Source organism: Heterodontus francisci, chromosome 27 (genome assembly GCF_036365525.1).
Source record: "Heterodontus francisci isolate sHetFra1 chromosome 27, sHetFra1.hap1, whole genome shotgun sequence".
In the NCBI taxonomy this organism is placed as follows: Eukaryota; Metazoa; Chordata; class Chondrichthyes; order Heterodontiformes; family Heterodontidae; genus Heterodontus; species Heterodontus francisci.
The window spans coordinates 48,666,100-48,810,278 of NC_090397.1; the positions used below are offsets into that span (position 1 = coordinate 48,666,100).

General features: G+C 45.5%; 2 protein-coding genes and 1 long non-coding RNA gene across 10 annotated transcripts in view; 2 read left to right on the forward strand and 1 right to left on the reverse strand.

Annotated features, from left to right (window-relative positions):
- Positions 1–30,736, forward strand: part of endou2 (endonuclease, polyU-specific 2) — a 37,071-nt gene extending 6,335 nt beyond the window's left edge. For 4 of the 6 annotated variants that reach the window (XM_068059329.1, XM_068059328.1, XM_068059330.1 and 1 more), the window contains exons 2-8: positions 1–18; positions 2,526–2,625; positions 4,337–4,442; positions 13,744–13,865; positions 17,316–17,428; positions 29,115–29,268; positions 30,239–30,736. The exon at positions 1–18 is cut by the window's left edge and continues 186 nt beyond it. In XM_068059329.1, coding sequence (XP_067915430.1) covers positions 2,527–2,625; positions 4,337–4,442; positions 13,744–13,865; positions 17,316–17,428; positions 29,115–29,268; positions 30,239–30,496 — 852 coding nt within the window. In that variant the 5' untranslated portion in view covers positions 1–18; position 2,526 and the 3' untranslated portion in view covers positions 30,497–30,736. Of the gene's footprint in view, positions 19–707; positions 820–843; positions 1,252–2,525; positions 2,626–4,336; positions 4,443–13,743; positions 13,866–17,315; positions 17,429–29,114; positions 29,269–30,238 lie in introns of those variants that run through there. The other 2 variants (XM_068059332.1, XM_068059333.1) reach the window with 2 other exon arrangements.
- A 6,426-nt stretch (positions 30,737–37,162) lies between these two features.
- LOC137385011 (lectin-like) lies at positions 37,163–73,664 on the forward strand. Of its 3 annotated transcripts, none has more exons than XM_068059746.1 (6): positions 37,163–37,242; positions 37,321–37,403; positions 46,418–46,593; positions 49,465–49,605; positions 49,694–49,802; positions 73,450–73,664. In XM_068059746.1, the coding sequence occupies exons 2-6, from the start codon at positions 37,349–37,351 to the stop codon at positions 73,527–73,529; spliced, it is 561 nt and encodes a 186-aa protein (XP_067915847.1). In that variant the 5' UTR covers positions 37,163–37,242; positions 37,321–37,348; the 3' UTR covers positions 73,530–73,664. The 3 variants fall into 3 exon arrangements, with proteins under 3 accessions (XP_067915847.1, XP_067915849.1, XP_067915848.1); XM_068059748.1 differs by having other exon boundaries at positions 73,525–73,664; XM_068059747.1 differs by lacking the exon at positions 73,450–73,664 and adding an exon at positions 70,908–70,939.
- A 10,783-nt stretch (positions 73,665–84,447) lies between these two features.
- LOC137385013 (uncharacterized) lies at positions 84,448–118,053 on the reverse strand. The gene is made up of 3 exons (XR_010977719.1): positions 117,969–118,053; positions 104,216–104,274; positions 84,448–86,255 (listed from the first exon to the last, which is right to left on the reverse strand). It is a non-coding gene; the product is annotated as an uncharacterized lncRNA (long non-coding RNA).
- Positions 118,054–144,179: the final 26,126 nt, after the last annotated feature.

Here is a 144,179-nt window from a genome sequence, read left to right on the forward strand (position 1 = left end):
AGTTGGGATCAGCACGTGGTGAGTCACTGGGTACAAGTAGGCTGCAGCCAGGCCAGGGGAATAGGACAGCTGGTGTGCAAACTCCCCAGAGGGCAAGAGTACAGATGGGTTCTGCTGCAGGGGACTAAAATGAGTACCTCATTGGGACGGAATATAGGAAAATGCTGATACGTGCACACCAGGATGCTTGGTGCATTGGTCAGCCTCCCAGATAGCCTACAGTCAATGAGTATGGAGGAGTCCAGCTCCTCCATGGCACAGGGCATCATGCAGAACTTGGAGCCTCTCCTTTCCACCATGGTGGGCACCTCCATGGCAGCACTGCCAGACCAAGGCAGCATAAAGTGTCTGCTGTCTGCTGTCTCAGCTTCCATTGCTGCAGAGGCAGAGTCTTGCTGATGTCTCAGTGCTGCATTGGAAGCTTAGACAGAGGTCATGAGATCAATGGCTGCAGGCATGCAGGCTCCATGGGCCATGCATGCTGTCACAGCAGTCCAGCAGTTTGTCCTCCTGCAGATTACACCATGATAGTGTCCATTCAAGGTCCTTGGGTGCGTGCAGGGGATGCACCTGTGTGCAATATTTTAATTCAGTAACGTTGTGTGGCCGCACAGGAAGTGGCCAATGACGCACTGTGCACCGGAAATCCGCAGTAAGCCTTGCAGTGTCATGCGACTCAATTTTATGCCCTTTGTTTCTTTTTACAGTTTACTGAATTCTGGGGACAGTTGAATGCGAGGATTGAGGCTGACAGTACTGTGACCCTGCATGCTCTGTGCCTGTGAGGTCAGAGGTCAGGGAGGCTAAGCGTAGAAGATTGTGAGTGGCTGGTTTTCTGTGTTCTGGGCCCACTGTTTGTTTTAAGAGCTCTGTGATATGCTGACGTGGCTGAGTTCTTTCTGCTGATCGATCGCCTCACCCAACCCTTTCCATTGTCCTCACTTCACAGGGAGGTAGTGAGGGAAGGCCCTTCTATTGGTTGCCCAGGGATTCCAACAATGACAGTCAAACAGTGACGTCCAAGAAGGTGCAGAAAAGCTGACCAATGTGCAAACAGTGAGAGGATAGGAGTGCTAGGGGTCTTGGAGCTTTGGTCACAGGATCTATTAAGCACATGGGAGTCTGACGGCTTGACATATGATGGCAGTGGGATCTTTACAACATTGAGCACAGGTTATACGTGGGTGAGTGCACAGGTACCAGAGTGAAGGGCAGTCCTTAATCGTTACTCCAAAGGTGGCATTAAGAAAGGTAAGACTTTCTAAACTGCAATTGTAAAAGTTTTTACAGATGGGATGTGTGTAAGAATATGAATGGCCGTCCATTACCGCAGTGGGCAATCCCAGCAGGATTCTATTGAACAGTGGCACCACAGTCCCTGAACTTACCAGTATCAACGTCACTCTCCACTCAGTGCAGGAGGATCCTCATACCAACCAAGCTTCAACCCAGTGAATAATTCCTAGCAACGTGGAGTGACAGCACAGTGATAGTGAGGACTGAAGTGCTAATGTATACTAGGGGTCAGAGACAGATGTCAGGCCTGGGGGTCAAGTGTACATGGGCTGAGGGAAGAGATTAAATGGTAAGCACCAACAGCTTTGTGAATGTGCCCCTTCCATTGTGGCACTGAGCTGTACAAGCCAGAAAGGGTACAGGTTCCATCCCTCATCTGTGCTGAGTTACCTGATTTCAGTTGAGGCAGCAAAGTGAGTGCTACAATTGGCCTCAGTGTGAATAAATTTGTCAGGCTCCCCCCTCTGATTGTTCTCTGGAGAACGGCTACAAGATCGATTCCTGAAATGAGAGGGGTTGGGTTCTGAGGAAGGACTTCCCACTCTGGGATGTTATGCTGGAGAACAGGAGAGTGAATGGCGAGCTGATTAGGACATTTAAGGTTTTCATGGTTCTGGATGAATTGGATTCAAGGCCCAGGATTCAAGGCCCAGTTTAATGGTTAATGATTTAAGGTTAGGGTGTCCGAGGAAAATAGTTTTTAGTGAGGAGGCTGCTGACACTGTGTTACAGATTGTCAGTGATGATTAAGATGTTTGAAAACCATGATATAATTGAAACTGGGGATGGGTTGATTATTACCAAGAAAAGGATTCAGGCTGTTTGGATCCAGAATCACAATAAGGATACTAAAGGGGAGGTTCAGGTTTTCAGAACTTTTCTGCCAAAACATTACTATGAATGATAGTGGGCATGTGAGGCTACCCAGTAATAGTGCCAAGATTTCTCCCTACCTGAGCACTGAGCGGCATTTGAGGTGGGACCAATGTGCATTTACTCTTGAGGTGTAGGGGAAAGAGTGATTTGCATATTTACAAATTATTCTCACGTCATTGAATTCTGAGGGGAAGTTTTACGTCAGCTGGGGTACAAAAAGGCTTTTGGTGGATCGAGACCTCATCATCCACCCTGCCGTATTTTCCTTTCAACTGACTTCAATCCTGATGGTGAATTTCACCCGAGACTGTCCATCTTCATCGTCTCAAACAGTATTTTTCTGCTCTGTTTAGAATGGAAAGTGATACAGAACTATCGGGCATTGCACAGATCCTGTGGGACAACGATGTGAACAGACTTCAGCCAGGGATTGATTACAAGATTGACCTTCAGGTATGTTAGAGTCAAACCTGAGTTTATTTAGGAATTATCTACCAATACCATTTTGTTCCAATCAGCAGATTCTTTTTATGCTCCCAGAGTATTGGAAAAAGTGCAGAGAACTGATTGTCAACGTACACAAGAAGACATTTCTGTTCTGATTCTTCAACACACTCTGGACTCCAAACTCTCTCTAATGCAAGTTGTCTTACAATCACAATATTTCAACTCAAAAATAGACCATTTGACCTGATGTGTCATTATAGGCTTTTGGTGGATCGAGACCTCATCATCCACCCTGCCAAACGTCTGCACACGCGACATGAAATCGTGTGACATTGATCACAAGTCGTGGGAGTCAGTTGCCAGCATTCGCCAGAGCTGGCGGGCAGCCATAAAGACAGGGCTAAATTGTGGCGAGTCGAAGAGACTTAGTAGTTGGCAGGAAAAAAGACAGAGGCGCAAGGGGAGAGCCAACTGTGCAACAGCCCCAACAAACAAATTTCTCTGCAGCACCTGTGGAAGAGCCTGTCACTCCAGAATTGGCCTTTATAGCCACTCCAGGCGCTGCTTCACAAACCACTGACCACCTCCAGGCGCGTATCCATTGTCTCTCGAGATAAGGAGGCCCAAAAAAAAAAAAGAAAAGTCATTATAGTAATGGAGGCCAGATAGATTTTTGGATACTAAGGGGATTAAGGGATATAGGGGCATTCAAAATCAGTTAATTAAATAAATTTGAAATAAAAAAAGCTTGTTGTAGTAAAGGTGACCATGAAATTACTGCATTGTTGTAAAAATCAGTCTGGTTCAGTAATGTCCTTCAGGGAAGGAAATCTGCCATCCTTACCCAGTCTGGCCTACATGTGACTGCAGACCCACAGTAATGTGACTGACTCTTAGTGGCCCTCTGAAATGGCCTTGCAAATTACTCAGTTGTATCTGAAGGGCAATTAGGGATGAGCAATAAATGCTGTCCTTGCCAGCAATGCCCACACCCCAAGTATGAATAAAAAAATGCTATCCACCATCATGCAACCCTTCACGCGTTTCTCAATAATGGAAAGATTCACTCATTCTCCTCAGTGAAGCTTCTTACTGAAGATCTTCATTGGTGCAAAATTTGCTGGATGGCAGTTAATGCCACTACATTTGAAAAGACATTAATCAGGTCTTTCACATGGGCTTAGTGCTATAGGGAGTATGCACAAATGATGAAGCATGTGGCTATAGTCAGCTGCTGCACAGGGCGTGCTTACAAACAAAATTGTGAGAGACGTTTGAGAAATGCAAATTCCTTCTTTCAGACTGAAGATTATCCCTGGAATAATGAAAGGGGTGGTTAGAAAAACTGTATTCACATACAGAGTTATTAAAACCTGGGCTGTTTTATCACAAGTTGCTACTGAAGGAGAGACTGAACCATTTAGAAGGGAATTGAATAAGGATTGAAAAGGAAGAATATCAACAGATATGAGGACAGGGCGGGGAAATGGGATTAGAAGGCAGCTCCAGTCGAAGAACAGGATTTGCTCCAGTGAGAGAAAGTTAGAGACTAAGGGCTGGATTTTCCTGGCTGGGCAGTGATCTGCACAGCGGGGTCATTTCCAGGTCGCGAGCCCCCACACGTGCATGATGGGATGAGTGGCCTCCTGTTATGTCATAATTTCTATGGTTTTATACAACAAGCCACTCATTTCTCTATTATTATTATCGTCTACAGGAGCAGGCTGGGGAAACTTTAACAAACTCAGACGTCACTGATGGAGCAGAACTCCCATTGTTCCTGTTTGTGAATGAGGAAGTATTCAAAAAGAAAACATTTTCAGGTACGAGCCACACCAATTCGAGCCCTGGTTCCACCAATTCGATCCCCAATAATTCCAACCCCAGCAATTCCAACCCCGGCAATTCCAACCCCGGCAATTCAAGCCCTGGTCCAAAATATCTGAGTTCCTGTCCCAGCAATTACACAAATTACAGGACAACCACAAACAAGGATTTGCTCCAGTGAGAGAGAGTTGGAGACATAGGACTGGATTTTCCCAGTTGGGGCGTGATCCCGACGGCGGGGTCATTTCTAGGTCGCAAGCTCCCATACACGGATGGTGGGACTTCCTGAGGTACCTTGAGCCATGCGACCAATTAATGACAGGCCTTTGGGGGGAGCTGTCCAATTACAGTTGGTGGGTGGGAGTTAATACCATCAGCTCGATTGAGGGCACCATATTTAAAGAGCCATCTGCAGCTGGCTGCACAAAGAGTAGGCTCAAGAAGGGGTGTAGCAGAAGGCAGTATGTGCAGGAATGGAAGGAATGTGAGGAAGTGCTGCTCCATGGTTTAATGGCAGCTCCCTGGAGGCGCTTCTGCAAGTGGTGAGAGTAAGGGGGCAGGTATCTGCCCCAGAGGACAGGAGGTGGGCGACCAGCATCACAAAGAAGTCCTGGCTGGAGGTGGCGGAAAAGGTTAGCAGCCTTGCGATGGGGGGGGGGGGGGCGTGAGGATGTCACACAAGCATGGGTACAGTGCTGGAAGCACTTCAATGACCTCACAAGGGTGGGTAAGGTAAGGTACTGCATGATGGCAAGATGGCAGCCCTGCATGTATAATATAGAGGCCAGGACATGTGCTGTATTAAGGACCAACATACGAGGACTCAACAAGGACCAATGTCTGCATCAGGACTGAGGATAGCGTCACACCAGAGCACCATGGTCAATCAGTTACACACGAGCCAATACCGAGCATGTGCAAACACCAGTACCAGGCCTCCGAGTGGTGCAATGATGGCCATTAAAAGTGATGCGGTCTTATGAACATTGCAGGGGCAGGAGTGTTGTGTGACCTGCTCAACGGGTGCCCTTGTTATTAAATGGCTGCCGTTTTATGTCTCACGGTTCTTGATGATGGAGTTCCAAACCATGTCTTCAGCAGATACCCCTTGTCACTCAGGAACCATCACAAAGCCTCTCCGGTGGAATGAACAGTTGAGGCACCCGTGAATGTCTCAGTGTGAAGGAGTCATGGCAGCTTCCCAGGAACTTAGCACACATTGCAGGATCCTTTTGCAGTGGTTGCATTGATCTGCACATTGAAGGAGTAGAACCCCTTTTGGTAGATGAAAGCACTTGGTTGATGTGAGGGAGCCTTGATGGCAACGTGTGCTGCAGTCTACCACTCCCCTGGACCTGAGGGAATCCTGCCATTGCAGTGAAGCCAATTGCACTCTCAGCCTGACTAACATTATCCATCAAGAACCTTATTTACTCCCTGCCTTCGCAAACAAGGCAGCTGCCTTATGTATTGATGGGCTGCACATTGTGATGCTGCCAATGTCCCCAGCCGTTCCCTGGCACAATGCAGAAGTGAAAAGGTTGAGCAGCACGGTCACCTTCACCACCACAGGCAATGGGTGGCCACCACATCCCAGCGGCCTCGGGTCCTCCTCCTCCAGCATTCCACATAGGTCAGTGACCACCTGTCCATGAAGCTGAGCCATTTCCTGTGGACCATGTGCGCTGGGCAGCAACTTCTTCGAGCCTCCCTCTGCGTCATCCACGTGCGAGTGGCTGCACTGCATCATGCCCCTGGTGCTCTTGTGCCCACCGCTGCCCCTCCCCATGTAGCTGCTGACGTTCCTCTGTCTCACTTTCCGCCTGACTGGAGAAGGCGACATCTGAGTACAGGCAACAATGACTTTGAGCTGGTGTGCTGCTGAAGCTTCGTGGGACCTGTGCACCTTCAGAAAATTTCAATAAACGCTGCAAATTCACCATTAACGAATCTACTTAACAGCCTCAACTGGATGCCCGCTACCCGCCAGTGAGTACCCTTCCTCGCCCCCCTGCTGCCCGAGGTAAATCCACCCGGAGGCGGGAAGACTTTGGAGAGACATCCTGACGCAGCCGCCCCCTGTGTTAATCTCTCTAACTCACTTCCCTGTGTTAATCTCTTTAACTCTCACTCTCCCGTTAATTGATCTAACTCTCACTCCCCTGTGTTAATCTCTCGAACTCTCACTCCTCTGTGTTAATCTCTCTAACTCTCACTCCCCTGTGTTAATCTCTCGAACTCACACTCCCCTGTTAATCTCTCTAACTCTCACTCCCCTGTGTTAATAGATCTAACTCTCACTCCCCCGTTAATCTCTCCAACTCTCACTCCCCTGTGTTAATCTCTCTAACTCTCACTCCCCTGTGTTAATCTCTCGAACTCTCACTCCCCTGTTAATCTCTCTAACACTCACTCCCCTGTGTTAATCGATCGAACTCTCACTCCCCCGTTAGTCTCTCCAACTCTCACTCCCCTGTGTTAATCTCTCTAACTCACTTCCCTGTGTTAATCTCTCTAACTCTCACTCCCCCATTAATCTCTCTAATTCTCACTTCCCTGTGTTAATCTCTCCAACTCTCACTCCCCTGTTAATCTCTCTAACTCTCACTCCCCTGTGTTAATCGATCTAACTCTCACTCCCCTGTGTTAATCGATCTAACTCTCACTCCCCTGTGTTAATCTCTCTAACTCACTTCCCCGTGTTAATCTCTCTAACTCTCACTCCCCTGTGTTAATCTCTCTAACTCTCACTCCCCCGTTAATCGGTCTAATTCTCACTCCCCTGTGTTAATCTCGAGAACTCTCACTCCCCTGTGTTAATCCCTCTAACTCTCACTCCCCTGTGTTAATCTCTCTAACTCACTTCCCTGTGTTAATCTCTCTAACTCTCACTCCCCCGTTTATCTCTCTAACTCTCACTCCCCTGTGTTAGTCTCTCCAACTCACTTCCCTGTGTTAATCTCTCTAACTCTCACTCCCCTGTGTTAATCTCTCTAACTCACTTCCCTGTGTTAATCTCTCGAACTCTCACTCCCCCGTTAATCTCTCTAACTCTCACTCCCCTGTGTTAATCGATCTAACTCTCACTCCCCTGTGTTAATCTCTCTCACTCTCACTCCCCTGTGTTAATCTCTCTAACTCACTTCCCTGTGTTAATCTCTCTAACTCTCACTCCCCCGTTTATCTCTCTAACTCTCACTCCCCTGTGTTAATCTCTCCAACTCACTTCCCTGTGTTAATCCCTCTAACTCTCACTCCCCTGTGTTAATCTCTCTAACTCACTTCCCTGTGTTAATCTCTCGAACTCTCACTCCCCCGTTAATCTCTCTAACTCTCACTCCCCTGTGTTAATCGATCTAACTCTCACTCCGCTGTGTTAATCTCTCTCACTCTCACTCCCCTGTGTTAATCTCTCTAACTCTCACTTCCCTGTGTTAATCTCTCTAACTCTCACTCCCCTGTGTTAATCTCTCCAACTCACTTCCCTGTGTTAATCTCTCTAACACTCACTCCCCTGTGTTAATCTTTCTATCTCTCACTCCCCTGTTAATCTCTCTAACTCACTTCCCTGTGTTAATCTCTCTAACTCTCACTCCCCTGTGTTAATCTCTCCAACTCACTTCCCTGTGTTAATCTCTCTAACACTCACTCCCCTGTGTTAATCTCTCTAACTCACTTCCCTGTGTTAATCTCTCTAACTCTCACTCCCCTGTGTTAATCTCTCTAACTCACTTCCCTGTGTTAATCTCTCTAACTCTCACTCCCATGTGTTAATCTCTCAAACTCACTTCCCTGTGTTAATCTCTCTAACTCTCACTCCCGTGCTAATCTCTCTAACTCACTTCCCTGTGTTAATATCTCTAACTGACACTCCCCCGTTAATCTCTCTAACTCTCACTGCCCTGTGTTAATCTCTCAAACTCTCACTCCCCCGTTAACCTCTCTAACTCTCACTCCTCTGTGTTAATCTCTCTAACTCTCACTCCCCTGTGTTAATCTCTCTAACTCTCACTCCCCCGTTAACCTCTCTAACTATCACTCCCCTGTGTTAATCTCTCTAACTCTCACTCCCCCGTTAACCTCTCTAACTCTCACTCCCCTGTGTTAATCTCTCTAACTCTCACTCCCCCGTTAACCTCTCTAACTCTCACTCCCCTGTGTTAATCTCTCTAACTCTCACTCCCCTGTGTTAATCGATCTAACTCGCACTCCCCTGTGTTAATCTCTCTAACTCTCACTCCCCTGTGTTAATCTCTCTAACTCACTTCCCTGTGTTAATATCTCTAACTCTCACTCCCTCGTTAATCTCTCTCACTCTCACTCCCCAGTGTTAATCTCTCTCACTCCCCTGTGTTAATCTCTCTAACTCTCACTCCCCTGTGTTAATCTCTCTAACTCACTTCCCTGTGTTAATATCTCTAACTCTCACTCCCCCGTTAATCTCTCTCACTCTCACTCCCCTGTGTTAATATTTCTAACTCTCACTCCCCCGTTAATCTCTCTCACTCCACTCCCCTGTGTTAATCTCTCTAACCCTCACTCCCCTGTGTTAATCTCTCTAACTCTCACTCCTCTGTGTTAATCTCTCTAACTCACTTCCCTGTGTTAATATCTCTAACTCTCACTCCCCTGTTAATCTCTCTCACTCTCACTCCCCTGTGTTAATCTCTCTAACTCTCACTCCCCTGTGTTAATCTCTCTAACTCACTTCCCTGTGTTAATATCTCTAACTCTCACTCCCTCGTTAATCTCTCTCACTCTCACTCCCCAGTGTTAATCTCTCTCACTCCCCTGTGTTAATCTCTCTAACTCTCACTCCCCTGTGTTAATCTCTCTAACTCACTTCCCTGTGTTAATATCTCTAACTCTCACTCCCCCGTTAATCTCTCTCACTCTCACTCCCCAGTGTTAATCTCTCTCACTCCCCTGTGTTAATCTCTCTAACTCTCACTCCCCTGTGTTAATCTCTCTAACTCACTTCCCTGTGTTAATATCTCTAACTCTCACTCCCCCGTTAATCTCTCTCACTCTCACTCCCCTGTGTTAATCGCTCTAACTCTCACTCCCCCGTTAATCTCTCTCACTCTCACTCCCCTGTGTTAATCTCTAGAACTCTCACTCCCCTGTGTTAATCTCTCTAACTCTCACTCCCCCGTTTATCTCTCTAACTCTCACTCCTCTGTGTTAATCCCTCTAACTCTCACTCCCCTGTGTTAATCAATCTAACTCTCACCCCCCTGTGTTAATCTCTCTAACTCTCACTCCCCTGTGTTAATCTCTCTCACTCACTTCCCAGTGTTAATATCTCTAACTCTCACTCCCCTGTGTTAATCTCTCTAACTCTCACTTCCCTGTGTTAATCTCTCTAACTCACTTCCCTGTGTTAATCTCTCTAACTCACTTCCCTGTGTTAATCTCTCTAACACTCACTCCCCTGTGTTAATCTTTCTAACTCTCACTCCCCTGTTAATCTCTCTAACTCACTTCCCTGTGTTAATCTCTCTAACTCTCACTGCCCTGTGTTAATCTCTCCAACTCACTCCCCTGTGTTAATCTCTCTAACTCACTTCCCTGTGTTAATCTCTCTAACTCTCACTCCCATGTGTTAATCTCTCAAACTCACTTCCCTGTGTTAATCTCTCTAACTCTCACTTCCCTGTGTTAATCTCTCTAACTCTCACTGCCCTGTGTTAATCTCTCCAACTCACTCCCCTGTGTTAATCTCTCTAACTCACTTCCCTGTGTTAATCTCTCTAACTCTCACTCCCATGTGTTAATCTCTCAAACTCACTTCCCTGTGTTAATCTCTCTAACTCTCACTTCCCTGTGTTAATCTCTCTAACTCTCACTGCCCTGTGTTAATCTCTCCAACTCACTCCCCTGTATTAATCTCTCTAACTCACTTCCCTGTGTTAATCTCTCTAACTCTCACTCCCATGTGTTAATATCTCTAACTCACACTCCCCCGTTAATCTCTCTAACTCTCACTCCCCTGTGTTAATCTCTCTAACTCTCACTCCCCTGTGTTAATATCTCTAACTCACACTCCCCCGTTAATCTCTCTAACTCTCACTCCCCTGTGTTAATCTCTCTAACTCTCACTCCCCCGTTAACCTCTCTAACTCTCACTCCCCTGTGTTAATCTCTCTAACTCTCACTCCCCTGTGTTAATCTCTCTAACTCTCACTCCCCCGTTAACCTCTCTAACTCTCACTCCCCTGTGTTAATCTCTCTAACTCTCACTCCCCCGTTAACCTCTCTAACTCTCACTCCCCTGTGTTAATCTCTCTAACTCTCACTCCTCCGTTAACCTCTCTAACACTCACTCCCCTGTGTTAATCTCTCTAACTCTCACTCCCCTGTGTTAATCGATCTAACTCGCACTCCCCTGTGTTAATCTCTCTAACTCTCACTCCCCTGTGTTAATCTCTCTAACTCACTTCCCTGTGTTAATCTCTCTAACTCTCACTCCCCCGTTAACCTCTCTAACTCTCACTCCCCTGTGTTAATCTCTCTAACTCTCACTCCCCTGTGTTAATCGATCTAACTCGCACTCCCCTGTGTTAATCTCTCTAACTCTCACTCCCCTGTGTTAATCTCTCTAACTCACTCCCCTGTGTTAATCTCTCTAACTCTCACTCCCCTGTGTTAATCTCTCCAACTCACTTCCCTGTGTTAATCTCTCTAACTCTCACTCCCCCGTTAATCTCTCTCACTCTCACTCCCCAGTGATAATCTCTCTCACTCTCACTCCCCTGTGTTAATCTCTCTAACTCTCACTCCTCTGTGTTAATCTCTCTAACTCACTTCCCTGTGTTAATATCTCTAACTCTCACTCCCCCGTTAATCTCTCTCACTCTCACTCCCCTGTGTTAATCTCTCTAACTCTCACTCCCCCGTTAATCTCTCTCACTCTCACTCCCCTGTGTTAATCTCTCTAACTCTCACTCCCCCGTTAATCGATCTAATTCTCACTCCCCTGTGTTAATATCTCTAACTCTCACTCCCCCGTTAATCTCTCTCACTCTCACTCCCCTGTGTTAATCTCTCTCACTCTCACTCCCCCTTTAATCTCTCTCACTCTCACTCCCCTGTGTTAATCTCTCTAACTTTCACTCCCCCGTTAATCTCTCTCACTCTCACTCCCCTGTGTTAATCTCTAGAACTCTCACTCCCCTGCGTTAATCTCTCTAACTCTCACTCCCCTGTGTTAATCTCTCTAACTCTCACTCCCCTGTGTTAATCAATCTAACTCTCACTCCCCTGTGTTAATCTCTCTAACTCTCACTCCCCCGTTAACCTCTCTAACTCTCACTCCCCTGTGTTAATCTCTCTAACTCTCACTCCCCCGTTAACCTCTCTAACTCTCACTCCCCTGTGTTAATCTCTCTAACTCTCACTCCCCTGTGTTAATCGATCTAACTCGCACTCCCCTGTGTCAATCTCTCTAACTCTCACTCCCCTGTGTTAATCTCTCTAACTCACTTCCCTGTGTTAATCTCTCTAACTCTCACTCCCCCGTTAACCTCTCTAACTCTCACTCCCCTGTGTTAATCTCTCTAACTCTCACTCCCCTGTGTTAATCGATCTAACTCGCACTCCCCTGTGTTAATCTCTCTAACTCTCACTCCCCTGTGTTAATCTCTCTAACTCACTCCCCTGTGTTAATCTCTCTAACTCTCACTCCCCTGTGTTAATCTCTCTAACTCACTTCCCTGTGTTAATCTCTCTAACTCTCACTCCCCCGTTAATCTCTCTCACTCTCACTCTCCAGTGATAATCTCTCTCACTCTCACTCCCCTGTGTTAATCTCTCTAACTCTCACTCCTCTGTGTTAATCTCTCTAACTCACTTCCCTGTGTTAATATCTCTAACTCTCACTCCCCCGTTAATCTCTCTCACTCTCACTCCCCTGTGTTAATCTCTCTAACTCTCACTCCCCCATTAATCTCTCTCACTCTCACTCCCCTGTGTTAATCTCTCTAACTCTCACTCCCCCGTTAATCGATCTAATTCTCACTCCCCTGTGTTAATATCTTTAACTCTCACTCCCCCGTTAATCTCTCTCACTCTCACTCCCCTGTGTTAATCTCTCTCACTCTCACTCCCCCGTTAATCTCTCTCACTCTCACTCCCCTGTGTTAATCTCTCTAACTTTCACTCCCCCGTTAATCTCTCTCACTCTCACTCCCCTGTGTTAATCTCTAGAACTCTCACTCCCCTGTGTTAATCTCTCTAACTCTCACTCCCCTGTGTTAATCTCTCTAACTCTCACTCCCCTGTGTTAATCAATCTAACTCTCACTCCCCTGTGTTAATCTCTCTAACTCTCACTCCCCTGTGTTAATCTCTCTAACTCACTTCCCAGTGTTAATCTCTCTAACTCTCACTCTCCTGTGTTAATCTCTCTAACTCTCACACTCCTGTGTTAATCGATCTAACTCTCACTCCCCTGTGTTAATCTATCTCTCACTCCCCTGTGTTAATCTCTCCAACTCACTCCCCTGTGTTAATCTGTCACTCTCACTCCCCCGTTAATCGATCTAACTCTCACTCCCCTGTGTTAATCTCTCTAACTCACTTCCCTGTGTTAATCTCTCTAACTCTCACTCCCCTGTGTTAATCTCTCTAACTCTCACTCCCCCGTTAATCTCTCTAACTCTCACTCCCCTGTGTTAATCTCTCTAACTCACTTCCCTGTGTTAATCTCTCTAACTCTCACTCCCCCGTGAATCGATCTAACTCTCACTCCCCTGTGTTAATCTCTCTCACTCTCACTCCCCTGTGTTCATCTCTCTAACTCACTTCCCTGTGTTAATCTCTCTAACTCTCACTCCCCTGTGTTAATCTCTCTAACTCTCACTCCCCTGTGTTAATCTCTCTAACTCACTTCCCTGTGTTAATCTCTCTAACTCTCACTCCCCTGTGTTAATCTCTCTAACTCACTCCCCTGTGTTAATCTCTCTAACTCTCACTCCCCTGTGTTAATCTCTCTAACTCTCACTCCTCCGTTAATCTCTCTAACTCTCACTCCTGTGTGTTAATCTCTCTCAAACCCACAGTCCATGTGTTTAGCTTGCTCATTCTTTAAAATTAATTACATTGAATTGCTTGCTTACCCCATTCCCAATACCCTCTCCCTATATTACCTCCCCGATACACTCTCTCTATATTACCCCCCCAAACCCTCTCTCTGTATTACCCCCCGATATCCTCACCAACCCCAGACCCACTCTAGACCTACCCCAGACCACACAAGTACAGGTTAAATCATAGACAAATCTGTGAATCCTTTTAGCTTTCATTTCCCTATTGGATAATTATGAAGCTGACACAAGAGAACCGGAGATCATTACCCAAGAGGAGGAGAGAGAGATCCATAGCTTTCTGGACGCTGTCATGGAGACTCCGGTGCTGCAGGTAACATCACACTGTACATTGTTACTGGGTGGAGTTGAGGGATACGGGGAGAAGGAAGATCAGTGTGGTTGAGGGATACGTGGAGAAGGTGGGTAGGTGCGTTTGAGGGATACGGGGAGAAGGTGGGTAGGTACAGTTAAGGGATATGGAGAGAAGGTGGGTAGGTGTGGTTGAGGGATATGGGGAGAAGGAAGATCAGTGTGGTTGAGGGATACGTGGAGAAGGTGGGTAGGTGCGTTTGAGGGATACGGGGAGAAGGTGGGTGACGTGAGGTTGAGGGATATGGAGAGAAGGTGGGTAGGTGAGGTTGAGGGATATGGGGAGAAGGTGGGTAGGTGCAGTTGAGGGATATGGGGAGAAGGTGGGTAGGTGTGGTTGAGGGATATGGGGAGAAGGCAGATCAGTGTGGTTGAGGGATACGTGGAGAAGGTGGGTAGGTGCGTTTGAGGGATACGGGGAGAAGGTGGGTGACGTGAGGTTGAGGGATAAGGGGAGAAGGTGGGTGAGGTGAGGTTGAGGGATATGGAGAGAAGGTGGGTAGGTGAGGTTGAGGGATACGGGGAGAAGGTGGGTTGGTACGGTTGAGGGATATGGGTAGAAGGTGGGTAGGTGAGGTTGAGGGATATGGGGAGAAGGCGGATCAGTGTGGTTGAGGGATACGGGGAGAAGGTGGGTGACGTGAGGTTGAGGGATAAGGGGAGAAGGTGGGTGAGGTTGAGGGATAAGGGGAGAAGGTGGGTGAGGTGAGGTTGAGGGATATGGAGAGAAGGTGGGTAGGTGAGGTTGAGGGATACGGGGAGAAGGTGGGTTGGTACGGTTGAGGGATATGGGGAGAAGGTGGGTGACGTGAGGTTGAGGGATAAGGCGAGAAGGTGGGTGAGGTGAGGTTGAGGGATAAGGGGAGAAGGTGGGTGAGGTGAGGTTGAGCGATATGGAGAGAAGGTGGGTAGGTGAGGTTGAGGGATACGGGGAGAAGGTGGGTTGGTACGGTTGAGGGAAATGGGGAGAAGGTGGGTAGGTGCGGTTGAGGGATATGGGGAGAAGGCGGATCAGTGTGGTTGAGGGATATGGGGAGAAGGTGGGTGACGTGAGGTTGAGGGATAAGGCGAGAAGGTGGGTGAGGTGAGGTTGAGGGATAAGGGGAGAAGGTGGGTGAGGTGAGGTTGAGCGATATGGAGAGAAGGTGGGTAGGTGAGGTTGAGGGATACGGGGAGAAGGTGGGTTGGTACGGTTGAGGGAAATGGGGAGAAGGTGGGTAGGTGCGGTTGAGGGATATGGGGAGAAGGCGAATCAGTGTGGTTGAGGGATACGGGGAGAAGGTGGGTAGGTGTGGTTGTGGGATGGGGGAGAAGGTGGGTAGGTGAGGTTGAGAGATATGGGGAGAAGGTGGGTAGGTGAGGTTGAGGGATATGGGGAGAAGGTGGGTAGGTGAGGTTGAGGGATATGGGGAGAAGGGGGGTCGGTGCGGTTGAGGGATATGGGGAGAAGGTGGGTAGGTGAGGTTGAGGGATATGGGGAGAAGGGGGGTCGGTGCAGTTGAGGGATATGGTGAGAAGGTGGGTAGGTGAGGTTGAGGGATATGGGGAGAAGGTGGGTCGGTGAGGTTGAGGGATACGGGGAGAAGGTGGGTAGGTGAGGTTGAGGGATATGGGGAGAAGGTGGGTAGGTGAGGTTGAGGGATATGGGGAGAAGGTGGGTAGGTGCAGTTGAGGGATATGGTGAGAAGGTGGGTAGGTGAGGTTGAGGGATATGGGGAGAAGGTGGGTCGGTGAGGTTGAGGGATACGGGGAGAAGGTGGGTAGGTGAGGTTGAGGGATATGGGGAGAAGGTGGGTAGGTGAGGTTGAGGGATATGGGGAGAAGGTGGGTAGGTGAGGTTGAGGGATATGGGGAGAAGGTGGGTCGGTGAGGTTGAGGGATATGGGGATAAGGTGGGTAGGTGAGGTTGAGGGATATGGGGAGAAGGTGGGTTGGTACGGTTGAGGGAAATGGGGAGAAGGTGGGTAGGTGCGGTTGAGGGATATGGGGAGAAGGCGAATCAGTGTGGTTGAGGGATACGGGGAGAAGGTGGGTAGGTGTGGTTGTGGGATGGGGGAGAAGGTGGGTAGGTGAGGTTGAGGGATATGGGGAGAAGGTGGGTAGGTGAGGTTGAGGGATATGGGGAGAAGGGGGGTCGGTGCGGTTGAGGGATATGGGGAGAAGGTGGGTAGGTGAGGTTGAGGGATATGGGGAGAAGGGGGGTCGGTGCAGTTGAGGGATTTGGTGAGAAGGTGGGTAGGTGAGGTTGAGGGATATGGGGAGAAGGTGGGTCGGTGAGGTTGAGGGATACGGGGAGAAGGTGGGTAGGTGAGGTTGAGGGATATGGGGAGAAGGTGGGTAGGTGAGGTTGAGGGATATGGGGAGAAGGTGGGTAGGTGCAGTTGAGGGATATGGTGAGAAGGTGGGTAGGTGAGGTTGAGGGATATGGGGAGAAGGTGGGTCGGTGAGGTTGAGGGATACGGGGAGAAGGTGGGTAGGTGAGGTTGAGGGATATGGGGAGAAGGTGGGTAGGTGAGGTTGAGGGATATGGGGAGAAGGTGGGTAGGTGAGGTTGAGGGATATGGGGAGAAGGTGGGTCGGTGAGGTTGAGGGATATGGGGATAAGGTGGGTAGGTGAGGTTGAGGGATATGGGGAGAAGGTGGGTAGGTGAGGTTGAGGGATATGGGGAGAAGGTGGGTCGGTGAGGTTGAGGGATATGGGGAGAAGATGGGTAGGTGAGGTTGAGGGATGGGGGAGAAGGTGGGTCGGTGAGGTTGAGGGATGGGGGAGAAGGTGGGTAGGTGAGGTTGAAGGATAGGGGAGAAGGGGGGGTCAGTGCAGTTGAGGGATACAGGGAGAAGGTGGGTAGGTGAGGTTGAGGGATATGGGGAGAAGGTGGGTAGGTGAGGTTGAGGGATACGGGGAGAAGGTGGGTCGGTGCGGTTGAGGGATATTTTATATTTTATATTTATATTTTATATTTAGAGTTACAGCACTGAAACAGGCCCTTCGGCCCACCGCGTCTGTGCTGACCATCAACCACCCATTTATACTAATCCTACAGTAATCTCATATTCCTACCACAACCCCACCTTCCCCTACCACCTACCTATACTAGGGGCAATTTACAATGGCCAATTTACCTAGTAACCTGCAAGTCTTTGGCTGTGGGAGGAAACCAGAGCACCCGGCGAAAACCCACACAGTCACAGGGACTCCACACAGGCAGTACCCAGAATTGAACCCGTGTCCCTGGAGCTGTGAGGCTGCGGAGAAGGTGGGTAGGTGAGGTTGAGGGATGGGGGAGAAGGTGGGTAGGTGCGGTTGAGGGATGGGGGAGAAGGTGGGTAGGTGCGTTCAATATACCAGATAATGTTGGACCTCTTGGGGTTACTGGCTTTTTCAAGTTTCTAAAATGTCTTCTCTTGTCAGATTGTTCAAAGGTATTTAGTTGAGAAGGGGAAGGCAAAAGCAAACGAGAAGGAATTCAAACAGCAGCTGTATGACATCTGGTTCTCTCTGTACGCTCGCAAAGGTTCCAGTCAGTAAGTGATGCGAGTTAGGATTCAGAGTCAAAGAGTGTGTCTGTATGCGTGTGTGTTGTGTGTGTGTATGTGGGTGTGGGGGGCGGTTGTGGGTGTGTGTGTGTATGTAGGGGATGTGTGTGTGGGGGGATGTGTGTGGGTGTGTGTGGTTGTGTGTGGGGGGGATGTGTGTGTGGGGGGATGTGTGTGGGTGTGTGTGGAGGGGATGTGTGTGGGTGTGTGTGGGTGTGTGTGGGGGGGATGTGTGTGTGGGGGGATGTGTGTGGGTGTGTGTGGAGGGGATGTGTGTGGGTGTGTGTGGGGGGGATGTGGGTGTGTGTGTGGGGGGATGTGGGTGTGTGTGGGGGGGTGGTGGGGATGTGTGTGGGGGGGATGTGGGTGTGTGTGGGGGGGATGTGGGTGTGTGTGGGGGGTGGTGGGTGTGTGGGGGGATGTGTGTGGGTGTGTGTGGGGGGGATGTGGGTGTGTGTGGGGGGGTGGTGGGTGTGTGTGGGGGGGGATGTGTGTGTGGGGGGATGTGTGTGGGTGTGTGTGGAGGGGATGTGTGTGGGTGTGTGTGGGGGGGATGTGGGTGTGTGTGGGGGGGTGGTGGGTGTGTGTGGGTGTGTGTGGGGGGGATGTGGGTGTGTGTGGGGGGGTGGTGGGTGTGTGTGGAGGGGGATGTGGGTGTGTGTGGGGGGGGGATGTGGGTGTGTGTGGGGGGTGGTGGGGATGTGTGTGGGTGTGTGTGGGTGTGTGTGGGGGGATGTGTGTGTGTGTGTGGGGGGGGGATGTGGGTGTGTGTGGGGGGGGATGTGGGTGTGTGTGGGGGGGTGGTGGGTGTGTGTGGGGGGGGATGTGGGTGTGTGTGGGGGGGGGGATGTGGGTGTGTGTGGGGGTGTGGTGGGGATGTGTGTCTGTGGCTTCCATAGGGAGACATGAGTGCAAGTCATTGCTGATGCAAAGTACCAACTTGCTCTGAGCTTTGGTTATTCCAGTGACAATGCCATCATATTGTGCAGGCAGTGCCAAACCTGCGGAGGCTGTGGTGTTGTTGTAGTGTCACTGGATGAGTAATTCAGAAACCCAGGCTGTTTCTGTGGGGATATGGGTTTGAATCCCACCTCAGCAGAAGGAGGAATTTGAATTCAATTAATAAATTTTGAATTAAAAGCTAGCCTAGTGATGGTCATGAAAACATTGTTGATTGTTGTTAAAACCCATTTGTTCACTAATGTTCTTGTCTGGTCTACATGTGTCTCCAGACCCATAGCAAGGTGGTTGACTCTTAAATACCCTCTGAAATGGCCTAGCAAGCCACTCAGTTGTATCTAACCGCTGCAAACTCAATAAAACAGAATAAAACCTGACGGGCCACCTGGCATCAACCTAGGCACCGGAAGCGACAATGGCAAACCCAGCCCTGTCCTCCTTACTAACATCTGGGGGCTTGTGCCAAAGTTGGGAGAGTTGTCCCACGGACTCGTCAAGCAACAGCCTGACATATTCATACTCACAGAATCATATCTTACAGACAATGTCCCAGACACTGTCATTACCATCCTTGGGTATGTCCTGTCCCACTGGAAGCGCAGAAGTGGTGGCACGGTGGTGTACAGTCAGGATGGAATTGCCCTGGGAGTTCTTAACATCGACTCTGGACCCCATGAAGTCTCATGGCATCAGGTCAAACACGGGCAAGGAAACCTCCTGTTGATTACCTCCCTCAGCTGATAAATCAGTACCCCTCCAGGTTGATCATCACTTGGAGGAAACACTGAGGGTGGCAAGGGCACAGAATGTACCCTGGGTAGGGGACCTCAATGCCTATAACCAAGCGTGGCTTGGTCCACCACTGCTGGCTGAGTCCTAAAGGACATAGCTGCTTGACTGGGTATGCGGCAGGTGATGAGAGAAAAATATACTTGACGTCATCCTGACCAATCTGCCTGCCGCAGATACATCTGTCCATGACAGTATTGGTAGGAGTGATCACCGCACAGTCCTTGTGGAGTCGAAGTTCGCCTTCACACCGTACTTAATGGGATAGATTTCGAACAAATCTAGCAATGCAAAAGTGGGCTTCCATGAGGTGTTGTGGAGCAGCAGCAGCAGAATTGTACTCAACCACAATCTGTAACTTCATGGCCCGGCATATTCCCCACTCTACTGTTACCATCAAGCCAGGAGACCAACCCTAGTTCAATAAAGAGTGCAGGAGGGCATGCCAGGAGCAGCACCAGGCATACCTAAAACTGAGGTGTCAACCTGATGAAGCAACAACATGGAACTACTTGCGTGCCAAACTGCGTAAGCAGCATGCGATAGACAGAGCTAAGCAATCCCATAACCAACGGATCAGATCTAAGCTCTGCAATCCTGCCACATCCAGCCATGAATGGTGGTGGGCAATTAATGGTGGTGGTTCCACAAATATCCCCATCCTCAATGATGGGGAAGCCCAACACATCAGTGCGAAAGATAAGGCTGAAGCATTTGCAACAGTCTTCAGCCAGAAGTGCCGAGTTGATGATCCATCTCGGCCTCCTTCTGAAGTCCCCAGCATCACAGATGCCAGACTTCAGCCAATTCGATTCACTCTGCGTGATATCAAGAAACGACTGAAGACACTGGATACAACAAAGGCTATGGTTCCTGACAACATTCCGGCAATAGTACTGAAGACCTGTGCTCCAGAATTTGCCACACCCCTAGCCAAGCTGTTCCAGTACAGCTACAACACTGGCCTCTACCCAGCAATGTGGAAAATTGCCCAGGTACGTCCTGTATACAAAAAGCAGGACAAGTCCAACCTAGCCAATTACTGCCCCATCAGTGTACTCTCGATCATCAATAAAGTGTTGGAAGGTGTCATCAACAGTGCCATCAAGTGGCACTTGCTGAGCAATAACCTGCTCAGTGACGCTCAGTTTTGGTTCTGCCAGGGCCACTCAGCTCCTGACCTCATTACAGCCTTGGTTCAAACATGGACAAAAGAGAGTGACTGCCCTTGACATCAAGGCTGCATTTATAGAGAGATACAACACTGAAACAGGCCCTTTGGCTCACCGAGCAAAACAACCCATTTATACCAATCCTACATTAATCCCATATTCCCTACCACATCCCCACCATTCCCCTACCACCTACCTACATGAGGGGAAATTTACAATGGCCAATTTACCTATCAACCTGCAAGTCTTTGGTTGTGGGAGGAAACCGGAGTGCCTGGCGGAAACCCACGCGGTCACAGGGAGAACTTGCAAACTCCGCACAGGCAGTACCCAGAACCAAACCTGGGTCGAGCCCCAGCAAAACTGGAATCGGGGGAAAACTCTCCACTGGTTGGTGTCATACCTAGTGCAAAGGAAGATGGTTGTGGTTGTTGGAGATCAAATATCTCAGCTCCAGGACATCACTGCAGGAATTCATCAAGGTAGTGTCCTAGGCCCAACCATCTTCAGCTGCTTCATCAATGACCTTCCTTCAATCATAAGGTCAGAAGTGAGGATGTTTGCTGATGATTGCACAATGTTTAGCACCATTCATGACTCCTCAAATACTGAAGCAGTTGGTATAGAACCTTCTCTCCTTGACATTCAATGGCGTTTCCATTGCTGAATCCCCCAATATCAACATCCTAGGGGTTACCATTGACCAGAAACTGAACTGGAGTAGCCAAATAAATACCGTGGCTACAGGAGCAAGTCAGAGGCTAGGCTCCTCACCTCCTGACTCCCCAAAGCATGTCCACCATCTACAAGGCACAAGTTAGGAGTGTGATGGAATACTCTACACTTGCCTGGATGGGTGCAGCTCCAACAACACTCAAGAAGCTCGACACCATCCAGGACAAAGCAGCCCGCTTGATTGGCAACCCATCTACAACATTCACTCCCTCCACCACCGACGCACAATGGCTGCAATGTGTACCATCTACAAAATGCACTGCAGCAACGCACCAAGGCTCCTTAGACAACTCCTTCCAAACCTGCAATCTTTATCAACTAGAAGGACAAGGGCAGCAAATGAATGGGGACACCACCACCTGCAAGTTCTCCTCCAATCACACACCATCCTGACTTAGAACTATATCACCGTTCCTTCACTGTCACTGAGTCAAAATCCTGGAACTCCCTTCCGAACAGCACTGTGGGTGTACCTACCCCAAATGGACTGCATCGGTTCAAGAAGGCAGCTCATCACCACCTTCTCAAGGGAAACTAGGGATGGGCAATAAATGCTGGCCTGGCCAGCGTCGTCCACATCCCATGAATGAATAAAAATAAATAAATAAAAATCTGGAATTAAAAGCTAGTCCAATGGTGACCATGAAACCATTGTCGATTGTTGTAAAAACCCATCTGATTCACTAATGTCCTTTAGGGAAGGAAATCTGCTATCCTTACCTGATCTGGCCAACATGTGACTCCAGACCCACAATGTGGTTGACTCTTAAATGCCCTCTGAAATGGTCGAGCAAGCCACTGAGTTCAAGGGCAATTAGGGATGAGCAACAAATGCTGGCCTAGCCAGCAATGCCCACATCCCATGAATGAATAAAAAAAAGCCTAGCAGCATACTGAGGGGGGCACAGGCACCGTTCCCAGTGAGAGTCAGTGCCTGTGAAGCTGTACCCCAGTGAGAGTCAGTGCCTGTGGAACTGTATTCCAGTGAGAGTCAGTGCCTGTGGAACTGTATTCCAGTGAGAGTCAGTGCCTGTGGAACTGTATCCCAGTGAGAGTCAGTGCCTGTGGAACTGTATCCCAGTGAGAGTCAGTGCCTGTGAAGCTGTACCCCAGTGAGAGTCAGTGCCTGTGGAACTGTATTCCAGTGAGTCAGTGCCTGTGGAACTGTATTCCAGTGAGAGTCAGTGCCTGTGGAACTGTATCCCAGTGAGAGTCAGTGCCTGTGAAGCTGTACCCCAGTGAGAGTCAGTGCCTGTGGAACTGTATTCCAGTGAGAGTCAGTGCCTGTGGAACTGTATTCCAGTGAGAGTCAGTGCCTGTGGAACTGTACCTCAGGAGAGTGAGTGCCTGTGGAACTGTATTCCAGTGAGAGTCAGTGCCTGTGGAACTGTATCCCAGTGAGAGTCAGTGCCTGTGGAACTGTATTCCAGTGAGAGTCAGTGCCTGTGGAACTGTATTCCAGTGAGAGTCAGTGCCAATGGAACTGTATCCCAGTGAGAATCAGTGCCTGTGGAACTGTATCCCAGTGAGAGTCAGTGCCTGTGAAGCTGTACCCCAGTGAGAGTCAGTGCCTGTGGAACTGTATTCCAGTGAGAGTCAGTGTCTGTGGAACTGTACCCCAGGAGAGTCAGTGCCTGTGGAACTGTATTCCAGTGAGAGTCAGTGCCTGTGGAACTGTATCCCAGTGAGAGTCAGTGCCTGTGGAACTGTATCCCAGTGAGAGTCAGTGCCTGTGGAACTGTATTCCAGTGAGAGTCAGTGCCTGTGGAACTGTATTCCAGTGGGAATCAGTGCCTGTGGAACTGTATCCCAGTGAGAGTCAGTGGCTGTGGAACTGTATCCCAGTGAGAGTCAGTGCCTGTGGAACTGTATTCCAGTGAGAATCAGTGCCTGTGGAACTGTATCCCAGTGAGAGTCAGTGCCAGTGGAACTGTATCCCAGTGAGAGTCAGTGCCCGTGGAACTGTATTCCAGTGAGACTCAGTGCCTGTGGAACTGTATCCCAGTGAGAGTCAGTGCCTGTGGAACTGTATCCCAGTGAGAGTCAGTGCCTGTGGAACTGTATTCCAGTGAGAGTCAGTGCCAGTGGAACTGTATTCCAGTGAGAGTCAGTGCCTGTGGAACTGTATTCCAGTGAGAATCAGTGCCTGTGGAACTGTATCCCAGTGAGAGTCAGTGGCTGTGGAACTGTATCCCAGTGAGAGTCAGTGCCTGTGGAACTGTATTCCAGTGAGAATCAGTGCCTGTGGAACTGTATCCCAGTGAGAGTCAGTGGCTGTGGAACTGTATTCCAGTGAGAGTCAGTGCCTGTGGAACTGTATCCCAGTGAGAGTCAGTGCCTGTGGAACTGTATCAGAGTGAGAGTCAGTGCCTGTGGAACTGTATCCCAGTGAGAGTCACTGCCTGTGGAACTGTATCCCAGTGAGAGTCAGTGCCTGTGGAACTGTATTCCAGTGAGAGTCAGTGTCTGTGGAACTGTATTCCCGTGAGTGTCAGTGCCTGTGGAACTGTATTCCAGTGAGAATCAGTGCCTGTGGAACTGTATTCCAGTGAGTGTCAGTGCCTGTGGAACTATATCCCAGTGAGAGTCAGTGCCTGTGGAACTGTACTCCAGTGAGAATCAGTGCCTGTGGAACTGTATTCCAGTGAGAGTCAGTGCCTGTGGAACTGTATCCCAGTGAGAGTCAGTGCCTGTGGAACTGTATTCCAGTGAGAGTCAGTGCCTGTGGAACTGTATTCCAGTGAGTGTCAGTGCCTGTGGAACTGTATCCCAGTGAGAGTCAGTGCCTGTGGAACTGTATCCCAGTGAGAGTCAGTGCCTGTGGAACTGTATTCCAGTAACAGTCAGTGCCTGTGGAACTGTATCCCAGTGAGAGTCAGTGCCAGTGGAACTGTATCCCAGTGAGAGTCAGTGCCTGTGGAACTGTATCCCAGTGAGAGTCAGTGCCTGTGGAACTGTATCCCAGTGAGAGTCAGTGCCTGTGGAACTGTATCCCAGTGAGAGTCGGTGCCTGTGGAACTATATCCCAGTGAGAGTCAGTGCCTGTGGAACTGTATTCCAGTGAGAGTCAGTGTCTGTGGAACTGTATTCCAGTAAGAGTCAGTGCCTGTGGAACTGCATTCCAGTGAGAATCAGTGCCTGTGTAACTGTATTCCAGTGAGTGTCAGTGCCTGTGGAACTATATCCCAGTGAGAGTCAGTGCCTGTGGAACTGTACTCCAGTGAGAATCAGTGCCTGTGGAACTGTATTCCAGTGAGAGTCAGTGCCTGTGGAACTGAATCCCAGTGAGAGTCAGTGCCTGTGGAACTGTATTCCAGTGAGAGTCAGTGCCTGTGGAACTGTATTCCAGTGAGTGTCAGTGCCTGTGGAACTGTATCCCAGTGAGAGTCAGTGCCTGTGGAACTGTACCCCAGTGAGAGTCAGTGCCAGTGGAACTGTATCCCAGTGAGAGTCAGTGCCTGTGGAACTGTATCCCAGTAACAGTCAGTGCCTGTGGAACTGTATCCCAGTGAGAGTCAGTGCCTGTGGAACTGTACCCCAGTGACAGTCAGTGCCTGTGGAACTGTATTCCAGTGAGAGTCAGTGCCTGTGGAACTGTACCCCAGGAGAGTCAGTGCCTGTGGAACTGTATTCCAGTGAGAGTCAGTGCCTGTGGAACTGTATCCCAGTGAGTCAGTGCCTGTGGAACTGTATCCCAGTGACAGTCAGTGCCTGTGGAACTGTACCCCAGTGAATGTCAGTGCCTGTGGAACTGTATCCCAGTGAGAGTCAGTGCCTGTGGAACTGTATTCCAGTGAGAATCAGTGCCTGTGGAACTGTATCCCAGTGAGAGTCAGTGCCTGTGGAACTGTATTCCAGTGAGAGTCAGTGCCTGTGGAACTGTATCCCAGTGAGAGTCAGTGCCTGTGGAACTGTATCCCAGTGAGAGTCAGTGCCTGTGGAACTGTATTCCAGTGAGAGTCAGTGCCTGTAGAACTGTATTCCAGTGAAAGTCAGTGCCTGTGGAATTGTATCCCAGGGAGAGTCAGTGCCTGTGGAACTGTATCCCAGTGACAGTCAGTGCCTGTGGAACTGTATTCCAGTGAGAGTCAGTGCCTGTGGAACTGTATTCCAGTGAGAATCAGTGCCTGTGGAACTGTATCCCAGTGAGAGTCAGTGGCTGTGGAACTGTATCCCAGTGAGAGTCAGTGCCTGTGGAACTGTATTCCAGTGAGAGTCAGTGCCTGTGGAACTGTATCCCAGTGAGAGTCAGTGCCTGTGGAACTGTATTCCAGTGAGAGTCAGTGCCTGTGGAACTGTATTCCAGTGAGTGTCAGTGCCTGTGGAACTGTATCCCCGTGAGAGTCAGTGCCTGTGGAACTGTATCCCAGTGAGAGTCAGTGCCTGTGGAACTGTACCCCAGTGAGAGTCAGTGCCTGTGGAACTGTATCCCAGTGACAGTCAGTGCCTGTGGAACTGTATTCCAGTGAGAGTCAGTGCCTGTGGAACTGTATTCCAGTGAGAATCAGTGCCTGTGGAACTGTATCCCAGTGAGAGTCAGTGGCTGTGGAACTGTATCCCAGTGAGAGTCAGTGCCTGTGGAACTGTATTCCAGTGAGAGTCAGTGCCTGTGGAACTGTATCCCAGTGAGAGTCAGTGCCTGTGGAACTGTATTCCAGTGAGAGTCAGTGCCTGTGGAACTGTATTCCAGTGAGTGTCAGTGCCTGTGGAACTGTATCCCAGTGAGAGTCAGTGCCTGTGGAACTGTATCCCAGTGAGAGTCAGTGCCTGTGGAACTGTATTCCAGTAACAGTCAGTGCCTATGGAACTGTATCCCAGTGAGAGTCAGTGCCTGTGGAACTGTACCCCAGTGAGAGTCAGTGCCAGTGGAACTGTATCCCAGTGAGAGTCAGTGCCTGTGGAACTGTATCCCAGTAACAGTCAGTGCCTGTGGAACTGTATCCCAGTGAGAGTCAGTGCCTGTGGAACTGTACCCCAGTGACAGTCAGTGCCTGTGGAGCTGTATTCCAGTGAGAGTCAGTGCCTGTGGAACTGTACCCCAGGAGAGTCAGTGCCTGTGGAACTGTATTCCAGTGAGAGTCAGTGCCTGTGGAACTGTATCCCAGTGAGAGTCAGTGCCTGTGGAACTGTATCCCAGTGAGAGTCAGTGCCTGTGGAACTGTATTCCAGTGAGAATCAGTGCCTGTGGAACTGTATCCCAGTGAGAGTCAGTGCCTGTGGAACTGTATTCCAGTGAGAGTCAGTGCCTGTGGAACTGTATCCCAGTGAGAGTCAGTGCCTGTGGAACTGTATCCCAGTGAGAGTCAGTGCCTGTGGAACTGTATCCCAGTGAGAGTCAGTGCCTGTGGAACTGTATCCCAGTGAGAGTCAGTGCCTGTGGAACTGTATTCCAGTGAGAGTCAGTGCCTGTAGAACTGTATTCCAGTGAAAGTCAGTGCCTGTGGAATTGTATCCCAGGGAGAGTCAGTGCCTGTGGAACTGTATCCCAGTGAGAGTCAGTGCCTGTGGAACTGTATTCCAGTGAGAGTCAGTGCCTGTAGAACTGTATTCCAGTGAGAGTCAGTGCCTGTGGAACTGAATCCCAGTGAGAGTCAGTGCCTGTGGAACTGTATTCCAGTGAGAGTCAGTGCCTGTGGAACTGTATTCCAGTGAGTGTCAGTGCCTGTGGAACTGTATCCCAGTGAGAGTCAGTGCCTGTGGAACTGTACCCCAGTGAGAGTCAGTGCCAGTGGAACTGTATCCCAGTGAGAGTCAGTGCCTGTGGAACTGTATCCCAGTAACAGTCAGTGCCTGTGGAACTGTATCCCAGTGAGAGTCAGTGCCTGTGGAACTGTACCCCAGTGACAGTCAGTGCCTGTGGAACTGTATTCCAGTGAGAGTCAGTGCCTGTGGAACTGTACCCCAGGAGAGTCAGTGCCTGTGGAACTGTATTCCAGTGAGAGTCAGTGCCTGTGGAACTGTATCCCAGTGAGTCAGTGCCTGTGGAACTGTATCCCAGTGACAGTCAGTGCCTGTGGAACTGTACCCCAGTGAATGTCAGTGCCTGTGGAACTGTATCCCAGTGAGAGTCAGTGCCTGTGGAACTGTATTCCAGTGAGAATCAGTGCCTGTGGAACTGTATCCCAGTGAGAGTCAGTGCCTGTGGAACTGTATTCCAGTGAGAGTCAGTGCCTGTGGAACTGTATCCCAGTGAGAGTCAGTGCCTGTGGAACTGTATCCCAGTGAGAGTGAGTGCCTGTGGAACTGTATTCCAGTGAGAGTCAGTGCCTGTAGAACTGTATTCCAGTGAAAGTCAGTGCCTGTGGAATTGTATCCCAGGGAGAGTCAGTGCCTGTGGAACTGTATCCCAGTGAGAGTCCGTGCCTGTGGAACTGTATTCCAGTGAGAGTCAGTGCCTGTGGAACTGTATTCCAGTGAGAATCAGTGCCTGTGGAACTGTATCCCAGTGAGAGTCAGTGGCTGTGGAACTGTATCCCAGTGAGAGTCAGTGCCTGTGGAACTGTATTCCAGTGAGAGTCAGTGCCTGTGGAACTGTATCCCAGTGAGAGTCAGTGCCTGTGGAACTGTATTCCAGTGAGAGTCAGTGCCTGTGGAACTGTATTCCAGTGAGTGTCAGTGCCTGTGGAACTGTATCCCCGTGAGAGTCAGTGCCTGTGGAACTGTATCCCAGTGAGAGTCAGTGCCTGTGGAACTGTACCCCAGTGAGAGTCAGTGCCTGTGGAACTGTATCCCAGTGACAGTCAGTGCCTGTGGAACTGTATTCCAGTGAGAGTCAGTGCCTGTGGAACTGTATTCCAGTGAGAATCAGTGCCTGTGGAACTGTATCCCAGTGAGAGTCAGTGGCTGTGGAACTGTATCCCAGTGAGAGTCAGTGCCTGTGGAACTGTATTCCAGTGAGAGTCAGTGCCTGTGGAACTGTATCCCAGTGAGAGTCAGTGCCTGTGGAACTGTATTCCAGTGAGAGTCAGTGCCTGTGGAACTGTATTCCAGTAACAGTCAGTGCCTATGGAACTGTATCCCAGTGAGAGTCAGTGCCTGTGGAACTGTACCCCAGTGAGAGTCAGTGCCTGTGGAACTGTATCCCAGTGAGAGTCAGTGCCTGTGGAACTGTATTCCAGTAACAGTCAGTGCCTATGGAACTGTATCCCAGTGAGAGTCAGTGCCTGTGGAACTGTACCCCAGTGAGAGTCAGTGCCAGTGGAACTGTATCCCAGTGAGAGTCAGTGCCTGTGGAACTGTATCCCAGTAACAGTCAGTGCCTGTGGAACTGTATCCCAGTGAGAGTCAGTGCCTGTGGAACTGTACCCCAGTGACAGTCAGTGCCTGTGGAACTGTATTCCAGTGAGAGTCAGTGCCTGTGGAACTGTACCCCTGGAGAGTCAGTGCCTGTGGAACTGTATTCCAGTGAGAGTCAGTGCCTGTGGAACTGTATCCCAGTGAGAGTCAGTGCCTGTGGAACTGTATCCCAGTGACAGTCAGTGCCTGTGGAACTGTACCCCAGTGAGAGTCAGTGCCTGTGGAACTGTATCCCAGTGAGAGTCAGTGCCTGTGGAACTGTATTCCAGTGAGAATCAGTGCCTGTGGAACTGTATCCCAGTGAGAGTCAGTGCCTGTGGAACTGTATTCCAGTGAGAGTCAGTGCCTGTGGAACTGTATCCCAGTGAGAGTCAGTGCCTGTGGAACTGTATCCCAGTGAGAGTCAGTGCCTGTGGAACTGTATCCCAGTGAGAGTCAGTGCCTGTGGAACTGTATCCCAGTGAGAGTCAGTGCCTGTGGAACTGTATTCCAGTGAGAGTCAGTGCCTGTGGAATTGTATTCCAGTGAAAGTCAGTGCCTGTGGAACTGTATTCCAGTGAGAGTCAGTGCCTGTGGAACTGTATCCCAGTGAGAGTCAGTGCCTGTGGAACTGTACCCCAGTGCGATTTAGTCATGGTCCCAGGAGTGGCGGGGCTGCAGGAACAGAGAGCCTTCTGATTGCAGAGTCTGACGTTCTCCCCTCACCATCTCCTTCCCTCCAGCCCTGATTCATCTGGTTTTGAGCATGTGTTTGTCGGTGAAACCCGTGGTGGACGCACGGTCATTGGATTCCACAACTGGATCCAGTTCTACCTCCAGGAGAAGCTCGGTCATGTGGATTATCGAGGATACACCATGCAAAATAACCAACTCAAGGTGAGAATCGTACAGGTCAGAGAGGGCAGTGAGTGACAACCTGGTGTCTAATTGAGGGGTTTGGGGGCTTTATATATAAAGTAACAGATACCTGACAGTGAGTTAGAGGCTGGAATCTAATCGCGGGCGGGGGCGGGGAGGTGGGGGCGATAATGTTTGGGGTACATTGGTGGCCGATTATTTATAGGTTGATAGATATCTGGGGGTGAGTTATAGGCTGGAATCTAAACAATTAGTTCAGGTGATTTATATATAGAATGACAAATACCCTGGAGTGAGTTACTGACTGTAATCTAATCGAGGGATTCAGGGGGTGTTTATATGGAAAATAACAAATTCCTGGATTGAGTTACAGGCTGAAAACTAATGAAGACATATGGGGGGTTTATATATTGAATAACAATATCCGTGTGTAAGTTACAGTTTGGAATCTGATCGAGGAGTTCAGCTGGTGTTTATGTATAGAATAACAGATACCCAGGAGTAAGTTACAGGCTGGAATCTAATGGAAGGGTTCAGCTGTTCAATTGAGGGGCCCAAGGGTTGAATAGAGGGGTTTTGTGAGTTAAATCCAGGGGCTTTGGGGATTTAATCAAGAGGTGTGGGGAACTTAATTGTGGGTTTTTTGGAGTTTAATTGAGGGGTTCGGGTGTTTAATTGAGGCATTTGGGGTTTTCATTGAGGAGTTCAGGGGTATAATCAAGGGGTTTGGGGTTCAATAAAAGCAAAATACTGTGAATGATAGAAATCTGAAATAAAAACAGAAAGTGCAGGAAATATTCGGCAGGTCTGGTAGCATCTGTAGAGAGAGAAAGAGTTAACGTTTCAGATCTGTGAGCTTTTATCAGGGTTTAATTGGGTTGTTCAGGAATTTAACCAAGGGGTTCGGGGGATTTAATCCAGGCAATTGGACATTTATAATAACACTGTCTTCCTGCTTGTTTCTCTGCTTCTCTTGCCATTCCCACAGCCGGATGAGAATAAACACCTGATCACGTTGCAGTTCAGCTGGAAAAAAGGGGTTAAGCCCCGGGGCAGCTGCTTCATGGGGGTGAGCCCGGAGTTCGAGTTTGCCCTCTACACCATCACCTTCCTCACTTCACCCGGCCGACACCACAAGCTCAGGTTCAGTCAGTACGAGGTGGCGATTGTCTGTCACAGCAACAAGCACAAGAACATTGAAACCACTTACCCCATTCTGTTGCAGTATTTAGCCGTTACTTCATAGTGATGAAACCGAACCCCGAGGAAACCCGTTCTGCCAACGTTACAAAAATATTTAGGGGCATTGTGAAAAAGCAGATTAAATAATCAAATTCCCTCTGCATGTGCTGCATTAGGAAATAGTCATAGATGTTACAGCTAAGCAGCCCTCTACACCAGATGATTCACCATAATGCAGTTAGCATGGCAACTATCTAAGGAATTGAAATAAATCTCTATTCTAATTTAGGTTAATATTTGACACTGATCTCAACTGTGAATTTATAACCATCAATGCTGATTTACAGTGACATAACTGAAGTAACCTCTGTTATTTATTTCATCAATTATATCCATCTATTTGCGGGTCGTGGCGCGGGGGCCGGTAAAATTCTGCGGGGAGAGGTGGGCCTCTCCCTGCAACGTCGAGAAGGGCCCGCCACAAAGTACCGGTGGCGGGGGGACCTCAGTGCGGGCCCCCACCCCCCCACCGCCTGGGCGGCGGGCTCTTCATCTTCATATGCAGATTGCTGATAAATGTATGTGAAAGAACTTACCTGCCGTCCCACGCCAATTTTACGGCCTCCATTCGTCTTTCGCACGCCTTCGGAACTCTGCATGGAATTCCAAGGCAAGAACCTGGTGGGGAGGCGGGAGGAATAACATTTTCAGGGTGGGAGGGCTGAGGGAGCAGGGAAATCAATTTTTACTGGATGGTGGGAAGGGGTTGAAGGGCAAAAGATTGCAATGTTGGGGAGGAAAGTTCAGATATTTGAAAAATCAATTGATGGTCATTTTGGGCAATGAAAGGACCATTGCAGGGGTTGGGGAAGGGCCTCCATCACTTATTTTTATATTTAATAAAAATCAACTATACTTTCCCTCTAGAAATTACAATTTAAGGGCTTAGAGCCCTTTAAAAATGGCTCCGGCATCTCCGCGATGGCGCCGGACGTCGTTGCCGAGGACGCAGCGGACGCCCCCACTTGTTATCGGGGGCAGGCGCTCTACCCCCACTATTTAATTGAGCCCCCACGCGAAATATCGTGGGGGCTCCTCGGTGGCTGCTGAATGCAGGCACTCCGCTGAGTTTAAAGGGTGCTGCCGTGCAGTGCGCCGCCCGAATAAAGTGCAACCCTCAATCTTTCAGTTTAAATGCTGATAACTATTGGGTTAGTTTTCCATTGGAGCCCACCTGTAAAATGTGGGGGAGGCCCTCAGCCTCCCCTTGGACCCGCACCCCCCGGCCTGCCTGATGCATATTTTGGGGGTCCTGTAAATGGGCAAACAGCCCGCCGGCCTGACACAGCTAGGAGGCAGGTAACATATGTACGTTGGGGTTTTAGGCCGAAGTAGGACCCTGTGACAGTTTCAGTCACAAGTGGGTAAATTGTGCTCCCCCCATTTGCCGCAGACTGAGATGCTGAGCTAGCGATCCTTAAAGGCCCACCAATCAGAGCAGGAATTTCCTGCGTTCCTATTGGCCAAACTGCCCACTGTGCCTCACCTGAATTATACCAACAAGGCCCAAAACTGAGGATGGAAGGTTTCCCGACGTTGGCTTTGAGTGGGTAGATTGGCTACTCCACAAACCTCACACCCAGTTTGGGATAAGGATGAGAATCACCGCCCACCCACCCTTCCTCTCCCTTCCTACCCTCCCACTCTCCCCGCACCCACCCTCCCCAACATCCCCACTGCTCACCAATCCTCCCTTCACTCTCCCTACCCTCCCACTCTCCCCACACCGACCCTCCCCAACATCCCACTTCCCATACCCACCCTCCCTTCGCCCTACACACCCTTTCCACACCTTCCCCACACAGTCCCTCCCCACCATCATCCCATTTCCCACACTGACCCTCCCCATCCTCCCCCAATCTCTCCCCATACAGACCCTTCCCATCTGCCCTCCCAGTCTCCCCACTCTGACCCTCCCCACCCTCCTCTCCCACTCTCCCCACACTGATCCTCCCCACCCTCCTCTCCCACTCTCCCCACACCAACCCCCACGTGCCCCCCGTCTCCTCACACCGACCCTCCCCACGCACCCCCCACACCGACCCTCCCCATACACCCCCCCACAACAACTGTCCCCATGCACCCACCCTCTCCTCACACCGACCGTCCCCACGCACCCCCCCTCCTCACACCGACCCTCCCCACACACCCCCTCCTCCTCACACTGAGCCTCCCATGCACCCCCACACCGACCCTCCCCATACACCCCCCCCACAACAACCGTCCCCATGCACCCACCCTCTCCTCACACCGACCCTTCCCACGCACCCCCCCTCCTCACACCGACCCTCCCCACTCACCCCCTCCTCCTCACACTGAGCCTCCCATGCACCCCCACACCAACCCTCCCCATGCACCCCCCCAACACTGACCCTCCCCACGCATCCTCCCTCTCCTCACACCGATCCTCCCCATGCACCCCCCCACACCGACTCTCCCCACACCAACTCTCCCCACACCCCCCCTACTCTCCCCACACTGACTTTCCCCACGCCACTTCCCCCACTCTACCCACACCGACCCTCCAACCACCCTAACCCCTTCCCATGATTCCATGGTTAATAAACAATTGTTAGTTTGTGATTTTCTGACCATTGGCCACAAATGGTTCATGATTTACTCAACAGCATTTGTGGATGCTGCTAGGAGGTTGGTTATGCAGATATTAATATGATCCACACTGGTTGACATCAGTCAGTTTGGTGAGTCAAATTCAGAGATCATTAACTCTTAGCGATACTGGCTGGTAATCTTCAGACGGTTCTGAGACAAGGAGTTAAGGTGAAGGGTTATGGATTTGTCTGATGCTCTCCATGGATGTGTTTTTCAGGATATGGTTTCCAGTGTTCCTACAAGTGTTATTGGAATGAGGAATAAGGAGTGAGTGAGGGGTGTATGGGGAGTGAGTAAGTGAGCAGTGTCGAGTGAGTGAGGAGTGATGGGTTTGAGGAGTGAGTGAGGGGTGTGGGAGGAGTGAGTGAGTCAGGAGTGAGGAGTGCATGAGAATGCTCCACTATCCCAGCGGAAGCCAAGCACAAGGCTCTCAATGGCTTTGGGGCCATGGGATTCATATTTCATGGGTACATGCCTGAAAAGAAGAATGTTTGAGGAATAACTTCCCTATGTGCAGGCTTTGAGGTTCGTCCTGAGAATGTGCAGCCACTGACAGGTGTGAACCTTGAGTCTAAAGCTGTCTACTCTGGGCAGGCACCAATGGAGCATGTGGCAGCTTCACTGGAATCTGCTGCAGACCCCCACCTAAGAATTGACCAGGAGCCTCTCAGTGCCCTGACCTCCACTGATGTCTCGACTGCAGCTCTGCTGGCTGTAGGGTAGAAAGTAGATAGCACCTTGCAAAGCACCTACCAGATCCCAGGGATCGTGATGCAAGTTCTGTTGCAAGAGCTATCAGGATTGGAGAGCTGCTGTTAGAACAGATTCAGGGCTTAAAGGGAGGGCAATGGCTGGCAGCCACCTTTCTGATCCCGTTATCACTCTGGAAAGCAGAAATTCCAGGATTCCAATTTACCCCCTCAGAACACCAGACCAGTAGAAGGTTGGAGGTGACACAAGGCTGATGAAGAGAAAACTCCAGAGATATTCCAGCAGCAGCTTCCTGCTAAGTCCCACCAGCCTTTTGTAGAATAGGAACAGCCAACCACCGCTCTGTACCGGCCTTCGGAAAAGCAGTAGAGTAGGTAAAGAAAGGCAGGTGAAGGCACATCAAGCAAGTGTGAGGATGGATTCAGCTTGCGTTCACTTTGAATTTTGTTGTATTAAAATAGAGTTTGAATTGACATTGGAATTTGCTACAGATGGTGAACAAGGGCCGCAGGTGCCTGGGAATATCACCAACTACAAGCTTCCCTCTAATACACTCACTACCCTGACTTGGAAATATATCGCTGTTCCTGCATCATTGCTGGGTCAAAATCCTGGAACTCCTTCCCTAACAGCACTATGGTGTACCACTACCTTCCCAGGGGCATTAGGGATGGGCAATAAAGGCTGGATTTGCCAGAGTTGTCCCATGAATGAATAAAAAGAATTAATTCTTGGTGTGTGAAGTGAGCAGAAGAGTGTGATTAGACTGGATGGAATATTAAGGATATGGGGAGTGAATTGGAGAGTAGAATTGGAATAGATGAGTTAAGGGAAGTGAGCAGAGCAGGAGAGTATGATTAAAATGTGTGGGACATTAAAGCACATGGGGAGTGAGTTGGAGAGTGGGATTAGACTGGGTATGGAGAGTGTGGAGAGTGAGCAGAGAGTGGGATTGGACTTGGGGAATTGAAGATTTGCGAAGTTTAATAGTTGCTCATTTCAGGATATTCCTCCAGGTGCTGCCCCTTTCTGTTCCCTGTAATTTACACAGCAGGTAATCCACTAACTCCTCACCTCACAGCACTAACCTGTCCTCACACATCATGTTTAATTGACCCTATCTGTTACATCACTGACAAGCAATTCATCACCAGCATCATGTCTGCAGTGAAGATCCTTTCCTCAAACCTGAAACACAAGAAAAAGATTCAACATTAGTGTCAAAGTTTCAAATTAAAGGTGGGGATTTCCTGCTCCCAATCCTATCTCTCTCTCTCCTAGTTGTCTGATGTGATGAGGTTTCGAGTGTTACTGTAAATATATAAATATCACAGATTGTGGAGACCTTTAGAACCATTGAAATCAGATCCAATTGGCAGAAAAATAAAAGATGTCAGTATTCCTGCTGACCAATCTGGCAGCTCAGAACAGGATGGAGTGGAAACCATGGGAATGTTCAGTGAGCTACACATGAGATTGTACAACGTGGCACTGTAACAGCTCAGTGAGAAATGGAAACTACAGTCATGGTTCCTGACCCAGTCATCAACCTGTAAGAGAATGCAGTTATGGTATCAGGATTTAATGAATATTATCAATGAGAACATTTAGGATTTGGTGACCATTACACTTGGTGAAGACGCCAAAATAAAGGAATAATACTTCACTAAACATGCAAATTTTTATATCATTCAATCCACTGCCTTTGTAATAGATCTGAACCCCATCAATTCCCCGTGTTTCTCACTGGGGTGGAAGGTCTCCTTCATGCACTGACTGCACTGAGATTGAACCCGTTTGGAAAAGAATAGGGTCAATTCAGAATCATTGGCAGCTTTCAAAAAGTTGCTGGATCAATGTCTGTTCAGAAGGGGATTGAGGGATGGGGCGATAATGGAACTGCATGATTTTTTTTGAGGGACGGAACAGAGTGTTCCCTAAACCAACAAGTGGAGTGGGAGGGAGTCTGTGATGGAAAAGTGAGACCTAGACCTTGAATGGAGTGGGATTGATGGGCTGAGTAGTCTTTCTTCATTGCACATTCTCTCCTGTTCCAATGAATGGGTTTACATTTTCACTGCATCCAGGACACAGATCAGATCCTTCCACACATCCCCCAATCACTTCTCACTCCATAGACACAACAAGTGGTTTCTTAAACCCATTTGTACCCTCAGCTTCAAAGTCCTCTTCTGGTAACTCCCACAACTCTTCAGGCTTGATTTTACAAGCCCCTGCTGGGGGCAAAGAGCCAGTGTGGGTCGTGAAATCAGACAGACGAGTCTACCTATTTTATACGCTGTGTGTATCATTTTTGGTTGACCAAAAGTTACCAACTTTTTGAAGACTACACTGGTGCTCAGTACAGTGGCTCACAGCCAAAGTGTGTCTCCCAGGAACGGAAATAAATCAGTTACATAAAAACTAAGGGCTGTAGTAACCCTCACTGACACTAACCATGCATGGGAACATAGGTCATTAGGAACTAGAGTACGCCATTCAATCACTCAAACCTACTTGTGAGATGTGAGAGTTACCAGAGGAGGACTTTGAAGTTGATGGAACAAATGGGTTCAAGAGATCACTTGTTGTGTCTATGGAGTGAGAAGTGATTGGGAATATGCAGGAGGATCTGATCTGTGTACTGGTTGCAGTGAAAATGTAAATTGGAACAAGAGAGAACGTGGAGTGAGAAAAGGCCATTCAGCCATCGATCCCACATCATTCAAGTTCCAGGTCTCATTATTCCACTCCCTCCAACACCACTTGTTGATTTAGGGAATGCTGTGTTCTGCCTCTGGAGAAACATCAAGCAGTTCCATTATTGCCCTATCCCTCAATCTCACTTCTGAACAGACATCAATCCAGCTCCTTTTTGAAAGCTGCCAATGATTCTGAATTGACCCTATTCTTTCCAAACGGGTTCAATCTCACTGCAGTCAGTGCATGAAGGAGACCTTCCACCCCAGTGAGAAACACGGGGAATAGATTGTTCCAAGATAAAAGTCTATTATTTTTCAGGGTATTTTTCCTTTAATTTTGACAGCTTCACCTCCATATGATGGTCACCAAATCTTTAATGTTCCAGTGGAAAATATTAAATAAACACTAACATCAAAAATGTATTCTCTTACAGGTTGATGACTGGGTCAGGAACCGTGACTGCAGTTTCCATTTCTCACTGAGCTGTTACAGTGCCACGTTGTACAATCTCATGTGTAGCTCACAGAACATTCCCATGGTTTCCACTCCATCCTGTTCTGAGTTGCCAGTCACTGATTGGTCAGCAGTAATATTGACATCATTAATGGTCGAGCCAATTGGATCTGATTTCAATGGTTCCAAAGGTCTTCACAATCTGTGATATTTATATATTTACAGTAACACTCGAAACCTCATCACATCAGACAACTGGGAGAGAGAGAGGTAGGAATGGGAGCAGGAAATCCTCACCTTTAATTTGAAACTTTGACACTAATGTTGAATCTTTTTGTTGTGTTTCAGGTTTGAGGAAAGGATCTTCACTGCAGACATGATGCTGGTGATGGTTTTGGTGCTGAGTGAATTGCTCATCAGTGACGTGACAGGTAGGGTCAATCAAACATGATGTGTGAGGACAGGTTAGTGCTGAGAGGTGAGGAGTTAGTGGATTACCTGCTGTGTAAATTTGAGGGAACAGAAAGGGGCAGCACCTGGTGGAATGTCCTGAAATGGCAACTTCATAAACGTTTAATGTTCTACTCAGTCCAATCCCACTGTACTCACGCCCTATAACGTTCAGACTCACATCTATTCTAACCCTCTCCCATGATCACCCCCCCCATACCTTTAATATCGTACCCCGTTTAATCCCAATCTCCTGTTCACTCCCTATACCCTCCAAAAATGTATTTTCTTAGCAACTATCTAATTTCCTTTTTGAAGAATTGTTGGGATCTACTTTATCAAAGTTTTGTGGCAGAGAATTGCACTTTCTCACCATTTGTTGTGGAGAAATAAGCCACATAATTGGGTTGCATAGCACCCATATCTTTGGTGTTACAAGTGCTGTCTCGGATTCAAAATGGCGTCCCCGCCACATGCGCATCCTTTTGGCGTAGGCCATGCTTGACACCATTTTGTGTACGTCATTAGTGGATGCTGGTAGTGTGTGCTGGAAGTACAAAGAGTAGGCAGATTGTGACATCAGTCAACATCTAACACTGAATTGACACTAACAGTGCAATTTTTAAGCTCAATCCTCCAGCTAACACCCTCTCTTAAACTCACACATCTGAACATGCGTTCAGCAACAGGACCGAGCCCTCCACCATTGCCATTAAAAGGGATAATCAACTACTTCTAGATCACTTGCTGATAGATTTCTTCGGGCTGTTGCTGAGTTATTAGAAGTGTTTGGAGATTAGTACTGCTAGTTCCTGAAGTCTGTTGGTGGTGGTATGGAACATGATGAAGATGTTTGTTCTGACTTCAGGAGTTCTGCTCAGACCACTCACTCCCAGTCATGGATGCAGTAGCTTCTATCCCCCTTGGCCTGCACCATAACAGGGACAATGAGCAGTGGCAACAGAGAAGAAGACTAGCTGCTTGAGGAGGGAGGAGGAGGAGAGGGAGAAGGACTCTCAACAGAAGGCCATATCCACTTAGGGAGCAATTTTGCCTCAACCTCAGTGAGGAACAATGTGTATGACATCTCCACTTCATTAAGGACATGCTCATTGAAATCTGCTGCCAGTTGTAGGTAGACCTACAGCACAGAGCAGGGTGAGAACGGCAATGCCAATGGCTGTGAAGGTGACCGTGGCCATGAATCTTTTGCATTGCGATCCTTCAAAGCTGGAGCAGGCGATATTTTCAACATCTCGTAGTTTGCCAATCTGCGCCAGTTTACAGTACCACAAGCATTTGTGGCGCCACAAGAAACTAGATGGTGGTAACTGAGTGATAAAGGCTATCTGCTAACCACCTGGCTCATGACTCTGATGTGCACCCCGTGCTCATATGGGCAGCATGCATATAGCAAGAGCCATTCTGCCACACAAAATGTAATCGAGCACACTATTTGAGTGTTTCAACAATGTTTCCGCTTCCTGGACCACTTTGGAGGTGCGCTGCAGTATTCGCCAGAGTGCATGTCACAATTTGTCGTATTTTGCTGCATCCTGCACAACCTTGCCATCAGGAGGGCACAGCCCTTGCCACCAGTATGCGGTGAGAAGCTGAGGAGGAGGAGAAGAAGGAAAAGAGAAGGCAACCAACACATTCCCTTTCTGGACGAGCTGTCCATGATTGGCTCCTCCGACTGCTGTACCAGTGAACAAAACCCCAATTCTCCATTCAACAATCGTTGCACAACTTACCTTCTGTTACTGACCATCACAGCATCCTCTTAGCCAAAATGCTGAAATAAAAACTACCACAAAACAAACAATCCAAACCAACTTTATCAATCAAACCATCCAATGCTGCATACAAACGTCAAGTAATCACTCTGTGCATTCCTTTTGTGCCTGTTTTCCAGTGCCTTTGCCTGTCCTAGCATTCCTACGCAGTGCTACCCCAGTGTCTGCAGCATGGCTGGGTGAAAGCTGCTGACTTTCATTGTAGGCAACCGCAGATGACCGTGCTGGACAACCTCAATCAGGCCTTAGAAGTCCTGGCTTCAGACTGGACCACCTTGGCATGGGCGGCAGCAGTCTGGGTTGACTGACAAGAACAAGGGCACTAGCAGAGTGGCAGTGGTGGGAGGATGAATGCAGTCAACTTGAGAGAGGAGAGTACGTTCTTGATCCACAGGCACTCGTGTCAACAGTCCTGGCAGTTTGTTGCAGCTCAGATTGCTGGAGTGCTGCGAGACCCTGAAAGCCCCTTTCATATCCACAGCCACAGTGGCACCAGTTTGAATTTCCAATGCAGCAGCTAAGACATTGGGTGGCTTCTGCTTGTGCTGCAGTAGAAGCTGAGATATTCGTCATCCGATGCTATATCATAGTTGAAAGAAAGACTTGCATTGATATAGCACCTTTCATGACCTCAGGATATGCTAAAGCATTTTCCAGCCAATGAAGTATTTTTGAAGTGTTGGTTGGCATCTTTCCTTCTACAAAGGTGATGGACACACAGCAAACAATCCATTTAGGTGCGGTTTTCTCTTGGTGCACCTTTGTTGATGGCTGTGAAGGCTGATCCTTGAGAGGCAAGTTTGGCCACAAGTGCTGCACGTGAAGCTTTTACATAGGACCTTACATGACCTCAAATCATTCCAAAGCATTTTCCAGCCAATGAAGTACTTTTGAAGTGTAGTTACTGTTGCAATGTGGGAAATGTCACAGCCAATTTGCACACAGCAAATGGTAATGCAATATTGACCAGATAATCTGTTTGTTGATGGTGGGAAAAATGTTGGTCAAGGCATCAGGGATAACTCTTCTGCTTTTCATTGAAATAGTGCCATGGTTTTACATTCACCGGAGAGGGCAGGTGATCCTTGAGTTAACAGCTCATCTGGAAGACTACACTCTCACTACTGCACCAGCCTAGATCTTTATGCTGAACTTTGAGAGTGGGACTTGAACCTACAGCCTTCAGGCTGAGAAGCAAGGTGCTACCAACTGAACCATAGCTGACACAAGTGTAAGTGATGATGTTAACCGCCATGCCCATGCTGGAAAGGATGGGTCTAAGCTCTGTGCAAAGTTGGTGCCGAACTTCTCCATGCTTCTTGACAGTGGTCGTAGGCTTTCTGGCAGGCCTGCCAATGCACCAAGCATTTCTGTGTGCATTCCCATCAGCCTTTTTCTGTACGTCACCCCATCAAAGTCCTCATCTGAGTTCTCTGCAGCAGAACCCATGTGAAACCTTGCTCTCTGGCCAGTTGGCATCTGCGCTACCCTTTCCCCCACCCTGTCTGCGGGCCACTCGAGCCTGATGTCTCAGCATGTGCAGTTCCCACCTCTAAGCTACTCTCTAAAGTATGGGCAGTATCAATATCTGAGCTCCAGGCAGCAATCACAAGAGACTGTGGGATGACGGGAAGTGGGATGTAAGAAGTAGGATTAAGAAAGAGCATACCCTCCTCTTCAATGGTTTCAGCCCCGCTGCTGGCCATGGACACAGCCATACCTGCTCCAATGATAGTGCGCATCAGGAGGCAGCTATGCCTGTATCCACCTGTTAGCTGCTGCTGCCTCTGCTTGTGCACCACCTTGCTCTACAATAGAGAGGGAGGAGTGCCAGTGAATGTGGTACAATCTGTTTGAGTGATGTGCCTGTCATAGTTGAATAGCTGGCAGTGAGTGTAAGCTGTGAGATGTAGATGTGAGACTTGCAGCAGTGCTTTGTGTGTGAGGGTAAGGTGAAGCTATGAATGTGAAGTATGAGTCATAGCTGATAGGGATTGTTGGTAGGTGAGTGAAGAGGAGATGGTATATTGAGCAGTGTCTGAGGCTATTCATCCAATTGTGAGGGTATTTGAACTTATTACATTTTTTGAGGACATAGCAGAGACAGCAGACAAAGATAATGCAGGAGATGTAATTTATCTGGATTTTCAAAACGCCGTTGTTAAGGTGCCCCATAACAGACTAAAGAATAAGTTCAGAGAATGTGGAGTTAGAGGACAAGTGGCAGAATGGATTGCTAGCTGTCTGCAAGACAGAAAGCAGCGTGTGGGAGTAAAGGGTAGTAATTCAGAGTGGCAGAAGGTGTGAAGTGGTGTTCCGCAAGGATCAATGCTGGGACCACTGTTCATAATTTACATTTATGATTGAGACTTTGGAATCAAAAACACAATTTCTAAATTTGCAAGTGACACCAAATTGTGGGATAGTTAATACTGAGCAGGACTGCGACAAATTACAAGATATTAATAAACTTGCAGAATGGGCAAATAATTGGCAAATGAAGTTCAACACAGTTAAATATGAGGTAATACATTTTGGTAGGAAGAATAGGGAGATCACTTATTATTTGAAAGGTGTGAATCTAGATGGGGTAGTGGAATAAAGGGATCTCAGAGTACAAATACACCAATCACTAAACATTGTGCCACAGGTTAGCAAGGCCATAAAAGAAGCAAACCAAACAGTAGGCTTTATTTCTCGAGGGACAGAATTGAAAAGTAAGGAAGTTATGCAAAACCTTATCAAACCTTCATTAGACCACATGTAGAATATTTTATGCAGTTCTGGTCGCCACATTATAAAAAGGATATAGAAGCACTTGAGAGGGTGCAGAGAAGATTCACGAGGATTATACCAGAAATGTGAGGGTAGACATATCAGGAAAGGATGATGAGGCCAGGGTCTCTTTTCTCTTGAAAAAAGGCTGACCTAATAGAGGTCTTTAAAATTATGAAAGGTTTTGAGTGGATACAGAGAGAATGTTTCCACTTGTGGGGAAAAGCATAACTAGAGGCCATCAATAGAAGATTGTCACCAAGAAATCCAATAGGGAATTCAGAAGAAACTTCTTTAGCCAAAGAGTGGTGAGAATGTGGAACTATACCAGAGGGAGAGGTTGAATATTATAGATGCACTTAAGGGTAAGCTAGACAAGCATTTGAGGGGGAAGGGAATAGAGGGTTACACTGAGATTGAGATGAGGAAAGATGGGAGGATGCTCGAGTAGAGCATAAATGCCGGCATGGACTTATTGAGCCGACTGGCCCGTTTCCGTGTGTTATATCCTATGTAATCCTATTTGAAGATGCATCTGCCCAGCTTGACCATTCATGTGTGGTCATTGAACATTTTGCAGCACTTCATCCAGATCCTCAGGGCTACACTGTTGGCATTTGACTGGGACAGCTATCTACTTCCACAGCTTTTGCAGTGTTAGTCTGGAGGGTCTGCTGGTCCCCCTGTGGATAAAGCATCTCTCTCTCTCCTCCTGTCAGCCTCCTGCATCAAGGCATCCAGGACTGTGTCAGAGAAGCTTGGAGCCTGCTCTCTGCCATGCTGTGCCATTCTTGTGTCCTTCACAGGTCAAAACCACTTTTAAAATTCCTTCCTGCTCTTCCTCCAGTCAAAATGCACGTCCTCTTTAAGGGGTGCAGGCTGACTTTAAGTTGTGCAGGGAGCTTGAACTCGTGCTAACTTCTCACGATTTTGCTCCCCTGCTCAGGTGTGTAGCCACTCAACAGTGCATTTAAAGTTAGCTGCATACAAATATCATTTAAATCAGTAGGCAGCATGAGGTTTGCGTGCTGCCTGCATTGGAAGGAATGGGCGCAGGTTAATTGTGTATTGTGATACCTGTACCTGTTTTCGGTGGCTATCCAATTTTACCCCCATACTCTCTGAAATTCTACAGTGCATGGTCTGGACACTGATGCTGGGATTGTGCACACCAGAACCCTCCAGGTCTGACCATGCTCCAGTGTATGGGGATAATTGGGAGGCCCCTAATTAGCATGAAGTTAGCAGGCACTGGTGCCACTATGGGGGCATCTCAGGAACCACATGGGACAAAACATGGGCACCTTCTGCCATCCAGGATGTTCCCAATTCCTTCCCCTTCACAAACATTCTTGTGTCCCCTTCAGCCCCCACTACTCTATCTTCCCACTACTCTGCTTCTCTGGCCTGGCTTCCCAGCCCCTGCTGGGCCCAGATCCTGTGTCCAGATCCTGTGGAGTTACAGCTGGAATGTGTCGGGAAGCTGTGCCGATCTGGGGACAAAGTTTATTATTAATTTGTGCCTCTTGTTACCATCGCAACAACCAGTAGAAACTGATCCAGTAAATTCCTCACTTGATGTTGGTTGGGTTCACACAACAGGATTTCATTCACTGATCAGCTGCTTAAACTGCTGGGGTGGTAAGTGGTGGAGGTGGGGGGGGGGGGGCGGGGGAAATAGTGTCTAATAAACCAGGGGTTAGGACAATATTGTTGAATAACCCTGGGGGGAGGGGATAATGTCTGAGAGTGGGTGTTGTATCTAATAACCTGGTGGGTGGGGAGGCAGTGGTGTGTTTTATAATGCATGGGGAGGTATAGTATGTAGTAGATAGTGGGGTGCAGTGATTGAAGTGTCATTAGTAATTTTTGGGGGAGTAGTTAAATGGTTGATGGTAGTTAATGGGAGAAGCAGCGTTTAAAGAGCCGATGGTAGTTAAAGAGAGGGAGGAGCAGTGTTTAAAGGGCCATTACTAGATGATGGGGAACTGGTCTCTGGATCCTGACCTCCTGGGCCTCCCTCTTTCACCAACAGTAACACTGATCCAGTTAATATAACAATCGCCACTGATTTCAAGTTGGACAAATTTTGCAATGAGCTGAGCTGCTCCATCAGCGAGTGGGTTAATTCCCAGTAGTTTGATTCCAGTGGAAAACTGACATTTCTCTCCCTGAAAACTCATTAACGAGTCCTCAACACATAACAACAGAATTTTCAACAATGATAATTATTATAGTATTACTGTGTTCACTGCCCTTTATTTGGTGTAAACTGAGAAGCAGTGCAGTGAAGGAGATAACTGGGGAGCGGGGTTTCAGCAGCTTTCAGTTTTCACCTGACTTGTTGCAGTTGCAGTTAAACAGCAGAAAATATTCCCCTCCCACCCCCAGTTGCTGATTCTAAACTAAATAATAGCCTTAGAGTTGTTGAAGTTAAAGGCATCATCCAGCCCGGTTCAGGTGATTCTACAGACTATATGCACAGATCTCCAGCTATTTCTGAGCCCAAAAGCAACGCCATGCTGTGCTTGACCTGCAATGACACTGATTAGGTCTGAACAGACCTTTAAATGGAATACTGGAAGTAACATTGTCGCTGGGTATCTAAGACTGATAAGAGTAAATAAGAAGAAACTGTTACTAGCTGTAGAAGGGTCAGTCACTGGAGGACACAGATTAATGTTAAATGACAAAAGAACCAGGGGCGAGAGGAAGGGCATGTTTTCTACAATGTTTGATGTTATGATCTGGAATGCACTGCCTGGAAGGATGGTTGAAACAGATTCAATAATAACTTTCAAATGGAAATTGGATATATACTTGTAAAGGAAATATTTGAAGGCTGTGGAGAAATAACAAGGAACCTGGACAAATTGTGCAGTATTTTCAGAGATGGCACGAGCACAATGGGCCAAATGGCCTCCTTCTGTGCCATATCATTTTCTGATTCTGTGGTGTGTTACGACTCCATTAGGAACCTTCAACTTTTAGAAAGAGGAAGTCAAATTTCCCAGTTATTACTGAAAGAATAACACCACAAGATTACATTTTAAACAAAAACTTTACTGTACAAGAGTTAAACAAAGCAAAACACTACTAACTCAACACTACAATTTGGAAATACTTATATTTCAAACTTAAAATCTGAACAGAACATGAAGAGAAAAACTTTAAACTCTAAATCTCAGCAGAACACTCCTATTTGACTGTTACCTCCATCCCAAGAATTTTCCCTATACGTTACAGGATCTTGGCGGTTTGTTCACCTCTCCTGGGACCAATCCAAAGTGTACCATGGCTCTTAGGAATTCACTTTGATTTCCTTAGTTTCTCAGCTGTCTTCTGAGGGTTTGAGATTTCCCAGGAATTCTCCCTCTAGTTTTGGCTAGGCAAACCCTCCAGTTCACCTTCAACACCTCGCGAATCTGGATTTCCCAGCTTGAGCACGGGCCTGCCTCAAAGGAGAAACACCCCTGGTTTCTGATATGAAAACACAAAGTGCTGGAAATACTCAGCAGGTCTGGCAGCATCTGTGGAGAGAGAAGCAGAGTTAACGTTTCAGGTGTGTGACCTTTCATCAGAACCTGCAACAGATGCTGCCAGACCTGCTGAGTATTTCCAGCACTTTCTATTTTTATTTCAGATTTCCAACATCCATAGTATTTTGCTTTTATCCTGGTTTCTGATGGCCTCTCTGCTCCTGAGTCTAACAGCTTGTCTGAAGTCATCAGCTTTCCAAAGCTGACTAACTGTGACAGCAAACACACACAAAAAAACCTGACCCCAAAAGGTATCTCCCTAGCAATATCTATCTTCATAAAAATGTGGTATTTATGGGATGTCCCAGATAGTATTTCTAATTCTGGCCTTCTCTTTGATTCCTGATACCCACATGAATAATTGATATTGCTAACACTAATAGAGCAAACTCTTCTAAACCCTTCCGGTTCCAACTGCCCAACTAAACGAGCCCACCTGTAGTTTTATGGTTCTCACCTCTCTAACTCTGTCTCTGTAAGCACTCATGGAAAGATTTTTGAATTTTAATTTGTCTCTTTGTTCTGGGAAATTATATGAATAATTTAAACTCCTGACTGAGGTAGCTGCAGACACACCATCTCCATCAACAAGTTAAGAGGGGTTCCCATGTGTAGGGTCTTTACACTTCCCAATATGACCTTACTAAATAAGCATGGGCCACCCTTTGATCTATAACCTCCTTAGGTTTATTTGTCTGCTTCTCAAACCAGGTGTTTTCATTTGACTTGCATTTAAACAAATTCAATTCACAAATTAAAAGTTACCTCCAGAAAATTAATACAAACCATGAACCAAGTGATTGTAACAGTTGCCTTGAATCAGAAATAGACTGTGAGTGTTTGGGATTGCTGGTGTGATTCTAATCTAATTCCCTTTAACTGCAGCTGATGTTGTTCAGAATGGAACATTGGCGAAGGGGCAACTGGAGGCAGAGACTGATCAGGGTCAGGAGCTTGAAAAACGAGGGGCACGACGCTGTGCCAATGGCTGGGTTTATTATCGTGATTTGTCCATGTGTTACAATTTTTTGTTTTTGAGAAAGTCTTGGATAAATGCTGAGGTAAGTCCTTGGAGTCTCCATTTTAAGTTATTGGGTTATTCCTCGCTGTTTTTAAATGTGGTCAAATACAGAGAATGAAAGAATCTTCTTGTTTGTATCTGGACAGTTCTGATGGACTCAGTATGTTCCATTATCTGGGTAACATGGTCTACATTGTATTCTACATTAAACACTGAAGACACTGAACCGTGGCATTGAATCCTACAGACAAGGATCCAGGTTTACCCATGGACAGTGGTGAGGGTGTTATAACTGGTCTGAGTGTCTCTGGATTAGAAAAGAATAAAACCAGCACAACTCCCTGATCCTGGTCACCGTCCAGTGAAACTTTCTGCAAAATGTGTTGTGTGGAAGTTTGATGGGGATAGGATTGGACTCTAGATCCTGGTCTTCAGATCAAGGCCCATTTAAAGGATCTGCTGCCAGCCCATTGAAAAGCCAGACACTATTAAAAATTCAAGATTATTACTGTTTGACTAAGTGTTTAGACATTTTCAAAAGTCTTCAAGGTACGTCGCATGTTTGGTTAGTCCTGTTGAATGGGAATTTTATATTGAATGGTCACCCCAAGTCATCTTCACTGAATGGGGCAGTAATGAATTGGTTAAAGGCAAATTGTGTCTGACAAGCTTGATTCAGTTCTTTGAAGTATCAGAAAAGGTTAATGAAAGTAGTGCAGTTGATGTTGCATATATCGACTTTAAAATGGCATTTTATAAAGTACATAATCGACTTGTAGGCAAACTTGAAGTCCATGTGATTAAAGGGACAACGGCAGCATAGATACAAAATTGGCTCAGGGACAGAAAATAGAGAGAATGGTTGGTTCTTAGACTGGAGGGAAATATGCAGTGGTGAGCCCCACGGTTTTCTGATGAAAGGTCACAGACCTAAAATGTTAACTCTGTTTCTCTCTCCACAGATGCTGTCTGACCTGCTGAGTAATTCCAGCAATTTCTGTTTTTATTCCATGGTTTACTGTTGGGACAACAGCTCTTTTTGAGTAGATATTCATGACTTGGACTTTTGCTGTACTCAGAAATGTTGTAAACTGTGAGGGTAGCAGCAGACTTCAAGATGACATAAACAGATTGGTGAGATGGGCAGGTACATGGCAGATGAAATTTAATGTAGTGAAGTGTGAAGTGATGCATTTTGGAAGAATGAGAGGCAATATAAACTAAATGGTACAATTTTTAAAAAGGGTACAGGAACAGATACACAAACCTTTGAAAGTGGCAGGACAAATTGATAAGACTGTTGAAAAGGGATATGGGAATCCTTGGCTTTAAAAATAGAGTACAAAAGTAAGGAAATTATGCTAAACCTTTATAAATCACTCGTTCAACCTCAGCTGGGGTACTATGTCCAGTTCTGGGCAACACACTTTATGGCCAGCTCAGTCAGCAATGGTGCTACTGAGCCACTCCTGGTGATGGACATTGAAGTCCTTCACCCAGAGTATATCCGGTGCCCTTGCTACTCTCAGTGTTTCTTTCAAATGGTGTTCAATATGGGGGTGTATTGATTCATCAGTTGAGGGAGGGTGGCAGGTGTTATTCAGCAAGAAGCTTCCTTGTCCTTGTTTGACCTGATGCCATGAGGCTTCATAGGATCTGGATATTGATCACTCCCAGGCCCACTCTCTCCTGACTGATGCCCCTGTGTCACCACCTCTGTTGGGTCTGTCCTGCTGGTTATAACCAGAGATGATGGTGGAGGGTTCCTGGACATTGGCTGTAAGATATGATTCTGTATGTCAGACTGTTGGTTGACTAGCTTGTGGGACAGCTTTTTCAGTTTTTGCACAAGTCCCCAGATGTTAATGTAGAGGACTTTACAGGGTTGACTGGGTAGGATGTGCCTTTGTCATATCCAATGCCTTAGGTGATGCCTGGTGCTCCTTCAGGTTTTATTCTTATTTGAGTTTTCCTTAGCGGTTTCATAACAACTGAATGGTTTGCTAGGCCATTTCAGAGAGCAGTCAAGAGTTAATTACATTGCTGTGTGTCTTGAATCACTTGTGGGTCAGACCAGGTAAGGATGGCAAATTTCCTTCCCTAGAGGACATTAGTGAACCTAATGGGTTTTTCATCTTGAGACCTGGACCCCAACAGATTAAATTACAAGGAGAACTAGACAAACTAGGGCTGTATTCCTTGGAATTTAGAAGGTTAAGGTTTGATTGAAGTTCTCAAGATATTAAGGGGAACAGATAGGGTAGCTAGAGGGAAACTATTTCCATTGGTTGGAGAGTCTAGGACTGAGTGGCATAACTTATAAATTAGAGCCAGACTTTCAGGAGTGGAGTTCGGAGACACCTCTACATGCAAAGGGTGGTAGAGGTGTGGAACTTCCACAAATTTTTAACCAAAGATGTTAAGGTTTATGGGACAAAGGTGGGTATATGGAGTTAGATTGCAGATCAACCATGATGTAATTGAACAGTAGAACAGGCACAAGGGGCTAAATAGCCTACTCCTGTTCCTGTGTTTCAATGATACAGATTTAAGGTAATTGTTAAAGGGCCTGAAGGGAGATGAGCAGAATTGTTCTTGCGCAGTGAGTTGTTATGCTCTGGAATGCATTGCTTGAAAGGGTGGTGGGAACAGATTCAGTAATAACTTTCAAAAGGGAATTGGATAAATACTTGAAAAGGAAAATGTTCAGGGATATTGGGAAAGGGCAGGAGATTGGGACTGTTTGGATAGCTTTTTCAAAGAGCTAGCACAGGCAAGATGGGCCAAGTTGCTTCCTTCTGTGCTGTAGAATGTATCAAAATGAGACATATGCCATGGAGCAACAGAACTGAAGAAGGTCAATGTATAAAGGTGATAAACAACAAATGGTTTGTTTTATTTTTATTTGAAGCTGTACTGTCAAGCACTGGTTCCAGGCGGCCATCTTGCCTCCATACACTGGGGAAAACAGAACAAGTTCATTGAAAAGGTGACAAAGTTAAAAGGCAGATCAGCTCCTTTGACTTGGATCGGTTTGAGTCACATCCACAAGGTAACACGGTCTGAGTTACTATATCGCAAATTGTTTATTGTGACAAAAATATTTACTTTTAAATGATGACATAATTTCTCTATCTTAGGTGTGGACATTTCTTTGGAGTGATGGATCTTCATTAGATTTCACAAACTGGTATATGAATCAGCCCAATAATCGTAACAAGTTGGAGAAATGTGTGCAAATAAATTACGGTGAGTTGGCGCAAGTGTAATGCAAACATTATTTTATTGGAAAGTAATTCCAGAAAAATTGATAAATCAGAAAGGCAGAGAGCATTATGGGAGGATGGAGGAACATAAATACAGCTCAGACGCAGAGAAAGGCGGAGATCATCACAAAACAACCACAAGGTAAAAAAAGTGAAGGAATAATGTCACAACCAGTGCAGAGGGTGCATGCCAAGGATTTGCTGAAGTATTTAGGATGAGTATTTGGTGGTTAGTGGTAGGCTAACCTAAATATCTAGTTATGAAAACAGAAAATGCGAGAAATACTCAGTAGACCAGGCAGCATCTGTTGAGAGAAAAACGGAGTTAAAGTTTTGGGTAGGTGACCTTTCATCAGAACTGGCAAAGGTTAGAGACGTAACAGGTTTAAAGCAAGTACGAGACAGGAAAAATGGGGAAGGTAGGAAAGAATGAAAGTGAAGATGGTGATAGGGTGGAAGCCAAGAGTGTTTAAATGACAAAAGGGATGATGGAGCAAAGCAAAAGGAGATAGAATGGGATAAGTGAAGAAATAAATGATTATCTAGAGGAGCTCTAAATTGCAACAGCATAATTATTACCAACAGCTGCTGTCCACAAAACTGGAAACAGCAGTTATGATCTGAAACTGTCAATCTCGATGTTGAATTTGGAATGCTGTAACAATGCCTAATTGAAAGATGAGGTGCTGTTCCTCGAACTTCCATTGAGCTTCATTAGAACGATGTAGGAGGCCAAGGACAGAGAAGCCAGAGAGGGAGTGGGATGGAGAACTAAAATGACAAATAATCAAGAAGCTCAGGGTCATGTTTATGGATTGAATAGAAGTGTTCTGCAAAGCAATCATCCAAACTGTGTTTGGTCTTCCCAATGCAGAGGAGACCACATTGTGAGCAGCGAATACTAAATTTTAAACAAAATTTTCTTTTCACCATAGACGTCCAGCCCCTCTACAGCTCCATTCCCCACCTGGACAGCCTACAGATCCTCAGCTTTTTCTTAATTCAAGGCCGAATCAGTCCTAATCCACTACCGCCCTCCTCCAGCTGGCTGAACTTGTTCTTATGTTGAACAACTTCTCCTTTGACTCCTTTCACTTCCTCCAAAAAAAAGGTATTGCTATTGGAATATCTTTGGGTGCTAGCTGTGCCTACCTTTTCATGGGATAAGTGGAACATTCTTTGTTCCAGTCCTACTCAGGTCCCCTCTCTCACCTCTTTTACTGGTTCATTGCTTACTATAACGATGCCACTTACTACTTTTGCCCCGAACTGGAAAATGTCATCAAATTTCCACCCCTCCCTCAGCTTCATATGGTCCATCTCTGACTGTTCCCTCCTTCAACTTCTCTGTCTCCATTTCTGGGGATAGACTGTCCACCAATATCAGCTATAAGCTTACTGATTCCCACAGCTACTTTGATTACACATCCTCCCACCCTGCAACCTGGAAGCACCCGATTCCATTCTTCCAGTTTCTCCGTCTCTGTGACATCTGTACTGACATGATGAACGCCCACACAGTGCTTCTGATATGTCATCCACCATGGTTGACAGGGCCCTCAACCATGTCTGTCTCATTTACTGCACTTCTGCTCTTACCCCTTCCCCGAACCATGACACTGTGTTCTTCTTCTTTGGCCTCCTTATCTCGAGAGACAATGGGTAAGCGCCTGGAGGTGGTCAGTGGTTTGTGAAGCAGTGCCTGGAGTGGCTATAAAGGCCAATTCTAGAGTGACAGGCTCTTCCACAGGTGCTGCAGAGAAATTTGTTTGTTGGGGCTGTTGCACAGTTGGCTCTCCCCTTGCGCCTCTGTCTTTTTTCCTGCCAACTACTAAGTCTCTTCAACTCGCCACATTTTAGCCCCGTCTTTATGGCTGTGTTAGGGTAAGCCTTACTCTCACCTTCCTCTTCACCAAACAGATCATCCTTGCTACCCTTAATGCTTCTTCCAATTGGTGTTCAACATGGAGAAGCACTGATTCATCAGCCGAGGGGGAGCAGTAGGAGGTAATCAGTAGGAGGTTTACTTGCCCTTGCCCTGATGCCATGAGACTGCATGGGTTGCGGAGTCAGTGTTGGGGACTTCTCGGGCAACTCCTTCCTGACTGTATACCACTATGCTGTCACCTTTGGTGGGTCTGTCCTGCTGGTGAGACAGGATGTACCCAGGGATGGTCATGGTGGTGTCTGGGAAATTGTCTGTAAGGTATGAATCCGTAAGTATGACTATGTCAGGCTGTTGCTTGACTATTCTGTGGGACAGCTCTCCTAGCTTTGGCACAAGCCCCCAGATGTTTGTAAGGAGGACTTTGGAGGGCTGTTGTCATTTCTGGTGCCTAGGTGGATGCAGGGTGGTCTGTCTGGTTTCATTCATTTTCTTACACTTTGTAGCAGCTTGATACAACTGAATGGCTTGCTAGGTCATTTCAGAGTCAAGTACATTGCTGTGGGTCTGGAGTCACATGTAGGCCTGACCAGGTAAGGACAGCAGATTTCCTTCCCTAAAGGACATTCGTGAACCAGATGGATTTTTACAACAATTGACAATGGTTTCATAGTCGCTGTTAGACTAGCTTTTAATTTCTGAATTATTAATTGAATTTCACCATCTGTTATGGTGGGATTCGAACCCATGTCCCCAGAGCATTAACCTAGGCCTCTGGATTACTAGTCCAGTGACATTATCACTACGCCAGCGCCACACAGTTTGCAAGCAGTACCCTGAGCTTCTAGTTGTTTGTCACTTTAATTCTCTGTCCCACTCCCACGCTGTCCTTGGCCTCCAACACTGCTCTAATGAAGCTGAAGGAACAGCACTTCATAGAGTTATTTGATTTGATTTGATTTTGATTTTTGATTTAGATTTAGAGATACAGCACTGAAACAGGCCCTTCGGCCCACCGAGTCTGTGCCGACCATTAACCACCCATTTATACTAATCCTACACTAATCCCATATTCCTACCACATCCTCACCTGTCCCTATATTCCCCTACCACCTACCTATACTAGGGGCAATTTATAATGGGTCAATTAACCTATCAACCTGCAAGTCTTTTGGCATGTGGGAGGAAACCGGAGCACCCGGAGGAAACCCATGCAGACACAGGGAGAACTTGCAAACTCCACACAGGCAGTACCCGGAATTGAACCCGGGTCGCTGGAGCTGTGAGGTTGCAGTGCTAACCACTGCGCCACTGTGCCGCCCACTGCGTTATACAGCACAGAAACAGGCCCTTCGGCCCATCACGTCTGTGCTGGTCATCAAGTACTTAACTATTCTAATCCCATTTTCCAGCTCTTGGACTGTAGCCTTGTATTCATCTTTCGATCAGGTACTTTACAACCGTTCAAACTCAACATTGGGGTCAAAAGTTTCAGATCATAACCATTACTTCAATTTTTTCAGACAGCTGCTTCTGGAAATGATTCTGCTTTTACAAATTCTCTTCCCATTACTCTAGTCACCTCTTCAAAAAATTTGGGAAATTACTAGTCTATAATTAAGGATAGAGTGATGGAACACCTTGTACATTTTCAGCTGATCAGAGAGAGCCAGCATGGATTTCTAAAGGGTAGGTCATGTCTGACAAATCTGATTAATTTTTTAACAAGTGTCCAAACTAATAGACAAAGAAATGTCTATAAATATTCTGTGTATGAACTTCCAGGAGGCATACGATAAAATCCCACATAACAGACTGTTTGATAAAGTTAAACCTCAAGTAATTGAGGGCAGATCATTGACCAGTTTAGCAGATCAGTTGAGTGGCAGGAGACAGACTGGATGGATAAAGGGGAAGTACTCCAATTGACAGAATGTGACTACTGGCTTCCCACATGGATTTGTGTTGGGGCCTGAACCACTGGCTGTGTTTATTAACAATTTAAATGATGGGATAGAAAGCCACATATCCAAGTTTGCCGATGACACAAAGATAAGCAGGGCAGATAGAAGCATAAAATGAAAGAGATATTGATAGCTTGGGTTGATAAGTAACATGCGCCACACAAGTGCCAGACAATGACCATCTCCAACAAGACAGAATCTAACGACCTCCCCGTGATATTCAATGGCATTGCCATCACTGAACTCCCACTATCAACATCTTGGGGGTTACCATTGACCAGAAACTGAACTGGAGCAGTTACAGAATCACAGAAATGTTATAGTGCAAAAGGAGGTTATTCGGCCCCTCATGTCTGCACTGTCTGTCCGAATGAACAATTCACCTCATGCCATTTCCCTGCCTTCTCCCTGCACAATTCTTCCGTTTTAGATAACCGTCAAATCCCCTTTGGAATGCCTCAATTGAACCTGCCTTCACCACACTCTCAGGCAGTACATTCCTAAACACTTGCTGCATGAAGAAGCTTTTCATGTTGCAGCAGGCACTGGCTCCAGTTGTTTACATAAGGAACATGTATTGCAGGGCGAATAAGGAAAGCCTTCTATAGCCATAGAATCATTACAAATCAGGAAATTAGAGGTGCATGCAACAAGGGTAACATGAACCATGGGCGACTTCAACCTTCATATAGATCGGGCAAACCAAATGTGGAGGACAAGTTCATGGAACATAAATACTGTGGGGCTACAAGGGCAGGTCAGAGGCTGGGAATTCTGCAGCGAGTAACCTACCTCCTGACTCCCCAAAGCCTGTTCACCATTTAAAAGGCACAAGTCAGGAGTGTGATAAATACTCTCCATTTGCCTGGATGAGTGCAGCTCCAACAACACTCAGGAAGCTCTACACCATCCAAGACAATGCAGTCCACTTGAACAGTACCCCATCCACCACCTTCGACATTCACTTCCTCCAAAAGCAACTTGCAGTGGCAGCATTGTGTACCATATACACGATGCACTGCATCAACTCACCACTGTAAGGCGTGAGAGTCCCTTGTGGAGTCTCACTTAGTTTCGGAGCAGTACTCTGGATGTAACAGGAATGAGTGACTCAGCACCAAATTTTTACTAAGTAATTATTAAACAATTATTAACGATAACTATATGAAAAAGAAGGGAAGGAAAAGAGTATGGAGCATGGAGCTCGGTGACCAGTGGTGTTCCGCAGGGATCTGTTCTGGGACCTCTGCTCTTTGTGATTTTTATAAATGACTTGGATGAGGAAGTGGAAGGCTGGGTTAGCAAGTTTGCCGATGACACGAAGGTTGCTGGAGTTGTGGATAGTGTGGAAGGCTGTTGTAGGTTGCAACGGGACATTGACAGGATGCAGAGCTGGGCTGAGAAGTGGCAGATGGAGTTCAACCTGGAAAAGTGTGAAGTGATTCATTTTGGAAGGTCGAATTTGAATGCGGAATACAGGCTTAAAGACAGGATTCTTGGTAGTGTGGAGGAACAGAGGGATCTTGGGGTCCATGTCCATAGATCGCTCAAAGTTGCCACCCAAGTTGATAGGGTTGTTAAGAAGGCGTATGGTGTGTTGGCTTTCATTAAAAGGGGGATTGAATTTAAGAGCCGCGAGGTTATGCTGCAGCTCTATAAAGCCCTGGTTAGACCACACTTGGAATATTGTGTTCAGTTCTGGTCGCCTCATTATAGGAAGGATGTGGAAGCTTTAGAGAGGGTGCAGAGGAGATTTACCAGGATGCTGCCTGGACTGGAAGGCATGTCCTACGAAGAAAGATTGAGGGAGCTAGGGCTTTTCTCATTGGAGCGAAGAAGGATGAGAGGTGACTTGATAGAGGGGTACAAGATGATGAGAGGCATAGATAGAGTGGATAGCCAGAGACTATCCCTGTCACCAGGGGGCATAATTTTAAGGTGATTGGAGGAAGGTTTAGGGTAGATGTCAGAGGTAGGTTCTTTACACAGAGAGTGGTGGGTGCGTGGAATGCGCTGCCAGTGATGGTAGTAGAAGCAGATACGTTAGGGGCATTTAAGCGACTCTTGGATAGGTACATGGATGATAGTAGAATGAAGGGTAGGTAGTTAGTTTGATCTTAGAGTAGGTTAAAGATTCGGCACAACATCGTGGGCCGAAGGGCCTGTACTGTGCTGTACTGTTCTATGTTCTATGTTCTAGAAAGACAACAACCTTATAGTACAAGTGTGGTAACCCCAAATTAGTGTGTTCAAGACAGCTTCCTAAAATGGTACAGTTCTCCTTGGTACATACACCGCCAAGTCTCCGAATCTTATAGCACACTGCTATAACCCCAAATAGTCTGTTCACGACAGCTCCCTAAAATGGTACTGCGTTCCTCCTTGGTACATGCGTCAACAAGTCCTCGGAGAACCTTGCATGGGGGTGGACTCTCCGGTCAGTCATTCTGTCGATGTCCCTTCCTCCGTAGTCTTCAGTGGTTGACTAGTCCACTCCGGCTGCAGCCTTGAACACTGGATGCTGTGCCCCTTTAAGTCCAATTTCTGGCTCCATTCCAGCTTCCCGAGGTTTCCATCAAACTTTCTCAAAACAAGAGTCTGATCAGCATGAGTCCTTATCGAATTCTTCTCACAGGCACTATGAGGCCGTTCAGGCCGTTGACACATCCTTTGATCACCTGCCATCAATTAGGTTATGCCGTCCATCAATTAAGCTCCATCTTCTGACTCCATACCATAGTGGACCACCCCGTGTGCAAGGTTATCCATTGTTCTGGCTTGTAGTTCAAGGGTCATCGAATACTGTCAGAACTGACTTCTGTTTAAACACTGGGAAAGCAATGATTATTTTTAAGTAGAGAAAAACAGTAGTTTAGACAAACCAACAGCTGCAAACATGGCCTGCTTTGATCAGCAGGAAAACAAAAGGAAGGAGTTCTTGGGAAAACAAGTTTACAGTTAATATTATTACTGATTACCATTGATTACATAATTGATTAATTACTTGACTTAATCAGAGCACAATCACACTTAGTTTTAAATCAATGCCTCCAAAATAACTTTGAAAAATTCAATACAGGTTTAATGCAGGTTTTTAAAAAAATCAAGAGGAAAGCAGATGTGAAATGCAAAAATCTAAAAGTACAAAAAGTAATGGCTGCCGTTCTCAGGCCTACATCAAGGCTCCTTCAGCAGCACCTTCCAAACCCACGACCTTTTCCCTTCAGAAGGACCAGGGCAGCAGATGTGTGGGAACACCAGCATCTGCAAGTTCCCTCTATACCATTGTGACTTTGAAATATATCGCCGTTCCTTCACTGTCACTGGATCAAAATCCTGGAACTCCCTTCCTAACAGCACTCTGGGTGCGCCTGCACCAGATGGACTGCAGCAGTTCAAGAAGGCAGCTCACCACCACCTTCTCAAAGGCAATTAGGGATGGACAACAAATACTGGTCTTGCCAGCAACACCCACAACCCATGAATTGAATTAAAAAAGGGAATGGGCAAATGTGAAGTCATCTACTTTAAACCTAAAAAGGATAGAACGGAGTACTTTCTAAATGATGAAAAGCTAGAAACAGTGGAAGTCCAAAAGGACTTAGGGGACCAAGTACACAGATCATTAAAATGTCATGAACAGGTACAAATATTAGTCAAGATGGCTAACCAAATGCTAGTCTTTATATCTAGAGGACTGGAATATAAGAGGTTACAAGTCATGCTACAGGTGTACCTGGAGTACTGTGTTCTGTTCTGGGCACCACACCTTAGTAAAGATATATTCGATTCGGAGGGTGTGCAGTGTAGATTTACTAAAATGATACCGAAACCCCAAAGGTTATATTCCCTAGAATTTCGAAGACCAAAGGGTGATTTGATCAAGGCTTTTCAAGTGATTGTTGGGAACTGATAAGGTCGATAGAGAGAAACTATTTCTGCTGGTTGGGGAATCATGGACATGGCAACATAGCTAAAAACTGATGCCAGGCCTTTCTGGAGTTTTTTTCATTTGTTTGTGGGATGTGGCTTTTGCTGGCTAGGCCAGCATCTATTGCCCATTCCTAAATACAACTGAATGGCTTACTAGGCCATTTAAGAGTAAACCACATGGCTATGGGTCACATAGGCTAGACCAGTAGATTTCCTTCCCTAAAGGACAATTAGTGAACCAGATGGGTTTTTAACAACAATCAACAATGGCTTCAAGATCACCATTAAACTAGTTTTTAATTCTCAATTTATTAATTAAATTTAACTTTCACCATCTACCGTGGTGAGATTCAAACCCATGCCCCCAGAGCCTTAGCCTAGGTTTCTGGATTACTAGTCCAGTGACACTACCACTATGCTACTGCCTGCCCCATGTTCTAGTGAAGTTAGGAAACTCTTCTACACACAAAGGGTGGTAGATATTTGGAACTCTTTCACAATGGTAGTTGACACTGGGTCAATTTTTAATTTTACATCTGAGATTGATAGATTTCTGTCAACTAAAGGCATTAAGGGATATAGAGCAAAGGCAGGCATTTGGAGTTAGGTCACAGATCAGCCATGATCTTATTGAATGGTAGAATAGGCTTGAGGGGTTAGATGACCTACTCCTAGTCCCATGTTCCTATGTTGTTATTATACAACTCCTTTCTATCAATCTTTTGTTTCTTCATTTATCCTGTTACCACCTGCTTTTGCCTTGCACTATCATCCCTTTTGCCTTTAGGCTTTGTAGCAACATTGAAGTCCATGGGATAAAAGGGGAATAGCAGCATGGATACAAATTGGCGAAGGGATAGAATATACTGAGCTGTGGTGATTGGTTGTTTGTCGGACTGGAAGGAGGTATGCAGTGGAGTTCTCCAAGGTTCAGTACTAGGACCACTATTGTTTTTGATATACATTAATGACTTAGACTTGGGGCTTAAAGTCTCAATTATGAAATTTGCAGGTGACACCAAACTTGGCAGTGTATTAAACACTCAGAAAGTTTGTAATAGACTTCAAGAGGACATAAACAGGTTGGTGGAAGGCTAATCGTGCCCAATTCTGGGCACCATACCACAGGAGGATGTGAAGGCTTTGAAGAGGGTACAGAAGAGATTTACTAGAATGGTTCTGGAGATGAGTGACAGAGCTCCATCTAAGATGTGTGCGTGAGCAGCTGCACAGAAATCTGGAATGCACTGTGCATTGAAATAAACAGGCCATTCACAACTTTGTCAGCTTGTCAGGAGAAATTTTCAGCATAATTTAAGTCATGACTTTTAAAATGTAAACTGCCCAGGGGTGTAAAAGTAATGATCAGAGGAATTTGTAGTTCACCCAGTACTTAGAAAATTTAGAGGGAATGTTGATGAAGGGTTGAGGTTACTGGGGAAGCTGATGTTGTTCCCCCTGCAGTAGAGAAGGCTAAGAGGAAATTTGATAGAGGTGTTCAAATGATGAAGTGTTGAGATAGAGTAAATAACAAGAAACTGGTTCCAGTGGCTGAAGGGTCAAAATCCAGAGTGCACAGATGTAAGGTGATTGGCAAAAGAACCAGAGGCAAAATGAGGAAAAACCTTTTTATAAAATGAATTTTTAGGATTTGGAATGTACTGCCTGATAGGGTGGTGGATACAAATTCAATTGTAGCCCAAAAATTGAATTTGATAGGTATTTGAAGGCAAAGAAAATGCAGGGAAATGGGGAAAGAGTAGGGGAGTGGGACTAACTGAATTGTTCTTTGAATGAGCCGGCACAGACTTGATGGACTGAATGGCCTCCTGTGTTGTACTGTTCTAGATTCTATGATTTAATTACTACTGCCTTCCATTCTATCACACGGCTTTCCTTTAGTTCTTTCCTCTCCTCCCCAATTTTCCTGCATTTGTATTTGCTTAAAACTTGTTACATCTCTGGCCTTTGCCAGTTCTGTTGAAAGGTTAACAACCTGAAACATTAACTCTGCTTCTCTCTCCACAGATGCTGCCAGACCTGCTGAGTAATTCCAGCATTTTCTGTGTTTATTTCAGATTTGCAGCATCCATAATATTTTTCTTTTAAGTATTTTGTTCATTGGTTAGTGTTGTTAGAGGTTAGTGTTTTTTAAGTGGTAAGGGTTTTTGTGTTTTAATGTGAGCTAAAGAGTTACATAACCTTAAAGCTAAAAAAAATTAAATAACTGTCAGCTAACATGGCAAGGCAGCTGGGGCCTGTCACATAAACTTCCTGTGGCATGTGGGAATTCCAGATCACTTTGCATGTCCTGGAAAACCACATATACAGCAAATACCGCCAAATGCTTGAGCTCAAAGTTTCAGGGGCAAGTGGCATCACTGCAGTGCACACAGGAAACTGAGAGTTTTGTGGATAGCACGTGTAAGAATGTGGCCACACCACAGCTACAGAGTGTTAACAGGGAGAGGGAATGGGTGACCACCAGGCAGACTAGGAGGAACAGGTAAGCAGCGAAGAAATTCCCTGGCACTCACAAAATGGTATTCAGTGTTTAATACCTGGTGCCAGAGGTATCACTGAACAGGTACAGGACGTTCTCTGAGAGGAAGGGGAACTGCCAGAAATCATGGTTCATGTTGGAAACAATGACATAGGTAGGAAAAGGGTTGAGGTCTCCAGGCAGATTTTCAGTAGCTAGGAAAAAGATTAAAAAAACGGACCTCAAAGGTGAGTGTGAATACAGAAACAAGAAGATAGCGCAGGTGAGTGTGTGGCTGGAGATGATGTCCTGGAGGGAGGGCTTCATGTTTCTATGGCATTGGAACCTGTTCTGGGGCAGGAGGGACCTTTACAAGCTGGACGGGTTGCACCTGAACATGGAGCGGACCAATGTCCAGACGGGGTGGTTAACTAGTGCTGTAGGGAAGGGTTTAAATGAATTTGGCAGGGGGAGGGGCACCAGTAATACAGTAATACTCCCCAGGGTTCAGCTCTAGGACTGCTGCTGTTTTTGATATCTGTTATTAACTGGGGGTGCAGGCCACAATTTTGAACTTTGCAGATGACACAAAATGTGGAAGTGTAGTCAACAGTGAGGAAGCTAGTAACAGACTTCAAGAGGAGATAGACTGGCTGGGAGAATGGTCAGACACGGCAGATGAAATTCAATGCAGAGAAGTGTGAAGTGATACATTTTGGTGGGAAGAATGAGAAGAGAGAATACATGCTGAATGGTAGAATTTTAAAGGGGGTCCAAGGACAAATCTTTGAAGATGGCAGGACAGGGTAACAAAGCAATTAGTAAAGCGTGTGGGATCCTGAGCTTTATGTATAGAGACATTGGTTGGGATATTATCATGGTGATGGGGGTCTCGGCCATCAACTAAAGCGCCGGTGAGAGCCCTGCTTCGCCTCCTAGGGGAAGGCCCGGATTATGTGCCAATTAGGAACTGGAGTGGACAGTGGCGGGCCTTCCCCGGGACTAAGGACCCTGATGACAGAAGTCCTGCCTGCGAAGAGCTCTTTAACTGAGCGCACTACCGCAGAGTGGTGGCTGCTGCCATCACTGGACTTACCAGAGGCACTGGAACCAGGCCACAGGTGAGTCAGGGCGGGAGGTGTTTTGTGGTGTTGGGGTTGTGGGGGAGGGGTGTACGGGGGTCCGCAGCAAGGGCAGGGGTGCAGCTCTCAGCGGGTCCCCCTTCCTGATGCCGGGTCCCTTGTTCAGGCCCTAGTACCCTTTAATGAGGGATATCACCCCTCCCACCCCTGGAGCTGGCAAGCAACCTGCTGGGCTAATACCGGCAGTGGCAGGGGGAAGGCCTTTAATTGGGCATTAACTGCCCACTTAAAGGCCTAAATTGGCAGCTGGCCAGGAAAGTTGTTCACAGGCCTTCCAGCCCAGACTTAATTTGGGTGGAGGCGGGGACCCCCAAAGTCACCATGGGGGAAAGCATAAAAATCCCCCCATAGATACAAAAGTCAGGAAGTTATGCTAACTATATATAAAACACTGGTTCTGCTCCAGCTGGAGTACTGTGTCCAATTCTGAGCACCATGCTTAAGGAAGGATGCGAAGACTTTGGAAAGGATTGAGAAGAGAATTACTAGAATAGGTCCAGGGTTGAGTGATCACAGTGACATGGATAGACTGGAGAAGCTGGGATTATTCTCCTTTGAGCAGAGAAGGCTAAGCCGAAATTTGAAAAAGGTATTTAAAATCATGAAGTGTTTTGATAGAGATTGGGAAAAGAACCAGTGGCAACATGAAGAAAAGCTTTTTTACAGAGTGATTAGGATTTGGATTGCACTGCCTGAGAGGATGCTGGATACACATTTAATAGTAGCCTTCAAAAGTGGCTTGGATAAATACTTTAAGGAGAAAAATTGCAAGATTATGAGAATAGATTGGAGGACTTGGACTAATTGGATTTCTCTTCGGGAGACCTGTTGCAGACTCACTGGGGCAAATGGCAATGTTTGTACAGTAATATTTTATGATTCTTTGACTATTATGTGTGTAACATGCAGATAGAGGAGGGCATACCGGGTGTAACACCGCAAATCGAGGAATGTACACTGGGTCTAATACTGCAGTTAGAGGAATGTACACTGGGTGTAACACTGCAGTTAGAGGAATGTACACTGGGTGTAACACTGCAGTTAGAGGAATGTACACTGTGTGCAACACTGAAGATACAGGAACGTACATTGGGTCTAATACTGCAGTTAGAGGAATGTACACTGGGTCTAATACTGCAGTTAGAGGAATGTACACTGGGTGTAACACTGCAGTTAGAGGAATGTACACTGGCTGTAACACTGCAGTTAGAGGAATGTATACTGGCTGTAACACTGAAGATACAGGAACGTACATTGGGTCTAATACTGCAGTTAGAGGAATGTACACTGGGTGTAACACTGCGGTTAGAGGAATGTACACTGGGTGTAACACTGCAGTTAGAGGAATGTATACTGGCTGTAACACTGAAGATACAGGAACGTACATTGGGTCTAATACTGCAGATAGAGGAATGTACACTGGGTGTAACACTGCAGTTAGAGGAATGTACACTGGGTGGAACACTGCAGATAGAGGAATGTACACTGGGTGTAACACTGCAGATAGAGGAATGTACACTGCGTGTAACACTGCAGGGAGAGGAATGTTCACTGGGTATAACACTGCAGATAGAGGAATGTACGCTGGGTGTAACACTGCAGATAGAGGAATGTACGCTGGGTGTAACACTGCAGATAGAGGAATGTACACTGGGTGTAACACTGCAGATAGAGCAATGTACACTGGGTGTAACACTGCAGATGGAGAAACGTATACTGGGTGTAACACTGCAGATAGAGGAATGTTCTTTTTCTTTTGGGCCTCCTTATCTCGAGAGACAATGGATACGCGCCTGGAGGTGGTCAGTGGTTTGTGAAGCAGCGCCTGGAGTGGCTATAAAGGCCAATTCTAGAGTGACAGGCTTTTCCACAGGTGCTGCAGAGACATTTGTTTGTCGGGGCTGTTGCACAGTTGGCTCTCCCCTTGTGCCTCTGTCTTTTTTCCTGCCAACTACTAAGTCTCTTCGACTCACCACATTTTAGCCCCGTCTTTATGGCTGCCCGCCAGCTCTGGTGAACGCTGGCAACTGACTCCCACGACTTGTGATCAATGTCACAGGATTTCATGTCGCGTTTGCAGACGTCTTTATAGCGGAGACATGGACGGCCGGTGGGTCTGATACCAGTGGCGAGCTCGTTGTACAATGTGTCTTTGGGGATCCTGCCATCTTCCATGCGGCTCACATGGCCAAGCCATCTCAAGCGCCGCTGACTCAGTAGTGTGTACAAGCTGGGTATGTTGGCCGCCTCGAGGACTTCTGTGTTGGAGATACGGTCCTGCCACCTGATGCCAAGTATTCTCCGGAGGCAGCGAAGATGGAATGAATTGAGACGTTGCTCTTGGCTGACATACGTTGTCCAGGCCTCACTGCCATAGAGCAAGGTACTGAGGACACAGGCTTGATACACTTGGACTTTTGTGTTCCGTGTCAGTGCGTCATTTTCCCACGCTCTCTTGGCCAGTCTGGACATAGCAGTGGAAGCCTTTCCCATGCGCTTGTTGATTTCTGCATCTAGAGACAGGTTACTGGTGATAGTTGAGCCTAGGTAGGTGAACTCTTGAACCACTTCCAGAGCGTGGTCGCCAATATTGATGGATGGAGCATTTCTGACGTCCTGCCCCATGATGTTTGTTTTCTTGAGGCTGATGGTTAGGCCAAATTCATTGCAGGCAGCCGCAAACCTGTCGATGAGACTCTGCAGGCACTCTTCAGTGTGAGATGTTAAAGCAGCATCGTCAGCAAAGAGGAGTTCCCTGATGAGGACTTTCCGTACTTTGGACTTCGCTCTTAGACGGGCAAGGTTGAACAACCTGCCCCCTGATCTTGTGTGGAGGAAAATTCCTTCTTCAGAGGACTTGAACGCATGTGAAAGCAGCAGGGAGAAGAAAATCCCAAAAAGTGTGGGTGCGAGAACACAGCCCTGTTTCACGCCACTCAGGATAGGAAAGGGCTCTGAGGAGGAGCCACCATGTTGAATTGTGCCTTTCATATTGTCATGGAATGAGGTGATGATACTTAGTAGCCTTGGTGGGCATCCAATCTTTTCTAGTAGTCTGAAGAGACCACGTCTGCTGACGAGGTCAAAGGCTTTGGTGAGATCAATGAAAGCAATGTAGAGGGGCATCTGTTGTTCACGGCATTTCTCCTGTATCTGACGAAGGGAGAACAGCATGTCAACGGTCGATCTCTCTGCACGAAAGCCACACTGTGCCTCAGGGTAGACGTGCTCGGCCAGCTTCTGGAGCCTGTTCAGAGCGACTCGAGCAAAGACTTTCCCCACTATGCTGAGCAGGGAGATTCCACGGTCGTTGTTGCAGTCACCGCGGTCACCTTTGTTTTTATAGAGGGTGATGATATTGGCATCGCGCATGTCCTGGGGTACTGCTCCCTTGTCCCAGCACAGGCATAGCAGTTCATGTAGTGCTGAGAGTATAGCAGGCTTGGCACTCTTGATTATTTCAGGGGTAATGCTTTCCTTCCCAGGGGCTTTTCCACTGGCTAGAGAATCAATGGCATCACTGAGTTCTGATTTGGTTGGCTGTATGTCCAGCTCATCCATGACTGGTAGAGGCTGGGCTGCATTGAGGGCAGTCTCAGTGACAACATTCTCCCTGGAGTACAGTTCTAGGTAGTGCTCAACCCAGCGGTCCATTTGTTTGTGTTCGTCAGTGATTATGTCCCCTGATTTAGATTTGAGGGGGGCGATCTCCTTGATGGTTGGCCCAAGAGCTCTCTTCATGCCATCATACATTCCTCTGATGTTTCCGGTGTCTGAGGCCAGCTGAATATGACTGCATAGGTGTTGCCAGTAGTCGTTTGCGCAGCGCCTGGCTGTTCTTTGTGCAGTGCTTCTGGCTGCTTTAAGTGCTGCGGATGTTAAATCGCTGGGGGCTTTCTTGTAGTTCAACAGTGCAATGCGCTTAGCGGCTATGACAGGTTCCAGCTCTTCATTATGAGATTGAAACCCGTCTGCATTTCTCTTCGCACTATTGCCGTAGGTGGTCAAAGCTGACTCATAGATGGCGTCTCTGATGTGGGCCCACTTGGTCTCAGCATCCCCTGTGGGAGTGTTTTGAAGGGCTGTTACAAGTGAATTTAGAAATTTTTGTAACAGCTGTGGGTGAGAAATTCTGCTAGTGTTGATGCGCGGGTGGACCTTCTGCTTGGAATGATGCAACTTCTTTGGTCTGAGTCTAACCTTGCTGCACACCAGGGAGTGGTCGGTGTCGCAGTCCGCACTGTGGAAGCTGCGTGTGATTTGAACACTGTTTAAGGCGGCTCGCCTTGTGACAATGAGGTCTAGCTGGTGCCAACGACGCAATCTTGGGTGCCTCCATGAAAGCTGGTGACAGGGTTTAGTGTGAAAGAACGAGTTGGTGATGCAGAGGTTATGATCGGTACACAACTCAAGCAGTCTCTGCCCGTTCTCATTCATCCTTCCAACGCCATGGCGCCCAAGGCAGGAGGGCCATGAGTCATGGTCGGCCCCAACCCTGGCATTAAAGTCCCCCAATGTACACTGGGTGTAACACTACAGATAGAGGAATGTACACTGGGTTTAACACTGCAGATAGAGCAATATACACTGGGTGTAACACTGCAGATAGAGCAATGTACACTGGGTTTAACACTGCAGATAGAGCAATGTACACTGGGTTTAACACTGCAGATAGAGCAATGTACACTGGGTGTAACACTGCAGATAGAGGAATGTACACTGGGTGTAACACTACAGATAGAGCAATGTACACTGGGATTAACACTGCAGATAGAGCAATGTACACTGGGTGTAACACTGCAGATAGAGGAATGTACACTGGGTGTAACACTGCAGATAGAGGAATGTACACTGGGTGTAACACTGCAGATAGAGCAATGTACACTGGGTGTAACACTGCAGATAGAGGAATGTACACTGGGTGTAACACTGCAGATAGAGCAATGTACACTGTGTGTAACACTGCAGATAGAGGAATGTACACTGGGTTTAACACTGCAGATAGAGGAATGTACACTGTGTGTAACACTGCAGATAGAGGAATGTTCACTGGGTGTAACACTGCAGATAGAGCAATGTACACTGGGTTTAACACTGCAGATAGAGGAATGTACACTGGGTGTAACACTGCAGATAGAGGAATGTACACTGGGTGTAACACTGCAGATAGAGGAATGTACACTGGGTGTAACACTTGTTACGACCAGGTGAGAAAGAGGTCTAGGGATCCCTCTCAACCTTCACCTGGTCTTACTGTAACAGGGTTTAATTTTAAACACACCGTGTTTTTAGCTCCCCCTTGGTGAATCCTTGTTCACCGCTTTCCAAATATAAGGCAAAGAAACCAGCACAAACAGGCTTTCTTATGTTTAAAGAAGAAAAGTTGAAATTTATTAAACTTAAACTCTAATTCGGTTGATGGCTACAATTACACGATGCGTCCACGCTAGAATGCATACGTGATACACACATGCAAATAGAGACAGAAAAGAGCAGAGGAATAATAAAGTGGAAAAGTTTGAGGCAATATCTGAAGAGTTTTTGTTGCGGTTCTTCGAGCTCACTTTAGAGTCGTTGATTGTAGGTAAATCTTGCTTTTTGAAGGGGCCCAATATTCTTCTTGGACCTTGTTTGCTGTGCGAGACTTTTCTCTTCATGTGTCTTCAGTGGATTTGGAGTTCTGTGAGAAAGAGATGGGAGCAGACAGGAGAGGCTGTGACGAGCCAGCCAGGAGAAATATTCTCAGTCCAGGAGGATTCTGCTTTCTGCCCAAACTGTTTGTACAAATTCAAAAAACTCAGGTTGCCCAACATGTTTATCATGTGACTAGCTGCTTTGACCATTTGTGTATTTGGCCATCTTAGCAGTCAACCTGGATTATGAGCTTTCCCACCTTCAACATCTAGTGATTAGAAGTCCATTGTGCGTTCAATGTGTCAGGAAATGGTCCTTTGTCGTTTCCAAGTATTGTCTGTTAATATGCAAATGTCTTACCAGCCAAGGGTCCATTGTGGGTTTAATGTGTCTGGGAATCTTTGCTTTTGTCTTTCCAAACACTGTCTGTTAATATCTAAATGTCTTTCCAGCCAAAATCTGGCAATTTTTCAAAGCAAATCCTTTCTTCACTTCAACAACTGTTTGAAATTTAATGTCCATGTGGTGAAATTAATATGCCTCATGCTTGGCAGGTGGGGGCCTACATGATACCTCCACACCCAGTGGAATGAAATGCTATTTGAGAAAAATGCATTTCATTAAAAGAGTCGAGAGAAAATGTAAGATATGGGAAAAAAACAGGCATTTCTCTCATTCATTCACAAATCCTAAAACTTATTTAAATTGCCCCTTTTTTGGCATCCCAATAAACATGTGGTTCTTTTTTGGGGAAGTTTCTCTTCCGTTTGCCCATTTCCATGGCTGCTTAGGATCTTTGTTTTTGCTAAGGTAATTATTTTTCAGGAGAGTCAGTAGTGGGCGGGTCTATCCTGAACTCTCCTTCAGTGCTTTGCTGAGTCATGCAAAGGCTTTTGACTTTAGGGGGATGGGTGGTTTTCTTTTTTCTGACTGCAGGGAGGATTCTTTGCTCATCTCTCCTTTGTCTTCTGGGACACTCCCACCTGCAGGTATTTGTGCAGACTCTGCTGCACTCCTCTGTGGCACTTTGGCTAGGTGAGGCATCACCCTCACAGTTTCTATGCCCCCTAGAGGTCTTTCTTTGTCTCTGCAGGTTCCTGTAAATGCTGTTGGCAACTCTGATGGGGTGCTTCTAGTGTCTGCATTTACACAGGAGGATGTAGAGTCTAACTTTTCAAATTCTTCGGTGTTGGCTGACCGGACAGCAGGGATTTTCATCCGGGATTCCTCCCGGACTTCCTTTAACCTGCCCTCTTGGTCACTTTTTCCCCTTCTCTTTCTGAACTTTTGCCAGCCTTGTGCCTGCCTGTCCCCTTTTGTTCTCGGCGGGGGTCCCTTACAATTCACCAGCCCTCTGCTGGAAGGTCCTCCTAACACCAGGACAGGACATAGGGGTGCAGGTTTCACTATAGGTTGGGGTTTCCCCTCAACCTGGCACATGTGGCAACTCCTACAGTACCCCACCACATCTTTGTGGAGTTTTGGCCAGTCAAACTGCTATCTTATGTGGGCTTTGGTCTTTCGTATACTGGCATATACAGCCACGGTAGTCTCATGGGCTCTTCTTAATACTTCTCTCCGGTACCTTTGTGGCACCAATAACTGGTGAACTACTGTCCACTCCTTGCTCTCAAGTCTGTGAGGAGAACTCCATTTCCTCATCAGTATCTCATTCTTTAAGTAGTGTCAGAGAGACATAGAGTTATACAGCACAGAAACAGGCCATTTGGCCCATCGTGTCTGCGCTGGTCATCAAGCCTGTCTATTCCAATTCAATTTTCCAGCACTTGGCCCGTAGCCTTGTATGTTATGGCATTTCAAGTGCTCATCTAAATACTTCTTAAATGTTGTGAGGGTTCCTGCCTCCACCACCCCTCCAGGCCAGCCACCCTCTGGGTGAAAAAATCTTTCCTCAAAACCCCTCTAAACCTCCTACCCCTTATCTTAAATCTATGCCCCTTTGTTATTGACCCATCCGCTAAAGGAAAAGTTTTTTCTTATCTACCCTATCTATGCCCCTCATAATTTTGTATACCTCAATCAGGTTCCCCCCTCAGCCTTCTCTGCTCTAAGGAAAACAACACCAGCCTATCCAGTCTCTCTTCATAGCTCAAATTCTCCAGCCCAGGCAACATCCTGGTGAATCTCCTCTGCACCCTCTCCAGTGCAATCACATCCTTCCTACAGTGTGGTGACCAGAACTGTACACAGTACTCCAGCTGTGGCCTAACTAGTAGCAATGAGGGACTCCCTCTGCTTCACTTTCAGACTGGGTAGTCTGTGCTAACTCTCACAATACTGGGTCAGCTCGCTGTGCCTCAGCTAGGGAAAATCCATTTAATTCATTCCCTGGATCTCCTAACTTTCCAAAGAAAGTCTCGGACAGGCTGGCCTCATGGTCATTTGCCTGCAGTGCCAATGCAATCTCCTCTGGGGAAGCTGATTTGATCATGGCCTGATCCACTACACATTCAGGGAAACTACAGGGGTCTCCTGCCCCAGCCCTGTCTCTCTGATTTCCTGTGGTCTTTCTTTCACTACTGGGGGACTACCACCTTCGCCCCGCCAGATCATTACCTAGGAGCAGGTGAACCCCATCCACAGGCAAACTAGGGACAATCCCTACGGTCACTGGTCCCGAAACTAGGTCGCCCTCCAGGTGCTCCCGGTGTACAGGCACAGGCATACACTGCCCTCCAATACTACTCACAACCATTCTGGTGTTCATTGCACTCTCTGGGGGAAAGGTCAGGCCTTTTCCCAGTAAAAGGGATCTAGTGGCCCCTGTGTCCCTGAGAATTACTATGGGCTTCCTTGCCCCATTCGAGGGGCATGGGGTTACTTTCCCTTCAGACACAAAACCCTGATAACCTTCAGGAATCCTATTAAATTTTCATGCACATGCAGCCGTAAGCTTCCTAGGTCTCACTCTTACTGCAGTTAAAGCCACAGCTTGTTCTGCTGTGTTTTCCATCAGTTTCGCTTCTTCACTGAGTGGTGTGCCCTGATTAACCCTACAGGTTTTTCCTTTAGTTTCCAGCAGTCAGTGTTTAAATGCCCTGCTTTATTACAATGGAAGCACACAGGTCTCTGGGTCTCGCTCTTGCTCACATCACCTTCCTTTTTGGCTAGAGGAGGGCCCCTGTGTCTCTTGCCTTTCTTTCTCTCCCAGGACTGCTTGGGCCCTTTTCACCTTCCCACTCTTTGTCCTTTTTAGATTTGTGGGGGTGACTAGGGAAGGTTCTCCCCTGGGAAACTGATTTATAAATTAAAGCAAATTCATCAGCTAGAACGGCCGCTTGCCCAGCTCTCTGGACCCATTGCTTCTCTACATGGGTCTTTATAGAGAATGGGAGAGAGTTTTTAAATTCCTCTAACAGAATTACTTCTCTGAGATTCTCATAGCTGAGCTGTACTTTAAGAGCCCTCATCCACTGGTCAAAAGCCAGCTGCTTACTTCTTTCAAACTCCAGGTAAGTTTGATCAGCTTGCTTCTTGAGGGTTCTAATTCATATGCCCCGAGGATAGCATTTTTTGTCAGTTGATGAACTCTCATCTGGCAACAGGGAATGAACCTCATGGGCTTTTCCAGTTATCTTGCTTTGTAGTAAAAGAGGCCAGGTCTCAGCTGGCCATTTTAGCTGCCTTGCCAGTTTCTCAAAGGACACAAAAGAATCTTCTACATCTTCCTCATTGAATTTTGGAATTAGTTGAGCTAATGTTAATAATTCTGTACCCTGCCCTGAATTATGCTCTTCCATATTGGCCATGCTTTCACTGGGGTTACTCTGTCGCCCCCTAGTTAACTCAAGCCACTTCAGCTCTCTTCCTTCACATTCTTTCTGGAATATTCTTTCACTCTCTCTCTTCTTTCTCTTTTGTTCCTTCCCCTGGCTTTCTTCCTCTCTCTCCTCTCTTTTTTCTCATGTTCCTCCTGGAAGGCTCTCTCTTTCCCTGTCTTCTAATTCAAGTTTCCTTTGTTCCAATTGTATCTTTGCTCACAATAATCTGTTGGAGTCTGCTTCTAACACTGTTTCTGCTTCTTCAGATTCAAGGGAAAAATGATTGGCCACTAGTCTTAGGAGTTCAGACTTCCTAGCCTTGCCAGGTACAGTGATCCCACGTTGCTCAACCATTTTCCTCCATTCCTCCATAGACAGTGCTTTTAACTTATCCCAAGTTACTTCACCCTGGTTTGGGGAGCTACTAGCTTCAGTTGCAGACACGTTAGTATTCTAACACACACAACCACAAGAAAACCTGTACTAATCTTGCTCTTTTTTTTGATTGGCAACAATTTTTCTCCCCACTTCCAATTTCTCTTGTTTGTCTGTGGGTCAATTCTGGATGCTAGCACCCAAATTTCTGTTACGACCAGGTGAGAAAGAGGTCTAGGGTTCCTTTTCAGCCTTCACCTGGTCTTACTGTAACAGGGTTTAATTTTAAACACACTCTGTTTTTAGCTCCCCCTTGGTGAATCCTTGTTCACCGCTTTCCAATTATAAGGCAAAGAAACCGGCACAAGCAGGCTTTCTTAGGTTCAAAGAAGAAAAGTTGAAATTTATTAAACTTAAACTCTAATTCAGTTGATGCCTACGGATACACGACACGCCTATGCAAGTATGCATATGCAATACACACATGCAGATAGAGACAGAAAAGAGCAGAAGGAAAATAAAGTGGAAACGTTTGAGGCAATATCTGAAGAGTTTTGTTACAGATCTTCAAGCTCACTGTAGAGTCCTGGATTGTAGGTAGATCTTGCTTTTCGTTGAGGCCCAGTATTCTTCTTAACCTTGTTCACTGTAGGAGACTTTTCTCTCTTGGGGTTTTTGTGTCTTCAGTGGATTTGGAGTTCCGTGAGAAAGAGATGGGAGCAGACAGACAGGAGAGATGGTGGCGAGCCAGCCAGGAGAGATCTTCTCAGTCCAGGAGCATTCTGCTTTCTGCCCAAACTGTACAAATTCAAAAAACTCAGGTTGCCCAGCAGGTTATTCATGTGACTAGCTGGTTTGACCATGTCTGTTTGTGTGTTTGGCCATCTTAGCAGTCAACCTGGAATGCAAGCTCTCCCATCTTCAATGTCTGGTGATCAAAAGTCCATTGTGGGGTGAATGTGTCAGGGAATGTCTGCTTTGTCCTTCCAAACAGTGTCTGTTAATATACAAATGTCTTTCCAGCCAAGATCTTGCAATTTTTCAAAGCGAGTCTTTCTTCACTTCAACAACAATTTGAAATTTAATGTCCATGTGGCGAAATTAATCTACCTCATGCTTGGCACGTGGGGGTGTGCATGACACTCTGCAGATATAGGAATGTACACTGAGTGTAACACTACAGTTTCCCCTGAAGATTCAATTTAAAGATTTAAAATGATGTAAGCATTGAGACATAGAATGGTTACAGCACAGAAAGAGGCTATTCGGCCCATTGTGTCCATGCCAGCTCTCTGCAAGAACAACTCAGCCTCTCCCACTCCCCCACCCTTTTCCCACAACACTGTAGGTTTTTTCTCTTCAGGTGCTTATCCATATCCCTTTTGAAAGCTCCAATTGCATTCGTCTCCACCACACTCCAGGCAGTGCATTTCAGATCCTAACCACTCACTGCGTAAAAAAGGTTTTCCTCTTGTTGCCATTGGTTCTTTTGTCAATCACCTTAAATCTGTGTCTTCTGGTTCTTGATCATTCTGCCAATGTAACCATTTCTCTCTATTTATTCTGTCTAGACTACTCATGATTTTGAATACCTCTATCAAATCCCCTCTCAACCTTCTCTTCTCTAAGCAGAACAACCCAGCTTCTCCAATCTATCCACGTAACTGAAGTCTTTCATCCCTGGAATGATTCTTGTAAATCTTTTTTGCATCCTCTCTAAAACCTTCACATCCTTCCTAAAATGTGGTGGTCAGAATTGGATGCAATGTTCTAGTTGAGGCTCAACTAGTGTTTTATAAAGGTTCATCATAACCTCCATGCTTTTGTACTCTTTGCCTCTATTTATAAGGCCAAGGATTGCATATGCTTTATTGACTGCTTTCTCAACCTGGCCTGCCACCGTCATTGATTTGTGCACAGGTCCCTCAGTTCTTGCACCCCCTTGAGAATTGTGCTCTTTAGTTTATATTGACTCTTCTTGTTCCTCCAATCAAAACATATCATTTCAAACTTCTCTGTGTTAAATTTCATCTGTCACAATCTGGACAAAGACATGCAAACTCCAGAACTCACAGATGTTGCTCCAATCGTGTGAATCTGTGCAGTGGGGATGGGGACTGTTTAACCCTGGGGGTGAGGCCTTGCTGTCCACCCCACATAGGGAAATCCAGCCCAGGTTGAGCTCAGCATCTGTAACTGTCCAAACCCCACTGAATATTGTAAGGTTTTCAGATTTCAGTGACACACTGACTGCACACAGTATCACAACAGGAAGTACCTCATTTTATTTATGTGGTGAACTCATGGGTCAAGACACAGGTAAAGTTAATGGATCAAAGACATTGACTCTCTCAGAATGGGAAGGATGAAATAATTAGACAAATAGCTGCCTGATTCACCGAAGGGTAATGAATTCAATTTCTCTTTCACCAGGTGCTCCAGGTAAATGGAATGATGCACCCTGTAATAATCTAAGTTCTTTTATTTGTTCCTACAAAATCCCTGAAGCTTGAAGAATCTGGCGATGCTCTACAGATCCTTTCCAGAAGTGGATTCAGTATCTCGATTAGTTTGTAGCTGCAGTCACTGCCTGTGGTGACTGAACTGACTTAGTCTCTCAGTCAATAATAAATGTTATTGCATCTTGAGCTGTGTGTTTGCTGCTGTGTGAGTCTAGTTTATCACAGTCTTCCTGTCCCACTGTAGCTTCCAACCCACCTCCTCACTCAACACTGCATTGGGGAGAACAAGGTGAGACAAACATAGTAAAATTAACTTTCGATATAGATGCTCACTTGGTTTTAAAAAGGCAGCTTTAAGGAAATGAAATGAACTGGGAAACATACTGCAAGCAACCTGTCAATGCAAATTGGAATTGTTTTAAACTTGAACTAATGGAGAGCGTGGTAGATAAATATAGACTCCCAAAAATAACAATAAACTGAACAAAGTCCTCAGAATGAGTGAACGGCAAAATGAAAATGAGAATAAGAAAAATCAACAAACTGTACAGGATTGCAGGGAAAAGGGGGTCGTGGGAATAGAGCAATTCACTAAAACAGATTAAAAAGATATTAGAGGGTAAAAGGAATGCCAGCAAAAGATAGTAATAACTCAGAATTCTAGTGTTATCCACATGGGGATTATAATCAAAGTCTTCCATATACATATACTTCCTGTAAGTGTAACTCTTGTTTCCTGTCACACCATTCCTGTCACGCTTCAATCTTCCTATTTATTGCACTGAGCCCTGATTCAGTTTTCCGAGCTGACAACTAGGTGGAGCTGCAGTATTCAATATACTTATCCTTGATTGGCTGACTGAGTCATGTGATCAACTCCAGCCTTGGTGTTCCCAGTTCCCGGGAAGGTTAACAGGCCTAACTCCACCAGCAGGTCTCAGCAGCTACATTTTACTGTTTCCCTGTTTCCTGCTCCAATGCCCCAGGAAGTCCCATTCTAAATTCTGAGAGCTATTTGCACAGATTAGGCTTTTAATGCCTTGAATATAGAAGAGTAAGGGGTTATCTAATTGAACTAATTAAGATGATTATAGGATTTGATTGTATAGATGGACAGAAACAAATTCCTCTGATGGGAGACTCCAGAACAAGAAGGTATAAACTTAAAATTAGACCAAGGCCATTCAGGGATGATGTCAGGAACTCCCTTGCTCAAAAAGTTGTTGAGACTGGGGGTAAATGAAAAATTGTGAAACTAGGATTAATAGATTTTAATTAGACAAGGGTATTAAGAGTTACGGAAGCAAGGTGGGCAAATGGAGTTAAGATGCAGATCAACCATGATCTAACTGAGTGGTAGAACCAGCTTGAGTAGCTGAATGGCCTATTTTGGTTCATATGTTCTGAAGCTCCACCCACAGACTGTAACTCCTCCCATACCCTATATCTACTCTCTCACCCTGTAACTCCTGCCAAAACTGGTAAATCTACCCACACCTGTAACTCCACTCATACCCAAAATTCCTCCAACACTCTGTAACTCCTCCCGAATCTGGTAACTCCTCCCACACTGTAACTCCCCCCACACCCTGCTGCCATTTCAACACCCAGGCCCCAGTAACATTTGAATGACAGGCTGCCCTCCCAATCCCATGAAGAATTGGTCACCCGGCGACAGCACATTTTTACTGCAGTTCCCTACTTAAAGCGGAGGGCATCTCTGCATGTAGCTTTTTACTGAACCACTATGGAAAACTTGTTGGCTACATAGCTGAATTGTGCGTCTTCTCCACTGATTTTCTGCTGCCTCCCTGGAGGTCCTAGTGAGAGACATACTCTTCCCCATGAACCTGCAGAAGCATTGCCAAGGCCATTGTCAAGCAGGCCTCGTCATAGGAGGCTAAGAGGGTCAGTGTCAAGAGCAGCACCGCCAGGACCTGGCTCCAATATAGAGAGAAACTAATGACCTCACAATCAGAACAAAACTGAGTCCTCCATGTCCTCACATCCCTCTGTGTAAAACTCAGCTAAACTGTCACTTACTTTTTATTCTCATCGCTTGTGAACTGGTCAAGACTGTTGTACGTGTACAGATCAGCACATTGTTCTATTAATTACTCTACTCATTGAATCAAACTGTTTAACAAATAATCCTATGAATATAAGCGGGTGCTGAGATGGAATATATGGGGTGGGTTTTCATGTACAGACACGCTGGGAATGGGGGTGGGGTCTCGATAGCGTGTGGCAAACCTGGAAACATCTGAAGTGTGTCTGTAAGTGCCTTTCTATCACAGCCACTTCTTTATCATCTGATTTCTGGGTTTCCTGTCCAATTAGTGTCAGCGGGATTGATGATGACCTGCATGATGAATTCTTAACTCCAGTATTTAAAGGGACACTCCAAGCATACAAGTTGAAGGATTTGGGGTTCAGAAGGGGAGAGAAAGAAGTGTTTGCCATGGAAGATAAATAGTCAAAAGCTGCATACGTTTTCCTGTCACCTCTCTGGATGTACTGCTGGGGGCTGTGAGGACCGGAGGGATATACTGTTCCCTAGCAATGGGAGGAAGAAGCTGGTTGAGGAAAGCAAGAAGATGTGATTGGAAGTGGCACAAGAGGTCAGCAGCAGGCATGTAGTCACGCTCCTGGATCCAATGCAGCTAGGCGTTCAATGACCTAAGCAGGGCAGGAGAGGTGAGAATAATGGCACATTCACGTACATCCTGATGTAAGTGCTGTCCTACCCCCTCACTCTGCCTTCTCAAGCCTTCTCCAGCACATCACTCCCACACCAACTTACCCTGCAGCTGCATCCATTCCTCTTTGTCTATGCCATTATATTGCCCACCTATCATCCACCACTGACACTCACCCTGATCCTCATGTAATATCATGCTTCTTCCTCATGTCCACCCTCAACAAATGCTCTCCATCCATCTATTCAACATATGCGATTACACTCACTCATAGCTCTCTTCTTCTCTCCTTGCAGCAGAAGAGAGCACAGAAACTCAGGGAGAGGCAGAGAACTGGAGGTGGCCCTCCAGCCATCTCGCAACTATTACCTGCAGAGGAGGTGGTGGAGTCCCAGCATGCTTGGCTGTCAGAGATAGGGAGATGGGGGGGATTTCAGCCACCTGGTGACACAATTAAATATTATTCAGCCACCTGGCATATAACACTCAGTCATGTTGATTTGATGTCTACAGTGAGTGAAATGTGATCATGTGCATCATGGTAACTTCCAATATTTTTCCCTTGATGCTATTCATTCATTCTTTTTCTCCTAGAGGGCCTGCACACATCCAGCAGGGGGTGGTTAAGACCATTGTTGCCAACTCCTCAGAGGAGATCATTCCCTCTGAGAATGCACTGTCACAGGACTCATGCAGACTATGCATCAGCTCGGATACCCACACTTCTGTGTGACTAGTTTGAGAGATAGGTGGGTTTTCACTTCATAAATGAACAATAGTAGGTGGTGGGGTCAGGGAGAGTAGAGGAGAGTCCACATCATAGGATGCAGGACTTTCCAAGTTTTGCTCAGCTTGACACAGATGCTGTATCCCAGGGACCATTGATAGAGAGGATATTATTGAGCAGCATTACCTCTATCATTGGCCACCTCCTATGTCTCAACTATATACCGTCCCTCAGGGACATCATTCAGAAACATGCTAGTTTTCACATGTACGCTGATGACACTCAACTCTACCTCACCACTGCCTCTCTTGACCCCTCCACTCTCTCTAAGTTATTAGACTGCCTATCTGACATCTGGTACTGGATGAACAGAAATTTTCTCCAATAAAATATTGAGAAGGTCCCTGCTAGAAATTCTGTTCCTCAGCTACCAACTCCATCCCTCTCCCTGGTCACTGTCTGAGGCTGGGCCAGGCCATTCACAACCTTGGTGTCATATTTGACTCTGAGATGCGCTTCTGACCACATACCCATGCCATCACTAAGACTTCCTATTCCCACCTCCGTAACATTGCCCTTCTCCGCCCCTGCCTCTGCTCATCTGCGGCTAAACCCCTCATCCACGCCTTTGTTACCTGTAGATTTGACTATTCCAACACCCCCCCGGCTGGCCTGCCACATTTTACCCTGTGTAAATTTGAGGTAATCTAATATTCTGCTGCCCATGTCCTTACTCGCGCCAAGTCCAGTTTACCCATCACCCCTGTTCTCGCTGACTTACATTAGCTCTTGATTATGCAACGTTTCGATTTAAAAACTCTCATTCTCATTTTCAAGTCCTGCTAGGGCCTCATCCCTCCCTATCTCTGTAATCTCCTCCAGCCACAGAAACCTTTAAGATACTCACGCTTACTTAATTCTGGCCTCTAGAGCATCCCTAATTTTAATCGCTCTACCATTGGTGGCTTTGTCATCAGTTGCCAAGGTCCTAAGCTTGGAATTCCCTCCCTAAACCTCTCTGCCTCTCTACCTCACTTTCTTCCTTTAAGATGCTCCTTAAAACCTACCTCTTTGACCAAACCTTTGGTTAACTGCCCTAATATCTTCCCTATTATCTCCTTACGTGACACAGTGTCATATTTTGCTTTATATCACTCCAGTGACTTGCCTTGGGATGTTTTATTATGTTAAAGCCGCTATATAAATACAACTTGTTGTTGTTCTCAGAAGTTTGCTTTCATATTTGCTCTTCTGTCTCCCTCTGACAGTTTGAGGGTCAGTACAACCAGCAGTTGATTGCTCCTCCTTTGTTCTTTAGTTCAATCCATCCAGCCTCAGTTGATGCACCTTCTAGCATAACATCCCTTCTCACAGCTGTAATTGTTTATTTAACCAATATTGTGACTCCACTCCATCTGTGTCAAGCTGAGCAAAGCGTGGAAACTCCTGCATCCTATGATGTGGACTCTCCTCTACTGTCCTGATTCCACCACCTACTATTGCTCATTTATGAAGTGAAGAGCCAACTATTTCTCGAACTAGTCTCACAGAAGTTTAGGTATCTGAGCTGGTGCATAGTCTGCATGAGTCCTGTGACAGTGCATTCTCAGAGGGGTTGATCTCCTCTGAGGAGTTGGCAACAATGGTCTCAACCATCCCCTGCTGGATGTGTGAAGGCCCTCTAGGAGAAAAAGAATGAATGAACAGCGTCAAGGGAAAAATGTTGGAAGTTATCATTATGTACATGATCATATTTCATTCCTTTTTTAATCCCCCTCTCTATCCTGTCTGAAACTCTGCAAGAGGATTTGAGTATTGGAATAGTGAAGTCTTGCTTCAATTATATAGAACCTTGGTTAGACTGCACCTGGAATACTGTGTACAATTTTGGTTCCCTTGTCTTTGGTAGGATATTATTGCCATAAGGGGAGTGCAACGAAGGTTCACCAGACTTGTTCCTGGGATGGCAGGACTGCCCCACGCAGAGAGATTGGGGAAACTGGTGATGCACTTTGGGAGGACTAATATGGAAAGACAGAATAGTATAAATGGCACAATTTTGAAAAGTGTACATGAGCAGAGAAACTGTGGTGCCCCTCTGAATGCAAACATTTCCCAGTCTTTCACCATTCAGAAAATATTCAGCCTTTTTATTTTTCCTACCAAAGTGGATAACTTCACACTTCACCACATTGTATTCCATCTGCCATGTTCTTGCTCACTCACCCAACCTGTCTATATCCCTCTGCAGCCTCTTTGTGTCCTCCTTGCTGCTTACTTTCCCACCTACCTTAGTAGCTCATCAGCAAACTTGTATGCGTTACAATCAGTCCCTTCTTCTAAGTCCATCTGGCCATCTCCACCTCCATCCTTCTGCATCCTAACTCCATCTGTCACAGTTTATGCTAACTTGTTTAATCTATCAATGCCCCTTTGCAACTTTCTTCTTCAATACTTCCATCGATGCTATTTACTGGGCACCTCTATCTTCTACCTCCTAACTAACTCCCTGGTCATGTCGAGAATTTGCCTTCATTTCCATGCACTCTCAGTTTTTCTAACAGTATCTTATTTGGAATCTTATTGAATACCTTCTGGAAATCCTTATAAATAACATCCACAGACCGTCCTTCTACCATGTTAGTTACTGCCTCAATAATACAGCTAGATTTGTTCGACATGACTTATTTTTTACACATTCATGCTGGGTCTCTCTGATCAGTTCATATTTGTGCTCAGCCACTCTGTCCCTAATAACAGGGATATCAGTACTATCACCTGTCTCCACCAGCCTCAGCTCATCTGCTGCTGAAAGCTTCATCCATGCCTTTGCTAACTGTAGACATGACTGTTCTAGTGCTCTCTTGTCCGGCTTTTCCATTTCACCCCTCCAAGCTCATCGGAAACACTACTTCCCATATTCACACTCGCACCAAGTCTTATTCACCCAGGAGAGCCTATTTACAGGCCCGGCTGAACATTGAATTGGGCAGGCTTTGAGTATCAAAGGGCCAATTGAGCTACCCTAACCCTCCCCTGCCCTGCACCCCCCCGCCCACCTCACCCCTGTTTCTTCAGTGCAAAATGAATGGGTGTGAGTTGAATTCTTTCCCACTCAGTCAAATGCCATTTCTATTGAGTGACATTCTGGAATATGTCCATTATTCTGTGAAAGCTAAGTACGTGGCCATTATTTTATCCTTTACCTGTAGTTTAACACAACTTTCCTATTATAATTATTGACATAAAAGTATGGACAGGAAGGGCATGCCATATACATTTAGTTTAGAGATACAGCACTGAAACAGGCCCTTCGGCCCACCGAGTCTGTGCCGACCATCAAACACCCATTTATACTAATCCTACACTAATCCCATATTCCTACCCACATCCCCACCTGTCCCTATATTTCCCTACCACCTACCTATACTAGGGGCAATTTTTTTATAATGGCCAATTAACCTATCAACCTGCAAGTCTTTGGCATGGTTTTAATACTTGTCACGCACATCATAAGTGTGACGATACAACATTCACATACTAACTCTGAAGAGTTATGAGAAAACTGACTTTGTCTTTAAAAAAATGAACCTTTATTTAAAAAAGTGAACAATGGTCCAAAATGACCACCGAAGAAAAAGGGGACTAGCCTTTTGTGTATCCAAACAGTCTGACAAAGACAAAGGACAAATCTTCAAAGCCAAAAGGGGCTAATGAAACCCATTTTACACCTATCCTAAAAGCATTCCAGAATTGAATGTTGTCTTCTGAAACAAAGGAGGTGTGAGGTAGCCACATCGTGGGCCACTGTGCGATCACCATTGGGAAGAAACCAGTGTCTCCGAACAGTAGGTGAGAGGTGACACAGTTTTACTTTAAAACAAAGACAGCCAGAGTGAGAGAGACTGACCCAGAAGGTGAAGCTACTTGTAACAGCTGGCATTCCAGCAAGCCAGAAAGCCCTGCTGAAAAAAAAATCTGTATTATATAGCAGAGAGACGCTAGAAGTGACCCACCATCTTCAACAGAAACTTCAATCAAGAGAAAAATTTACAATAATTTCAGACCTGAAACCATTTAGAACTTGAGTCACAAGAGAATTCACCACGTTTATCGTAACCTTTTCTCCCACTAAAAACCACCTTCCTTTTTCCCTTCTCCATCTGTTCCTTCTTGTGTGTGTGTATGTTTGTGAGCGAATGCGTGAATGGATGTGGTTGCGACAATTTTGGGATAAGGCATATTGATCAATAAACAATTGACTTTCTGTTTTTAAAACCTATAAGAAAACATGTCGCTGTCTGTTTATTTGAAAAATTAAACACCAAGGGGCTAAACTCTTAATACAAATACTCTTGCTGTGGTCAGGTGGGGAGTTGAACAGTGGAACCACCCTCGTCACACCATGTGGCCATAACATAATGTATAGAGCATTACTTTTGTCCACATATTTAACAGGAAAAGTGTGACCAACGTGTTCTCCCAAAAGCAATACTATGAGTAGAATAAATATCATGGAATCCTAAACAGTCCAAAAGGGCTCAAAATAAATGAGGCCCAGGTATTTAGCTTGTTAATGCCACAAGAGAGATTTCCAATATTTTAATAAAAATGAAAGGGTGAACTATGTGCATGTGACAGACATTACGCAATAGGAGAGAGCAAATGAATTGACCAGGTTGGACATGCTGATGATGTCATGGAGAGGATGGATGAGATTCAGGTGGTTGATGTTATGTTGATGGACTTTTGAAAGGTATTTGATGAAGTACCAAATAATAGACTTGTTACCAAAATTAAAGCCCATGGAATTAAAAGGGCATTGGCAACATGGAAACGGGACTAGCTAATGGACAGAAAACAGACAATATTAGTGAACAGTTGTTTTTTAGGCCAGAGGGAATATACTTTGGTGTTGGTGTTGGTGTTGGTGTTGGGATCAATGCTCTTCTGATTTATTTAATGACCTACTTTGGGTATATGGGGCATAATTTCCAAAGTTACCGATGACAGGAAATGTAGTAAACATTGAGGAGGATAGTGATAAGACTTCAGGAGAACATAGACAGACTGGTGAAATGGGCAGACACACGGCAGATAAAATTTAATGCAGAGAGGTGTGAAATGTTTTGTTTTGGAGGAATGATGAGAGGCAAAATAAACAGAATGGTACATCTTTTAAGTGGGTGAAACCCTTTAAAAATTAGACCATTTAATGACATTAATGACTATTCAATGAAAGTGATTTGGGGGTCATTACAGACCGATTCAATGTAAGTGACCTGGGGCAGTCATTAAATGTAAGTTTCCAGTTAGCAAGACAAGTCAAGCATTAAATACATTTTTTAGATTTTAAAAATTGTTTCAATACTTAGCTGAACAGCTACAGTGTTGAGTTTTTAACATTACCTTTTCTTTAATTCATTCGGGGGAATATGGGCATCACTGGTAAAGCCCACATTTATTGCCCTTGAGAAGATGATGGTGAGAGCCGCCTTCTTGAACCGCTGCACTCTGTATGGTGAAGGTATTCCCACAGTTCTGTTAGGGAGTTCCAGGATTTTGACCCAGCAACAGTGAATAAACTGCAATATAGTTCCAAGTCAGGATGGTGGTTGACTTGGAGGGGAACTTGGAAGTGGTGGTGTTCTCATGCACCTGCCCTTATCCTTCTTGGTGATAGAGGTTGTTGGTTTCAGAGGTCTTGGCAAGTTGCTGCAGTGTACCTTGTAGATGGTACAAACTGCACCCACGTTATGCTGGTGGTGGAGGGAATGAAGGATTAAATTTTCTGGATGGGGTGCTGATAAGCTTTGTCCTGGATGGTGTCGAATGTAATGAGTGTTGTTGGAGCTGCAGTTATTCAGGCAAGTGGAAATTATTCTATCACACTCCTGCCATGTGCCTAGTAGATGGTGGAAAGGCTTTGAGAGGGCAGGAGGTGAGTTACTCACTGCAGACTTGTTCTTATAGATGCAGTATTTATATGGCTGGTCCAGTTAAGTTTCTGGTCGATGGTAACCCCCGGAATGTTGATGGTGTGGGATTTGATGATGGTAATGCCATTGAATGAAAAGGAGAGGTGGTTAGATTCTCACTTTTTAGAGATGGTCAATGTCTGGCACTTGTGCGGCATCAATATTACCTGCTACTTATCAGCCCAAGATTGGACATTATCCAGATCTTGCTGCATGTGGGCATGGACTGCTTCATTGTCTAAGGGATTAAAAATGGAACTGAATACTGTACAATCATCAGTGAACATCCCACCTCTGGCCTTATGGTGGAGGGAAAGCCATTGATGAAGCAGCTGAAGATGGTCGGGCCTAGGGCACTACCCTGAGGAACTCCTGCAGCAATCTCCTGCAGCTGAGATGATTGGCCGCCATCAACCATACCATCTTCTTTTGTGCTAGATATAACTCCAACCAGTGGAAAGTTTTCCCCCTGGTTTCCATTGACTTGAATTTTGCTAGGGCTCCTTGATGCCACATTTGGTCAAATGCTGCCTTGATATCACGCTCACCTCACCTCTGTAATTCAGCTCTTTAGTCTATGTTTAGACCAAGGCTGTAATGAGGTCTGGAGCCAAGTGGTCCTGGCTGAACCCAAACTGAGCATTGGAGAGCAGGTGAGTGTCATTTGATAGTACTGTTGAGTGCAGCGTCCTTTACTTTGCGATGATTGAGAGGAGGCTGACAGTGCAGTAACTGACCAGATTAGATTTCTCCTGCTTCTTGTGGAAGAACATACCTGGGAAAATTTCCACATTATCAGGTAGATGCCAGTGTTGTAGCTGTAATGGAACAGAGTTGTGGCTAGTTCTGGAGCACAAGTCTTCAGTACTATAGCTGGGATGTTGTTGGGGCCCATAGCCTTTATGTATGTAGCGCACACAGCTGTTTCTTGACATCACATGGAGTGAATCGAATTGAAGACTGGCATCTGTGTTGCTGGGGACTTCAGGAGTAGGCCAAGATGGATCATCCACTCGGCCCTTCTGTTTTTTTTTGTTTGTTATTTCTAAGTCAGGATGGTATATGGCTTGGAGGGGAACTTGCAGAGGATGGTGTTCCCATGTGCCTGCTGCCCTTGTCCTTCTAGGTGGTAGAGGTCATGTGTCTGAAAGGTGCTGTTAATAGAGTCTTAGCAAGTTGCTGCTGTGCATCTTGTAGATGGTACACACTGCAACTACTGTGTACTGGTGGTAGAGGAAGTGAATGTTGAAGGTGGTGGATAGGGTGCCAATCAAGTGGACTACTTTGTCCTGGATGATGTAGAGCTTTTTGAGTGTTGTTGGAGCTGCACCCATCCAGGCAAGTGGAGAGTATTCCATCACACTCCTGACTTGTGCCTTAAAAATGGTGGATAGGCTTTGGGGAGTCAGGAGGTGAGTTACTCGGCGCAGACTTCCCAGCTTCTGACCTGCTCTTGTAGCCACAGTATTTATGTGGCTGGTCCAGATAAGTGTCTGCTCCATGGTTGTTTTTTTTTTATTTCCAAAATATACTTTATTCATAAAAATCTGTAAAAATTACATTGCCAAACAGTTTCCAAACAGCACCAAAAAATACAAACATTGCAAGGGAGATCAGTTTCCTTCAATACTGTCATGAGTTTCTTCCCAACCCTTCCGCTTCACAATTGTCATGTCAATTACAGTTTTACATTTACAGCAATTGAGAATATTAACGATACAGTTCGAGGGGTTTCCCATGGATCCAGCCCCTCAGTCCAGCTTGGTGGGGGAACCTTACACTGTGGTCTTTCCCCATTGAGCCTTTGCTGCAGCTGCCCCAAGCTTTAGTGCTCCATGGTTGTTATATTCCAGAAAGGCAAGTGGTGAAGGATGGAACTGGAGCAATCTTTACACACAAGCATTTATTTGCAGAGATACACATTACAAGCATGCAACCCCTTATCCTATAACCACAGTTTCAGACTTTTCCTTTTTTAGGGGCACAAGTGAATCCCCAGTTAATGCCCCCCATCTGTATACAATTAAATACAATTAAAATACAATGAACAATAGCAACCCCCTCCACCCCGGATGCTGATGGTGTAGGATTCAGTTATGGTAATGCCGTTGAATATCTCTTTTGTTGAACATGGTAATTGCCTGGTACTTGTTTGGTGAGAATGTTACTTGCCACTTATCAGCCCAAACCTGAATGTTGCCCATATCTTGCTGCCTGTGAGCACAAACCGTTTCATTATCTGAGGAGTGCTTCAACTTTGTTGTTGCACTCACATCATTGAAGATGGGGATGTTCATGGAGCCTCCTTCTACTGTTAGTTGCTTAGTTTTCTACCACCAATCACAACTGGATGTGGCAGGACTGCAGAGCTTTGATCTGATCTGTTGGTGTGGGATTGCTTTGCTCTGCCTATTGTAGGCTGCTTCTGCTGTTTAGTATGCATGTAGTCCTGTGCTGTGGCATTACATTTTCAGATATGCCTGAATACTGGTTTAGCAGCACTGTACTCCCCAATGATTCCTGGTTGAGGGAGAAATATTGGCCAGGACATTATAAGAATTGTCCTGCTTTTCTTCAAATAAAGCCACCTGAGCAGGCCTTAGTTTCGCAGCAATGCAACATTCGCTCAGTACAGCACTAAAATGTCAGGCTGGATTACAGGTTCAAGTCTCTGGAGCGGGCCTTGAAGACACAACTTTCTGACTCAGTGACAAGAGAGCCAGGCCTTAAACAAGGTGACAGCTCCTTCACGGAACCAGCACATGCCAGATGGGTTGAATGGAGCAAAGGACAGGAGAACAAGATGATATGTCTGGGTATTTCTGAGAGCTGCCACAATGGGCTAAATGGCCTCTTGCGGTGTTCTAAACTTGTGGGATTCTACTTGGAGGCATGCACAGTACCGCTAGGGGCCTACAGGTGGTGGTGGTGAGCCATGGGAACACAGGTCTCAGCATTGTCAGCACCAGGTCGACACTGGAACTGCAGTGCCCTCACTACTGCATTGTAAGTTTTTGTTAGACAGAATAAGAATTATGTAGAATTTACAGAGCAGAAACAGATTGAGAAAATGGTGCACTATTACCATGATAAGTGTGTGACCTCACCACATATCGTCAACAACTTGCATTTATAGAGTGCCTTTAAGTATTAAAAATGTCCCAAGGTGGTTCACAGGAACATTATCAGACAAAATGTCTTTTTAATCATCAGTCTGTGTCCCTGATAATTCTCAATCTGTACCTTCAATGTTCCTCAATTTGTGTTCCTTTACTGTGACATTGGCAGCATCCTCTTTATGAAGCCAGATGCCAAGTGCTCATTTAGTACCTCAGTCGTGCCCTCTGCCTCCACAAGATCTTCTTTTTGGGCCCTATAAAAAGAAAGACTTGCATTTATATAGTACCTTTCATGACTACAGGACATCCCAAAGCACTTTACAGCCAATGAAGTACTTTTGAAATGTTGTCAATGTTGTAACGTTGGAAACACAGCAACCAATTTGCGCACAGCAAGCTCCCATAAAGAGCAATGTGTTAATGACCAGATAATCTGTTTTTATGATATTGATTGAGGGATAAATATTGGCCAGGGCACCGGGGATAACTCCCCTGCTCATCTTTGAAATAATGTCATGGGATCTTTTACATTCACCTGAGAGGGCAGACAGGGCCTTAGTTTACCATTTCATCCCTCAGGACTGCACTGTTAATGCTGATTTACATAATCAAGGCCTGGAGTAGGACCTGAATATACCACCTTCAAAAAGAGAGGCAAGAATGCTACCACTAATCGACAGCGGGTTCACAAGGAGGCATTTCCTTCCTTTGACTACCCTTTTGCGACTTGTATATCTATTAAAGCCCTTTCCTATCCTGAGTGGTGTGAAACAGGGCTGTGTTCTCGCACCCACACTTTTTGGGATTTTCTTCTCCCTGCTGCTTTCACATGCGTTCAAATCCTCTGAAGAAGGAATTTTCCTCCACACAAGATCAGGGGGCAGGTTGTTCAACCTTGCCCGTCTAAGAGCGAAGTCCAAAGTACGGAAAGTCCTCATCAGAGAACTCCTCTTTGCTGACGATGCTGCTTTAACATCTCACACTGAAGAATGCCTGCAGAGTCTCATCGACAGGTTTGCGTCTGCCTGCAATGAATTTGGCCTAACCATCAGCCTCAAGAAAACGAACATCATGGGGCAGGATGTCAGAAATGCTCCATCCATCAATATTGGCGACCACGCTCTGGAAGTGGTTCAAGAGTTCACCTACCTAGGCTCAACTATCACCAGTAACCTGTCTCTAGATGCAGAAATCAACAAGCGCATGGGTAAGGCTTCCACTGCTATGTTCAGACTGGCCAAGAGAGTGTGGGAAAATGGCGCACTGACACGGAACACAAAAGTCCGAGTGTATCAGGCCTGTGTCCTCAGTACCTTGCTCTACGGCAGCGAGGCCTGGACAACGTATGCCAGCCAAGAGCGACGTCTCAATTCATTCCATCTTCGCTGCCTTCGGAGAATACTTGGCATCAGGTGGCAGGACTATATCTCCAACACAGAAGTCCTTGAAGCGGCCAACATCCCCAGCTTATACACACTACTGAGTCAGCGGCGCTTGAGATGGCTTGGCCATGTGAGCCGCATGGAAGATGGCAGGATCCCCAAAGACACATTGTACAGCGAGCTCGCCACTGGTATCAGACCCACCGGCCGTCCATGTCTCCGTTATAAAGACGTCTGCAAACGCGACATGAAATCGTGTGACATTGATCACAAGTCGTGGGAGTCAGTTGCCAGCATTCGCCAGAGCTGGCGGGCAGCCATAAAGACAGGGCTAAATTGTGGCGAGTCGAAGAGACTTAGTAGTTGGCAGGAAAAAAGACAGAGGCGCAAGGGGAGAGCCAACTGTGCAACAGCCCCAACAAACAAATTTCTCTGCAGCACCTGTGGAAGAGCCTGTCACTCCAGAATTGGCCTTTATAGCCACTCCAGGCGCTGCTTCACAAACCACTGACCACCTCCAGGCGCGTATCCATTGTCTCTCGAGATAAGGAGGCCCAAAAAGAAAAGAATATCTATTAAACCTCTGGGTTCCTGTTTAAATTGGCTGCTAATCTATTCTCTAACTTACTTTGTCCACCTGTTTCTTTTTTCAGTTTTCTGCTATACTTTTGGCTTTATATTGTTTCTCTACTGAATTAGGATCACAACATTTACTATAAACCTCCTTTTTATGTTTCATTTTTATCTTTATATCTGTAGTCATCCAGGGAGATCTAGCTTCAGATGCACTTCCTTTCCCTGTCATGAGAATGTTTCTAGATTGTACCCACACTATCTCCATTTTGAAGGCCATTCAGTGCTTCTTGACTTTTACCTAATCTTTGATTCCAGTCCACCTGGGCCAGATCCTTTTCAAATCACTGAAACTAGATCTTCTTGAGTCGAGAATTGTCATGGCACAGAGTGAGGATTATCAGTGACGCAGAATGAGGATTATCAGTGACGCAGAGTGAGGATTATCAGAGACACAGAGTGAGGATTATCAGCGACACAGATTGAGGATTATCAGTGACGCAGAGTGAGGATTATCAGAGACACAGAGTGGGGATTATCAGAGACACAGAGTGAGGATTATCAGAGACACAGAGTGAGGATTATCAGGGACACAGATTGAGAATTATCAGAGACACAGAGTGAGGATTATCAGTGACGCAGAGTGAGGATTATCAGTGACGCAGAGTGAGGATTATCAGAGACACAGAGTGAGGATTATCAGGGACACAGATTGAGGATTATCAGAGACACAGAGTGAGGATTATCAGAGACACAGATTGAGGATTATTAGTGACACAGATTGAGAATTATCAGAGAGACAGATTGAGTATTATCAGGGACACAGATTGAGGATTATTAGTGACACAGAGTGAGGATTATCAGAGAGACAGATTGAGGACTATTAGTGACAGAGTGAGGATTATCAGAGATACAGATTGAGGACTATTAGTGACAGAGTGAGGATTATCAGAGACACAGATTGAGGATTATTAGTGACAGAGTGAGGATTATCAGAGACACAGAGTGAGGATTATCAGGGACACAGATTGAGGATTATTAGTGACACAGAGTGAGGATTATCAGAGAGACAGATTGAGGATTATCAGGGACACAGATTGAGGATTATTAGTGACAGAGTGAGGATTATCAGAGATACAGATTGAGGACTATTAGTGACAGAGTGAGGATTATCAGAGACACAGATTGAGGATTATTAGTGACAGAGTGAGGATTATCAGAGACACAGAGTGAGGATTATCAGGGACACAGATTGAGGATTATTAGTGACAGAGTGAGGATTATCAGAGATACAGATTGAGGACTATTAGTGACAGAGTGAGGATTATCAGAGACACAGATTGAGGATTATTAGTGACAGAGTGAGGATTATCAGAGACACAGAGTGAGGATTATCAGGGACACAGATTGAGGATTATTAGTGACACAGAGTGAGGATTATCAGAGAGACAGATTGAGGATTATCAGGGACACAGATTGAGGATTATTAGTGACAGAGTGAGGATTATCAGAGATACAGATTGAGGACTATTAGTGACGGAGTGAGGATTATCAGAGACACAGATTGAGGATTATTAGTGACAGAGTGAGGATTATCAGAGACACAGAGTGAGGATTATTAGTGACACAGAGTGAGGATTATCAGGGACACAGATTGAGGATTATTAGTGACAGATTGAGGATTATCAGAGACACAGATTGAGGATTATTAGTGACACAGAGTGAGGATTATCAGGGACACAGATTGAGGATTATTAGTGACACAGAGTGAGGATTATCAGAGACACAGATTGAGGATTATCAGAGACACAGAGTGAGGATTATCAGGGACACAGATTGAGGATTATTAGTGACACAGTGAGGATTATCAGAGACACAGAGAGAGGATTATCAGAGACACAGATTGAGGATTATTAGTGACACAGAGTGAGGATTATCAGGGACACAGATTGAGGATTATTAGTGACACAGAGTGAGGATTATCAGAGACACAGATTGAGGATTATTAGTGACACAGAGTGAGGATTATCAGAGACACAGAGAGAGGATTATCAGGGACACAGATTGAGGATTATTAGTGACACAGAGTGAGGATTATCAGAGACACAGAGAGAGGATTATCAGAGACACAGATTGAGGATTATTAGTGACACAGAGTGAGGATTATCAGGGACACAGATTGAGGATTATCAGGGAAACAGATTGAGGATTATCAGGGACACAGATTGAGGATTATCAGGGAAACAGAGTGAGGATTATCAGGGACACAGATTGAGGATTATCAAGGACACAGAGTGCAGATTATCAGAGACCCAGAGTGAGGATTATCAGGGAAACAGAGTGAGGATTATCAGAGACACAGAGTGAGGATTATCAGGGAAACAGAGTGAGGATTATCAGAGACACAGAGTGAGGATTATCACTGTATTTTGCTAGGGAAATAATCCTGAATTATCAGCAGATTTTGCTGCAGTTTCAGTCATTAATTCTATTTGCTTTAGTTGATATTTATACTTTTAAGTAGAATCTGTGGAATGTTTCTGCAGTGCGCTGCTTAAACAGGCTGTTTGCTGAGTAGACGCTGTTTGCTGTAAAATAGACTGTTAGCTGTGAATCCTGCTGTAAGTCCATCCCACCTCCAACTCATTGGCTGACACACTGGTGTCAATAGACACTCTGTTCATTAATAGTTGAACAATTGTGCAGCTGTCCGTGTGACCAGCACAGTTTCCAGTGCCTTCCCTGACTCTGCTTAAAGTGGGGATGGACCTATTAACATGAGCTACGGCCTAACTTGCATTTATTGTTGAACAATTCTGGAAGACTTGCTGACGGCAGCACTGAGTAGAAGAGCAGCTTCCTGCCTTTCTCATGTTGGCCTCTCTGTTCACCAATGTCACTGGCTCATGTTCTGGTTCCCTAATGGCCACGTGTGGACAGTCAATCCCACCCTGCATGTGCGGAAAGCCAGCCCCTGCTGCAAAGACACGAGCTCTGTCCTGGTGACTGCTGAGCTCAGTGGGGAAGATGATGTGCTGCTCGGCCCTGGTAAAGAGAGTGTCAGTCGCCTGCTTAATGCAGCTGTGAACTGCAGACTGGGAGAGTGACTGATGTCCCCTCCAGCAGTGTGAAAGGAGCCAGTGGTGTAAAAGCTCAGGGATGTGCTGACTTTCAGGGACACAGACATGATGTGTGTCCCCTGCTCGAACAGGCAACAGGTTGTGTTACGGGAGGTTTCAGGTAACTGAGATACCCCGGCTGGAGAAATGCAGCCTCCTCCAACACTGCTCCTCACAGAGATGCATGACGATGACTCAGTCTATAGTCCCTGTGTGCTGGGTATAACATCCTGTGCACAGCTGAGATATAAATGTTGAATTCCCTGCTCTTTGAGTTCTGCTGCATGAACTTTTACGTTCACCTGAACAGACAGGTAAAGCCTCAGTTTTAACATCATATTTGAAAGATGATACCTCTGACAGTGTAGCACTCCCTCAGTAGTGCACAGGAGTATCAGCATGGATTATGTGCTCATGTTTCTGACCTTCTGACTCAGAGGTCTCACTCAGAGACATGACTGACACCCAATGTGATTGAAAAGTGAATAATACAGAGCTTTCCATTATGGATAACCCCTGTGGGGAATCTCACCCCCACTTTTGCAAATGCTATTTCCTACGGGCAGGAACAGCTTTAATGTTTTGAAGCTCTTTTCTTTATTGATATTTTTCAAAGGACTCGAAGCACTTAAGAAACCCAAAGTCTCTTGACATTCCTGCTCAGCGGGAGTCCGGCATTGGGAGATCGGACAAATCAATTTGCAGAAGTAGTTTGGAGGACGAGTTCAGGGAATGCATTTGAGACAGTTTCCTAGAACAATATGTTGTGGAATCATCCAGGGAAGAAGTTATATTAGATCTTGTTTTGTGTAATGAGACAGGGTTATTTTGTAATTTCGTAGTAAAGGATCCTCTGGGAAAGCATGATCATAAAATTATAGAAATTTGCACTGAATTTGAGAGTGATGTATATAAGGCCAAAGCTAGAGTATTGAACTTATAAAAAGCCAATTACATAGGTACGAGGGTGAGCTGGCTAAGGTATTGGGAAATCAGATTAAAAGGTATGATGATAGCTGAGAAATGGTGAATGTTTAAAGAAATATTTCATAATTTGGGAATTCTGGAAGATCTAAACCAATGCATCTACTAAATCTGTCGTCACCTCTTTTATAAAGCTATTATGTCGGCCATCAGATCCAGGGACTTGTCTGCTTTTAGTCCCATTAATTTTTCGAGCACTTTTTCTTTAATAATATCAGTTACTTTAAGTTCCTCGCTGTCATTAGATCCTTGGTTCCCTAATATTTCCAATATGTTTTTATGTCTTCCATTGTTTGCAGATAACATGAAACTTGAAATTGTAGTGAGCAATGAGGATGATAGTAACAAACTTCAAGAGGACATGGACAGGCTGGTGAAATCAGTGCACATATGGCAGATGAAATTCAACAGAGAAAAGCGTGAGGTGATATATTTTAGTAGGAAGAATGAGGAGAGATAATACTGGCTAAATGGTACAATGTTAAAGTGGGTGCAAGAACAGAGACACCTGGGCGTGTTTGCGCACAAATCTTTGAAAGTGGCAGTACAGGTTAACAAAGCAGTTAATAAAACTTGAGATCCTGGGTTTTGTAAATAGAGGCAGAGAGTACAAAAGCCAGGAAGTTATGCTGAACGGGTATAAAAGACTATTTCCACCCAGCTGGAAAATTGTATCTGATACTGAGCAGGAATTTAGGAAGACATGAAGGCTTTGGAGAGGTACAGAAGATAATGACTACAGTGATTCCAGGTATGAGTGATTACAGTTGTATGGATAGACTTGAGAAGTTGGGGTTGTTCTCATTCGAGCAGGGAAAGCTACAAGTGAAATTTGATAGAGGTGTTTAAAATCATGAAGGGTTTAGAAAGAATAAAAAGAGTGAAACTGTTTCAAAAGGCTGTCAGATTGATAATCAGCGGGCACTGACATAGGTTGATTGGCAAAAGAACCAGAGGTGACATAAGAAAAAACTGTTTTAAGCAATGAATGGTTAGGATTTGGAATGCACTGCTTGATAGGGTGGTGGATATAGATTAAATAGTAGCCTTCAAAGGAAATGTATAAACATGGGAAAGAGCGTGGAGTAGAACTAACTGGATTGTTCTTTGAAAGAGTTGTCACAGACTCAATGGGCTGAATGGCCTCCTTCTTTGCTGACTATTCCATGATTCTATACTGCAAAGACAGATACAGAATATTCATTTAACCTCTCTTCCATTTCCATATTCCCTATTATAATTTCTCCTGTCTCTACCTCAAATGGATCTATGTTTACTTTTATTAATCTCTTCCTTTTTAATTATCTTGTTACAACCGGGTGAGGAAGGGGTCTCAGACTCCCCTCTGTCCCTTTCCTGATTTGGCCATAACAGGGTTTAACTTTTAAAATGCAGTGATTTTAGCTTCACATCAGTGAGTCATTGCTCACTGCTTCCTAATTGTAATTGCAAATGAACCAATCAGACAGGTCTGCACTGAATGTGAAGAAGGGAATTGGGTAAGTGAGTGAATTTTAAGGATTAATCTCTCAAGACTAGTTTTTGTTTTGTTTTGTTTACATCTAGCAATTAATTGAAATTCCTGTTTCATTTAAGAGGTAAGTTAGGTTTCTTGCAGTTTTTGTAGCTAGTTAATTAGGTAGCTAACTTAAACTGGTTTCCGAGCTCCAGCAGAGCTCACACAGCATTGTTTTCAGAGTGTAAATTCAGGGGACTCTTAGTGCTGTTTGTCTGCACTGAGTGCTGCTGGAGGGCATGGAGTGTTAAGAAGGGAGTTTGGTAATTGAGGGAGCTCAGTAAGGCGAGGAACTATAAATTAAGAAGCAAATAAATTAGAGTGCACAGAGTATAAAATGGGAATTTGATGCATGAGGGAGGGGCTTCTTTCTTTCTTTCTTTCTTTCTTTCTTTCTTTCTTTCTTTCTTTCTTTCTTTCTTTCTTTCTTTCTTTCTTTCTTTCTTTCTTTCTGCCTCTAGTAGCTGCCTCTTTATTCGGTACAGGGGAAAAAGTTGATTGGTGAGTAACTGGTAAGTTATTTTACTTCTCATTGTAATAAAACGTTTTTAAAATTACAGTATGACGGGTCAGCTCGGCTAAGTGGAATGTACGTCCTGAGGTACGTGGGAAGTCATGAACGCACCACGTGTCCTAGATGAACACATCTGCAGGAAGTATCACCGGCTGCAGAAGCTTGAGCTCTGGGTTTTGGAACTCGAGCGATGGCTGGAGTCACTGTTGTGCATCCGCTAGGCTCAGGGCTACATGGATAGCATGTTTAGGAGGATGGTCACACCGCAGGTTAGGAGCATGTAGGCAGAGAGGGAATGGGTGACCGCCAGGCGGTCTAAGAGAACCAGGCAGATAGTGCAGGAGACCTTGAGTCTATCTTGCTAGCTAATCAGTTTTCCATTTTGGATACTGGTGAGAGTAATGGTTCCTCAGGGGAGTGCAGCCAGAGTAAAGTCTGTAGTCCCTCGGGTGGCTCAGCTGCAAAGGAGGGGAGGAAGAAGAATGGAAGAACAATAGTGATAGGGGATTTGATTGTCAGGGGATCAGACAGGTGTTTCTGCAGCAGTAAATGTGTCTCCAGGATGGTGTGTTGCCACCCTGGTGCTAGGGTCAAGGATGTCACGGAGTGGCTACAGGACATACTTCTGGGGAAGGTGAACAGCCAGAGGTTGTGGTCCACATTGGTACCAATGACAGAGGTAGGAAGAGGGATGGGGGCCTGAAAGCAGATTTTATAGGGAGTTAGGAAGGAAATTAAAAAGCAAGACCTCCAAAGCAGTAATCTCAGAATTACTCCCAGTGCCACGTGCCAGTGAGCATAGGGATAGGAGGATTGATTGATGGAACAAGTGGCTGGAGAATTGGTGTAGGAGGGAGGGCATCAGATTTCTGAGGCATTGGGACTGGTTCTGGGGCAGGTGGGACCTGTACAAGATGGACGGGCTACCCCTTAACAGGACCGGAACTAACATCCTCGCAGGGAGGTTTGTTACTGCTGTTGGGGAGGGTTTAAACTAGCTTGTCAGGGGGATGGGAACTTAAGGGATAGTTCAAATTGGAAGGAAGTAAAGCTGGTAACAGGAGGTAGAAAAATAGGAAGCGATATTAGAAGGCAGGTGAAACAAAGGTGAGCATCAACTAGGCTTAGAATGCAGAGTAATGTCAAGAAGACAAGGTTAAGGGCACTCTACCTGAATGCACATAGCATTCGCAATAAGGTAGATGACATAAAGGCCCAAATAAAAGTAAATGGGTATGATGTAATTGCCATAACGGAAACATGGCTACAGGATGACCAAGACTGGGAACTGAATGTTCAAGGATATTCGACATTTCGGAAGGACAGGCTTGGAGGAAGCACTGAGGGTGGCAATGGCACAGAATATACTCTGGGTAGTGGACTTCAATGTCCATCACCAAGAGTGGCTCGGTAGCACCACTACTGACCAAGCTGGCCGAGTCCGAAAGGACAAATCTGCTAGACTGGGTATGCGGCAGGTGGCAAGGGAACCAACAAGAGGGGAAAACATACTTGACCTCGTCCTCACCAATCTGCCTGCCGCAGATGCATCTGTCCATGACAGTATTGGTAGGAATGATAACCGCACAGTCATTATGGAGACGAAGTCCCGCCTTCACATTGAGGATACCCTCCCTCGTGTTGTGTGGCACTACTACCGTGATAAATGGGATAGATTTCGAACAGATCTAGCAATGCAAAACTGGGCATCCATGAGGCGCTGTGGGCCATCAGCAGCAGCAGAATTGTACTCAACCACAATCTGTAATCTCTTCTTCTTTGGCCTCCTTGTCTCGAGAGACAATGGGTAAGTGCCTGGAGGTGGTCAGTGGTTTGTGAAGCAGCGCCTGGAGTGGCTATAAAGGCCAATTCTAGAGTGACAGACTCTTCCACAGGTGCTGCAGATAAAATTGGTTGTCGGGGCTGCTACACAGTTGGCTCTCCCCTTGCGCTTCTGTCTTTTTTCCTGCCAACTGCTAAGTCTCTTCGACTCGCCACACTTCAGCCCCGCCTTTATGGCTGCCTGCCAGCTCTGACGATCGCTGGCAACTGACTCCCACGACTTGTGATCAATGTCACAGGACTTCATGTCACGTTTGCAGACGTCTTTAAAGCGGAGACATGGACGGCCGGTGGGTCTGATACCAGTGACGAGCTTGCTGTACAATGTATCCTTGGGGATCCTGCCATCTTCCATGCGGTTCACATGGCCAAGCCATCTTAAGCGCCGCTGGCTCAGTAGGGTGTATATGCTGGGGATGTTGGCCGCCTCGAGGACTTCTGTGTTGGAGATACGGTCCTGCCACCTGATGCCAAGGATTCTCCAGAGGCAGCGAAGATGGAATGAATTGAGACATTGCTCTCAGCTGACATACAATGTCCAGACCTCGCTGCCGTAGAGCAAGGTACTGAGGACACAGACTTGATACACTCAGACTTTTGTGTTCCGTGTCAGTGCGCCATTTTCCCACACTCTCTTGGCCAGTCTGGACATAGCAGTGGAAGCCTTTACCATGCGCTTGTTGATTTCTGCATCGAGAGACAGGTTACTGGTGATAGTTGAGCCTAGGTAGGTGAACTCTTGAACCACTTCCAGACAGAGACCAAGTGGACTCACAGCAGAGACGCCATCTATGACTCAGCAATGACCACCTATGGCAAACGTGTGAAGCGAAATGTAGACTGGTTTCAATCTCACTTTGAAGAGCTGCAACCTGACATAGCCGCTCAGCGCATTGCACTGCTGGACTACAAGAAAGCCCACAGCGAGTTAACATCCGTAGCACTTAAAGCAGCCAGAAGTGCTGCACAAAGAAGAGCCAGGCGCTGCGCAAATGGCTACTGGCAACACCTACGCAGTCATATTCAGCTGGCCTCAGACACCGTCAGAGGAATGTATGATGGCATTAAGAGAGCTTTTGGGCCAACCGTCAAGATGATCGCCCCCCTCAAATGTAAATCAGGGGACACAATCACTGACCAACGCAAGCAAATGGACCGCTGGGTGGAGCGTTACCGAGAACTATACTCCAGGGAAAATATTGTCACTGAGACTGCCCTCAATGCAGCCCAGTCTCTGCCAGTCATGGACAGCCAACAAAATTGGAACTCAGTGATGCCATTGATTGTCTAGCCAGCGGAAAAGCCTCTGTAACCTCACGGCCCGGCATATCCCTCCACTGTTCCATTACCATCAAGCCAGGAGACCAACCCTGGTTCAATAAAGAGTGCAGGAGGGCATGCCAGGAGCAGCACCAGGCATACCTCAAAATGACTATCTGCAGGACTATCTGCATGCCAAACTGCGTAAGCAGCATGCGATAAACAGAGCTAAGCGATCCCATAACCAATGGATCAGATCTAAGCTCTGCAGTCTTGCCACATCCAGCCGTGAATGGTGGTGGACAATTAAACAACTAACTGGAGGAGGTGGCTCCACAAATATCTGCATCCTCAATGATGGGGGAGCCCAGCACATCAGTGTGAAAGATAAGGCTGAAGCATTTGCAACAATCTTCAGCCAGAAGTGCTGAGTGGATGATCCATCTCGGCCTCCTCCTAAAGTCCCAAGCATCACAGATGCCAGACTTCAGCCAATTCGATTCACTCTGCGTGATATCAATAAACGACTGAAGGTACTGGATACTGCAAAGACTATGGACCCTGACAATATTCCAGCAATAGTACTGAAGACCTGTGCTCCTAGCCAAGCTGTTCCAGTACAGCTACAACTCTGGCATCTACCCTGCAATGTGGAAAATTGCCCAAGTATGTCCTGTACACAAAAAGCAGGACAAGTCCAACCTGGCCAATTACCGCCCCATCAGCCTACTCTCAGTCATCAGTAAAGTGATGAAAGGTGTCATCAACAGTGCCATCAAGCGGCACTTGCTTAGCAATAACCTGCTCAGTGACGCTCAGTTTGGGTTCTGCCAGGGCCACTCAGCTCCTGACCTCATTACAGCCTTGGTTCATACATGGACAAAAGAGCTGAAGTCAAGAGGTGAGGTGAGAGTGACTGCGCTTGACATCAAGGCAGCATATGACCGAGTATGGCATCAAGGAGCCCTAGCAAAACTGAGGTAAATGGGAATCAAGGGGAAAACCCTCCGCTGGTTGGAGTCATACCTAGCACAAATAAAGATGGTTGTGGTTGTTGGAGGTCAATCATCTGAGCTCCAGGACATCACTGCAGTAGTTCCTCAGTGTAATGTCCCAGGCCCAACCATCTTCAGCTGCTTCATCAATGACCTTCCTTCAGTCATAAGGTCAGAAGTGGGGATGTTCGCTGATGATTACACAATGTTCAACACCATTCGTGACTCCTCAGATACTGAAGCAGTCCATGTAGAAATGCAGCAAGACTTGGACAACATCCAGACTTGGGCTGATAAGTGGCAAGTAACATTTGCGCCACACAAGTGCCAGGCAATGACCATCTCCAACAAGAGAGAATCTAACCATCTCCCCTTGACATTCAATGGCATTACCATTGCTGAATCCCCCATTATCAACATCCGAGGGGCTACCATTGGCCAGAAACTGAACTGGAGTAGCCATATAAATGACGTGGCTACAAGAGCAGGTCAGAGGCTAGGAATCCAGCAGCAAGTAACTCACCTCCTGACTCCCCAAAGCATGTCCACCATCTACAAGGCACAAGTCAGGAGTGTAATGGAATACTCTCCACTTGCCTGGATGGGTGCAGTTCCAACAACACTCCAGAAGCTCGATACCATCCAGGACAAAGCAGCCCACTTGATAGGCACCCCATCTACAAACATTCTCTCCCTCCACCACCAATGCAAAGTGGCAGCAGTGTGTACCATCTACAAGATGCACTGCAGCAATACACCAAGGCTCCTTAGACAGCACCTACCAAACCTGCGACCTCTACCAACTAGAAGGACAAGGGCAGCAAATTCATGGGAACACCACCACCTGCAAGTCCCCTTCCAAGTCACACACCATCCTGACTTGGAACTATAGCACCGTTCCTTCACTGTCGCTGGGTCAAAATCCTGGAACTCACTTCCTATCAGCACTGTGGGTGTCCCTACCCCACATGGACTGCAGCGGTTCAAGAAGGCAGCTCACCACCACCTTCTCATGGGCAACTAGGGGAGGGCAATGAATGCTGGTAAACCCAGTCTAATGCTAGTCTAACCCAGTCTAATTCACACTAATGCTGTGGAGGACGAGTTTCAGGAGTGCATTAGGGATGGTTTTCGAGGGCAGTATTTTGAGGAACCGACTAGAGAACAGGCTATTTTAGATCTAGTATTATGTAATGAGAAAGGGTAATTAATAATCTTGTAAAAGAACCTTTAGGGATGAGTGACCATAATATGATAGAATTTTACATTATGTTTGAAAGTGAGGTAGTTCAATCTGAAGCAAGGGTGTTAAATTTGAACAAACGAAATTATGAAAGTATGAGGGGCAAATTGGCTGAGGTGGATTGGGAAAATACATTAAAAGATATGACAGTACATAGGCAATGGATAGTCTTTAAAGAAATATTACACAGTTTACAGTAACTATACATTCCTTCAAGGCACAAAACCAAAAGTAAAGGAAGTCAACCATGGATAACAATGGAAATTAAGGATTGCATAAAATTAAAAGAAAAGCCTGATAAAGTTGCCAGAATTAGTAGTAAACCGGAGGATTGGAAGGATTTTAGAATACAGCAAAGGAGGATGAAGAAACTGTTAAAGAAAGAGAGAATAGACTATGAATGTCAGCTAGCAAAAAATATAAAAACAGACTGTAAAAGCTTCTATAGCTATGTAAAAAGGAAACATTTGACTAAGACAAACGTGGGTCCATTATAGGCAGAGTCAGGAGAATTTATAATGAGGAATAGAGAAATGGCAGAGAAGCTAAATGATTACTTTGTGTCTGTCTACACTGAGGAAGATACAAGAAATCTCCCAGAATTAGAGACCAAGGGATTAGGGGGAATGAGGTATTGAAGGAAATTAGTATTAGTAAGAAGGTTGTATTGGAGAAATTAATGGAGCTGAAGGTTGCTAAGTCCCCAAGACCTGATATTCTACATTCTACAGTTTTGAAAGAGGTAGCTATGGAGATAGTGGATTCATTGGTGATCATCTTCCAAAATTCTATCGATTCTAGAGTGGTTCCTGCAGATTGGAAGGTTGCAAATGTCACCCCAGTATTTAAGAAGGAGGGAGAGAGAAAACAGGGAATTACAGACCTGTTAGCCTTACAACAGTCATTGGGAAAAAGCTAGAATCTATTCTAATGGATGTGATAAATGGACACTGGATAATAATGATCTGATTGGGCATAGTCAACATGGATTAATGAATGGGAAATCATGTTTGATGAACCTGTTGGAGTTTTTTGAGGATGTTCCTAACAGAATTGATAAAGGGGAGTTGGTGGACAAGGTATACTTGGATTTTCAGAAAGCTTTTGATAAATTCCCCCACAGTTGGTTGGTTAGCAAAATTAAAGCATATGGGATAGGAGGTAATATACTAGCACGGTTAACAGGCAGAAAACAGAGAATAGGAATAAATGGGTCATTCTCGCATTGGCAGGCTGTGACAAGCGGATACCACTGGGATCAGTGCTTGGGCCCCAGCTGTTCACAATATATTTCAATGATTTAGATGTGGGGACCAAATGTAATATTTCCAAGTTTGCAGATGACACAAAACTAGGTGGGAATGTATGTTGTGAGGAAGCTGCAAAGCGGCTCCGAGGAGATTTGGACAGACTTAGTGAGTGGGCAAGAATATGGCAGATGGAATATAATGTGGAAAAATGTGAGATTATCCACTTTGGTAAGAGGAATAGATGTGCAGAGTATTTCTTAAATGGTAAGAGATTAGCAAGTGTAGATGTACAAGGGGACCTGGATGTCCTCATCAATAAGTCACTGAAAGCTAACATGCAGATGCAGCAAACAATTAAGAAGCTAATGGTAGGCTAACCTTTATCGCAAGAGGATTTGAGTATAGGAGTAGTGAAGTTTTGTTTCAATTGTATAGAACCTTGGTTAGACCGCACCTGGAGTACTGTGTGCAGTTTTGGTCCCCTTACCTTAGGAAGGATATTATTGCCATAGAGGAAGTGCAATGAAGGTTCACCAGACTTGTTCCCTGGATGGCGGGCGGGACTGTCCTATGAAGAGAGATTGGGGAAACTGGGCCTTTATTCTCTAGAGTTTTGAAGAATGAGAGGTGATCTCATTGAAACCTACAAACTACTTAAAGGAATAGACAGGGTAGATGTTGGTAAGTTGTTTCCCCTGGATGGGGAATTTTAAAATACAATTTCAAAATAAGGGGGAAGCCACGTAGGACCAAGATGAGGAGAAATGTCTTTACTCAGAGGTTTGTGAATCTTTGGAATTCTCTACCCAAGAGGACTGTGGAAACTCTATCATTGAGTATGTTTAAAGCAGAGATTGACAGATTTCTAAATGCCAATGACATAAGGGGATATGAGGATAGTGTGGGAAAAAGGCATTGAAGTGGAAGATCAGCCACGATCATGCTGAATGGCAGGGCAGGCTTAATGGGCTGAATGGCCTACTCCTGCTCCTATGTTCCTATGTTTTCTTAGGTTTAAACAAGAAAGATGTAAGTTTATTAGCCTTATCACTCTAACTCGGTTAAAACTACTAAAATGCACAACACAACCCCGCTCGCATGCACACAAGAGAAACACACACACAAATAGATACAGAGAGGGAGAAAGCAGTGTGTGTGTGTGTGGGGGGGGGGTGATGTGGGGGGTGTGGGTGTTGAACTAGGTGTTGTAATAAATAGAATTCAGTTACTGGGTGGTCATGTCCTTGATGCAATGTCCTCAACTGAAGTTAATGTCTTGAAGTTCTTGCTGGGGCCTAGTGCACAATTCCAGACTTTTTTCTTTGGTACCAGAAGGCCGAAGAGAGGTTTCAATTGTCTTCTTGGTGGTCGCCTGTAAAGTTCAGTAGTCTTGAGGCTTTTGCTGCCACCGTGGTTTCCCTAGGATTTTGCTGGAGAGTGACAGGTCTTCCTTCTGCCAGTCCTGTTGCAGGCTCTCACCTTTCTGTTCAAATTGCAGTCTGTCCTTTCCGTGTGGCATAATTCAAAAAGCCCCAGTCTGGTCAGCAGGCAGGTCCTGTGACCCTCTGTTTGTGTGAAACAGCAGCTTCTTGGAGGGTGGTGGGGGTGGGTGGGGGGGGAGGGGGTGTTGCTGGACTTCAAAGCTTTCTAGACACACTCGATGGGGGGTGGAGGTCTGGCTCGTATATAGACAAGATGTGGATAATCACCATTGCCCAGACAAATCTTGTTAATTGAATCATTGTCTCTCATTGTCTCCTTATTCAACTGTCTCTCAAAATGCAAATGTACAACCACGTTTTCAGCTGTTCAGCTCTGTTGTTCTTTTAAACAAGTTATGTGCCACGTTCAGTAAAAAAGGTTCAAGTAGTGTCCCATATGACAAAATTAATATGTTTCCATTTGGCAGATGTGATTTCCATATAACTTATAGAAGCTCTTACAACATGCTTTTATAATTCTTGCTAGCTTACTCTCACTTTTTCCCCTCTTGATTGATTTGTTGGCCATCCTTTGCTGATTTCTGAAACTATTCCAATCCTCATGCTTAATATTCTTTTTAGCAGCATAGAAAGTCTCTTCTTTTAATTTAATGCTATCTAAACTTTTCTAATAAACCATGGTTGGACCACTTTTCCCACAGAGTTTTTCTTATTCCTCGAGGGAATGTATTGTTGTCCAAAATTATGAATTATTTCTTTAAGCGTTTGGTGCTGCTTTTCTTCCATGATATCTTTTAATCTAATATCTTAATCTACCTTAAACAACTGGCCACTCATCCCTATAAAATTGGTTTTGTTTAAATTTAAGACTTTAGTTTCAGACTTACGTACCTGATATGAACTGACTCCAAACTTCACTCTGGATTTAGTGAGTAGTGGAACACTGACACTGGTTACTAGGAAACAATCTCATTGTGACTTCAATGGCTTCAGCCCAACAGACTGAAGTTTTTGCAGCTTCTGAGCACCAGCTGACACTGGGCGTGGCTTGTGGTCGAATGTTCTGGGGGCTATCTGGCATTGTTTCCTGTTATCCCCAACCTTTATCCATACAGCTGCTGTCAATACAGATATTGATGGTCACTGCAGTCCATGTCACTGTAAAGTGACCATGCCCACACTAACAGATTTATTATAATAACAGACCACTGCTCATATTTATATAATATATAATATAAAATAAAAACAAGAAATGCTGGAACCACAAGCAGGTCTGGCAGCATCTGTGGAAAGAGAAGCAGGGTTAACGTTTCGGGTCAGTGACCCTTCTTCGGCTCATATTTATATGTTGAGGAGGTGGTGGCGTAGTGGTAATATCACTGGGTTAGTAATCTAGATCCCAGGCTAATGCTCTGGGGACATGGCTTTACATCCCACCACAGCAGATGGTGAAATTTGAATTCAATTAATGAACCTGGAATTAAATGGTTCGACTAATGATAAATACAAAACTGTTGTCAATTGTTGTAAATCCTCACCAGGTTCCTTTAGGGAAGGAAATCTGCTGTCCTTACCTGGTCTCGCCTACATGTGACTCCAGACCCACAGCGATGTGGTTGCCTCTTTAAAAAAACGTGGCAGAGCAAGCCACTCAGTTCAAGGGCAATTATGGATGGACAATAAATGCTGGCCTAGCCAGAGATGCCCACATAGCACAAACAAATAAAAAAATGTTTATATTCAATTTAATTTCATTTAGATAGAATTGCTATGTGGAGGTAATGTGGTTTTATGTCAGGTTTATGGCAGCATATTGGTCATATTTCTGTACTAGTAATACTGAGATATGAGTTCAAATCCCACTATTGCAGCTGGGGAATTTAAATAAATATATCTGGAATAAAAAGTTACTGGAAGTAATTGTGACAATGAAACTAATAGATTGTTGTCAAATCTCATCTGGATTACTAATGCCCTTTTGGGAAGGAAATCTAGCTTATATGTGACTCCAGGCCCACAGCAATGTGACTAGCTCTTAACTGCCTAGTGAAATGGTCCAGTAAGCTACTTAGTTGTATTCAAGTAAGAACTCACCACAACCTTCTCAATGGGAATGGGCAATAAATGCTGGCCTTATCAACGAGGCTCCCATCCTGTGAATGAATTTAAAAAAAAGTAAGTTAAGGAGTTGCTGCTCTTGTTAGGTCTTGAATGTGCAAATAATGAGTGAACATTAGGGGTTGTCTGCAGATTAAAAGGGGATGCGAGAACTGAAAGGTAACTGCGGAGAAATGGCAGATGGAGTTTAATTTGGACAAATGTGAGGTAATGCATTTTGGAAGATCTAATACAGGTGGGAAGAATACAGTAAATGGCAGAACCCTTAGGAGTATTGACAGGCAGAGAGATCTGGGCGTACAGGTCCACAGGTCACTGAAAGTGGCAATGCAGGTGGATAAGGTGGTCAAGAAGGCATACGGCATGCTTGCCTTCATTGGTCGGGGCATAGAGTATAAAAATTGGCAAGTCATGCTGCAGCTGTACAGAACTTTAGTTAGGCCACACTTGGAATATTGCGTGCAATTCTGGTCGCCACACTACCAGAAGGACGTGGAGGCTTTGGAGAGGGTACAGAAGAGGTTTATCAGGATGTTGCCTGGTCTGGAGGGCATTAGCTATGAGGAGAGGTTGGATAAATTCGGATTGTTTTCACTGGAACGATGGAGGTGGAGGGGCGACATGATAGAGGTTTACAAAGTTATGAGTGGCATTGACTGAGTGGATAGTCAGAAGCTTTTTCCCAGGGTGGAAGAGTCAGTTACTAGGGGACATAGGTTTAAGGTGCGAGGGGCAAAGTTTAGAGGGGATGTGCGAGGCAAGTTCTTTACACAGAGGGTGGTGAGTACCTGGAACTTGCTGCCGGGGGAGGTGGTGGAAGCAGGTACGATAGCGACGTTTAAGAGGCGTCTTGACAAATGCATGAATAGGATGGGAATAGAGGGATACAGTCCCCAGAAGTGCAGAAGGTTTTAGTTTAGACAGGCATCAAGATCGGCACATGCTTGGAGGGCCGAATGGCCTGTTCCTGTGCTGTACTGTTCTTTGTTCTTTGTGATGGTTAACTTCAATCAACTAAATCATCTGAAAATGCAATGTCAGGTTCCATGTGTATGCTAACAACATCCAGCGCTACCTCATCAGCACTTCTCTCAATTAAGTTGCTGCTTGCTGTACCATTGAGAATTAGAATTCTGGCCAGTCCTGTATTTATACAGTATATGCTTTTTTGATAAATGCTTTCTTAAGCTACGAAGGAATTGTAATATGGAAGGATAATTATGTGAGATGTCTCTGGTCAGTTGGAGTATGGTGTGGTGGAATGATGTGGTTTTGTGGGACCAGTGGAGGAATGTGTGCAAGCTGTTGTCTGAGCAGATGATTTGTCAAATGTTTCGTTAGGTGCACTGACCCCGGTTTCAAAGCTGGTGTTTTTTGAGACAGACCCTAACCTAAAGCAAAACAAAAACTTCAGGTTTCTGCGGAGACATAAACTAGTTGGAACCAGATTAAAAGACACAGAGCCAGCCAAGTTCCGATCATGCAGGGGTGAAGTACAGGCAGGCTGAACAAAGTGAAGGCTGGATCCAGGAGCTGGCGATAGGCAAATACAAGTTTCTGCAGCTGTTTCTGTTACTTAAGGTAATACTGGTGGATCCATTCTATCAAGACTGTCGTAAACAGAGCTGAGGAGGTTCTGGAGAAGTGCGCAGTTTTAATGAAGACTGTATCTGTGGAGGTCGGGTTGAAGGGGGACTACTGTTGGATGAGAATCGGTGCCTGCATCATGGAAGAATGAAGCAAGAGATCTACCCAAGGAAGTGCAGAACTTTGAAGAACATTGTGGTTGTAATTGGTGCCAAATCTGCTGAGTGGACTACCAAGTAAAGCCGTGAGATCTATCTTTGATGTATCTGATAGTTAATGTGTAATTTTTAACATATATATTGACTGTGATTTGTCTGTTAATTCATGTTTAATTTATGTTAATTTTGGTTTGATTGTTAACGTAAAAGTTATAAAAGTGAAATCTAGTCCATTTGTTTTTGTAATGGGGTTGTTGAGTAAATTAGGTTCTTTTGGTTTGTTGATCTCCACAGGGATCATAATAGAGGAGAAAGAAAACCTGAGCCCAAGTAGTGGAAAGGCTGGCGGACAGCACTCAAGTTGTAACTAAAACAAAAAAGTAAGTGTATATGATTAATTGTAACCTTCTTCAGCCCTACAACCCTCCGAGATTTCTGCGCTCCTTGGATTCTGGTTTCTTGCATATCCCCAGCTGCCTAGGCGAGGCCCCAAGTTATGAAATTTACTCCTTAAATTCCCTGCCTCTCCACCTCTCTCTCCTTCTTTAAGACATTCCTTAAAACCTACCTCTTTGACCAAGCTTTTGGTCATCTGTCCTAATATCTCCTTATGTGGTTTCGTGTCAAATATTGTTTTATAATTCTCCATTGTGCCCGAGCTGGCATTTGGAAAGAGCAATTTAATTAATCACATTCCCCTCCCCTTTCCCCCTCAAGTATTATCCAATTCTATTTAGAAAGTTACTATTGAATCTGCTTCCACCACCCTTTCAGGCAATGTATTCCAGATCCAAATAACCCATCGAGTTGAAAGAAATTGTCCTCAACTTGTCTCTGGTTCTTTTGTCATTTACCTTACATCGGTGTCCTCTGGTTACCAATTCTTCAGCCACTGGAAACAGTTTCTCCTGATTTCATCTCACATAATCCTTCATTATTTTATGCACCTGCTCTTACCATTCTCTGCTGTAAGGAGAACAAGTCCAGTTTTCCTAGTATCTTGACACGATTGAAATCCCATATCCCTGGTGTTGTATCTCTAGTAAATCTCATTGTAAAGGAGAATAAAGGTGCACAGAGGACTGTGAGAAACAGATAGCACGAGAGTAAAGAATTGTTCAGAAATAGGAATCATAGAGCCATAGAGTCATTTACAGCACAGAAGGAGCCCATTCAGCCCATCGAGTCCAGGCTGGCTCTTCACGGGGCTATTCAATCAGTCTCACTCCCCCACTTGATCCCCGAAGCCCTGCAAGTCTATTTCTCTCGAGTGGTCATCCAATTTCCTCTTGAAGTCAGTGATTGTCTCTGCTTCCACCACCCTTGTGGGCAGCGAGTTCCAGGTCATTACCACCTGCTGCATAAAAAATTGCTTCCTCACATTCCCCCTGCATCTTTTTCCCAAAGCTTTCAATCTGTGTCCCATAGTCCCTGTACCATTAGTTAATGGGAACAGTTTTTCCTTGTCTAACTTATCTAAACCTGTCATAATCTTGTACACTTTTATTAAATCTTCTTTCAATCTCCCCTGCTGTAAGGAGAATAACCCATCCTCTCCAACCTATCCTTGTAACTAAAATCCACCATCCCTGGTACCACTCTGATAAATCTCCTCTGCACCCTCTCAAGGACCCTCACATCCTTTCTAAAGTGTATTCACCAGAACTGGATGCAATACTCCAGAGGGCCTAACCAGAGCTTATGCCAGATTTAATCTTATATGGCTCCTATTTTGCTGGAACAAACAGATTACAAAGTGGATTTTGCTGCTGTAGTGGTGAACGACAGTTTGTGTAACCCCGCAACATGGTACAAATGGTTTACCCTTCTGTCAAATAAAGTATACTGAAGCTCAAAAGCTGTGCAGGGACAAGAATATTCACCAGATTCTGTAGTACATACGTTTGTGTATGTATGTATGTAATTATATCAAATGCTCTGCAGATGTGCATATGTAGGATATTGTGCTCATGTGTCTACATACATACATTAGATCTTGCATACACATAAGTTTGACAGAGCATTTGTATGTACACATGGGCACATATGTCACAGGCTATGTGCATGTGTGTGCAAAGGACAAGGATGTCAAGACCTTGGAGAGGAGGTTTACCAAAATGGCACCAGGGTTGAGGGACCTCAGCCAATTGGAGACAGGGATCAGACATGGAGCAAATGCAAAGCAGTCTAAGATGGGTTTGAAGTGCATGTACATAACTGCACAGAGCATCGAAAATGAGGTTGATGAGCTGCAGGTAGAAGCAGTAACAGATATCTGGATGAAAGAATGGGAGGATTGGGAACTTAATATTCCTGGCTACAAGGTACTCAGGAAAGATAGAGAAGGAACAAAAGGAGGGTGGGGTGTCAGTATTGAACAAAGAAACTACTGAAGCACAGGAGAGGGATGATGTAGTTGAGGAGCCTAAGACATAGGGGGAGAAATTGGACTCAGTAGTGCGTGTTTTTTGAGTCCCTTACAGTTCCAAAATGGCAACTGTGGTGTGTGAAAAATTTCCTGATATGAAGTGTGCCAGATGCCATTCAGGTAAAGGGGTTCATGTGCATGCCAACAGTGTGCAGAGCAGGTAAATCATGATGTCAATCAACATGCAATGCTGATTTGACATGAATGCTGCTGTTTTGGAGCTCCATGCTTCAGTTTATGCCCTCTCTTAACCTCCCACAACTGAACACGTGTTCAACGACATGAAGGACCCCACCCCACCAGCACTGGTTAAAGGGATATCGACCGCTTACAAGTTAGTTGTTGGATTATTTCTCATGACTGTTGCTGTAATTCTATATGTGTTTCGGGTGCTTTTCCATACAAGTTTCAGTAGACTACAGGAAGTGGTCTGTCTGCTGTTGAAGTACTTATTTGGTGACTTAAAGGCTTGAGCACAGACCAGTTGCTTCCAGATATGGGTGGCCTAGTAGGGCATTGAGCATGACTTCAACTATTAGCAGAGCAGGCAGAGCAGAATAAGGGGAGAAGGCTGTCAGCACAAGGCCATATTCACAAAGGGTCTTTCACAACAGATCTATTGAAGAACAGATTACAGGACTGCTGTGATGCCCTGGAAGCCCCTAGCACACTATTATCCAGAGTCATGCTGAGCTTCCATGGCAGCAAGCCGGTACAATAAGACAGCATTCTGAGCTTCCACTGCAGCACTCAAATGTTGGGCAGATGTTGCTTGTGCTACGATGTCTGAGACATTGGCCCTTCATGGTTGGGTTCACAGGTGTGTTAATGGAGGTGGCCACCCATTCCATGAGGAAAGGATAAGCTGCAAGCTCTGAGCAAAGCCCTGTACCAAGTTGATACAGGACTCTTCTGTGCTCCTTGACATTGAATGCAAGCTTTCTGGCAGGCTTTCCAATGCACCAATGATTTGGGTATGTACAGCCATCAGTCTTCTTCTGTAGAATGGCCGATCAAGGTCAACATCAGAACTAGCATGTGACCTCACCCTCTAGTGAGCTGGCACTTGCATTCTCCTTTTCCCTTTGCCCGGCTACAGTGCAACTGTGCCCATGTCTCACCACATGCATATCCCACTACTACCCTTTCCCCTAAATTAGGCGCAGTGTCAGTACTTGAGCTGGTAGCTATGAGTGTGAAATCAAGTGGTGGTGTGTCTTCATCTTCACTGTCTTTTTGCTGATCTTGCATTGCCAGGGCAGGTTGCACTTCTTGAGTATCGGAAGGGAAAAGGGGTCAAGTGTTGAGTTGTGGTGAGGAGAGAAAAGAAAGTAAGAAATAATGCTTATACCATCTGCAGCTTCTCAGTCGGAAGAGACTGTGGGATGAGGGAGAAGTGGGATGAGATAAGGAGGGTTAGGTATGTTGATATCTTCATCTTTAATGGCTTCAGCCCCTGTTGTGGCTTGGCCTCAGTACGGTCAGCAGCATCTTTTCCATGCGGGTTAGAACATGCAGGCATTCCTCCCCCCTTCCAGTTATTTCCTGTTGCCTCCTGTTCTCCTGTAAGAGAGAGGGAACTATGTCAGTGAGTGTCAGGTAAGTTATTGGCTCATGTGCCTGTCATGGTTGAATAACTGGCAGTGTGTGCAAGCAGTGAGATGTGGGTTTGAGGCTTGCAACAGTACGTGAAAGTGAGGTGAAGCATATGAATGTTAGGCGCGAGTTCTGATTGATAGAGATGGTTGGTAGGTGAGTGATGAGTGTTTAATATCTCCTTTTATGGCTCAGTGTCATATTTTGTTTTATAATGCCTCTGTGAAGTGCCTTGGGATTTTTTATTACATTAAAAGTGCTATATAAATACAATTTGTTGTTGTTGTATTTAGTTAATTGAGCAGTGGCTGAGGTTATTGGTGCAGTTGGTGGGATATGGCATTTGAAGGTGCATTCACTGACCTTGGCCATTCGTGTGGGATTGTTAAACCTCTTTTGGCACTGCATCCAAGTCTTTTGATGCTAATTGTATATTAGCTGTGTTTAACTGCATGCAGGTAGTGGGCATTAACTGGGGATTCACTTGAGCACTTATAAAGAGACACTTACTGAAACTGTGGTGTGGTTGTGTTAGGAGGTGTATACTTGTAATGTTTTACTCTGTAAATAAATGCTAGACTGAGTAAACTTCAGATCCAGTACTATCCTTCACCAACTGGCTTTCTGAATTAAAACACATGAGGTTATACTCCTGACTCTGAGCACTATGACTATCTGTTCTCACTGCCTTCTCATCATGTGACTGGAGGCTCTTCTGTGCCTACTGAGGATACAGGACATCTCTCCTCCTTTCCTCCTCCTCCTCCTCCACCAAGACCTCCAGTGTATCTTCTGAAAACCTGGGCTCCTGTGTCTTCCCTTATTCAGCCATTCTTCACTCTTTCCCAGGTTAGATTCACTTGTATCTGCTCCAATCACAATGCACCTCTGCTTTTAGAGGTGCAAGCTAGCTTTAAGTAGTGAAAGTTAGTCGTGATATTGGGTCCCCGCTGATGTGTGCAGCCAGTGAACTGCATGGGGTATTCCAGTTGAATGCAGAAATCACTATGATGAGCAGGCAGCGCAAAGTTGAAATGCTGTCAGTATTCCATTCAATGGGCACGGTTTAATGGACGTTGCGATGCCCACATCCGTTTTTCAGCACTAACCAATTTAACTTCCTGAGACTGGTAAGAATTAAGGAACAATAGAGGAGTTATTATACTACTTGTATACTATAAACTACCAAATAGTGGGCAGGAGTTAGAGGAGCAAATATGAAGGCAAGTTGCAGAAAGATGCAAGAACTACAGAGTAATGATAATGGGAGACTTCAATTATCCTAATATAGACTGGGATAGTAACAGTCTAATGGGAATGAGGGGGAAGGAATTCCTGAAATGTTTCCAAGAGAACTTTTTTGATTGGAATGTTTCCAGTCCAATGAGGAAGGAAACAGCGCTGAATCTAGTTCTGGGAAATGAACTGAGGCAAGTGGAGCATGCTTCAGTGAAAGAGCATTTGGGAATGAGTGATCATAATATCATCAGTTTATAATAGTTATGCATAAGGACAAGGTATAAACAAGCGTGAAAATGCTTGACTGAACAAGGGTTGACTTCATTGAGTTGAAAAGGAATCTGGCCCAGATAGATTGGAATCAAATGTTGGTAGACAAAATTATAATTGACGAATGGGGTGTTACGATCAAATGAGGAGGGGTTGCAAGGCTCCCTTTTTGTCCGTCTCCTTCTTTGATCACAACAGGGTATATTCCTTTTTAAACAGTGGATGTGCTTACCACCTCAGTGAGTGTTTAACCTTTTACCTTTGTTGTGATCATAAAAGAACCAATCAGACAGATTTTCTTGAGTTTAAACAAGAAAGATGTGAGTTTATTGTACTTGAAAAAACTAAACCTGATCTAGATTTAAAAAAAATTACACTTACACTTTCACTCACATACACACACACACACACATGAGAATCACACACACACAAATAAATTACAGAGTGATGGGGAAAGGTTTTGGGTTGAATTAGAGTCCAGAACAAGTAAAGAATAATATACAGTCTGTGGTGTCTGGTAAGTCAATTGTTTTCTGGCTGTAGTTGTGGTTCTGAAGTCTCTGGCTGGTAGCAGCGTTTTGCAGCTGGCCCACCTGGTTCAGGTTCTTCTTGGATTTTTCCCAACCAACAACAAGCTTTGAATGCTGCCAAGATCACCTGGAGGGAGGGAGAGAGAGAGAGAGGCACCCCCTAGTTTCTGCACACAATGTCTCAGCAGCTTGACCCTTTGTAGCAAAAGATTGCCAATTTTTTCACAGATGGGGAGATGGTCACATGATTGTCCAGTGTCCTCGTTTGCAATTTAATTAGCTTTAAGTCTAGGAATTCTCCATCTCTCTCTGGTCTCATTGTTTCAAGATGGCTGTGAAGGTTTTGTCATTAGAAGTGAAGCTGTTAGCTAATTCCAACTTCATGAGGCATTAATCTAGTGGTTGTTTGCTCAGACATTCAACTCTCCTTTGAAGTGTGAGGTATTTCAATGTAAATTGTGGTGGCCATCTTTGCTGCCAGCTTTTTAAAAGTTAACTCTAGGATCCCAGCTCCTTTTTAAAAGTTTAATGTAGGTTTCCAACCGATGAATTAAAAATTGGCATAGCAGGTTTTCTTGACAGGGGGATCGTCAAACAGCTGATGGTTCAGGTACAAAGTAGATATATTCCAATGAGGGTGAAAGGAAAAGCAACCAAAGCTAGACCTCCTTGGATGACTAAAGATATAGAGGTTAAAACGAGACAGCAAAAGGAAGCTTAAGGCAAATATAAAGTTCATAATACAGTTGAAAACCAAGCTGAACATAGAAAACACAGAGGGGCTCTCAAAAAGGGAATAAGAGGGGCAAAGAGAAAGTTTGAGAATTAATTAGTGGCTAACATAAAAGGAATGCAAAAGTCTTTTATAAACATATAAATAGCAAAAAGGTAGTCAAAGGAAGGGTGGGGCCAATAATGGACCAACAATGGAGACTCCAGGGATTTAGTTCAGCATCTATCCAAATCCTTTTATCGAGAAGAACTTGTAACAATAACTGAGATAAAACCAACCATCAGACAAGTTTCTCTCCCAAAGGTGCAATGTTTTTCAAGGTCCTGATCCTGAGCAGTCTCTGTCTCTGGTTCGCCTTTCTACAATGTTCTAGTCAGGGTGACACGAGTTGAAGTTAAAGGGAATTAGATTAAAACAGCAATCCCCAAGCATTCACAGTTTATTTCTGATTTAAAACTTCATAGATCATGGAATGATACAGCACAGAAAGAGCCCATTCAGTCCATTATGTCTGAGCTGTCTCTTTGAAAGTTCTGCTCAATTAGTCCCACTGCTCCTGTTGTTTTCCCATAACGCTGCAAATATTTCCTTTTCAATTATCGATCCAATTCCCTCTTGGAGGTTGCCATTAAATCTACTTGCACTACTGTTTCAGGGAGTACATTCCAGCTGGTAATAACTCACAGTTGAAGAAGAATTCTCATTGTCTTGTCTCTGGTACTTTTGCCAATTAACTAAAATCTGTGTCATCTGGTTACTGACCCTCCTGCTACTGGAACAGTTTATCTTTATATACTATCCCCAACACCCCAAACGCTACCCGTCCTGGGGTAATTAGGCACCATTCCGCCATATGGTAATTAGACACTATTCCCTCACCCTGGGGTAATTAGGCACTATTTCCCGAACCCCCCCCCCACCCCCCGACAACTGCCGGGGTTATTAGACACTACTGCCACCTCTCACCACACACGCGGTTTAATTAGCTGATCAGTGAATTAAATTCGGTCAAGTGCACTCATCCAGTGAGGAATTTACTGGCTCAGTTTCTACAGGCTGTTGCGATGGTAACAAGAGACCCAAATTAATAATAAACCATCTCCAAACTGGCTCAACTTCCTGACACATTCCAGCTGTAGTTCCACAGGATCAGGATACAGGATCCGGGCCCAGCAGGGGCTGCAAATCCAGGCTAGGAAAGCAGACTTGACCTCAAAGATCAAGCAGTGGGGCCTAAAGGGGACACAAATGTTTGTGGGCAGGAAGGAAGTGAGGACACAATGGATGGCAGCTGGTGCTCGTGTTTTGGGCAACGTGGGCCTGAGATATGTCTGTAGTGGCACCAGTGCCCAGGCTAATGAGGAGCCACGCCCCCGCCCTCTGACCACATACCCCAGGGCAGGGTCAGTGCTAGAGATAAAAACAAGAAATGCTGGAACCACTCAGCAGGTCTGGCAGCATCTGTGGAAAGAGAAGCAGAGTTAACGTTTCGGAACTAGCAAATATTAGAAATGTCAAAGGTTATAAGCAAGTGAGGTGGGGGTGGGGCAAGAGATAATAAAGGAGAAGGTGTAGATTGGACAAGGCCACATAGCTGATCAAAAGGTCATGGAGCAAAAGCAAACAATATGTTAATGGTGTGTTGAAAGACAAAGCATTAGAACAGATAGGGTGTTAACGAACTGAAGGTTGAACAGCAGCAAGTCCAAACATGAAAAAAAAAGTGGGTAAGCAAACTGAACAAACTAAGATGAAATGAAATAAACATAAACAAAAAGGTTGTAAAAAATGTAAAAAAGGAAAAAAGAAAAAATAACTAAAAATAAAAGTAAAATGGGGGGCCCGTCATGCTCTGAAATGATTGAACTCAATGTTCAGTCCGGCAGGCTGTAGTGTGCCAAATCGGTAAATGAGATGCTGTTCCTCGAGCTTGCGTTGATGTCCACTGGAACATTGTAGCAATCCCAGGACAGAGATGTGAGCATGAGAGCAGGGGGGAGTGTTGAAATGGCAAGCAACCGGAAGCTCGGGGTCCTGCTTGCGGACTGAGCGGAGGTGTTCCACAAAGCGGTCACCCAGTCTGCGTTTGGTCTCCCCAATGTAGAGCCGACCCATTGCGAGCAGCGAATACAGTATACTACATTGAAAGAAGTACAAGTAAATCGCTGCTTCACCTGAAAGGAGTGTTTGGGGCCTGGGATAGTGAGGAGAGAGGGCAGGTATTACACCTCCTGCGATTGCAGGGGAAGGTGCCATGGGACGGGGACTAGGTGGTGGGGGTAATGGAGGAGTGGACCAGGGTGTCGCAGAGGGAACGATCCCTTCAGAATGCTGACAGGGGAAGGGAGGGGAAGATGCGTTTGGTAGTGGCATCACGCTGGAGGTGGCAGAAATGGCGGAGGATGATCCTTTGGATATGGAGGCTGATGGGGTGGAAAGTGAGGACAAGGGGAACCCTGTCATGGTTCTGGGAGGGAGGGGAAGGGGTGAGGGTAGAGGTGCGGGAAATGGGCCTGACACGGTTGAGGGTCCTGTCAACAATAGTGGGGGGGAATCCTCGGTTGAAGAAAAAGGTCATATCAGAAGCACCGTCATGGAAGGTAGCATCATCAGAGCAGATGCATCGAAGATGGAGAAACTGGGAGAATGGAATGGAGTCCTTACAGGAGGTAGGGTGTGAAGAAGTGTAGTTGAGGTAGCTGTGGGAATCGGTGGGCTAATAATGGATATTCGCAGACAACCTATCCCCAGAGATGGAGACAGAGAAGTCGAGGAAGGGAAGGGAAGTGTCAGAGATGGACCATGTAAAGGTGAGAGAAGGGTGGAAATTGGAAGCAAAATTGATAAAGTTTTCCAGTTCGGGGCGGGAGCAGGAAACAGCACCGAAACAGTCATCAATGTACCGGAAAAAGAGTTGGGAGAGGAGGCCTGAGTAGGACTGGAACAAAGAATGCTCGACATATCCCACAAAAAGACAGGCATAACTAGGTGCCATGCAGGTACCCATAGCAACACCTTTTACTTGAAGGAAGTGAGTGGAGTTGAAGGAGAAGTTGTTCAATGTGAGAACAAGTTCAGCCAGGCGGAGGAGGGTGGTGGTGAATGGGGACTGGTTGGGCCTCTGTTCAAGGAAGAAGCGGAGAGCCCTTATACCATCCTGGTGGGGGATGGAGGTGTAGAGCGATTGGACGTCCATAGAGAAGAGGAGGTGGTTGGGATCAGGAAACTGGAAATTGTCAAAATGACGTAGGGCGTCAGAAGAGTCACAGATGGAGGTGGGAAGAGACTGGACCAGCGGAGAAAAGATGGAGTCAATATAGGAAGAAATGAGTTCAGAGGGGCAGGAGCAGGCTGACACAATGGGTCTGCCGGGACAGTCCCGTTTGTGGATTTTGGGAAGGAGGTAGAAGCGGTCTGTCCGGGGTTGCGGGACAATGAGGTTGGAAGCTGTAGAAGGAAGATCTCCAGAGGAGATGAGGTCAGTGACAGCCCTTTGGACAGTGGCTTGATGTTCGGGGGTGGGGTCATGGTCCAGAGGGAGGTAGGAAGAAGTGTCTGTGAGTTGGCGTTGGGCTTCTGCAAGTTAGAGGTCGGTACGCCATACAACAACAGCACCACCCTTGTCTGCAGGTTTGATGACCATGTCAGGGGTAGATCTGAGAGAACGGAGTGCCTCACGTTCAGAGTGGGACAGGTTAGAGTGAGTGAGGGGGGAAGAGAAATTGAGATGACCAATGTCTCGCCGACAGTTTTCAATGCTGCAATGCTCCAGTGAACATCAACGCATCTCATTTACCGATTAGGCACACTACAGCCTGCCGGACTGAACATTGAGTTCAATCATTTCAGAGCATGACGGGCCCCCCATTTTACTTTTATTTTTAGTTATTTTTTCTTTTTTCCTTTTTTACATTTTTTACAACCTTTTTGTTCATGTTTATTTCATTTCATCTTAGTTTGTTCAGTTTGCTTACCCACTGTTCTTTTTCATGTTTGGACTTGCTGCTGTTCAACCTTCAGTCCGTTAACACCTTTTCTGTACTAATGCTTTGTCTTTCAACACACCATTAACATATTGTTTGCCTTTGCTCCATGACCTTTTGGTCAGCTATGTGGCCTTGTCCAATCTACACCTTCTCCTTTGTTATCTCTTGCCCCACCCCCGACTCACTTGCTTATAACCTTTGACATTTCTAATATTTTCTAGTTCCGAAGAAGGGTCACTGACCCGAAACGTTAACTCTGCTTCTCTTTCCACAGATGCTGCCAGACCTGCTGAGTGGTTCCAGCATTTTCTGTTTTTATTTCAGATTTCCAGCATCCGCAGTATTTTGCTTTTATTTCAGTGCCAGAGATCACTGGTGGGCACAATCCTTGTGTTACTGTGCAGATTGTGCCCATGGAACATCAGAGGTTAATTGTCAACACCGGATGGTGGGATTGTGAAATTCTCTGTCACAAACTGGTGATGAAGCAGAGCTATCAAATCTTTAAAAAGGGAATTTGACAGCCGCTTAACATTGACTATTGGAGAGTATGGAGAGGGAGAAGGAGAGTGGGATTGGACTGGGTGATACTAATGATTAAGGTGAGTGAGCAGGAGAGTGGGATATTAAAGGATAGGCGGAGTGACGGGAGTAGGTGTGGACTGAGTAGGCTGTTAAGGGGTTTGAGCAGTGAGCAGGAGAGTGGGTTTAGACTGGGTGGGATATGAGTGTATGGGAAATGAGTAGGAGAGTGGGATGAGAGTAGGTGTGAGCAGGAGTGTTGGAACAGATTAGGAGAGAGACCTAATGTTGTGGGAGTGAGCAAGACAGTGGGCTTGGTCTAGGTGGGATGTTAAAAAGTATGGAAAGTGAGCAGAAGAATGGGATCAGACTAGACAAGAGCCAGAAGGTTCATAGGATTGTGCAGAAGAGTGGGATTAGGCTAGATGGATATTAAAGTGTATGGGGAATGAGCGGGAGGATAGGGTTAGACGGGGTTGGAAAATAAAGAGTATGGGAAGTGGGCAGAGTGAAATTGGACTGTGCAGAAAGGTGTGTGAAGTGATATATTTGCACATTTTAGGACATTCCTTCAGGTGCTGCCCCTTTCTGTTCCCTCCAATTTACACAGCAGGTAAACCACTAACTCCTCACCTCACAGCACTAACCTGTCCTCACACATCATGTTTGATTGACCCTACCTGTCACATCACTGACGAGCAATTCACTTAGCACCAAAACCATCACCAGCATCATGTCTGCAGTGAAGATCCTTTCCTCAGACCTGAAAAACAACAAAAAGATTCAACATTAGTGTCAAAGTTTCAAATTAAAGGTGGGGATTTCCTGCTCCCATTCCTACCTCTCTCTCACCCAGTTGTCTGATGTGATGAGGTTTCAAGTGTTACTGTAAATATATAAATATCACAGATTGTGGAGACCTTTGGAACCATTGAAATCAGATCCAATTGGCTCGATCATTTATGATGTCAAAATTACTGCTGACCAATCAGTGACTGGCAGCTCAGAACAGGATGGAGTGGAAACCATGGGAATGTTCTGTGAGCTACACATGAGATTGTGCAACGTGGCACTGTAACTGCTCAGTGAGAAATGGAAACTGCAGTCACGGTTCCTGACCCAGTAATTTACCTGTAAGATGTTAGAATTGAAAAGAAAATTATCAGTAATAATGTTTACGATGTGACCGTCATATTAGAATAAAGACCCCCAAAATAAAGGGATAATACTCACAGAAACATGATAATTTTTATACCGTTCAATCCATTCCCTTTTGTAATAGATCTGAACTCCATCAATTCCCCGTGTTTCTCACTGGGGTGGAAGGTCTCCTTCATGCACTGACTGCAGTGAGATTGAATCCGTTTGGAAAAGAACAGGGTCAATTCGGAATCACTGGCAGCTTTCAAAAAGTTGCTGGGTCAATGTCTGTTCAGAAGGGGATTGAGGGATGGGGCGATAGTGGAATTGTTCAATGTTTTTCCAGGGTTCCCTAAAATAACAGGTGGTGTGGGGGGGGGGGGGGGGGGGGAGTCCTTGATGGAATAATGAGAGTTGGTCCTTGAATGGAGTGGACTTGATGGGACAAATGGCCTTCTTCACTCCACATTCTCTCCTGTTCCAATGAATGGGTTTACATTTTCACTGCACCCAGTACACAGATCAGATTGTCTCACATATCCTCCAATTACTTCTCACTCCATAGACACAACAAGTGGTTTCTTTAAACCCATTTATACCCTCAGCTTCAAAGTCCTCCCCTGGTAACTCCCACAACTCTTCAGCCTTGATTTTACAAGCCCCCGCTGGGGGCAAAGAGGCAGTGTTGGTCGTGAAATCAGACAGACGAGTCTACCTGTTTTATACGCTGTATCATTTTAGGTTGAAAACAGTTACTAACTTTTTGAAGACTACACTGGTGCTCAGTACATTGGCTCTCAGCCAAAGTGTGTCTCCCAGGGACTGAAATAATCAGTACATAAAAACTAAGGGCTGTAGTAACCCTCACTGACACTAACCATGCATGGGAGCATAGGTCATTAGGAACTAGAGTACATCATTCAGCCCCTCAAATCTGCTCCAGCATTTAACTAGATCATAAAAGCAAAATACTGTGGATGCTGGAAATCTGAAATTTCCAGGGTTCCGAAGAAGGGTCACTGACCCGAAACGTTAACTCTGCTTCTCTCTTCACAGATGCTGCCAGACCTGCTGAGTGGTTCCAGCATTTCTTGTTTTTATTTAATTAGATCACAGCTGATCTGCACCTCAATCTGAACCCCTCAGTCTCCACTACTCTGAGAAATAGATATCCCATGTTAATGTAACCTGGCCTCATAATTTAGCCCTCTAAGCCCCAGTGTCATTCCACTGAAATTGACTGCACCCACTCAAGACCACGATATCCCTCCTGAATTGTGGTGGCCAAAAGTAAACTCAGAATTCCAAAAGGGGTCTGACCAAGGCTCTGTATAACTGAAGCAAGAGAGGACTTTTGGAGCTTGATAATGGGGTTTACACCCCTTTTTGGTTTAAGGAACATTCTGCTCTGACCCTGAAAAAAATCAAGCAGTTCCATTATTCCCCATCTCTCAAACCCCTTCTGAACAGACACCTGAACAACTCCTTTTGGAAAGCTGTCAATGATTCTGAATTGACCCTGTTCTTTTCCAAATGGGTTCAATCTCAGTGCAGTCAGTGCATGAAGGAGACCTTCCACCCCAGTGAGAAACACGGGGAATTGATGGAGTTCAGATCTATTATAAAATGGATTGGATTGAATGGTATAAAAATTATCATACTTTTGTGAGTATTATCCCTTTATTTTGGGGGTCTTCACTTGCATATAATGGCCACAACATCCTAAATATTCTCATTGATAATATTAATTAAATTATAATTAATTCTCTTACAGGTTGATGACTGGGTCAGGAACCGTGACTGCAGTTTCCATTTCTCACTGAGCAGTTACAGTGCCACGTTGTACAATCTCATGTGTAGCTCACAGAACATTCCCATGGTTTCCACTCCATCCTGTTCTGAGCTGCCAATCTCTGATTGGTCAGCAGTAATTTTGATGTCATGAATGGTCGAGCCAATCGGATCTGATTTCAATGGTTCCAAAGGTCTCCATAATCTGTGATATTTATATATTTACAATAACGCTCGAAACCTCATCACATCAGACAACTGGGAGAGAGAGAGGTGGGAATGGGAGCAGGAAATCCCCACCTTCAAATTGAAAATTTTACACTAATGTTGAATCTTTTTGTTGTGTTTCAGGTTTGAGGAAAGGATCTTCACTGCAGACATGATGCTGGTGATGGTTTTGGTGCTAAGTGAATTGCTCATCAGTGATGTGGCAGGTAGGGACAATCAAACATGGGCTGGAATTTTAGCCCCCACAGGAGCAGGTTGGTGGGGGCGGGGGTTCTGTAAAATTGAGTGGGAGGTGGAGTTGGAGGGGGGGGGGTGCCATTCTGGACGCCTTCCCACCCCTGCTGCAATTTTACGAGGGGCGGTGGCGGTGAGAAACGGCCCACCTGCTCCAGGCCAATTAAGGCCCTTAAGTGGCAATCAACTGCCATTCAAGGGCATCCTCCCGCTGCCACTGCTACTTTACTAGCAGTGGGTAGGCAGCCTCCTTGCAGACTAGGGGCGTCCTCCTGATCGGGCATCCTGTGCCCCATGGTGGGCTTCCCTCGAAGCCCTACCCACCCTCAATGAAAGAAAGCTCCCCCTGCCCAACCGACCCTCCTTGCCTCACCGGGAGCATGTTGATTGTCCCCGGTGAGGCCCTGAAAACTTACCTGTCTTCCAGGGCCATATTCCCTCTTGATACTGTGGCTGGGTTGCTGTCCCAGCAGTGACCACCACTCCCGGTGGCACTGCTGGGACAGAGAGCTGCCAGCCCACTGATTGGCCGGCAGTTCCATTAGGCGGGATTTACTCCCTCAGAGAGCTGGAAGTCCCGCCCAGGGAAAATTAAAGGCCCGGGGAGCATAAAATGCTGGCATAGCTCCACCAGCCCGGCGGATGCAGGCTCGCCCCCTGAATTTTTGGCCAGTGGGCATGGTGTGTGAGGACAGGTTAGTGCTGTGAGGTGAGGAGTTGGTGGATTACCGGCTGTGCAACTGAGAGGGAACAGAAAGAGGCAGCACCTGAAGTAATGTCCTAAATTTATTTTATTTGTTCTTGGAATGTGAGTGTTGCTGGCTTGGCCAGCATTTATTGCTGATTACCTAAATACCCTTGAGAAGGTGGTGGTGAGCTGCCTTCTTGAACTGCAGCAGTCCATGTGGTGTAGGTAAACCCACAGTGCTATTATGAAGGGAGTTCCAGAATTTTGATCCAGTGACAGTGAAGGAATGGCAATATATTTCCAAGTCAGGATACTGTATGACTTGGAAGGGAACTTGCAGTTGGTCGTGTTCCCATGTGTCTGCTGCCCTTGTTGTTCTAGATGGTAGAGGTCATGGGCTTGGACGGTGCAGTTGAAAGAACCTTGGCTAGTTGCTGCAGTGAACTTTGTAGGTGCTGTCACAGTGTGCCACTGGTGAAGGGAGTAAATGTTTAAGGTGGTAGATGGGGTGTAGATCAAGTGGGCTGCTTTATCCTGGATAGTGCTGAGCTTCTTGGGTGTTGTTGAAGCTATACTCATCCACAGAGGTGGGGAGTATTCCATTGCACTCCTGACATGTGCCTTGTAAATAGTGGCAGGCTTTGAGAGGTCATGAGGTGAGTTATTTGCCTAAGAGAGATACAGCACTGAAACAGGCCCTTCGGCCCACCAAGTCTGTGCTGACCATCAACCACCCATGTATGCAAATCCCATATTAATCCCATGTCCCCTACCACATCCTCACAATTCTCCTACCACCTACCTACACTACAGGCAATTTTACAATGGCCAATTTACCTATCAACCTACAAGTCTTTGGCTGTGGGAGGAAACCGGAGTACCTGGCGGAAACCCACGCAGGTCACAGGGAGAACTTGCAAACTCTGCACAGGCAGTACCCGGAACCAAACCTGGGTCGCTGGAGCTGTGAGGCTGTGGTACTAACCACTGCACCACTGTGCTGCCTTTTTAAAGATTTGGTGAGTTTTGCTTCATTACCCGTTTGTGACAGAGAATTCCACTATATCACCATCTGCTGTGAAGAAATATTCTCTGAAGTTACACAGCATAGGGTCTGGACAATGTTGCTGGACTTGTTCCCACCAGTGCCCTCGATCACTGACCCTGCGCCAGAGTATGGAGTGAGAAGTAATTGGGAGGCTCCTCATTAGCATGAAGTCAGTGGGCAATAATGACATCATGGGAGTATCTCAGGCCTCACATTGTCTGAAACATCGGCATCTGCTGCTATCAAGGGTAATTTCCACTTCCACCCACTCCTCAAACATTCTTGTGTCCCTTTCAGCTTTGTGATCCTAATCATCTCCAGTCTGTTTGAACAACCTTCCCAAGGCAGTTATTCAACATTGGTACATATAATCCTTACTTTGCTGATGGCCCAATTATCCTATACAGTTTTGCTGAATTAAACAGATCTGATTTGGATATATCGAGGGATAGTTAAAATGAATGGATCATAGACACTGACTCAGACAGATCGATCCAATGCAAATATTTCTGTCTGCAGAGATGGGGTGGCACTGTGGCGCAGTGGTTAGCACCGCAGCCTCATAGCTCCAGCGACTCAGGTTCACTTCTGGGTACTGCCTGTGTGCAGTTTGCAAGTTCTCCCTGTAATCGCGTGGGTTTCTACTGGGTGCTCTGGTTTCCTCCCACAGCTGAAGACTTGCAGGATGATAGATAAATTGGCCATTGTAAATTGCCTCTAGTGTAGGTAGGTGGTAGGAGAATTGAGGGAAGGTAGGGAATATGGGATTAATGTAGGATTAGGATAAATGGGTGGTTGATGGTCAGCACAGCCTCAGTGGGCCAAAGGGCCTGTTTCAGTGTTGTATCTCTAACAGCAAAATGAGAAAGGATGAAATAATGACACAAACAGCAGTTGATTCACTAAGGCTAACTTTTGGATTTAACTCTTTTATTTGCAGTTTTACCCCTCAAATGGAATGATATCCCATGCTCTTATTTATTTCCTTTCATTTGCTCCTACAAACTGCACTAAAGTTAGAAGAATCTTGTGATGCTCCACAGATCCTTTCCAGGAGTGGATTCAGTGTCTCGATTTGTTTGTAGCTGCAGTCACTGCCTGTGGTGACTGGACTGACTTCGTCTCTCAGTCAATAATAAATGTAATTGCATCTTGAGCTGTGTGTTTGCTGCTGTGTGAGTCTAGTTTATCACAGTCTTCCTGTCCCACTGTAGCTTCCAACCCACCTCTTCATTCAATACTGCATTGGGGAGGAGGTGACACAGACTTTGTAAAATTAACTTTCAATACAGGTTCTTATTGACTTAAGACGACAATTTTTAAAGGGATGAGATGAACTGAAAGAAATAAATTGGGAAATATTGCTGAAAGGACTCTGCCAATGGAAAATAAAACTGTTTTAATCCTGATCCACTGTAGAATTACAATTCAGACTCATTCCCAAAATGTTATCACAACTTACACTATAAATAGCAGGTTCCAGGCACTTTACCTTATACATTGAGTGTAAGATAAACATCGACTAATGATCCCCTCCCTCCCATTTATTGTAAACTTACCACTGGATTATACTCACGTCCTATCAGACACATACTTTCCATCACTGCACTAGTTTTATTCATTGTATTATCTGTTAAACAGTTTGATTCAATGAGTAGAGTAATTAATCGAACAATGTGTTGATTTGTACACGTACAACAGTCTTGGCCAGTTCACAAGAGATGAGAAAAAAGAATTAAAGTGACAGTTTAGCTGAGTTTTACACGGAGGACTCTGAGGACATGGAGGACTCAGTTTTGTTCTTATTGTGAGGCCAGTAATTTCTTTCTATATTGGACACAGGCCATGGCGGTGATGCTGTTGGCACTGACTCTCTGAGTCCCCTATGTCAAGGCCTCCTTGGCAATAGCCTTGGCAATGCTCCTGCAGGTTGATGGTGCAGAGTACCTCTCTCACTAGGACCTCCAGGGAGACAGCCAAAAATTAACGGAAGAGCCGCACAATTTAGCTCTGTCGCCAACAAGGTTTCCACAGTGTTTCAGTAAAAAGCTACAGGTGGGGATGTTTCCCCGCTTCAAGTAGATATAACGGCCATGTGGTGAGGGATGTGGGTGGGTCCCACTGTTCACCTGACCACAGCAAGTGTTTTTTGTTATTAGCATTTAACTCCATTGTGTTAAATTTGTCAAATAAACAGATAGCAAAGGTTTTCTTGTAGGCTTAAAACAGAAAATCAATTATTTATTGATCAATATGCCTTAACCCGAAATTGTCCCAATCGCATGCACTCACACACGCGTGCGCACGCACACACACACACCACACACACACACACACACACCACACACACACACACACATACACACAAAAGAAGAGACAGATAGAAAGGAAAAGGGGTATGTGAGTTTAAGTGGGGATAGGTTTCAGGGGTCACGGTAAACCTGATGAATTCTCTTGGAAGTCAAGTTTTCATTGATTGCAGGCCTGAAGTGTTTGTGTGTTTCTCTCTTGATTGAAAGTTCAGTTGAAGACAATGGATCACATCTAATTGTTGTGGGACAAAAGCCACTTCAAATTCACAAGTGAGCTGAACTTAGAAAATCTTTATTACAGCATGCAGGGGAGAGCCTGGTTATAGCAGAGATATTTATACAATAACTTATTGCAGAATTAATACAGCTGGTTCCTCATGTGCCCATATTTGGTTATCTTACTATTGCTTATACACTTCTTTTCAACATTTTACAAAACTCGTTCTTTGCAATTTTGCCCTCCCCAATTTTATCTCTTACAACAGATAGACAGACAAAGGCCTCCTGATGGAAAAAGTTCAGTAAAAGAGAAACAACTTCAGCTGTTGTTATGACGGAGGTGGGAGGAGTTCACTGTTTGTTCCAGTTCTACGTCTCCACAGGTCACAACATATATTTAATTTTTTCCCACTGATTGATACAGTCAATCATAGACTCTATTGTTATCCTAGAATAAAACACACCAATCAGATTTCTTTAATAAACATCAAAATTATCAGTTTATTGTAAAACAAGTCTTAATGGGCAATGAAGCAAAGCATAAATACACAGACTAAAATATAAAAGTTCCCTTTTTACCTTAGCCCCTCACACACACACATATACTGGTTAACCGGAAAAATAAAATGGATTTTTGTTTTAGAGCTCTATTACAAAAAAAACAGCCAAAAAACACTTGGGCTAAATACTTGCTAATTCTTGAAGAAAAAAGAGATGATATGGAAAGATTTCCTTTGTTTTGGTTTGGCATTCCAAATACCAGTAGATGGCTGTCACTGGGATCTTCCTAGAAAAGTTCTTTCCAGGTGATGTTGAAGATCAGTTTGGGTAGGCTTTCCAGGAAATGCAGCGACAGAGGTTTCAGACAGGCCTTACAGGAGGAATGTGGCAACAGTTTCAGTCTGCTTCTTACACTTGCTTTTCAGCTCCATGGGAGATGGAAAACTGGCAGGCTTTTTCCAAACTGCTGGAACAGACTGAGTTGGGGTGGTTTTCTTGGCAAGTTGATTCTTTAACTCATTTTCAAACCACTGTTCATTCCCAACTGTCTTTTGTAATATTTCGAATGCATTTCAGGAGTCAAGCCTCCTCACCACTCTAAATCTTGACCTGTCACTTCTCTGTAAACATCTACTCCAAATCAAAAAGAAAAAATCTCCTAGCTGGGTATTTATCTGAAAACAGCTGCCTTTCAATAGCTGTTTACAATCCAGACCTCTCAGTAACCCTTATAAACTGAAACATCCATGGACTCCTTTCCAGTTTGAACAAAATTCTCAAAATTTAACAAAAAAACAGGAAGCACTCGTAACACCTCCACCCTTGGAGGAATGAAACACCATTTTTAGATGCATTTCATTGCAAACTGTGAAAAGAATGGAAGATGAAAACTTTTTAAAACACATTTTCACACTCATACGCATTCATTCTTTTCCTGCAATTAATACAATTCTGCTTTGTACAATCTTTGCATTCAGATAACTCAGAAATAAAGTTAGATTCTAGATGAAGCATCTGCAATTACATTATTTTTGCCCGCAATGTGAATAATCTTTAAGTGATAAGGTTGCCAAAATAAACTCCATCGAAATAGTTTGGCATTCTGGTTTTTAAATTTTTTCACAAAGGCTAGGGGGTTATGGTCAGTATATACCAGTGTCTCTCTGTAGTCGTGGTGAACATAGACTTCAAAATGCTTAAGAGCCAATAATAAACCGAGGTTTTTTTTTTCCACTGTTGAATATCTTGATGTCAATTTAGCTTTTTGGAAAAATATCTCACTGGCCTTTCTATACCTGATTCATCATCTTGCAACAGGACTGCACCAACTTCCAGGTCACTAGCATCAATTGCTACCTTGAAGGGCTTAGTGAAATTCGGAGCAGCCAACACTGGTTCATTAATAAAAATGGCTCTCAACCTTTCAAAAGATGTTTGGCACTCCCCTGATCACATTATCTGAGTTTTCTTTTTCTGACGAAAATCTATCAGTGGAGCAGCTACATAACTAAAATTTAGTACCAACTTGTGGTAGACACCACACATCTCCAAAAATCTCATGATTTCTTGCTTAGTCTTAGGGGAGGGAAGTCCACCAGTACTTGTACTTTTGCTGTTCTTGGCATCGCTTGTCCTTGCCCTATTAGAGCCTGAGGTAGGTTACTCCCGCTTTTGCAAATTCACTTTTGGCAAGGTTTATTAGTAAATCAGTCAATTGTAATGTTCTGAACAGAGCTTCTAGTTGTTCCAAGTGGTCCTTCCAAATGTCACTTTATATCAGCACATTATGAAGATAAATTACAAAGTTAGGAACACTGGCTATCACTTGGTTCATTAGTCTCTGAAAGGTTGCTGGGGCATTCTTTTTTTTAGCCCAAATGACATCATTTGGCATTGGAAAAGACCATCTGGTGTGACAAAGGCCGATATTTCTTTAGCTCGGGGTATTAAATGAACCTGCCAGTATCCCTTGAACAAATCTATTTTTGTAAGAAATGTGGCACTGCCCACTCTGTCAATACAGTCTTCTAGGTGAGGAATTGGGTAGGAGTCTGCCTTTGTTTCTGCACTAACTTTTCTGTAGTCTATGCAGAGTCTAGTTGAAGTGTCAGGTTTAGGCACTAATGCTACTGGGGAACTCCAGCTGCTTTGACTGGGTTCAATTAGGTGGTTTTTCCAGCATGTGTTGAATTTCTGCTTTTACCTGGGCCTGTTTCTCTGGACTTAAGTGATAAGGATGCTGCTTTATAGGAAAGGATTCCTCTACATCCACATCATGTGTGGCTCAGGTTATACATCCTGACTTGTCCCTACAGACTTTTTTAAATGCTGTGAGTAGCCTTGTTAGGGTCTTCTCATTGTTCTGCATCTAAATATGAAAGCATAGTGTCTAATCTCCCTAATAATTCAGCATTATCTAACTAGGAGGTTCAATTTGAGAATTGTCTAGGCCTCCTTCTGCCTCATCCTCACTATCCCTTTCATCCTTCACTGTCCCTACTGATATACCTGTGCTTGCTTATCCTGCTCTCAGTAATAATATTATTTCAACATATTGATGTGACACAGCTGATTCTTTTTAGGCAATCTAGGGTGTCAATCAAATAATTTACTTTACTAATTCTCTTGATTACTCTATATGGTCCACTGAAGCGTGCTTTCAGCAGTTCTCCCTGCAAAGACATTTATACTAATACCTCATCCCCTGGTTGAAATGTTCGCATGCTTGTTTGTCCATTTCTTCAGTTTTGTTTGAGGAGCTTTAAGATGTTCCTGAGCTACTTTGCAATCTTTCGTGAGCCATTCCCAGAACACGGATACATAATCTAGTACAGAAGATTCGTCGTTCTGTCTAAAAACTTTTCTTTAATTAGTTTTAGAGGACGTCTTATGTCCATGAAACAATTCACAAGGACTAAAACTGGTAGATTCATTAGGTGAATCCCTAGCGCCGAACTAAAGAAATTCTAGCCCTTTATCCTAATCATGGGGATATTCATGACAGTATGCCCTGATCATCATTTTGAGGGTCTGATGGTACCGTTCTAAAGCTCCTTGTGTCTGTGGGTGGTAAGCTGAAGACTTCAATTGTGGTATACCCAAATTACCCATAACTTCCTGACAAATTTTGGACATAAAATTGGAATCTTGATCCGACTGAATCTCAATCGGTAATCCATATCTAGTGAAGAACTGGGTTAACTTCTCTATCACTACTTAGCAGAAATTATTCTCAAGGGAATGGCCTCTGGGAATTGAGTAGCCAAGTTCATGATAGTGTGTCCCGTTTTTGTTTTCGGTAAAGTTCCTGCACAGTCTACCAACACCCTGCTAAATTTTTTTAAATTCTTTCATGGGATGTGGGCTTCGCTGGCCAGGCCAGCATTTATTGCCCATCCCTAATTGCCCTTGAGAAGGTGGTGGTGAGCTGCCTTCTTGAACCGTTGCAGTCCATGTGGGGTAGGTATACCCACAGTGCTGTTAGGAAGTGAGTTCCAGGATTTTGACCCAGCGACAGTGAAGGAACGTCGATATAGTTCCAAGTCAGGATGGTGTGTGACTTGGAGGGGAAATTGTAGGTGGTGGTGGTTCCCATGTATGTGCTGCCCTTGTCCTTCTAGTTGGTCGAGGTCGCGGGTTTGGAAGGTGCTGTCTAAGGAGCCTTGGTGCATTGCTGCAGTGCATCTTGTAGATGGTACACACTGCTGCCACTGTGCGTCGGTGGTGGAGGGAGAGACTGTTTGAAGATGGGGTGCCAATCAAGCGAGCTGCTTTGTCCTGGATGGTGTCGAGTTTCTTGAGTGTTGTTAGAGCTGCACCCATCCAGGTAAGTGGAGAGTATTCCATTACACTCCTGACCTGTGCCTTGTAGATGGTGGACAGGCTTTGGGGAGTCAGGAGGTGAGTTACTCGTCTCAGGATTCCTAGCCTCTGACCTGCTCTTATAGCCACGGTATTTATATGGCTACTCCAGTTCAGTTTCTGGTCAATGGTAGCCCCTAGGATGTTGATAGTGGGGGTTGCAGCGATGGTAATGCCGTTGAATGTCAAGGGGAGATGGTTAGATTCTCTCTTGTTGGAGATGGACATTGCCTGGCACTTGTGTGGTGCGAATGTTACTTGCCACTTATCAGCCCAAGCCTGGATATTGTCCAGGACTTGCTGCATTTCTACACAGACTGCTTCAGTATCTGAGGAGTCATGAATGGTGCTGAACATTGTGCAATCATCAGCGAACATCCCCACTTCTGACCTTATGATTGAAGGAAGGTCATTGATGAAGCAGCTGAAGATGGTTGGGCCCAGGACACTACCCTGAGGAACTCCTGCAGTGATGTCCTGGAGCTCAGATGGTTGACCTCCAACAACCACAACCATCTTCCTTTGTGCTAGGTATGACTCCAACCAGCGGAGGGTTTTCCCCCTGATTCCCATTGACCTCAGTTTTGCTAGGGCTCCTTGATGCCATACTCGGTCGAATGCTGCCTTGATGTCAAGCGCAGTCACTCTCACCTCACCTCTTGAGTTCAGCTCTTTTGTCCATGTTTGAACCAAGGCTGTAATGAGGTCAGGAGCTGAGGACCCTACTAAATGCTTTCCCAAAAACATACGGGAATTAAAGGTGCCGGTTTTATAGAAAGTTATGGTTTTCCCACGTCAGTGGCGTAGTGGCAATCTTCAAATCCCAACATGGCAGATAGTGAAGTTTGAATTCAGTTAATAAATCTGGAATTAAAAGCTAGTCTAATGGTGACCATGAAACCATTGTTGATTGTTGTAAAAGCCCATCTGGTTCACTAATGTCCTTTAACAAAGGAAATGTGCCATCCTTACCTGGTCTGGCCTACATGTGATTCCAGACCCACAGCAAATGTGGTTGACTCTTAACTGCTCTCTGAAATGGCCTAGCAAGCCACTCAGTTCAAGGGCAATTAGGGATGGGCAACAAATGCTAGGTTTGCTAGTGATGCCCGCATCCAATGAAAGAATAAAAGAAAACATTCTGGCACATATGACTCATTTTACAAAACTGCATCTTGGCCTTGGAAAGACCTGGCCAGTAAAAATGTCGACCTATATGTGATTTAGTCTTCTGGATCCCATGTACCACAAAAGAATTTCATGCGCTATCCTTACTAGTTTCCGGCGATACTTTGGCGGTACCACTATCTGATGACCTGCTGACCATTCTTAGTCCGCAGGTCTGTGAGGAAGTCTCATCAGAATCCCATTTTAATATTGTAGCATTCTGGAACTCCTGTTGCCTCAGCTTCTGTTAGCACTGATTGTGTCAGTTTATTTAACTCTTGTCAGGCAAACCCCCCCACCTGCCCAGACTGAGGCACACATTATTTTGCCACATGAACATTAAAACTTAAAAAACTGCAAGCGCCTGACTGGAAAGACATTTGAATAAGACCAGACAATGTTGAAACAAAGGGAACCAGTCCTTGCCCCAGTACACAGAAGAGACCTGGTCAAACCAGTGGGTCACGTGACCACTTGCTGGCCAACTAAGGGAGTTTTAAACTGGAAAAACAGATTTTGAACTGTGAGAATGCCATGTGCTCCCAGTTGGAGCTGAAGCAGAACCTTCTCCTGTCTGCCTGCCTCCATCGCTTACCCATGGAACTGAATCTTGTGAAGACACATAAAATCAGAGAGAGAAAAATCTTCTATGTGAACAAAGAATACTGAGCCCCAATGAAACGCACAACTATATCTTCAATCAAGGACTACAACGAGCTTGAGAAACAGTAACAAGATATTGCCTCAAACTGTTCCACTTTTTTTCTGCTCTTTTCTGTCCCTCTTTGTATGTGTTTATCGTGTGTGCACGCTGGTGTGGGAGTGCCATATATCCATAGGCGTTAACTGTATTAGAGTTTGTTTAAGGTTTAATAAATTTCATCTTTCTTCTTTAAACCACAGAAAGCCTGTTTGTGCTCATTTTGTTGCCTTATAATTGGAAAGTTGTGAACAAGGATTCACAAAAGGGGAGCTCAAAACACAGCGTATTTAAAAATTAAACCCTGCTACAATAAGACCAGGTAAGGACAGCCAAAGACCTCTAGACACATTTCTCACCTGGTCGGAACACTCTGGATCGGCTTGCTGAGCTTTAAACATTTCTTTCAGATTATCCAAATCCCCAAAGAAAGTTTCAGATATTCGGCTATCTGTTTGTAGTGCCAATTTAATCTCTGGCAATGGAACTTGTTTAGCCATTGCTTGGGTCACTACACATGGAGGAAAATTCCTGGAACCTTTTCCTGCAACTTTAACTCTTTAACTTCACTTGGTTTTTCCATGATTCCTGGAGAAGCTACCACGTCGCCCTGGCCAAATTATTCCTCAAGACTAGGTTAACTCCGTCTACTGGCAAAATATGGACAGCTCCTACAGTTATTGTTCCTGACATTAGGCCACACTCAAGGTGCACCCGATACAAAGGTACGAGTATATACTCCCTGACAATACCATTCACTAAAACCATGACATTCATTGCGCTCTCTGGTGGAAATGTTATGCCTTCCTCCAGAAAAAGAATTTGGGTGGCTCCTGCATCCCTAAGTACAACTGTCGGTTTACCTGCCTCACTTGAGGGATAAGGAGATACTTTTCCTTTTGACCAGAATTCCCTATAACTCTCAGGTATCTTATTCATGACCCCCACACTCACAGTGGGTTTTAAATTTGGCCTTAGAGATGCAGTCAGAGCTACAGCCTGATCTGTCATACTCTCACTCAGGATCCCTTTCTCTACGTTGGCTTTGTGTACCGAATATGCCCCATAGGCTTACCCCGCAACATCCAGCATTCTGCACGAAGATGTCTCACTTTGTGATAGAGATAACACATAGGCTTGCGAACCTCACTTCCACCCTCAGCATCTTCCTTTCTGGCCTGAGGAGGAGATCTTGGCTTGTCCCTAGCTGTACCTTCTTGTCCCCGGCTACTTGCCTTCCTTTCACTGTCCCACCTTCTATACTTCTCGGGTTTGTGGGGGTGACGGACAAAGGGTTTGGGCTTATAAATAAGCTCGTAATCATCAGCGATCTCAGCTGCCTGTCTGGCCGTTGAAACCTTTTGCTTCTCTACATGGGTTCTTACTAATGGAGGGAGTGAAATTTAAATTCTTGCAGGAGAATTAGTTCCCTAAGGTTCTCATACATGCCTCTATCTTTAGTGTCTGTAGCCAATGGTCAAAATTAATTTGCTTTACCTCGACTCCATGAAAAATACTATGGGCTGGATTTTAAGAGCACGCTGCCGATCCCAATGTTGAGCTCAAAAGATGGCCGCCTGCTCATGTGGGCCGCACGCCAAAGAGCTGCCGCGATCTTAAGATCGGCGACTCCTTTAAATAGCTGGGGCAGCCTGCTCCTCCCAATCACGTGGAGGGGGCGGGCTGTCCATCCCAGGCAATAGTATCAGATGTCTGTGCGCAGGCATGGCGCCATTTTCAAAGGACAGCCCACCCAGCCGACATATTTAAATTTTTAAAGTAGGATCCCCTCAAAATTGAATTAATAAATTTCTTATGCCCCTTCCCACACTCCAATAACAATTACAATAACTATTTGCCCTCCCCACCTCTCACAAAACACTTCATTTTAATTTTACATCTGACCTTCCCCCACACCCCCCCTCACAATACTGCACAAAGTTGAGGGTTCAACCCTTTCCACCATCCCCCTATACCCATTACATGTATTTGATCCCGTTCCCCCATCTCGCACTGACAAACTTGCTTCCTCCCCCCTCCCCCTCAGGAAGATCAGACGGCTCAGCTCAGCTGGTTCTCTCCCAGCTTTCTGCTGTTGTTTTTCTTCTGCTTTGATATCTCAGAGTTGCTTGCACAGTTCCCTCACATAGCTTGTAATACTATCCTTTAGTGGTCCTATTTCACCACTCCTTGTTATGATTCCCCCAGGGAGTCTCATAGACCTTCCAGTCATTAATCCAAAAGGGGTCAATTCTAAAGTTCGGTTCAGTGTGTCCCATAGGCTCATCAGCACTGCTGGGAGTACATCTACCCAATTTTACCTGTATTCACAATTGTTTTTGAGATAGCAATTTTTAAAGTTCAATTCATACGCTGTATCATCCCAAGCTTTGGAGGTGGTCGGGTATGTGAAATCTTTGTTTTACTCGCATCAGTCTGCTTGTGGTTTTCATAAAAGCAAAATACTGCAGATACTGGAAATCTGAAACAAAACAAAAAGTGCTGGAAATACACAGCAGGTCTGAGTCATAGAGTCATAGAGTTATACAGCTCAGAAACAGGCCTTCGGCCCATCGTGTCTGTGCCGGCCATCAAGCACCGAACTATTCTAATCCCACTTTCCAGCTCTTGGCCCACAGCCTTGTATGCTATGGCGTTTCAAGTGCTCATTTAAATACTTCTTAAATGTTGGGAGGGTTTCTGCCTCCACCACCCCTTCAGGCAGTGTGTTCCAGATTCCAACCACCCTCTGGGTGAAAATTGTTTTCCTCAAATCCCCTCTAAACCTCCTGCCCCTTACCTTAAATCTATGCCCCCTGGTTATTGACCCCTCCGCTAAGGGAAAAAGTTTCTTCCTATCTAACCTATCAATGCCCCTCATAATTTCGTATACCTCAATCAGGTCCCCTCAGCCTTTTCTGCTCTAAGGAAAACAACCCTAGCCTTTCCAGTCTCTCTTCATAGCTGAAATGCTCCAGCCCAGGCAACATCCTGGTGAATCACCTCTGCACCCTCTCCAGTGCAATCACACCCTTCCTCTAATGTGGTGCCCAGAACAGTACACAGTACTCCAACTGTGGTCTAACTAGCGTTTTATACAGCTTCATCATAACCTCCCTGCTATTATATCCTATGCCTCGGCTAATAAAGGCAAGTATCCCATATGCCTTCCTAACCACCTTATCTATCTGTACTGCTGCCTTCAGTGATCTATGGACAAATACACCAAGGTCCATCTGACCCTCTGTACTTCCTAGGGTCCTACCATCCACTGTATATTCCCTTGCCTTGTTAGTCTACCCAAAATGCATCACCTCACACTTCTCAGGATTAAATTCCATTTGCCACTGCTCCGCCCATTATACCAGCCCATCTATATTGTCCTGTAATCTAAGGCTTTCCACCTCACTATTTACGACACCACCAATTTTCGTGTCATCTACGAACTTACTGATCATACCTCCTATATTCACGTCTAAATTATTAATGTACGCTGCAAACAACAAGGGTCCCAGCACCGATCCCTGCGGTACACCACTGGTCACAGGCTTCCACTCACAAAAACAACCTTCGACCATCACCCTCTGCCTCCTGCAACTAAGTCAATTTTGGATCCAATTTGCCAAATTGCCCTGGATCTCATGGGCTCTTACCTTCTTAACCAATCTTCCATATGGGACCTTATCAAAATCAGAATTGAAAGGTCACAGACTTTGTTGTTTTGTTTGTGCTTTTCGCAACTTTGTCTGTAAAATGAGCTGCTTGGTCAGAATTTATCTCTAGGGGAACTCCCCACTGCAGTCTCTCTTCCTCGGCCTGTATTCTAGTAGTTGTGTCTGCGGTACAGTTTTGCATTGGAAATACTTCTATCCACCTAGTGAAATGATCTATTATGACCAGACAATAGGTTTTCCCTCTGCTCTTAGGCTGACATCCTGAAAAACCAATCTGCAGATTTTCCCAAGCGCCTCTTGGTAACCAATCTAGGATAATTCTTTGGCTATTGCTAACCTTTCGGATTTACGTAGGTAACACCCCTTTGTGTTGATTACTTTATCTCAATGCTTTTACATTTCGTGTTCCCTTATCTCATTGCAAGACAAATCTACATTTTGTTCTCATTGAAGCTGTTTTCAGTACCTGCTCTCAAGGTCTCACCCTTTTACTACATGTATGCATTTTAAAACTTGACATAATCTCTCAGAATTCCTCTACCTTCACATCTTGTCTATACTGTATTTACTGTCCTATATTTCCTGAGTTTTCCGATTTTGCTATACTACAAAGAAGGCTTCTAATGAAGCTAAATGTTAGTTTATGATAATAAGTTAGTTGTTAGTTTCTGTCATGGTGGATTCACCTTGGGGGCTGCTGCTGCTCACGACCGGGAGCTTCCACGTGGGCTGCACCTGCCTCTTGGTTCTGTCTGTGGTGCATATGGCTCCTCACAACAAGCAGATCAATGAATACAGGGCGCACCACCCCTATCTCCAAGTTCAAATTAAACTTGGTTCCTTCACTACTTCAACGGCAGCTAACAGAACAAAGAATAATGTTGATTGGTACGTCAGGTGCTTTCATACATCAACTATGTGGCATGGCATTACCTGTCTTAGCTTCCACGAAGAGTGGCACAGCATGACCACATACAGATTGTTGCAGTTGCATCAATTGGCCCACCAGCTGCATTACATTTAACTGCCTATTTATGGCACCCTCCCCACGCAAGGGGTTCCTGGAGTGCCATTGTTCCTTCATTCACAAAAACATTCAAGGGCGCAGAGTGCCACCCTTTACAGAGGATGGGTACGCGGTGCCTCCCTTTATGCCTGCAGAGTTTTGCCCCCGGTAATACCATCCCCCTCCCACCTCCATATACACACAGGCAGAGTTGAGCTCCGAGCAGTGCAACTTCTGTCCTGCCGGCTTTTAGCAGTCAGGAATGGGACAGCACGTGAGAGACACCTGTTCAGCTGAATATTTGAAAGTGTTTCAACAGTGGCAGCGGGATGCATAATGCGGCAGGGTAAGTAACGCTTTGCATATTTAAATTTGGCTCCTGTCGCCGAGTGGCGGGGGAGCAGCCACGAGGATCACAGCCAGCAATATGGGGCCGGGACTTCCCAGCGTCAGGGAGCGTGGCGGGCCTCTCCCGGAGGCATTTTCCGCCCCCCCCTCCCCCGCTTTGACTCCTGACGTTGAGGGGTCTGTAAAATCCAGCCCAGTGTATGAATGCATGTTCCTCTATCTGCAGTGTTACACCCAGCGTACATTCCTCTATCTGCAGTGTCATGGTCCTGTAGTCTTTTATTCGGGTTTGCCTTTAAGGCTTGCAAAGGATCAGTATTGCTTGAAGAACCAGCAAGCCTCAGGAGTTATAGGAATGTGCATTTTTGTTGCCTTACAAACAGCCATTTGGAGACTGCGATTCAAAGGGTGCATTCTCATTACCATAGATACAGCCACTGGGAATGAGTATTATGCGATGCATTTTTACAATTCAATTTTGAACTCATTTTTAGTTGACGACAGTTTGTTCTAACAGAACACAGACACAGACAGCTGGTGTTAGCACGCGAAAAAAGAGCTCTCAACAATTTAAACTGAAGGAATAGGATTTTAGTCTATTTAGTTAATTATTATCTCACAAAAGTCTAAAAAAAAAGTCAAGCCAAACAGAGATCTCTAGTAATTTAAACTGAAGGAAGGGAAGTTAGACTGTACCATCTTTTATCCCTCAAAAACTCCAAAGTCAGATATATTCTCTTGAAAATGTTTGCAAGTCGTTAATTGTTGAAATTCGCTGGAGAAGGAAAGCATCACCTACTGCTGAAGTTAGACTACGGACTGTTCTAATGCGAAAGAACCTTTTTTCCACATTGGACGACCGTGAGGACTTCAAGCAACATTCTGTGAGGACTTCAAGCAACATTGGACTGTAAATTTGCAAGGACTCTAATTTTTTCTATTTTAAATGTTGTTTATATCTTCATAGTGTTTCAGAATTTAGTTCTTCTAATTAAAGAGTTAATTTGTTGAGTTAAAGACACCTGGTTTGGTTAGCCTCACTTGGGGGTTAATAGAGTCATAGAGTTGTACAGCATAGAACCAGGCCCTTTGGCCCACCGTGTCTATGCCGACCATAATGCCTATCTATACTAATCCCACCTGCCTGCATTAATTACATATCCCTCTATGCCTTGCTCTTTCAAGTACCTGTCCAGATGCCTCTTAAATGTTGCTACCGTTCCTGTCTCCACCACCTCCTCTGGCAGCTCATTCCAGATACCCAATATTCTTTGTGTGACAAATTTACCCCTTTGTTCCCCTTTAAACCTCCTCCCTCTCACCTTAAATCTACGCTGTCTAGATTTAGTCACCCCTACCATGGGAAACAGACTCTGGCTATCTACCCTAGCTATGCCTCTCATAATTTTATACACCTCCATCATCTCCCCTCTCAGCCTCCTTCACTCCAGGGAAAACAGACCCAGCCTATCCAATCTCTTTATAACTCAAGCCCTCCAAACCAGGTAACATCCTTGTGAATCTTTTCTTCACCCTCTCTAGCTTAATCACATCTTTCATGTAGTGCGGCGACCAGAACTGCACACAGTACTCCAAATGTGGCCTAACCAACGTTATGTACAACTGGAACATGACGTCCCAACTCTTGCCTTGGCCGATGAAGGCAAGCATGCCACATGCCTTCTTCACCACCCTGTCTACCTATGTTGCAACTTTCAGGGAACTATGTCCTTGCACCTCAAGGTCTCTCTGCTCAACAACACTCCTCAGGGCCCTGCCATTCACTGCATATGCCCTGCCCTGGTTTAACTTCCCAAAATGCATCACTTTGCACTTGTCTGCATTAAATTCCATTTGCCAATCCCTTTCCCACTTTCCCAGTTGATCTATGTCCTGTTGTAACCTTAGACAACCTTCTTCACTGTCCACAATACCACCAATTTTGGTGTCATTGGCAAACTTACTAATCATGCCCCCTACATTCTCATCCAAGTCATTAATATATATGACAAACAACAGAGGGCCCAGTACCGATCCCTGTGGCACACCACTGGTCACTGGCCTCCAATCTGAAAAACAACCCTCCACTACCAGCCTCTGCCTCTTATCACTAAGCCAATTTTGTATCCAATTGGCTAGCTCACCCTGGATCCCATGTGTTTGAAACTTCCGGACCAGCCTACCATGCGGCACCTTGTTAAAGGCCTTGCTAAAGTCCATGTAGACAATGTCCATCGCCCTGCCTTCATCAATCCTCTTGGTCACCACCTCAAAAAACTCAATCAAATTTGTGAGACATGATTTCCCACGCACAAAGTCATGCTGACTATCCCTAATCAGACCTTGAATTTCCAAATGCATATAAATCCTGTCTCTCAGAATCCCTTCCAATAATTTTCCCACCACTGATGTAAGGCTCACAGGCCTGTAGTTCCCTGGCTTATCCCTGCTGCCCTTCTTCAATAAAGGCACAACATTAGCTATCCTCCAGTCTTCAGGTACCTCTCCCGTGGCTAATGATGATACAAAAATCTCCTCCCTTGCTTCCCATAGCATCCGAGGATACAGATGGTCATTTAGATAGCAATAGATGGCACATTTCGGCTGAGTCTTTCTTTAAGCTGGAAAGATTTAAATGATATGTTAGGCGACCTGTGGAGCGACAGGATTGAATTAACAGTGTGTTTCTCCCACCACAATCATAATCGTATATTTTGATTGGGGTCTTTGACTGGAGCGGTCGGTCGTAATAGCAGAGTTACACATAGTGTACGTTCCAATATCTGCAGTGTTACACCCAGTGTACATATCTCTCCCTGCAGTGTTACACCCAGTATTCCTCAATCTTCAGTGTTACACCCAGTGTACGTTCCTCTCTCTGCAGTGTTAGACCCAGTGTACATTCCTCTAAATGCAGTGTCACACCCAATGTACATTCCTCTAAATGCAGTGTCACACCCAATGTACATTCCTCTAACTGCAGTGTTACACCCAGTGTGCATTCTTCTATCTGCAGTGTCACACCCAGCGTACATTGCTCTATCTGCTGCGTTATACCCAGTGTACATTCCTCTAACTGCAGTGTTACACCCAGTGTACATTCCTCTATCTGCAGTGATGCATGCAGTGTACATTACTCTACCTGCAGTGTTACACCCGGTGTACATTCCTCTACCTGCAGTGTTACACCCAGTGTACATTCCTCTATCTGCAGTCTTACACCCAGTGTACATTCCTCTATCTGCAGTGATGCATGCAGTGTACATATCTCTCCCTGCAGTGTTACACCCAGTATTCCTCAATCTGCAGTGTTACACCCAGTGTACATTCCTCCAACTGCAGTGTTACACCCAGTGTACATTCCTCTAACTGCAGTGTTACACCCAGTATACATTCCTCTAACTGCAGTGTTACACCCAGTGTGCATTCTTCTATCTGCAGTGTCACACCCAGCGTACATTGCTCTATCTGCTGCGTTATACCCAGTGTACATTCCTCTAACTGCAGTGTTACACCCAGTGTACATTCCTCTACCTGCAGTGTTGCACCCAGTGTACATTCCTCTATCAGCAGTGTTACACCCAGTGTACATTCCTCTATCTGCAGTTATACATGCAGTGTACATTCCTCTACCTGCAGTGTTACACCCAGTGTATGTTCCTCTATCTGCAATGTTACACCCAGTGTACATTCCTTTATCTGCAGTGTTCTACCCAGTGTACGCACCTCTATCTGCAGTGTTACGCGCAGTGTACATTTCTCTACCTGCAGTTACACCCAGTGTACATTCCTCTATCAGCAGTGATACACCCAGTGTACGTTCCTCTATCTGCAGTGTTACAGCCAGTGTACATTCCTCTACCTGCAGTGTTACACCCAGTGTATGTTCCTCTATCTGCAATGTTACACCCAGTGTACATTCCTTTATCTGCAGTGTTAGACCCAGTGTACGTTCCGCTCTCGGCAGTGTTACACCAGTGTACACTCCTCTGCTTGCAGTGTTAGACCCAGTGTACATTCTTCTATCTGCAGTGTTACACCCAGTGTACATTCCTCTATAAGCTGTGTTACACCCAGTGTACATTCTTTTATCTGCAGTGTTACGCGCAGTGTACATTCCTCTATCTGCTGTGTTACACCCAGTGGACATTCCTCCATCTGCTGTGTTACACTCAGTGTACATTCCACTATCTGCTGTGTTACACGCAGGGTATGTTCCGCTATCTTCAGTGTTACACCCTATGTATTTTCCTCTATCTGCAGTTTCACACCCAGTGTACGTTCCTCTGGCTGCAGTGTTACACCCAGTGTATGTCCCTCCATCTGCAGTGTTATGCCCAGTGTACATTCCTCTACCTGCAGTCTTACACCCTGTGTACATTCCTCTATCTGCAGTGTTACACCCAGCGTACGGTCCTCCACCTGCAGTGTTACACCCAGTGTATGTTCCTTTATCTGCAGTGTTACAGCCAGTGTAAATTCCTTTCATTGCAGTGTACGACTGATATACATTCATCCATTTAACACTTTTGTGGCTGCAATCTGCTCCAATCCGGGCAGGAAATAGTGCGCTGGCAAGAATCTAGAACTCAACCACACTGAGTCCAATTATAATCTCATTAATTTCTTCCGTTGATCTATCCCTTTGTCTGCAACTAACCTCCAATTAAACGCTGGCCGGAATTTTATGGCGCCATTTTGAACGGGTTCGGAGGCAGAGCTGGCAGAATAGGAATAGAAGACGTCAGACCGCAAGTCTGATGCCTTCATATCATTTCTACATGATACCGATGTCGGCCATTTATTATTTCACTTGTCGTGAACATGATCCGCGGGGCTTCAGAGCCTCGCCTGGTTAAAGAAGGCAGAAAGCAAGTGAGAGCTCAGTGCTGGCTCTCTCCAACCGTCATCGAGAAATCCAACGTGTCATGCCAGGGAGGGTGGAGCAGCATGGGTGCCAGCAAACCAAAGGCAGGAGGGGGAAAAAGTGCCAGCACAGTGGGGGCGTGCTGCCAGGCTGCCACTGGGGAAGTGTCACATTTTGAAAAGAAATGAGTGTGGGAAAGCGTGGGGGCCTGTCTGGATGGAAAGCTTTGCACTAGGAGGGAGGCGACCTGTCTTGGGCCACATCCACCCAGACTTTGGGACTCTAGTCGAGGAGGAGGAGTAGCACAGTGGGAGGGAGGGAAGTTCAGGCACCAGCAATAGGACATAAGCAAACTCAGGGCAACAAGAGGGCCAGCCTCAGGGTGGGGACACCAGAGAAGGATGCAGAGGGATATGCAAACTGCCTCCTGCATGCAGAAGAGGCTAACCTCAATAGAGGGTCTGCCGTCCAAGGCTCAACTACATCCAGACGTCTGAGCGGCAGTGTCAGCGAAGATGGTGTCTCTCTATGGAGCCTGTCACTGACCTGTGTGCCATGCTGCAGGAGCTGAAACCCATGGTGGTTAGTGGACACCCAATGCCAGTGGTACAGAAGATCACCATGGCTCTCAACTTCTTCACCTCCGGATAATTCCAGGATCCACTGGAGATATGTGTGGGATCTTGCAGTCTGCAGCACATCAGTGCATCAAGGAGTTGACCAATGCCCTGTTCAAGAGGGACGGTGACTTTGTGCAATATCATACTGACCCAGATGGTCAGGCGGAGAGGTCCATTGGGTTCCGGGCCGTTGCTGGATTTAGAAACCATAGAAACCATAGAAAAATTATGGCACAGGAAGAGGTCATTCAGCCCATTGTGTCTGCAACAGTTGAAAAATCTGATTCCACCTTCCAGCACCTGGTCCGTAGCTTGCAGGTTACAGTACTTCAAGTGCATTTTCAGGTACCTTTTAAAAGAGTTGAGCATTTCTGCCTCCACCACAGTTCCTGGCAATGAATTCCAGACACACACCACCCTCTGGGTGAAAAAGTTTTCTTCATGTCCCCTCTAATCTTTCTACCAATCACCTTAAATTTGTGCCCTCTCGTAATTGACCTCTCTGCTCGGAAAACAGGTCCTTCCTGTCCACTCTATTTAGGCCCCTCATAATTTTGTACACCTCAATTAAGTCACCCCTCAGCCTCCTCTGCTCAGAGGAAAACAACCCTAGTCTATCCAATCTTTCCTCATTGCTGTAACTTTCAAGCCCTGGCAACATTCTTGTAAATCTCCGCTGTACTCTCTCCAGAGCAATTATGTCCTTTCTGTAATGTTGTGACCATAACTGTACACAATATTCCGGCTGTTGCCTAACCAGTGTTTTATACAGTTCCAGCATTACATCCCTACTTTTGTATTCTATACCTCAGTCAATAAAGGAAAGCAATCCATATGCATTCTTCACCACTCTATCTACCTCTCCTGCCACCTTCAGAGACCTGTGGACATGCACTCCAAGGACTCTCACTCCTTCTACCCCTTTCAATATCCTCCCATTTATTATGTATTCCCTCTCTTTGTTTGCCTTCCCCAAATGCATTGCTTCACAATTCTCAGGATTGAATTCCATTTGCCACTTTTACACCCACTCAACTAAACCATTGATATAATTCTGGAGTCTAACCCTATCCTCTTCACTATCAACCACACAGCCACCTTTTGTGCCATCTGCAAATTTCCCAATCATGCCTCCCACATTTAAGTTCAAATCATTAATATATACCACAAACAGCAAGGGACCCAACACTGAAACCTGTGGAATGCCACTGGAAACTGCTTTCCATTCGCAAAAATATCTGTCGACTACTACCATTTGTTTCCTGTATCTGAGCCAATTTTAGATCCAACCTGCCACATTCCCCTGTATCCCATGAACTTTCATTTTTCTAAGCAGTCTGCCATGCGGGACCGTGTCAAATGCCTTACCAAAATCCATGCAGACCACATCCACTGCACTACCCTCATCAATCCTCCTTGTTACTTCCTCAAAAAAACTCAATCAGGTTAGTGAAACATGACCTTCCCTTAACACATTCATGCTGACTATCCCAAATTAATCAGTTTATCCTGTCTCTCAGAATTGTCTCGAATACTTTACCCACCAATGAGGTCAGACTGACCATTCTATAATTATTGGCCTATTCCTTGCGCACCTTTAAATAATGTTACAATGCTCTCAGACTCCAATCCTCTGGCACATCACCCGTATCCAGTGAGAATTTGAAGATGACCCTCAGTGTGGCCTGTTATCCACTTTCAAGGATGTCAGACCCTCTAGTACTTCCTCTCTCATTATGCTTATCATATCTACTATTTCAAACTCCTCCTCTTTTACGACAATGTCTGCATCATCCCTCTCCTTTGTGAAGAGAGAGACAAAAAATTCATTAAGAACCCTGCCCACATCTTCTGCATCTATGCATAAGTTCCCATGTACATCTCTGATAGGCCCTCCCCTTTCCTTAGTTATCCTCTTGCTCTTAATGTAATGATAAAACATCTTTGGGTTTTCCTTGATTTTACCTGACAATAATTTTCCATGTACTCTGTTTCTTTTCTAATTTCCTTTTTTACTTCACCCCTGCACTTTCCATACTCCTGTAGGCTTTCTACTGTATTAAGTTTTTTGTGACCATCATAAGCTTTTTTTTGCTGCTTTAATTTACCCTGTACACCTCTGGATAACCAGGGAGCTCTAGATTTGGCAGTGCCACCCTTTATCTTTGTGGGGATATATCTACACTGTGCCCATAGAATCGCGCTTTTGAATGCCTTCCTCTGGTTTGCCACTGGTTTGCCACTGATTTTCTTTTATAGGCGGCACAGTGGTGCAGTGGTTAGCACCGCAGCCTCACAGCTCTAGGGACCTGGGTTCGATTCTGGGTTCTGCCTGTGCGGAGTTTGCAAGTTCTCCCTCTGACCGCGTGGGTTTTCGCCGGGTGCTCCGGTTTCCTCCCACATCCAAAGACTTGCAGGTGATAGGGAAATTGGCTGTTGTAGATTGCCCCTAGTGCAGGGGGGTGATAGGGAATATGGGATTACTGT

Excerpts from the sequence above, each read along its gene's own strand:
- LOC137385011 (XM_068059746.1), top strand. The coding sequence starts at position 37,349 with ATGATGCTGGTGATGGTTTTGGTGCTGAGTGAATTGCTCATCAGTGAC. Across the intron at positions 37,404-46,417 it reads GCTCATCAGTGACGTGACAG|CTGATGTTGTTCAGAATGGA; the intron begins GTAGGGTCAATC and ends CTTTAACTGCAG. Across the intron at positions 46,594-49,464 it reads AGTCTTGGATAAATGCTGAG|CTGTACTGTCAAGCACTGGT; the intron begins GTAAGTCCTTGG and ends TTTTATTTGAAG.